Genomic DNA, 103930 nt, shown 5'->3' on the forward strand with positions numbered 1-103930 from the left:
TGTTATCAAACCATAATGAAAATGGGATTAAACTGACAAAATCTGCTTTTATTGCAGGAGGTGCTGCCAGTATATAACCAGTGCTTGTGCTCTCTGGAAGTGCTTGTGAATCCTCATGAGCCAAGTGATGCTCATTCTTCCTGGTGGAAAACAACAGAAATAGTAGTTATGGTAGCTGTCTTTCTGTACCACCACCGAGCATGCAGCTGTAAAGAAAATTACTGTATTATATTTCAGCTCTGTGGTAGGAGGGCTTGAGTGGATAGCTAGCTCCAAGAGAACAGTAAGGGAAAAATAGCCCTGAGATCCTTATTCGCAAAGTGAATCCAAAATCACAGAAGCCCAATCTTTTAGAGGGATATTCTTACTAAATTATCAGAAAGCCATAATCAAAGATGAATCGAGGAAAGTATATGCTCTCTAAAATCTGTTTTAAAGCAGAGGGACTGCAGTTAATCTTAGCATGTTGGAGGAGAATTCAAAGTTTTGAAGTGGAAGAAGGCCATGTTGCAACTGGAGCTGCAGATTTTTCCTTTTCTGTAGAAGTAGCAGGCCGAAGTAGATTGCTTTTCATTCCTTTACATAATCAGATTTCAGCTACAAGGCTAAATTATCCGGTAGCCCCACTTTTATTCTGTTTTTTCTGCCCAGTCAGTACCAAGCACACTGAAGAGTAGGTGTGTGTGTGATTGTCTGTCAAAGCTGGTAGTAAAACGTCACGAAGTCATTTCCTTCCCACTGTCACTGGGGGGAGACTCTCACAAGAGCCAGAGACCTTTAAATGAGGTGTTAGTCTTGCTACACCTCCCATCCCCTTTCTTGTATTTCCTTGCTTTCAACCTAGTTGCACTAAATTAGTGAAAAAGACGACCTTGTTAATCTTCCATTGGTGGTGGCCTGGGGTGGGGGGAAATATTACTGTTAAGCTTTTGGGCAGAAACTTGCACCAAAGGGACCAGAAAGTGCAATTTTTTTTTTTGTTTTGTTTTAAAGAAAACCCCAAAGATACATATCTAATTTGATGGAAGGGGGTGGGGGGAAGCATTTCATAAAGCTGATTGGGAAGGTTTGCTGTTTGGGGAAACCTTGGTGAAGGAATATAGTACCAAACCTCCTCTGTGGTAGAATACCACTAAGCCAGTCTGAAGTTTTACTTTTTTCTGAGTTGAAAACAAGTTTGTTTTCAGCTTGGAGGGGAATCCCCATGTTAATTTTAAACCTTTCGAGTTCTAACTAAGAAGTTCATTCTGTAGTAGTGCTGCTAGAGCAATGTAAACAAACACAAGGGGCGAAAGCAAGTCACGTGATGAACACTATGCTAACGTGATGCTACCAACCACAGAGAATCAACCCCCTTTGCCAAATTAAGGTGTTAAATCAGTGAAGATACAAGCTGCAAATAGTTATATGAAAATAAGTCTAAAACCGAAGTTTAAATGTTCTAGGTAACTTGCAACTGAGGGGAATGTCCTTTTCCAAGCTAGCAGGTGCTTGCAAGAAAGTAGTTAAAATGAGGTGTGTTCGTCTTTGTTTCAAAGCACTTAAACGCTTTCCCCTTTTTACTTTGAGTAATTTTAACAGGTGTAATAAAAGTTTATGGATCAGAGATGGATGTTTCTATTTGATCAGCAGTCTTCCCATTTCCTATTCCTCCAGGCTGAAACTGTCTCCTTTGCTCCTCTGCTGTTTCAACCGGGCAGTTGGTCTCCGATTCCTTTTTCCATAGCAGAAAGAAGAAAGAAAGGGCGTAGGTGGCATTGCCCTAATCACGAGGACAGGTTGGTAGCTCGTGAAGGGTGGTGAGACAGCCTAGACACGGTAAAGACAAGACCCTTCTTCCACACAGAAAAATAGGTTAAAGAGGAGAAGGGTTTCCAGAGCTGGAAGCAGTTGTTTTGCCTCCTTCCAATCCAAGCCATGCAGCCTCTATCTTAAGAAGCAGAGAAGGTTGAGGGATGAGTACAGTAAAAGGGTCTGCAAGTCAGGAGCTGTTTGCTATGTTGGACCCTAAGGATATTATCTGAGTATCTCATCCAGCTGCCTTTCCTGATGAGCACAATTAAGCCCCGTGAAATAAACCATAATTGCAGGTTGAGCCTGCTGTAAGTGTTTTACAGTAGCGTTCTCTGCTCTGCCAGCACTTGTAGCCAAAAAAGATCCACTCCACACCTGTAGCACTTGCAACACCAGCAGGATGAAAAGCAATCTCCCATTTCAGGAATGCACTGGGAGGAAGTTTGTTCAGGTTAACCTGCCACCGTTCTGGCTAAAAATGTGGAAAATATGCATCCAGGTTTCATGGGTGCTACTTTTCCCTACACTTTTACATGCAGAAAACTGGTTTTTAAAGCATTGTGTATGACAGACGCTAGCTCCTGCCTGGAGAGCGATGTTGGGCAACACATTGAGAAAACAGATGGACAGTCTTAGCAATAAATGGTGTCGTGCAGTTGATAGCAGAAAATTACATGCACACATGCAAGTCTCTAGAAGAATGTTGTTTCCAAGGCATTTCATGCAGCTTGGCAGAGATACTGTAGGTCCCTGGGTATCGTGGTCTCACGGACAGAAACCAACACGAAAGATTATGTGCTTGGTGGTTGGTTTTAGTCAGGGCACGTTAGGAAGCTCTTGCAGGCACAAAGGCATGCAGAGCATGCTGCCGTGGAAAGGAGAAGCACTGAATGCCTTGACCAGAGGGAAGCACAGCCGTGGGTGGCACACAAATGCCTCGCTGGACATAGCACCAACCAGCACTTACAGTGCCATTGGCATTTACAGAGCTACTGGCTGTATGAGGAGCAGCCTGCTAATTTGCATATGTTCAAATTCCCCACCCATGGGCCCAATCTTAGTGGACTTTTTCAATAAAACCAGTATTTAAGCTGTGCTAGAACACTGTAAGGCAAAGGACCTCTTTAGTTGTCATAATTGTATTTCCCTATACCACTCTAAATACTGCTTTTGGGGTTTTTGCTTAGGGGGTGGGGGTTTTTTGTTTGTTTGTTTGTTTTGATTTGTTCTAGAATAACAAATCTCTGCAGATTTTCAGCGTCCTTGCTCGCTTTGAGTGCTGTCACACGGTGCAAACGTACACCCCGCTTGCTTCCCGCCTGCTCAGGCAGGGCTTTAAACAATCGTTTCCTTCTCTCCAAGTTGCCTGCTCGGGAGCCAAGGAAATAAAAGGGTGGGCAGGTCACCAGGAACCAGGGTTGTTGTTGAAAGCTTGTTGATGTTAATACAAAGGTACAGGGAAAAGGTGTCTACTTTCAGGTTGTCAGGAAGTTCAGTGTTGCCAGGCATTACAAACTTCTCTGAATCGTTTGTTAATAATGCATCTACTGTACATTGGGCATCTGGGAAGCTACCGAAGGAACAGCAGGCTGTGCCGGGGCCTGCCTGTTTGGTCAGTTCCCCAAGCATGGGTAAGAAAGCCATCTCAAGAAAATAATCTGTCCTTTACACTGACAGACCTGACTGATGCCCGTCGTCAGTGCTCCTGCCTCTCTCTCTTTGTCAAGGGACCTTTTTTCACCTGAGCTTCCATTTGTATTCCTAATTGAGTTGCAATTCTTTATACAGCTAACTCTTCTTATTATTGTGTTTAACTTTGGTGGGCCAGCTCACATAAAGGTAAAAATACATGTGCGGAAGGATTTGCAGGATCCAATCTTGAGCAGTCAGCATGTTATTCTGCTACCTAAAAGCACCATCATTTCTTAGCTGACTTTATGCACTCATTCCATGTTTCTTGGTAAATCCTGAGCCCCTCTTGCTGGTTTCTTCTATCTGCCCCCAAAACGATATTGCCCTTATTTTGAATGTCTTTTAAACTGTTGCTTTATCCTGCTGAGCTCAAACAAACAAGCAAGGTAAAAAGCACTGCTGTGATGCAAACTTATGACGCTTCAGTAGATGCTCATCACCCACTCAGGTAGCATATAATTGGTTTTAAGATGCCACTCCCTTCAATTACAACCATAAATGCAGGTCAGATCCAATGCATTTGACACATTAAGTTAAGAACAAGAAAGGCTGTTTAAATGCCCATAATTTTGTTTTGCTTTTTTACAGAGTTCCAATTTGTCATTCTTCAAGGCACAATTTTTGTTTCCCGTGACTCATCCGTAATACCCTTGCTTAAAGCAAACAGTTCCTAGGCTTTTCCCTTGTGTTTTTCATTTTTTTTTTGGTACAGTCTCAGCTGCGCTTGGTGTTAGCAAGCTTTCTTGCGAACCATGACCACTATTTTCCTATTAAACTTTTAAAAAGGCTGGCATCTATCATTCTTATAGCAAAGTGCTGAATGTGGAGCTGGTGGGGAAAAAGGATCATTACTAAATCCATTCCAAACAGAGTGTCTCATAAAGTTTTGATGCATCCGTTTCTATCAGAAATCAGTTATGAATTCTGAAACTATTCCATTTTACTGATTATTTGCCCTCAGTACACTTTGTTCATTTAGTTGGTCTTACTTCCACTTCTGTGTACAAAGTACGTTTAGATGCCCTAAGAAAATTCAGTGATATTTTCAACTACTTCTTACAAGAGCCCATTGACTTGATATGCGTCTTTGTTTTCTGCATCAGTCCCACACTGATTTATCCTCTGGGTTTTAGAACCGATCCTGCTCTGACGTTGTTGTGCCACTTACCCAGACAGTTCTTCTGTGTTACTAAACATCTGTGTCTGATGTATTTTCAGTTGTGGGACCAACTACATTAGATTCAGCCACTAGCACAGTGGCTGAATCAGCAGCCCGGTTGGTTATGGCTGTTCTGATTTTCTGTATCACTTGTTCCATTTAAACCATAGCATGTTACATGGAAACGTGAGGTTACTATCTGTATTCAGAGGAGACCCTTCTCCTTCTTCTTTGGTGCAGGAATATAAAAGCAGTGATTTTACTTGATCGACAGGTCCCTCGCCTGCATTTCTGGCATCAGAAGCAATCCCCCGGCTCATCGCAGACGCCTTGCTCTCTGAAGTCTTTCACGCAGACACCGCTGCAGCGTGGCCGTGCTCCAGCACTTAACCACGACGTGAGTTACACGCGTGGAGCCCCCCGGGAACACAACCGGCCCCCTTATAAGCATCGGCCGGCGGCTGCCGGTGCGATCCGGGGAGCGGGGGGGGGGGGGGGGGGGGGGGGGGATCCCCCTTGCTCCCCCGTGAGCCCCTCGCTCCCGCCAGCCTGCCGGGCCGCGGCTGGGGGGTCCCGGCTGGGGCTGGGGGTCCCGGCGGCCGCGGCCGAGGCGAGCGGCGACCGCTGGGGGGCAACAGCCGCCCGCCGGGGAACGAGCGGCACCGCCGGGCCCCGCTCCGCGCCCCTCCGCGCCCCTCCGCGCCCCTCCGCGCCGCCCGGCGGGGGCATCGCTCCCCGTCGTGCGCGGCACCCCGAGGGGGAGAGCAGAGCTGGCGGGGAGGTGGGGGGGATGCTGGCACTGGGCGTGGTGCCGAGCGCCTTCCCGTGCCACCACCACCCCCACCCCCGAAATAAGAGACTCCAGAATTTAACCGCCCCTTCAGGTACCTGGAGAGGTGCTGGTTTGTACCCGTCAGAGGCAAATCCCTCCGTGCGGCCTCGAAACAAATCCCCGCATCAGCCCGTGCACCGGCGGGCGCGGGGAATCCTTCCCGTTTGGATGCCAGGGCCTCCCCCCCTTCCTCTGGATGGAGCAAAAAGCTCATCACCCTCCCCACGCCCTTGCCTTTTCCTCAAGCAGGGGAGCTGCCAGCCCGTGACCCACGCGTGACGAGTCAGCGCGTGAGGGTTGAAACGTGGCCCTGAAAATGGAGACTTGGAGGGCAGCGCGCACTCGTTCCCCACGTCCCCTGTCAAAACAAACTCACGTTCACAGCTTCACTTACACATTTTATTCCTTTTGGGCTCAGGGTAGTTCAGGCATGGGATTACCCTCCCTCTCACCCTCGCATCGACGAGAATCGGCCGAAGTTACCAAACGCCCCTTTCCCCCCCTCACACTGAGCAGAGAAAGGCGCCGGGGAGCTCCCGCTCCCGCGGGCGGGCCGCGGGCAGGCTCCGCGCCGCACCCGGGGCTGCCCCAGCATCGCCCCCCCCCCCCCGGTGTGGGCTGTCGTGGGGGGCAGCGGGGCTCAGCCCTCGCGAGTTCCCAGCGCTGCGGGTTTAACCTCCCCCGACGGTTAACTCCGCTTCTTCGGTCAAGCTCCAGCCCGATCTCCGAGCAGTCCGGCTCCCCCCTCCCTCTGCAAGCTGGGCGCGGAGGCAAACCCGGGTCCCCTTCCTGCAAAATACCTAAAACGCAACTCCCCGCCTGTCCCACGGACCGGCCGGCGTGCGTGGATCAAGCGTGCGGGACCCGATCCCGCCGAGATTGCGGCCGGGGTTGGGGGGGGGGGGGTGTGTGTGCACCCGCAGAGGCGGACCCACAGGGCCCGGCCTGTGCCCGGCTCCGCACGGGCTCCGCGGCCGCGCAGGGGCGGCTGCCAGGGCAGAGCGCACCGAACCATCCCGCCTGGAGGCCCTGCCCGCCGACGTGGGGCCACTTTTCTTTTTAAAAAGGGTGATTTAGGCTTTTTGTTGTCCTTTCAAACATCTCCCCCCTCCCCTTTTTTTTTTTTTTTTTTTTTTTTAAATAAATCCGCTTAGCTGCGGCAGTCTCCCCCCTCCCGCGCGGAGGCGCGGAGCGGGCCGCCCCCCCCCCGCGGCGGCCCGCAGCCACCCTCCGCGCTGTCCCCACCGCCCGCTTCCTCCGCGCAGGCGGAGGAGGGCGGAGGGCGGAGGCGGAGGCGGGCGGCGCAGGCCGCCAGCACCACCCGCGGCCCCAGCACCGCCCCTCCGCGCCGCTCCGCGCCGCCCCGCCGCCGGCCCCAGGCCCGCGCCGCGATGGAGGGCGGGCCCGGGCTGCGCGGGGCTGCTCGCCTCCCCCCCCCCCCCCCCCCCCCCCCGCCGCCTTTTTGCTGTGTGGGGGCCTTTTTTTGTTGTTGTTTGTGGGTTTCTTTTTGTTGGTTTTTTTTATTTTTTTTTTTTTTTTTAGCGCACACACCCCCTCCCTACCCCCACCCCCTCCCCTCCTTCCCCTCTTTCCCCCCTTTTCTTGAATGAAGCGTGAGGCGGAGCTCTAGGAAACCACCGCGCCCGGCTGCGCTGCGCGGGGCCGGAGCCGGAGCCTCCCCCTCGGGCTGCGCTCCTCCCCGCCCCTCCCCGCCCCCGCCGCTCCGCTCCCCCCCCCCGCCGCCGCCGCCGCCGCCGCCGCTCGGAGCCGCCGCCCGGAGCCGCCCGGAGCCGCCGCCGCCGCCGCCGCCGGCAGCAGCAGCAGCAGCAGCGCCCGGAGGAGCCGCCCGGAGCCGGCGGGGGGTGCGCGGGGCTGCGCGGGGCTGCGCGGGCGGGCGGGCGGGCGGGCGGGCAGCGGCGCCGCGGCCGCGGTCCCCGGCGGCACCAGTCACCCCGCACACGCGCCCCGTCCGCGCCCCTCCGCGGCAGCGCCGGCGGCTCTGCCTCCTCCCATACAAAGCTGCTCGGGAAATGGCATTTCTCCCCGGAGCCACAGTCAAAAGCAAAGCTCCTTCTTTATTTTCATTTTTTGTTCTTTTTTTTGACGCTCTTCCTTGTGAAAAAGAATTAATTTCCTAAATACATATCTATTTTTTTTATTATTATTAATTATTATTATTATTTTTTCTTTTTTTTCTTTTTTTTTTTTTTTTTTTGGGGGTGTGTGCGTGCGTGTGTGTGGAAGCACCGGGCTCTTGTGATCGGTGTCTGAATGAAACTACGTAAATGCATATGTCTGTACGTTGCACTGGAGGGAAAAACGGAGCACTTCTGCGAGAGCTTGGATTCAAATGTGGTTCATCTGGTCTCCAGGATTTTCCGTCTCTTTGGGGTTGTTCGCCTTCCCGGGCTGCGAGGCGGGATTTTCTGAGCTTTGACACATCTTTGGAGATGTCTGTTAAACAGAAGTCTGGGAAAAAACATTTGAAATCGTAGAGATATTTTTTTTTTGTCCCTTTCCCATCCCCTTGGTGACTTGAAGCATCAAAGCGGCCAGAACTTAACGTTTCTGAAGACTTGTGATGTTTGGGTTTTGTTGTTGCTATTTTTTTTTTTAGAGGAAACTTGACAGAGGAACATATTTATAGTCCAAGTAAGTACTTTACAGAGGAAATTTAGTTTGTGTAGCTTAAAAAAAAAAAAAAAAAAAAAAAAAAAAAAAAGCCAGTGTTGAGGTTTCTAGCTTAAAGTGCATTGGATTAACGTTCATCCAAGGCTGTTTAGCAAATCATATCGAATTGCAGTTTTTACGGTGTGCATTCGTCCGCTCCTTCGTGTCCGTGGTAGTTCAGCACCTAGGGGAAAATGCACCTGATTTTGAATTGGTATAATATTTTTTAAGATGTATTTCAACACCGAGGAGGAAATGGTCCTAAAGTAAATTTATAATAAGTAATAAGTGTGCACCTGGAAGTAAAGTATTTACAGCATTCTAATCCCTATTTATACCGTGCATCTCAAACCAAGGAGGAAACACTGAGAAGACAAAAGTACCTCCGAGACCCTGAGAACTCCCCCACACCACCATGAATGAAACCGTGCCCGATACAGTAACTGGATTATAATTTTTGGTGTTATTAATTTTATTATTATTGGCTGCTTTACTTTTTTGGGTTCATCCTGCTCCTCTTCTTCCTCTCTCCCTTCCTCTTGCTGCTTCCTCTTGGGAATTATGGCTCATCCGGGGAGAAGAGGCTACGATAACCGGGAGATAGTGCTGAAGTACATCCACTATAAACTCTCGCAGAGGGGATACGACTGGGCTGCCGGCGAGGGCAGGGCCCCCCTGCCTCCAGGTCTCTCTCCTCCTGCTGCTGCTGCTGCTGCGGTCGCTGCTGCTGGGACTTCCTCTGATCACACTGGGCTGGTGTCTCCGCACCCCGAGCCCCCCGGCTCGGCTGCTGCTAGCCACGCGCCCCCGGCCGAGGGGCTGCGCCCCGCGCCCCAGGTCGTCCACCTCGCCCTGCGCCAGGCGGGGGACGAGTTCTCCCGCCGCTACCAGAGGGACTTTGCCCAAATGTCCGGCCAGCTGCACCTGACGCCCTTCACGGCCAGGGGCCGCTTTGTGGCGGTGGTGGAGGAGCTCTTCCGAGACGGGGTTAACTGGGGCAGGATCGTGGCCTTCTTCGAGTTCGGCGGCGTGATGTGCGTGGAGAGCGTCAACCGGGAGATGTCTCCCCTCGTAGACAGCATCGCCGCCTGGATGACCGAGTACCTGAACCGGCACCTGCACAACTGGATCCAGGACAACGGAGGCTGGGTACGTCCCCTGATCGCTCGTTCCCTCTCCCGGCTCTGGCCCGTGGCTGCTCTGGGGTGGGCAGTGCCCGGTGGGCTGCGCTCGCGCTGGGGGGTGAAGAAGGATTTGCCCTGGGGGGGGGGGGGGGGGGTATCCGCACCGGCATGTGCTGAAGCAGCGTAGGCCTTTTGCCAGCTGCCGAGTTTCGCCTCGTAGCGGGGTGACGCTGGAGCGGTTTGGGATAGTGGGGAGAGCAGCTACCGCTCGGGAGCGAAAAGGATGAGCGAGGCACCCTCTTCGTCAGCGGTCCCCCCCTCCCCGCCCTCGCCCGCTGGCAGCACCAGCCCTGGCCGAGGCAGGGACCCGCAGCGGGGTGGGAAGGGGCGGCAGGTCCCAGTCGTGGGGACAGCGGGGACCCCGCGTGCGCGTGCCGGCACCCCTGATCAGTCGGGGTGACGCGCCGGGCAGGCGCGCGGCGGACACGGCGTCCCGGTGCTACGGGCGGGCGGGTGCGGCGGCAACCGGGCTGTGGGGGTTTTAGGGTAGATAGGGTATGTCCAGCGTGAAAAACCTGTCTTTGTCTTGGGATGAAACAAAGGTTCTGGGAGCCGCGTTCGTGGGATTGTTCTGGAAAATGAGTATTTGTTGTGACCTGATGGGTGACTGTGTTTCTGGGGTAGAGATCACCCCTGGCCAGGGCTGGCTTCAGCATCGTCCAGAAAGGGAAGATTTCCACTTGTGGAAAATGGACAGCTTTTACACTGGTAGTTAGTGAAAAGCCTTTCCTTTTTTTCTCTCTCTCTTTCCAAAATAAATAACCACATTTAAATTGGAAGGGTATTTCTTTCCTTTTTTCCTGTATTAATTGATATACTGTAACAAAATGTGGTCCCAGCCGCTCTCCCGCAAACCAAACCCATTGTATGTGTAAAGCTTATTATATTAATGCATTGGAGAAAGAAATGGCAGAAGTTATGCTGAAGAAGAAACTTTACATACGGGCTGAGAGCTGGTGTAAGTCACCTGGAAATGGAGGTCAGCTGGGTAGGACGCCGGCAATTTCAGGGCCAGTCCCCTGTGAAATGGAGAGCTGACTCAATTACACAGCACACCTTTAAGAGAAGAGTGTAAAGGAATGTAAAGTACAGTACGTGTTTCCCAGTTAACATGTTTTGCAAGCCTGGTGTTTGTGAAGCATTACCACATTAAATTTTTAGCACCGGGTCTCTTGCTAGGTCACTGTTAGGCTGAGTAACGTGCCACCCGCAATGACCATCTCTGTTAAAAAATGAAGATGCTGCCTTCCCACTGCTGAGCCTGCCTGACTATAAAGGTGTTCGTGTCCGAGGACACCTACGTGCTGCGGTACGGCGGGGTGTAAGGCTTTGGGGCCCTTTGCTCAGCGGGAGCGCGCAGCGCGCACCTCCCGGAGGAGTGCTGCGGGTCCCTGGCTACAGCGCGCCGTGCAGGCAGGATCGTTCTCCCGCTCACCCCTGCTTCCACCAAGGAGAAAAAAAATTCAAGATTCGTGGGGCCAGAACAGGGAGCAAAAAATGTGCGTGCGTGCGTGTGCGTCTGTGTGTTTATATACATATATACATATGTATATGCAAATATGTATACACACACAGACACACGCATATGTATATGCATACACACACATAAAATGACTCCGGCACTTAGTGGTTGGGACCACATTTGGGAGAGTGAGACCTGTCCCCTGATCCCCTGTTTCACAGGTCACTACAGAGGGCCTGTCAGCGTGTTGCGGGGTTTTTTTCATGAAAGAGATAGCTGGGGAAAAAAAAAAAAAAAATCTGCAAGCAGTTCAGGCTTGTGGAGATCTTGACTGGTTAAAGGATGAGCAGCTAAAGGGTTAGGGATTTTGCGACTGCACTTCTGGGCCGGGATGCCTAACTTGTGTGTAAGTCCCTCCTCAGGCTGGAAGCCCGTTCGCGGAGCTGGGGCCCTCAGTTTGCTCCAGAGCCAGTGAAGTCATTCTGTTGACTCCAGTGAGCTTTGGATCAAATCCGTAAGCATGCTGGAGATGTATTGTCCTGCGGGTGTATTGTGTAAAGAGAAATATAAATAATGAATAAAACGGAGAATGTGAAAAGACAGGTGTTACCAGGCGTGATTAGCCAGATGAGGCGAGTGCTGGAGCTGTTTCTCGACAGTTAGAAATACAAGAAACTGGGACTATAAACACTGACTGCCTTGAAAAGGAAAAGATGCTTCTTATCGATAGCCATTTAGTTGCTTATTGAGGTTTCCTATAAACAAAGGCTCCAAGAGTTTGGATGCATGTGATGCCATTTACTGCCACGTGTTATTTGTAATATACACATGGAAGATGATGTGCAAAACATTACGCCAAGGTGGCTTTTGCCTGTCTGTCTGGTAAGCGACTGGTACCTTTGAGCCATGGATTATTAAACACAGGCAAAACCTTCTAGCTGGTTCCAAGGAGCAAAAGACTAATACGAAGTTGTAAACACAGCTTTTAGGATCCTCTATTCAGACAGAAGAAATCAAGGATGGCATGGGGCAGTGGGTTTTTCTTTTTTTCTTTTGCTAGCTTTCAGGATCTGTCAGTAGAAAAGGATGCTTTCATATAAGCACTCAGTCTTCAGCTTGGCACTTGCACCATGCCCCATGTACGAATCTTTTTAAAGTGTCGTAAGTGTCTCTTTCAAAGTAACTGGCCTCCTTGTAGGTGGTGACGCTTTGTAGGACCTCAGCCTGCAAGATCTCCCTGTCTTGCAGGTTCCTGCAACAAGTGGGGGAGCACTGGCTGTTGTAGCATTTTCCTCCTTTATGTTGTGCTCCCTGGTATGTCGTGGAGTGACAAGTTTATTAGAGGCTGTGCAGTAGTAGAGAAGAGGGCATTGGAGTTAGTCACAAGTGTATGTTACACAGCGAGTAAGTTAGACAGTGAGTGAGTGCTTTGAGTCTGTTGTAGGGGCCTATGTCTTTACACTCAAGTCTGAAGTTTGCTTACCATGTCTGTGTTGGTTATCTGTTTGGTTCTACATCTTATTTGATCTGTTTGGTTCTGCAAGTTGGCAATGTATTTCCAGGATGTGAATTCTTTATATTGCAAGGAAAACAAAGAAGGAAAGAAGCATACTGAAGGGCGGGTTGGAAGGGGTATAGCTGTTGAAGTATAAATTTTAGGCACTAGACATCACTGTTAATAGTGTCTGGGGATTGTTAATACCCTTACAATACACAGTGTCGTGGGTTTGTTCAAAACTTAGAAAAAGCAACAGATGGGGACTGCCTGCACGGAGGCTGTATTATTAGCTTGTGGTTCTGGTGGCAAATAAATGCAGCTTTCAAAGATTTTCACGTAGGCCAGGATACCGCAATATTGTACTTTGGCCTGATAACATCTTAATTGTGTTACAAAAGAAATAAGAGGAGAACCAGCTCATCTCTGCAATTTCGTGGTACTTGGTATAATGTATGCTTTCTGATTGACAACTTAATAGCTTCATTTCATTTTTTAGAGCCTGGTGTTTGAGCTGCAGAAGGACCGGCTTGGCAGTGGGCTGTCGCACTTGGCGACTTCTGACTCTGACGTAGGGAACATTGAAGCGATGCAGATGGTGCGGGGGAAATAACTGCTTGTCTTGCAGTGGTGGGTTCCCTCTTTGGGCACACAACCTAATGTTCTTGGGAGCTGTGCTCAGCTCTGGGCAATTCTAGTCCAACATACAGCTTCCTCCCTGAGCTGTTGAAGAAAAAGCAAGAGCATGAGAGCTAATGAAAGAGACACAAGCACCGTCATATATGTGTAGACAAGTACATTTTTGATGTAAAGAGTGTAAAGAAGCCCAGGTGAGAGAAGCAGCATGGTGTTGAAAATTCTGCCAAGAAAGCATCATTTTAAATGGCAGTATTTACATTTGAACGAGGAATGTGACGGTCGTGTGTTTTCATCCAATTCTGTTCTTTTATTGCGGTTCTTATTCTGTTCAAGAGTTAAGGCCAGTTGTGGGGAAGGATTTAGATGTTTGAAGCAGACCTTAGGTGGAACATAAGGGCTTGCATCCTCTGACTGCCTGCGTAGCCAGAACAGTGGCAGAAGTCCCTGGCTTCTCCCTGTTCCTTGCCCAAGCCAGCCGGGAGCTGTTCCTGCCTTGAGAGAGGGGAACGGCTCAGCACGCTGTGCAGGACACCGTTCCCGAGAACCTCCGTGTCCCAGAGCCAGCAAGCATCCTCTGGCCTGGCCGCTGTCATTCACGTGCCATCCTCACCCACAAATGCAGCTGGGGAGAAGCCCCCACTTTTCCTGGTGGCTCCTTGGTTAAGGCCTCTCCAGAGGTAACGGGAGGTTTGCCTACAAGACCCTCTCCAGCCTGGCAGGGGAGTAGGCACCCATACCTCCAGCATCTCAGGAGGCTTTGCCCGCCAGATGACTGCTGGTTTTGCTGGAGTGTCCTTCCCATTGGCAGCAGAGCTCCTCTTTCTGCAGGGCTGAGATTTTGTTTGGTGGAGGAGGAAGAACCAAGGTGTCTAATTCCCACTGCCTGATGTGTTTTCTCAGGTGTCTGTCTCCAGCCAAATGAATAAACAATTCTTGGACCAGCAACTAGACCTCAGGTTTCCCTTCTCCTGGGTTGACTGCCCTAATCACTGAGCTTCCTCTTTTTTTTTTTTTTTTTTTTTTGGCCTAGTAAATCATTAATTTTCTTTGCTCAGTGGCATGCCTTGGAAAGGAAGTGTGGAGAGCTGCCGTGCCCCGCAACGGTCCGTAGCACCCTCATGAAGGTACGGGATGGCAGATGTGTGTGCCTCCGGGTCAGTGCTAGAGAGAGACCGTGGGTATCAGCGGGACACGGGGGGCTTCCCGTGCTCGTGCGTGGGGTCCCGCCCGAGATCTCATCCCTGTCGGGCTCCGGAGCTGCTCTCCCAGCAGCTTGGCCAGGGACCTGCCTGCACAGCACGTTGCTTCTCTTGCAAGTCCTGAGCAAAAGTGTCTCGCTCGTCTGGTGCGGGACGGTGCCTGGCTCGGAGCCGGATGCCCCACGCCGGAGCAGAGGCACTTTGAGTTTTTTTACCAACGACATGAGGCCTTGTAACGACTCAATCCCCAGCGGGGCTAACCCCAAGTCACTGTTTGACTGGTAAAAGGAAACTATCTGAAATCCACTCAGTTAAATAAATGAATTGGCAGTTTCAAGTGTTACACCTTGTAGGTCCTTTGCCAGTTTTTGTGGCTTTGTGGGTTTATAATCGAATTCTCAAAATATTATAAAAATATTTTTCTTCTTGCTGTTGCTGAAGAGCAAGAAATTAATTCTGTGGAGGATCTGTGCTGAAGCAAGGAGGAGAAGAGCTAGGGCAGAAAGAGAAAATGATTGTGGTTCTCTAGTCCTTTTTATTTATAATAGCTTTCTCCGTAACTTGCAACGAGAGGTTGCGTATTTTCTCAGAAGTCTTGTCTTCTTTTTCTTTTCTTTTCTTTTCTTTTTTTTTTTTTTTTTTTTTTTAAATATATGTATTGACCATGACCTTTAAAATTTCAGAACTAGGGGTCTCAGTTATGGAGATGATGTCATTTGCCTTGATCTTGCAAAGAACTGTAAAGTTCAAACAGCAATCCTATTAAAAAGTTTTACTTGACTTTCAATATTGAAAAAGAAGTTAGTTCTGTGCCTGCATTAACACAGGCCTCTCTCGAGCTGCTGCGTTAGCTCTGCTGGGCAGTAAGTAGCTTAGTTTTTTGAGTATGTAGCTTGAAATTCGGAGTCAGTAATCCATGAAGAAAATCCAGTTGAATTTTTCAGCCGAGGCACGAGTGTTTCTCTGACGGCAAAGCACGGCTCTGGTGGGAGAATCACAAGACCTATGCAACGATGTGTGAAATGGCATGTGGAGCAGAAGCATTTTCTTAGCAGCCGGATAGCAGGGCCTGGGCTTCCTTTGGGAACTTCGTGCCGCGTCGCCAGCAAACATTACGCCCTTGTGCCCCATCCAGGTGTCCTCGATGAGAGGGTCGTCTTTCAGCGGGTTGGACCTGGCATGGTGGAGGGAGGTGGACGTTAGAAGCAGGAGCGGCGCTCGGGTGTCGCTCCCAAAACCTCTGCTGTGGTCGGGTGATGGTTGGTGCCCGGCGCACCGGCGAGCCAGCCCCGTGCTCCGCCGTCGCCCCCGAGGGATGCCAGGCTCGGGGCAGGGCTGGTGGAAGTGGCGGCTCTCTGCTCGCTGCCGCGAGCTGCCAGCAGTCTCGCTGCGTCCTTGTCTCCCCCTCTTCTGTGGCAAAGTGAATTTTTATTTTCTGGCTGATGCATTTCCATCCCTTTCCCTGATGGGGGGGTTACGGGGAGGGGCACGGCCGTGTGCCCTGGGGCGCTCCAGCCAGGCACACTCCCTGCTCCCATCGCGCCCACGCTTGTATTTGGCGGGTGTCTGGTTCTTTGCCCGTTTTTGTCTTTCTGCCTCATGAAGGGCTGGCGGTCCCTGCCTCTCTGACCATCCCTCTCCATCACCGCGGCTGCCGCCGGGCACTGGGCGCCGCACACGGTCCCGGGTGCGACCGTCAGCCCCGGTGGGTGCCAGGTCCGGCCCTTCCCACCTCCCTCCCGGGCCTGTTTTATTTTCCTCCGTGCCTTTGGGAGGGTGGAGCCCAGCCCTGTTTGGTTTGTTGTTTTTTTCAAATAATTTATTTATGAGGACCTCGTCGCTGCTCTCCTGCTAATTTAGTAATAATAATAACACTTGTTACTCGGTGGCAGAAAAATACTGATTATTTCTGAGGGCAGTACCGGCCTGTTTTATTTTCCATTTCATATATAATAATAGGATGGATGAAGGTGTGTGGTGCCATAAATCATCTCTTCCCCAGCAGGATAACATCCAGGCCTTCTTGGCAAACATGAACACCGATGACAGATTTGAGGGATTTTTATTTTACTCTGGCTTTCAGTCTCATTAACAATCTGATGGCTTTTCTTTTTTTTCCTTTTTTTTTTTTTTTTTTTTTGGCTCCTGAAAGACTATGAAACCGGATAACTTTTCCAAGTGCATCTAAAAGTCTGGAATTTATTTTCTGTTGTTTTATCCTAATGTTAGTTTGCTGTTATAATTATTGTATATTGATAGATTTCGCTAAATCCCCCTCGCTGGAAAGTTCCTTGTGGGTTTCTGGATTTTACAGTTAATAAGTAAGAAAACAAATCTGATTTTAGAAAGTGTTGCCATTGACTTCAATAGGAACAGGAAGAGGCACTTAACTGGACAATTGTAGTTATGTTTACTTTGTATATGCGGCAAGAAGAATAAGATCAAATGAAAAAGCCACAGGTTTTCAACGAATAGAGAAAAACAGCCTTTTCTGCAATGCATGATTAACCTTTGGGACATGTTTTCATGGGAGAGCTGTGAGTGGAAGTACTAGGTTACGTTCATGAAATGTTTCGGTATTTATAAATAAGGGTAAGGAAAACATCTATATTTATGTTTGAATAAAATTGCTGGAAAGGGCAGTCATACACCTTGGGGTAAATTTAACATCAGCTGCTGAAATGAGATCACCAGGTGCTGAGGGTAGACCTGTCTCTGGGGAATGCTATTTTAAAATTATCTGCTACATTGCTTCTCCCCCAGAGCACCTGGTGCTGGTCAGTGACTGGGGATACTGGGATGGATGGACTGCCTGCCTCATCCATCCGGGGAAAACTCCTTACTTCTGCATGTGTTTTGTAAAGGTAATTGTAAACACGCTTGTGGTATTGCTAAGAGCACCCATATCATAAATTTACTCCTGTGCTGATTGAAGATCTGGTACGAATTGCTACATTTAGAGTTAGTTACAAGAAATAGTCGACATCCTTCAGTGCGTACATCATTTTATTGCTATTTTATTTTATTAAAGCGTGAAAAGGATGATTCCATTTTGTTGGTTGAAAAGGCAACTCAGTGGGTTTCAGGGTACTTCAGTGAGTAATTTATGTACATGTGCCAGGTACAATCAAAAAGAAAAGGCCCCATTTTTCCCACATAGTGATTGAAAGAGGCTGTCATACCGTTGTTCGAGAAAGCAACTGAGAGTCAAAACTTAACTTCCTCTTCTTGGCTCTAGTACTGAGTACATGGTAGGATATGGGGCAAAGCATTAATATCTTTCTTTTTCAGTTAACCCAGCTATGAAGTCAGTATTCTTGCTAGCTATACAGCACATCAGGTCTGGGAAATGAATTGTTGCCCACCATGCTATCATGAGTTGGGCTGATGTTTTTTAATTAAAAAAAAGAAGACATACAAGGTACAATATTGAAAAAAATGTCTGCAGTGGTAATTTGGGTTGTAGAATAAAATTAAAATCTATAGGATTACATTTTGTCATTGCTGGAGCTCGCTAGCCTGGGAAAGAGCAAAGTGAGTCAGATTGTGAAACTACCTGGAGGTGAGATTTGAGTGGAGAGAGGAGGTAGAAGAAAGAAAGAAAAAGTTAAATGGAAATTAGGCTTAAACTTTTTCAGCTCTACTGTTTGGATGTGTTTAGCAACACTTGTGATGGAAACAGATTAAACAGATCAGTTTCAGGTGTTGATTTCTAGTTTTTATTTAGGAAAAGAGTGAGCAGTGTGAGAAATGGCAACTGACAGTGTTAGTGTTTTCCTTTATGTATCAGCACAGTTCATGGGTGTTTCAAGAAGGAAATTGTCCTGCCTTGTCCATTCCCACCATATACAGTAAAAGCTGCCTGTGGCAATTAAGGGGAAGGAGCAATAAGCTGTGTTACCTGCACCTGTAAAAGTATCTTCATGCACACACATTCTTTTGCTTCCACTCACAAGCTTCATTAAGTGTTCAGATACAGACAGGAAAAGCAATTTTAAAACATTAAAAAAAAAATAAAATAAAGTGAGTGTTAATCAAGCCTTTGGTCTTGACCATGAGGTTGATGTTAGTTTTAACTATCCTGGTGAACTGAGGCTTAGACAAAATTCCTGTTGCGTGCTCTGGAGAGACTTGCATGAGTGACTGGAAAGTCAGGATAGGACCTCGGAAGGAAAACCAGTGAAATGTCTCTTTCTGTGGTACAGGACAGTCCTGTAGCGTGTCCTTGTGATGGAATAACTATTGCCAGCTTTGCTTCTGAAGGAAAGAACTCCTTCCTTAAGAATATTCATCACATGTTCAGACCGTGTGTTACAAAATGTAGTAGAGGACCCTATTTTTTTGTAGAAAAAGAAGAATTAAAAACAATTCAAATAAATGAGCTGGCATTTCCATTAGCAGAGTAAGATGGCCAGTGTTGTAGAGTATTTAAATCTCTTGAATTTCCCAAGAATGTACACACAGCTCAAGTAAAAAAATGATATTAAAAAAAATGAAAACTCCCTTGTTCCTAACAGAAGCAAATCCTACATTGTGCTTCAAGTGTCTGCAAATATTAGTTCAAGTTAGACATATGCAAAGCCCCTCTCCTGAAGTCATCTGACAATTCACAGTAAATCACGCTGTCTAAATACCTAATCCCCAGTCGGCTGCTGGATGCGAAAGGTCCTGAATATAACCGAGATGGAGGCCGAATGCCCGTGGTATTTTCAGGTTCCAGCTTGGCCTGTTCCTTTCTCCATTGCCCGGATCTGCAATAAATGGCAGCGCTGCTGTGCAGCCCGGGCGAGGGAAAGGCTTTCCTCCTGGCGGGGCTGGAGCGTGGCAGTGGGGCGCACCGGCGAGGGAGGAGATAAAAACGGTTGCTTGAAATGTCAGGTGGCAATCAAGGCTGAGACTAAATGAGCCAGCCTGGAGTCAGTTCAGGCTTCTGCAGTAGCTCACAACTGTCTGCAAAAAAATCCTGCAGTAGAAAATTCGCGTATTTGGCTCTGGACTGAACGTGTGAAATCCTTGCCCGGTTGGAGTCAATAGCTATTTTTTTTCCAGTACAGACGCTAAAACCGGCAGTATCCAGCCTCATACAGCAGTGAGCATGTGGGCAGACCCAAAAGGGGATCTGTAGAGTGTTGTACAAAGCCTTGGTTGTAGCAGATGGTTGGGCAGGTCTGTGCAGTGGTGGAAAATGAGTGAGGCTGCCTGGGGTTTCACCTGGAGAGTGCTCCTCAGCTTCCCTAGGCGCCCTGGCTGTAAGGGGAACCCAGCCAGCACCCTGGTCTGGGTTCAGCTTATAGCCAGGACACTGCAAACCTCCCTCTGACAGTGCCCGTGTGGGCCAGGGGCGGTAGTGTCCCACCACGACCACAGTGGCTTTCTAGAAATTGGTCCCATTCAGCTTTGGCCCAGTGAAGCTGTTCCTCAGCCCCAGGGGCGAGCTGAGGAGCCTCCGTGGTGCTTCAGGATCACGAGGTGGGGAGCTCCCCACTCTGCTCTCCAGCCGGGGTGGCACAAGTGATGGGGAAACCTGTCAAGGCATCTCTTCATACCTTTTTTCCTATCTGTTGAAGCTGATTGTTTCACAAGGGAATAGTGTATTTATTTCACAAGCAATTGAAATTTTTTGCCTTTTTAAAAAAATCGTTATATTTGATTTCCCCCAACCTAGCAAGAAGGATGCTTGGGGCATGGTGGTACATCCAGCAGGCTGGGGCTTCTGTGGCAGTTTAATGGGCTGAAGGAAGAAGCAGCACTAGCATGCTGTTAGACTGTGTAAATGGGCTTGGGGTTTGTTTTAGAAAATTTGCTCTTTCTTTTTCCCTTCTCTGCTCCCTTCTCTTCCCCCCCTGCAGAAACAAATATATCACAAACTAAACTGTTTAATTTTAATAACTGGCCTAGAGCTAAAACTGACAGTGAGAGAGGAGCTGTTTGGTTTACAGTCACTGACAGCTGGAATAAACTACCTGTTCTTTTGGAAGGGATGGACAGCCAGCTTGTTTGGTTTTGAGGACACTGATCCCTAAAGAAACTTCTCTCAACAACAGAAAAACCCATAGACTGGAACTGAACTCTGTGTGCAGACGTCCCTTGTCTCTGTGGTTCAGACCTTTCTGTTGAGAGGAACTCCTCATCATGAAAGGTCATTGTCACCAGCACCTTGGGAGAGACTCGGGGTCCTGTGAAAATAAGTTTCCTGTGATAAAGGTCCGTACCCAGTTGGTCTGACAAGAGCTCTTCAGTATAGATAAATGGCCCAGGTTCTCAAAACCCTGCCTTGAAGTGATGAAGGCTGGAAGATTAAGTTAGGTATGAAATAATTTTGCAATGACTAGTTTTACCTCTGGCTCTGCAAGAAAGTCAGCCTTCTTATTTTGCCAGTTTTCAGAAAAAAAAATGGCAGCACTCCCATTTCCTCTTCTCCTCCCTCAGGGCCTGCCACCCTTTTTATTTTTATTTTTTTTCCTCCCAGGGCCATTAGACAACATGCAAATTATTGTTAATAGGGCCAGAACAATCCTCTGTTCCCAGTGGGATCGTTAGGGTCGAAGCCATCGTGTGCCAGCCCTCAGTGTGATACTAATTTTGGCCGTGTCTGCCCCAGGGTTTGGAGGTCAGGCGGAAGGGCGCCGTGAAGCAGGGGCCCCGGGCAGGACCAGTCCCTGCAGCCGGGGGCTCTGCTGGCCGCCCCCCAGCAAGGCGCTGCGAGGCACCAGCTCCTTGCTCTACCTCTCCTGCAGCCCCATCAGAAGTCCCTTGGAGGAGGCAAGTGTTCCCCGGCACCTTGCCGACCACTTTCCTCACTCCCTTCCCCTGTTGCTCCAGAGAGGCATCTGTGCGCTTGAGAAATAGGAAAGCACCACACGGCTCGTTTTGACGTGAGCTCCCACTGGAAATGTGGGGATGCCCGGTAGAAAAAGGGTGGCCATGGGGCTGGGCTTGCCAAAGGGCAGCTGGCAGCCCCATCCGCCCTGAGCTTTGGTGTGGAGTCTCCAGAGGACAGGGACAGGTTGGGGGAGCTGTGGAGAGGGTGCTGTACCCCCGCACCTCCCTCCTCTGCCCCAGACCCTTTCTCCTGGAAGCCCTGAGAGTTCTCCCGTGGAGTGACATGCTGGCAATGAATGTTTTAACATTAGCTCTAGAAACTACGTGGACTGTCTGCCACAGCGCAGGGGGAAAGGTGGGGCAGCTGCCTTCAGACCTTGGCCTTGGGCTAGTTTCTGTCTTTGCTTTAAAGTCATGGGATTTTGTCAGTGGCACTGTTGGAGGAGGAGATTAGGGGATTTGCAAAGCTCCTTTTGTAACATCTTTTTACAGGGAGGTGGCTGTAACTATATTTAAAAGTGAATATAGGGCAGGAAAGAGAAATGTACCTCTGGCATCACTGACTGAAGTAAAAGTGAAGTACATTGGATATCTCTGTCAGGACTGGGGCTACAAGTTCCCTGTTTCTCAGACAAGACTTGCTGAAGGGCCGTTATCTCTGCCACAGGGCAGGGGCTGAAATCCCTGCCTTGGTTGCGCTTTTGGGAATGGCAAGTCCCTGATGTCATATCTTCACCCTAGGTTTTGGTGGATGAACAAAATTATAAAGGAATTTGGATTTTATACAGTACTTCAAGTAGTGCTTTGGGTATTTTTTTTTTTTTTTTTTTTTTTCCTCTTTTTGACCTTGCCAGGAATTCTGCTAGCTCCCCAATGCTGCGAACCCAGATGTGCTTACCTTTAGGAGGTAGCAGTAGCCTCGCTGACGTCTCTGGCTTCCAGGGAAGCAGGATGAGAGGGCTGAAGCAGAAAGTGAAACTCTCTAAAAGCAAAAATGCAACAAAGCAGCCTTCTTTCATTTTCCCAACTGAGCATAATGCAAAAAGTAAACAGTTGGCACAAATGACTAATGCAGGTTTGCCAGGGGGTTGATCAAAAACATACCGAATTCAGCAGTATGTTTTGCACGAAGTTCAATGGGGTTTTGCATCAGACCCGTTGCAAGGTAGGCAAGAATATTTTTTAAAAGAAAAATGTCATTTAAAAAAATGTGGAAAATTCTCCTGTTCTACCTCCTACATGTTTCTATTGTCAAACAGTCACTGATCTTATTTTAGACTTGACCTTCATGTTCTTTCCACAGCACGCAGGCTGAATGACATGTTATTCAAGTTCTCAGACAATATTATGATATATCTGCTTTTATATTTAGCTGTAACTTTTATTCTCCTTATAAACAAACCCACCTAATGCAACCACCACCTATCCAGGGAAAGTATTTCCATTCCCCTTGGTTTAATTTGGACAAATTTGGCATGAAAACATTCAATAGTTCCATAATAACCTTTGCAACAGGATGCCTGCTGTGCTGACATGCAGGTCTAGAGCAACTTGTACCATGTGCCAGGAAATTGCATTCTTAAGAAAAATCTGAACATAAATTCTGAACAATCAACACTTAAATTTTGAAAAGTCTGGCAGCAAGCTGTTATCTGCCTCATGGGTTTTCACTTTAATAGCTTTTTACTTTCTGAGCTCTACCTCTCTGTCCTTCGTGCAGGCTGTACGCCTCTGGCCCAAGAAAGCTGAGCTCTGTAAAATGGAGAGGGGGGGCAATAAGTTGCTTTTCTCTTTTTGTTCTTGCGTGCCTGTGTGCTCCAGCACTGCACCTTGACGCGGCGGGGAGAGTGATTTCTTATCAGAGGAAAGCAGAGCTTGGCTGGAAGGTACACAAATGGGCATTTAGCTCTCAGTGGGCATTCAAGCAACAGGAGCCACCACGCAGGTCTGCCTTGCCTCCCAGTCTGGAGAGCTGGAAAAGGGATGTGAAGAGATGAAGTACCACCAGACCTAACTGTTCTAGATCAGCTGGGGGTGTCCTTCACCCTGGGACAATCCAGTTTGCTGAAATATGAAGGGCCCAAAGAGCAGACTGACTCCAGGGTGAGAAAAAGTTTTCATCGCCTTGAGGTCTCTGAGCACTTTGGTCTAGTTGCTCGTCTCACTGGAAGTGGAACAACCAAGCAGCACTGTGTGGATGCCCATCTTCCAGAACTGCTGCCGGCTTGGCTGGAAGGCTTCATGACTCTCAAATGTTCCTAAAACTGCATTGCTCCTACTTAAGGGAGCAACAGCATGGCTGGAAGACCTTTATGCAACTCTCTGCCAAGACACTCTAGATGTGCGTCAAATGTTACATCAGCAAAAAAAGGGTGGTTGTAGATGGGCACGCAACTGCATCCATGAGCTCTGCTGCTAGGAGATTGCAAGAAAAACTGACAAAACACACACGGCTACTTGGGAAAGAAAAAAACCCACCGGCTTTTGTGATGAATTCAGTAAAGTAACCGGCCAGTTTAGTCGGCAAAACATTAAATAGGATCCTAGGAGGAGGCGGGGATGAGGAGGGGATGTTCCATGGATATGAACTCAGAGCAAAATGAAGGGCTGCAAAACCGTGTGAACTGAACCCCATCAGGAAAGGCTTACTAAAACTCGAGCCAGGAAAAATTATAGAGCTCTATAAATAGCTAAATTGAAAATTGAATGCATTTGTGTGTGTGTGTGTGTGTATGCACACATCTATCTATGAGGTCATGTGTGTAAAAGAAATACAGTAGTACTTCATGTGTTGGGCTTTTTTTAAGTAGTGGAAAATGTTTTAATGATTTTTTTTTTTTTCTTATTTTTTCCTAGAGACAGTACATTATGTTCTGTCCTTAGGGCCAAAAACACAAAGTGCCTATTTTCATGAGGAATCCTACACAAGGAGGAAGGGAAAGTATTATGCAGTGTAGCAAGGGTATAGTAGCCATTCCACAGTGATTACACATCCAAGCAAAGCCTACACTAGAAAACTCAAAAATATATTAGAAGCGGAAAACAAGATGTGTGAAGTGTTTCCTATTCCCTCCCCACACTTAATGACAGCTCAGCAAGCAGGGAGGCGGTCATGGAGTTTAAATTTAACCCCTTGTATTTGATAATAATACTGTATTTCAGTGTCAGGCAGCAAACATATTATGTACACACTAGATTGAGGACTTGCCCTGTTTATTAATTTTACTCCTTCAAAGCTTTCAGTTATTTTGAGTAAGTTAAAATAGTCCAGACACAAACCTGAAGTGACTGGAAGCACTAAATAATGCAGTAGACATTCAGGAATTAAGGTAGCTGAAATTAATCCCAGGCAGAATGGCTTCTTAATTAATGTATGAAACTGGTTTTAGTTTTATACCAATAATTTGTAATTCAAAGTCTGACCCCCCCGTTACCTTTTAACACCTTTCATTCATCCTGCAATGGTCAAATGATGAATGAAATCAGTCTTCTGGAGAAAAAAAAAAAAAGGGGGGGGGGGGGGGAGAGGGGCTCTTTTTCATCGGGAATGCAAATGAAATAAAGAATCTGTACAGATGTTCAATTTGATTCAAGAGCAAGAAGCAGTCTGGAGTGTAATGCCCTCATACAACGAGGGAATCAAATTTGTATTCGAGGCTCCTTTGCCGGCTTGTTTAATCGTTTATGATAACATCAGTAGCTTGGTAAATGATGTAATGGGAGTTAAATCAGGATGACCAACATAAACATCTGTCAGTTCATGTGAACATTTGATGTATGACCCCAGGGCCCCGTGCAGCAGTCAGTATCTTGGCAAACAGTCCTTGGACGTCAGCGTCACCCGAGGCTGCAGGATGGCGTGCTGGGGAGGATACATGCCGTCTGCTCCGTGCCGTTAGCCGGTGGTCGGGTACGTGGTCTGGCTGGTTGGTACCGATGGGGTGCATCACTGGGCAGCACGTCCCCTCCGGTTACTCACTGTGGGCAGAGCTCATGCCAGCGCTGAGGGGCAGGGCAGGGCATCGGCATCGCGGTGCTTCTCCCAGTGAGCCTCCGCGGGCCTTAGGTGCTGAGTAGGCTTGCGCCGCAGGAGAGTTTCAGAGAGAGGACTGATACCGTTCCAGGTAGCCACGTGGGCTGAGATTCACAGTCCAATTTATAGCCCAAAAATCAGCCGAAGTGTTTTGTGACCGTACTATCAGAGGAGTCGTTTCCTAGGCTTGGATTGTACTGGTGTTATTTTCATTCAAAATCATCTTGTCATCATGTTCTTGCATGGATTTGTAATTTTCTGAAAGCAAGCTGGCTGGTATGTTCATGTTCCCCATTAATCTTTTTTTTTTTTTTTTTTAATGAGATTCATATGGGAAGCTAATAGTATCTAATACGGACAAACGTGTAAGTTATTGAGCAAGTATGCCCTCCACAGAAGTGGACGGAAAGGATCTGAAAAAAATGTGTTGCAGAGGAAGCACAGAGCTAAGGGACTCTGCCTGGTACATTTTGGATCAAATTGTTTTCTGAAGGCAAAGTCTTTGGTGCAAAGGTAACACAGGTGAAAAACGCCCCAATGAGGGGTACGGGGGGTTGGATGGCTCTTGCTCCCCTGTGGTCAGCGGGAGGCTCAGCGTATGCAGCGGCTGGACACAAAACCCCTGGTTGGTCCCGTGTGCCCACCCACCCCGAGAGCAGCTTCCCTTTAATGCGTGGAGTTATGGGAAAGCTGTTCCCATTCACGCTACGTCCTTGCTGTTAAAAACGTCGTTGCTTTCACACACAAAAAAACAGCATATTTAGCTATTTTACTCCTTTTTAACCACTTCAAGGTACTGCACATTTCTAATTTACTTCAAAAGCCATTTTTTATCGGTCTTGAATACATGAAGTTGCAAAACATATGACATCTTTTTGCCATGACTTTTCAAAAGAGAGCTGGCAGCATCCCTCAGTTTTTATTATGAATATAATCCAGAGTCTGTTTGCAACAAGAATGAATAAGTTATATATTCCAGAGTTACTAGGATTTTTTGGAGATGAAATGCAAGCCATTCAAGAATGCAACTTAAGCTCCATTACTTCAAAATAAGCTTATAGAAATAAATATAAATGCAAGTTAAAATATTTTGTCTCTTTAAAGAGGCGCTATCAACTTCTTAAAAATTGGAATTAGCTGGATACGTTAAAATTAAAAGTGCCAGAACAGCACACAGTTATTCTAAATGAGGAGGAAGACTGGAGAAAGAAACCACCCCTCTTCACCCGCAGATGTGTACACGTGCACCACACATGCCCAATTTGTTTTTTACAAAGTATGCTGTCAAGCAGATACTGTCATGTTCCCTGTTTAATCAGTTTCCTCTTTTATTTGTGTGCTGTTGTATATAAAAGGAAATCTGCTTGTAAAGTCAGGCTTTTTAATAATTCATTCAAAAATGATTAGAGTTCAAGGGGAAAGTTGTTGCTTTAAATGACTAAGCCAAACAGGAAAAAACCACGGGTATCAGAGGATGAAATTCACTTCTGCCTACATTATGTATTGTATATTTAAATTCCACGTTCAGACCTAAAAATTAGGCTTAAAGGGGAAAGGTGACATTTTTCCCTATCTTTACATATTCTGTATCTTCCCCAAACTGGCTGAAAAATCCCAGTTGGAGTTTTTTTTTTTTGTTTGTTTGTTTTTTTTTTTTTTTTTTTTGCCAGCAGTAATTTTCATATTCTCTTCAGGCTATGCTCCACTAAGTAGCCCAGCAGCATCTTTGAGAAATGGTCCCTATTTCCAGCTGGGTGCTGGGCTGGCAGGGGAGGACCGGGTGCGGCAGGGCGTTTGCTGCAGGAGAGCGGAGATGCCGACCCGCACCCGCGCAGTCGCCGTTTAAACCGATGAAACGGTGCTGCCCGAGGGACGGGGCAGGCGAGTCGGTGGGTGGGCAGGGTGCGGGACCCGCGGGGCTTCAGCCCTTTGGGTGATGGTGCCTGTGCCCTGGGAAAGTGCTTGCAGTGGGTTTTTTCATTTCATGTTTTCCCTCCTTTCTCTTGTGCAACAGAATAACTACCCGGGGCCTGGATTCAACAATGTGTTTAGACTCGAAACCTCCCTTTGAAATTCCTGTCAACACTTTCCCAACATTCAGCTAAAGCAGTGAAACAACAGGGCATGAGGACACTGAAACAGAGAGCTCGTGCATTGTACTGACTCCGGTCTTCAGGACTGTCCACGTGGCCCCAGAAAGCCTCCTTTTATTAATGCAAACATTCCCTTAAACTGCTTTGCTTTCCAGGAGCAGCCTAACCAGCTGCAACCTGCGTTTCCAGTATTTGCCAGGGGCTGGTTTTGCGAGTGCTGCTCAGAGCTTGCGTGGTGAGACAGAGACACCTTTCCATTTTGGGGAGGCTCGGCTGGGGTGGTCTGCCCTTCCCTCATGCAAAGCTAGTACGTTTGCGTGTGCTTAGTGTGCATGCCATCCTTGGGGGTGCTGCCCTGCCTGGCACTTTGTCTCTTGTTCTCCTGAAGCCACTCCTGAATGAGCGGAGCATCACCATCCAAGTCACTCGAGTGTGGTGATGCCACGTAGATGCAACTGAAGCCCAGAAGGTGATAGAGGCTTGAAGAGGAAGAAAGATAGCACTTGTCAGATACCGCTCTCTGGTCAGCAGATCCAAGGATATTTATAGGTCAATATTGCACGTATGGTCAGGAATGCCTTGATTGTGGGCATACATCATCTCATTTCTTGAGCTGGAACAGCCTTTATCCAGGCCCCTGGTATCATACGAGCTGGTTCAAGTCTAAGATCTAGGCATCTCAGCATGGGAGGGAGTTTGGTAAGTCCCAGAAGTGTCGTAGGGATGTATCCACCATGTGGGAAAGGCTGTTGTTAGTGACAGAGGGACCCTGGACCTGGTGGGTTCTATGGTTTTCTTGGAAGAATGGGCAAGTGACAGCTGGCCATGGCCTACAGGCAAATAAATAGTCTGATGCTAGGTACGGTACCAGTAGATGGTGCTGAAGAATGGATAGCACAGTTCACGGATTTGTGAGGACCTGTTAAGACTTCTCGTTTGGGGAATTTTACTAGCTCCTTGCATGCTGGTCTTTGTGTGGAGGTTGTATCATCAGCTGGGTACAGCCTGGGCCCTGAGGTCTGAACCAAACAGGTTATTGAGTATAACTTCAGTTTCTTCTGCTAAATTGACGATGGCTTGTGTTTCAAAGTTGTGCACGTTGCTAGTATAACATTCCTTCTACTAAGCATGCTTTGATACTGCTTACTCACTGGCAGTAAACAGCATTATTTTAGCAGCTTATCATAACACCCAACAGCTGCTCATTTCCAGTGAAAGGCCAATGTTTATTGGCCTCCTGCTCTTGCCTCTGTACTCTTCTGTCATGTACTTGCTTTTGTCTCAGAAGATCTGCAGTCCTTGCGGATGTGATCCTGGTTCCAGCAGACTCTCACTTGACCTTGGTACACTTTGAGTCAGCTCCAAAGCCGTCCTTTTTCACCTCAGTTTGTGTCCTACTTGCTACAGGTCAAAAGTGCTGGAGTTCATAACTGAGTAGGTCATTACTACAGTGTTTTCCATTTGAGGTGGGAAACCATCTGTATGAGGAAAAAAAAAAATAATTTGAGATTGTTTTATGAAAAATAGATTCTATATTTTACAAGTTCAATTCTGAGTGATTTTCCATTTTTAGCTTTATATGCTTTTAATGTTGAGTCTAAATTAGGCCACAGGAAAAGGATGGTCTATCTTCAAAGAAACAATTAGGCTGATTGCGCTCTTCAGATTCGTGGAAAACAGCTGTGGGTGTAGCGGTAGCTCTCAAGCTTTCTTCCATGCTAGTGTACAAGATGCGGGTGTAAGTTGGATACTTCTGCTGTGTGGGAGATTGAAGGAGAGAATTGGTAAAACCAGTTGGTGAAATTACCAACAGCGCTCTAGAGCTGTGTTGGTAGTTTCAGAGGTGCAGAAGCCAGGGAAGCAGACAGGAGAAAAGGCATCCCACATCCTTCTCATGCGACTGTTGAGCCTCGCTGTATCTTCATGGACAGAGACCAGATTGTACAGATGCATGAAGATGTTCTTTTTCACTGCTGCATGCCCATTAAGGAAGGTTTCTTTAAGTACATAGTTACTGTTCCTTTGATTGAAATGCAGCCCTACCCTTATTAGTGCAACTTACAGGAGGCATGTCTTGTGCATTTATTACACCTTCACACACCGTTGTGGGATGTTTTGAAGACAAGTGGGTAGCTGGCCAACTCTGCTGAATTAAGAAGGATCTTCGGAGAGGCAAGAGTAGGCAAAGAAAGTATTATCTTAAAATGTATGAATTATACTTAGCTGTTCAGTATGTCTTCCTGTTATTCCTTGTGCAGTGTACATTTAGAATTAAATTTAGAAAACACGACACTAATTTTCACCTACTTGTTTTCATATTAACTTTCTTACACAAAGACTGAATTTATATGCAAAATAAATTGCTCATTTTCCATATGAGAATATAATTTTGTATGTGAAAAGGCATGTTCATGATGGATCATGTGTATGCAGAGAGGCCATGAAAATTGCCAATGATTTGGTTGTATCCAAGCTGGAAGGCGTTACCACAGGGAGAGCTCCACAGAAGCCCTTTGGGAAACCCACGATGGCTCTGCCAGCAGAGGCTCCACTCTTTGATCTTTAAGGTTTTGTAGTGACCATTCTGATTTCCTAACAGCTTTTCATACAGCTCATCCAGGACAGTTAACCTCCACTGTTCATATTTGGTACCCAACAAACTGCATGTAGGTGGCTAACATGTCTTACTAGTCCAAAGCTTGACATTGTTTTGTGACACAGTTTTCCCATCATTTCTCTGCTCAGGTGCTATTCATAAACAGGTATGGAGGAGCATCTGTTCCTGAATGAGTCCATGAACCAGTAGCCTTTTTTTTTGGAAAGAGGCCATGTTGCTCCTGAGCAGTCTTTAGTGTATTGCAGCGTTGGTTTTGGCTGAAGAGGAAAAAAGCAGTCATTGCAGAGCAAGAGTGGCAACTCATGGAGGAATTCAGAAATAGCTGCTCTTCAGTAATCCCACATAAAGCCACGCTCTATTCTTTGAGTGGACTCTGTGGATGTGCTGCAGGGCTTGGTTTGGGGCTTCTGAAGACATGTCTTCAGTTTATGTTACTCAGTGGTTGTCTGAATGGCGACTTCAGAAACATTTAGCTTGGCAAGCAAACTGAACAAGCTTTGTTTAAATAACCAAACAGGTACAGGAGGCTATTTGATGTTTGGAATTGTCAACAAATGATGCTGAATATCTATTTTCAGCAAAATCTCTGTAAGTTTCCTACTGCTTCAAAGTACAAATTCAGACATCAGTGTTGGTTAGAGAATATTAAATGTACAGGGGTACGAGTTCTAGTGTTTGAGGTGCTGCAGTTTGGTTTGGGCAGGCAGCTATTCGCTGGCTTGCCAATGGTAACAGAAGCAATAGCTGGGCCTTGCAAAAACATGTGTTTCTCTTCTGAGTGACTGATAGCTCCAGCCCTTTCAGTGAATAAAAAAAAAAATTAGCAAAGATCTTGTTTTGGTGTTACAGATTTCATCAGCACCTGGAAGAGGAAAGCAGTTAATAATTTAAAACCTTTCCAGTCTCCCTTCCAGCACAGGCCAGCTGGTGTTTCTGAAAGAGACTCTGCATGTTTGTGTCTGGACAGGTCCTGTAGCCCATCTTCTCTTTTAAAGCTGAAAAATACGAGAAGTCATTTTGAGTGGTATTCATTCTACCTAATTTTAATTATGCCTTCCTTCTGACCAGGCTGTGATGCTTTTGCAGATGCGGAGGGCTGATGGGGCAATCAGAGAGCAGCTCCTGAGCCTCCCCAAAGCTGCTCGCTCTGACCCCGGTGCCGCAGCAACGGTCAGGCAATGCAGGTTGCATTTGTGCCTGAAAAGCCAAGAGTATTTATGTGACTTTTTTTTTTTTTTTTTTCAGCAAATGCTAATATTTCAATACAGTACGTAGCATTGCTCTTTGTCTCTTTGGGTTCACAAGTTACTAAGACTTAGGAAGGCTTCTTGTTTATTATTCCCTCTCTCACTTTCACATGACTTTTTATTGAAGGCTTGAGCACTTCTTAGGCAGAGTGTTAGATTCAACATTCTTTTTAAATTAAATGTACTGGGGTGACCTAATCAGATGCTATCTGGTTGACCACAGGAATGGGAACCACGATACTCTGTATTCTAGTTTAATGTTAATTCACTCTTTGACCTTAGGCAAACAGCTTAGTTGCTGCAAAATGGGAAAGATAATTCCTTTGAAATATTGACAGAAAATTGAAAAATAAGCAAGTTTTACTCTCTGTGGGTCCGGCAGTCTTATTTTCAAAGGGACTTCAGAGCTTCCATTCTTTCAAATGACTCTGGAGTCAAGGGATGTAACACAGGCTTCTGGATCACCAAGGACTTACTGTGTTTTCCAATACTCACTTCCTCACTTCCATACCTTAGCCTTCTGTTTTATGTGGGGTTTTGGTTTTGGTTTTTTTTTTTTTTTTTCAGGATAGAGTGAGGGATTCATGCCTTGCATCCAGTGGCCATGCCATCTTACACTTTGTGGCATGTGGACACAGGCTAGATGGACATGTTAGTTCCCCTTCAGACAGGAATGTGACACTCAGTTCCATGATGTTTTTAGTTTTGAAATAGTGTGCCTTTATACTAAATAATTACATTAATGAACTCATCTCTGTAGGGTTAAGTGCAGCAGTGGCTTCATTTGATGCCAGTGAGTTGGCCTCTCTGGCTTCTCCTGAAATTTCCCGTGAAGCCCAAAGTGGTCCACTTGCTGTTTAACGTCCCAGTGACAAAGCACCTCATGACAGCAGAACAACCTTTCCAGTTTTTCATTTCTCAATTGTGTTTTCTAAACTTTGAAGTGCCATTTATTTTGTCACCTGGTATTTTTCAGGCCATGCTTTTATTTGATGGGAATAGCATTAACGTGTATTAAAGGCAGAAAAGCCTGAGGAAATGGTTATAAGTTATTCCCAGAATGTAAATAGTTTCCTAAATTTTGAGCCCTATAAGTCTGATGTGTTTTAAATGGCCTTCCAGAGTGCAAAATGAAACTCAGCGTGGCATTTAACCAACAGTTTACAGAGGTGCTAGTTATTCCACTTGGCTATATTTAGGAGTCCAGGAAACAACAATGACAAAAAAAATAGTGAAACATTCTTGCAAAAAAAAATTAAAGGAACAGTTTCAGCTATAAAACTGATGTCTACAGCAAAAAAACACAGCTGCTAAATGTTACCAAATCATAATAATTGTGACAGAGTTACATCCCGATCTTTACTTAAGACATCTTCACCCATGTGAAGGCCTCTTGATTTAAACAGGGCTCTGCAGCAGGAGGGGGGTTTATGTTAGAGGATCTTGGTAAAACTAGACTGCTCATGTAAATCAAGGCTTATTTTTGCATTCCAAAGGGTGAAAAAGTCATATGAGGGGAGTGAGACTCAAGACGTGTGAAGAAATCTTTATACAGAGACTCTGCGCTGGGGAAGTCTCAGCTGGATGCTGTGCCCCGCTTTGAACAAAAAAGCAGTTGACCAGTCTGAGAGGGAGTCCAGAGGACTCCCCTGTGGCCTGGGGAGCATTGCCCACAAAGAAAATCAGAGCAAATGTTGCTTGTTTGGTCTGTGAAAAAGCGCAGAAGGGTGAGGGATGGCAGGATAAGTCTTCAAATGAGCGAGAGGCAGCCGCAGAGCCTGAAGGGGGTAGGACGAGCAGAAGTGTCAAAAATTACATAGTCATAGTTGAGGGACCACCTCTAGCTTAATGAAACCTTACTTAGTAGAGACAAGAAAGTACGATTGATGTAGGTAAGTGGACATAATTTGTCCCTCTCCAGCTTATTTGCTTTACTTTATTTAGTAGGTAAAGTAACTTAAGCTGATATTTTGCACTCTGCCTTATGAAGTGATGTAACTTTTACCAACCTTTAAAATACTGATCCTGAATGAGTCAGTGTTTCTCAAGGGCTTCGGTCAGCTGTTCCCGTTTACTGGTCTGGAATCTCACTTTTATCATCCAGTCTCCCTGAGCTTCCCCTCATGTGTTTAAAACCAAAGTTATTGTCATTATACCGAGATGCTATCATAGTATTGAGGTCGGAAATTCACTGTGATAGATGCTACTTAAATATACGGGGAGGCAGAGTCACCTGCTTTTGCAGGTCTGGTTGAATCGTTTTCCTGATACAGTGTAGTTCATTAGGGCTGCGATTTCCCACCACGGCACTTTTCTAACCCTAGCATAAATGCAGTTTTATCACCAAAAGGGTGTTTTTTGCTGCAAGAAAGTGCTAGAGAGTGTACTGGTGCAAACTTCCTTCCTTAATCCCCACCCTCCCCCAGGATAAACGGTGTTTGCACCGCCTGAGCTCGCCCATGCGGTCAAGCTGCCGCAGTTCCACCGGTCAGCTCTTCCCAGTGCCGACCTGGCCCCTGCCCGGGCTGCTGTAAACACAAGATGTGTTGCAGATTAGAAGGCACCCGCTTGAATAGGAGCATCAGCGGGCCTGGGCCGGGCACAGACGCCGTATTGTTAGGAAGGGGAGGGAGTTCGTCTCGCAGGGCTAGTCTCAACATCCTCCGGCCGTGCCAAAGGGAGAGCCTGGGAATGACTGTGTTAGAGGGTGGGTTGACATTTAGCTCTCGTGTTTCACCTCTGAGAGTTTTGTTGCTATCCAACAGTGATTACTCGACGGGCAAAGCACCCCCTTTGCCCTCCCCTCAGGCAGGTAGAAAGTCATTTTATAACCAGGCACCCCTCTTTTGCCCGTCTTCCCTCCCGCCCCGCCCCAGCCCCTTGTCGTGAGCAGGTCGACAGCAGTGGTCAGAGGCATCCCTAATGAGGTCCCTAGCTGCTCGCTGGGCTGATTTGGTCGTAGTTTTTAATAATGCGAGGTTATTTTGTTAGCGGCTTTACTTTCCAAGTCTTTTCCCCCTTCCAGCACCCCTAGGTACAGCTCTACTGGATCAGTTACCATCTGCTCCAGTGTTTGCATTTAGCCTGCAGGGCCTGTGATCTCAGAAATATTTCCTGTAAATGGGATCTCTCATGCCAGGCCTGTCACACAATAGATATATAATTGGATAAAACCTAAACTGAAAACAACAAACAAAAAGAAGAAAGCTACATGTTGTGCCATACACAGCGCGTGAGGCTGTCGAAAATGGGATACGCTCCTTGTTTATGTCTGAAGCTCCTCTCATATACCTTTTTTATTTCCCTTTGCTGTTTAGCAAAATCAAATTAATGTAATAATTAAACTCCACAGTGCATTTTTTCCTCAATATCCGACTCGATCAGCTTGTGGTGCACAAGCAGAACAGTGTTAGCACCGCAATAAATGCATTTTCTGTCTTTTAAGTCTTGATCCTGGTCTTGGATACCAGGTGGAGCCCGCGTGTAGGTCCCAAATCTTCCCCCTTCTCCGTGGGTTGGCCGCAGGCGTTGCTTGTTCAACAGCAGGCAGGACGATGCACAGCCCAGGGGCAAGGCTGGGTCCTGGGGGAAACAGCAGGCAAATCACAGGCAGACAAACCCCTGGTCAACAGGAGCAAGGGTGAACATGTCAAATGGTGCATCACTGATCCCTGCAAAGGAAAAAAGAAATGCAAGATGTCTTTAAATCCTTTAAAACCAGTTTGAAGGCCTCCTGAGCAGGAATACGGGTTTGTTTAAGATGCACACTGCTCTCTGGGACAGCTGGCCTTTGGGACCTGCCAGCCTTTCTGCAAGAAGGTGGAGGTGATGAAAAACATCTCATGTGATGAATCCACACCTAAATGTAAAAAAACCCAAAAACCAATTAAATAAATCAGAAATTGATAGGTGTGATTTTCCCCTTGCTCATACTGTGAATTTTTTTCATCATTGCTGCAAGAGCAAACTGCGTGAGTGGGGTCTGTGCCATTATTCTAGTAGTAATGACCTTACAAATACATTTTCTGTTCTGTTGGAGGGACTGCAAATGATGTACAGTAGTCATAGCTTGCAAAAGCTGCTCAGAAGTGCACTGCAGAACATCAAAAAAGGAATTGAATTCTGCTTCAGTCAAGACCAGTAATTGGTTTTTATACTTAAAAAAAAAAAAAAATCCCCAACCTGAAGCTGTTCATCTGTCTCTGGAAGATAAAAAAAAGCCCAGAGTTTGGATTTGATTGCTCTCCCTTAAAGTAATAACAGTAATCCTAATAAAGGGGCTAATTTGTAATTTTTTCCCAACAGACAGTGCCACAACATTATACTAACTTTGGTTTATTTATGATAAATGTAGTCTAAAGCACCAGAAATATAAACCTGGAATCCTTTTTAATTCCAACATAAAAGGATTACATTTTATCAATATAGCTTATCTACTAGTACTCTGCCTTTTTTCTTGCATCCTTTTTTACGAACCTGTAAACAAAACGTGCTTTTTGTCTTTTTTTTTTTTTTTTTTTTTGACTATAACCAGCAATTTCTAAATCAAGAATAAAATCCTAGAGCCACTTTTGGCAATGAGCTATTTTATTGATTTCCACAATGACAGCATTTCATCAATAACTGTTAACTACAGGCCCATAAATTCACCCTTCCTAAAAGAAAGTGGCCTGATCTTTCATAGCAGCTTCCATTTGCCTTTGACTTGAACTGTAGGTTTAGTGGTTCAGAAAGAAAACGAGTTTGATGAGCCTTAAAGAAACAAATAAACCAAGCCAGAAGCAATCAAAAATACATGCGAGTTCATAAAAAGTGAGCCTTGGTTTCTTTGTCTAGAAGATTAACACTTCCTCAGGAGGGCTGTAATAGGATTGAGCCTTCCCCGTGGTACTTCAAAGACATATGCTCCTGAAGACTTTTACTGAGTAACTTAGAGTATCATTGGAAGCTTTGCCTTTGCTTTCCTTCCTGGTTTATTTCAAAACTTCGGGGAAGATCTGAACTGAGGATCGTGTTGCTCCTCCTCCTTATTTTTATCCCCCAAACATTTTCTCTCTTTTGTATGCAAATTTTTATCCTTTAAAAAAATAATAATCTAAGTTGCATAACAGTTGGGAGATTTTTAAACATAAATATCCGTCTCTTTGACGTTACTACCTCAGTGCTTTCACATGCTGTATTCTTGCATTTAATGCTGTGTAGTAAAATACATATTTTTTTTTTTTAATTCAAAGAGACCCACAACATGTATTTTTGTTACATCTGCAGTGTTGTCATTCTTTCTCCAGGGGAACACACTGTAAGCTTTGATTTTCCAGGCACTTCATATGGGGTAATGAATTTAGTTCTTGGTGTTCACATATGGTTGTAGAGTGCCATCTCCTTTTTTCCATACTTGGGCTCCTTTCCTGACCCCCATTCAGATGTTTGGGCTGCTTTCCTTGGTTGTGGAAACCTTAAAAGCCTTCAGACTGAAGGTGGAGAAAGCCACTCCCTAGGTAAGTGTTAACTGCTGGTCTGGAGAGAGCCACTGCTGTGCTTTTAGAGGAAAGAAAGCGGCTGTCTTATGTGGGAGAAGCTGGTCCTCTGCATGGGTTAGGCAAGCTCTGCTGGTTTGGCTTCGTAGGTAATAGGTCCTACCTGCTCGGGTTAGGCAGCTTCCAAAAGTCAAGTTGTGGTGACCCAGCAAGTTCCCCTGGCTCCAGGGCTACATGGTGCTGAGCTGGTCTCTCTGGTTCTCACCGTGGGTCTTACAGAGACCTGTGGAGCTTGTGTCCTGCTTAAACACCTGCAATGGCTATTTCTGGATGAGTTGACATGCCTGGAGTCAGGCAGGGAGCAGAGAATAACACCCAGATCCGTGCAATCTTTGGCCAGTTATCTGAATCACAGGATGAAACTCCCTCTGTATGCTCCTGGGAGACATCACGGAAAGAACCAGAAAGTCCCCAAGCATCTTGTTCATTTAGTTCTTGTTCTTTCTATGACAAGTTTTGCTCTTGTACTGATTGAAATGAATGGGATTAGACAGGGCACACCAGCTACAATTTAATTTTTCAGTTCGAATGTGCTGTCAACCTCTAATTCTATTGCCAGGATTTCTCACAAAGCAACTTGGTATGTTAGTTAATACATTTAAATCTACTTAAAAAGCCTCTCTCTCAACAGCAAATGGAACCCTGCTTAACATTCCTTATTAGCTTGCTTAGGGGGAAAAAAAAACGGTTGTCCTTGCCATATTGGCTGACAAAGGGAGTTGCATTCTTACTCCATGTACTTTACTAATTTGTAATCTTTCGCTCTAACTAGCTTGTTTCCATCTTCTAGCGATTTGGTCATTTTAGTATCTGCCTTGACTAATAGTGCGGTGTAGCAGTGCAATTTCAATGACCACAAATAAGCAAGCAAAAGTTGCAGACTAATTCTGGTAGTCGGACGTACCCAAACAGAAAATTCCCTCCTGCCACACGACGTGCACCTAAGCCCTAGCGAAGCCCAGCCTCTGGGCCAGCGTGTCACCTAAGTGATTACCAGGAAATTAAACAAGCTATGGAAAGTACCCTTCGCTTGCACTTCTCACATTACTAAGTGGCACGCAAGGGCTCCAGCTGTGGAGTGAATAATCCCAGTGTTGCCCAGCACGGCTGCAGGGTGGTGGGACTTGGCACTGGGAGGGCGTTGAGGGCTTTTTGGAGCAGCTGGGTGCGATGGGACCCTCTTCTGGTCCTCAGCCGAGGGGAAGGGGGTGGCGGGTGCCTGGGGTGGCCCTGCTCCAGGCGGTACCCAGGGTGTGACAGTGGCTGGTGACATTGTCCAGGTGTGACCCGCCATGCAGCTGCGGCCCATGTGGTGGAGGGGGAACGGGTGGTGTGTCATTGACTTCTCTCGTATCCGGATTGGGCTCCTGGCTTGTTGCAATCCTGTAAATTATGCCTTTGCTTGCTATAAATTAACCACCGTATTAAGTGCAAAGTCCAGAAATGAAAGGACATAAATAGTTGCATTTGAAAGCTGTATCATCGTCTGTAGAAGTTTAAGTGGGGATTTTATCCTTTAGATTAGAAATACCACTTATCTCATCCTTCTGGTTATTTTCACTACCCTTCTAACTTGGAGATAAATATCCTTTAATGGTTTTTTTATGTGTTTTATTTCTTTTTCCATGATGATCAGATCAGTTCTAACTGAAAATGAAGCCAATTATCAAGAACAATAAATAAAAAAGAAGTGCGCGTTGCTCCTTCTGCACTGGAAGAAAGAACAGTAAGTTGAGACAAAACAATTTTGGTTGCCAAGTCCAAGTACCAAAGGCAGCAAGGAGAACTCGGGCCCCATCCTAATTAAAGAGATCTAAACACAATGAAAACATATTGTACTGATGTCATATGTTAAAATATTTATAATTGCACAAAAAGGAATTGCAGCCTATTGAAAACATTTACAGAGCTCGCCATTTCTGCGAGCTAAAGAGAAGCGTGACTAAAAAGAACTGGTTTTGCTCAACTGTGAAAGTTTTGCTCTTCAGGTTTCTCCTGTGAGGTCCAACATTACCTTGCCACTTAGTTTTACCACTCACTGAGATAAACGAAGAGCACTGCAGATGTTGTATCTGAAGACAGGAGATGGTATCTGTCAGGGATTGCTGTTTCCCCTGGGCATTGTGTTGAGGCTTATCTGGAATAATTTCAGCTATGGGAAGCCGTTTGCAACACGAGGGCCCTTTGTACCGATCCGGTGTGCCAGGTCACCTGTGTGAGGGCACCTGAAAGGAGAGGGGCTGGCGAAACAGAGCAAGGCAGGCACTTTCCTCAGATCCGTTTGCCAGGCTCGAGATTTGGTTTGGCAAAAAGAAATACTTTTGCCTGCGTGCTGCGGGGAAATAGTGGGGGGAAACCGACGTGCTGGAAATCACGGTCCCTTTCAGCAAAACCAGAAAGGCAATAGGAAGATTCTCAGCTGTATGTACAGAGATCTTGAAAATGCTGGAAAGTCATGCTGAGCCGGTTTTCCATAGCTGTGCGTAGGGGATGGTGGGCAGGAGGCGTGGGTGGCTCGCGATGCTCTGGAGTCCACTGGCTGAACGTGAGCCTACCTGCGTGCGTTGTGTGAGTGGGATCCCCGGTGTATGTCCCCGCAGAAGCTTGTGGCAGATGTGCTCACTTAAATACTGTCTGTAGTATAAAAATAGGTTTTTGGCTGCACATCATGTACTCATTGGAGTAGGAACTTTTCAAATGTGGCTTAATTTAATATCTTCCTTGTTTGTGTTTATGTTTCTTGGTATTGATTTTCATGTTTTTCTTCCTCAGATGCTGGTGAGATCCTTTTGTAAGTGAGTAAAACTAATACAAGCACCCTTCTAAGTTCCTCTAATATTAAAGAGCTCTGTGTCAATGTGAGGGTATACTGAGGTTTCTTATTAACATATTGAGGAAAGGCATTTATTAGTTACTTTTTTTAATTAGGAATTTATGTGACACCAGAAAGGTGATTGGAACTTGAAATATCTGAAGCATTGTTTTAGGAAAAGAAGAGTATCTCTGTTTAGCTAGTTAATGTCTACCTATGATATTTAATACAAGATGACAAACCAAATCGTAAATCATACAACAGAGGAAAAATGGGGTTACCTCTCTGAAATTATTAATGAGCCAAGAAATGCTATTGCATTTCTGTACGGCTTTGCTATAATTGGAAAAATTGACACTTCTTGTCAGAAAGAGATTGATAGTTCTGCAAGGGTTCAGAAAAGAACAAAAGCAGGTTAGTGGGGGAGTGCTAAAAAGACACGTATGAAGAAAGACGCCTGTGATTTTTCTAAGTGGCTGTGGGTCACAGTGGGGTGATGCAGACAGTCTGGCGCTTACCCCACTTACCTACCAAGGGCAGCTTGAAGGTTAAGCCAGTTACAGTCCAAACTCTGTATATGTGGGTGGGCATGAGGCTGTCCCCAGGGTAATGCCATGGAGTAAGGTGCCATGCTAACGTGGCTGCCTGGCTTTCCAGCAGCACAGAGGCAGTTCAGCTCATGGGCGGCCGGAGGAACTGACTTTTGGTAAGCAGGACTGGTGTAATGAGGACTGGTGGCAAAGAGCTCGGCAGGGGCAGAATGCCACTGAAAAAGCAAAAATTTGTCTTAAGTGCCAAGGAACTCTTTCTCCCGTAGTTTAAGAGCTTTCAGGGTTTGCAGTTGTCTCCTGAGGGAAGCGAAAGGTGGCAAACTGTTTGCAGAACATGAGCTGGGGGTAGCTCTCCTAAAGCCAGACAAAAGTGATTCCCAGGAGAAAAACCTTCAGGGGGAGGGGAGGGTTAGATGACTGCTTTAGCCTCCAAAAGCGAACCCTTTCCACCCCTCAGGTCAGTGGTTCCCTGCCTGTGGCACGGACACGGCAATGTTACCGCAGTCTGCGCCGAGTAGAATATGACCCTCTCATGGCCAGAAGCAGCCACCAGATTTGGGGATGCTTGATGGCTTTTGTCTTTTTCTCTTGATACCGCTAGCAGCAGCGGTGCACGGCCAGAGCCCTGCAGTGGCTTGTTTCTCAGTGCTTCCCGACCCGAGGTTTCTAGCCGTGCTCCCGACAGGATGGTGCTGGTGTTTGCTCCCCACGAGGCCAGCCCACCGCCCCTGCCCACTCTTCGCTAGAGCGGTGCGGCCGCTCACCTCTGCCCACTGAGGCAGACGTTAGCTTGTCCTTCTGCCGCAGAAGTCCTCTGGCTCTGTTCTCTATTTATTCCTACAACAACTCAATTAGTCTGATGGAAATGAGATGTCAAAACGCCCCAGGCTTCAGTGGCTTACCCAATGTCACTCAGAAAGCTTTGGCAGAGCACTGCCTCCTGGAATCTGGATACCCTCTAGCAATGGGCTATTTCTTCTCCTTACCTTCAGAGACAGCTGGGGCAAGTGAAAGCCTGAGGCGTTCAAAGAACAGTTAAAATAATTTGCTTGTTTATTTAACTTTCTTAACAATTTAATCAACATCCTATTATTCTTAGGAAGTTTAGATATGGCTCTGCGTTTTGTTTTGGTTTTTTTTTTTTTTGCTTTTCCGTAATTCAGCTTGACATATGCACTCCTGGGGTCAGTCCTTTTACGCAAAACTTCAGCCTTGGCAAGATAAATCTAGACTAACAGAGATGAAACATATTTATATGATTTGTTTAATAGAGTATGGACGTATTCCTGCAATTCAGTGTTTAGGAATTGAAGCTTACTATGAACATAATTTGACTATGGGGAAAAAAACCCCTCACTTATCTTCAAATACTGCATATGAGACCTGCCTAGCTGACAGATTACAGAGCAGGTTTTAAAGTGGACATGAAAAGAATGCCAAATTCAGCTTTCCTGGCAATAATTGCTGTAGAAAGAAGCTGGATTAGAGCAGCTGGAATAAAAAGTCAAGCACTAAAAGAAAAATGCTAATTACTGGTTTCTCTAATCATGCAAAATGAATGTTTTATGACATTTTAATATGATGCTTTTAGCCTTTCCCACTTTGTCAGTGCCAGCATCCTCTGAGCAGCTCAGGGATGCTATAATTATGTGCTCTAAGCGATCAGCTGCATTGTGCCTTACCTGACTGATTCAAGCTGAGCTGGAGACATGATTCAGTGCTGTGCAAACCACTGCTCATTGGGAGGCAGAAATGAGGATGCCAAAACAGAAAACCCTAGCACTTACTGTAAGCTTTTGGAAGGTGATTTCTTATGGAAACTGAGGCTTGGGATCTGGAGAAGAACTTTACATCTGAGGTGATAAGGTATCTGAATGCAGGCTCTTGATATAGCTTATTAAAAATATAAGGGCTAGTCAAAATATCTGAATATAAATTTAGACCTCCACAAAGTTTAGGAGCATTTGGATCTCAACTTTGGGGCCAGCCTGGCCCCTTCAGTGAGATGAAAACCCTTTATGTATTTATTAAATTAAATTTGCCTGCCATCAGTCCCTAACTGTCTTCATTTTTGAGAGTGTTGATGATAGATTCATATTTGAAAGGGGAACACTCCTCTACCCTTTCCTTTTCTTAAGGCTTAAAATTTTCCTAAGGTTGACATTAACTCTCTGTTGATGCTTAATTTAGATGGTGAGATTGGCTTATTTACGGGCTGTCTTGGATGTGCTACTATTGAAATTAAATCTGCAGTTTAATTTCCCTTTTAATCTGTTTCTTCATTAGAGAGAATCTATTTCTTGGTAATACTCTGTAGGAGCAGAAGGCTCCTGTTTCTATTTCAGCATTGTACCTCAGAGATGTAGCGCAGGTCTTGCACTCAGTGCATCTTTGTGAAGTTGCTGATTTCCTATATTTATTCAGGTATATGATTTTTAAATAGTATAGAAAAGTAAGGGTAAAATATTCTAATTTCAAGTGGATAGTGCAGACTGTATACAACTGTTTTCCACCCTACCCCCATCAGGACGTGAAACAGCTGGTATGTCTCCCTAGAGACTAATGTGCCGTCTCTAGCTCCATTTTGCCTTCGTAAGCCTCAGGCATTACTCTGTAAGTGCAGTCCAGGAATTAAATTAATTTACAAGCTGAGGAATACACTGTTTCTCCTCACTTACAGGTCTTGGATAGGACTGCTACTGTATGGTTGGGGGGATAACGCGCACGTTGCTGTCGAGACTAACTAGCATCTTCCCAGGGCAGTCAGTACGTTGGCCAGACCAAGGGCAGCCTTGCAGCCTGCCTTCCTGTCTGCCCACGTCATTTCAGGTCCCAGTAGTGTTAGCCCACAAGTGAGGTTCTTAGGAAATAGTTCAGATAAGCTATGCCTCCCCTTGTCTTAACCTTTATCCCTGCCATGCACATGGTTTTTGATGTGCTGGTTTGGTTTGTCTAAATCATGTCCATCCATACTAAAAACCAAATAATTTTAAACCGTCTTCCTGGAAGATGACAGCTTCTGGGACCTAGCTTGTGTTTTCCTGCATAGAGGATGCAGCCGGTGTCTGTGTTCGAATCAGCTCAGGCTCCAACCCCAAGTACACGTTAGCTGGCCTTAACCAGCTAATGAGAGCAATCCAAAGTGGACCATGTTTTTCGTTCATGTCGGTAATAGCCATGTCGGTTGTAGTCACTGCAGGAGCTCAGTGCTTCCTCCTTTCTCCCCACTTTGCCCACGTTCCCCCCCCGCCCCCGTCCTCCCCTCCAGGGTGTATGTTTAGGTGTGCTGCTGCAGTGCTTCATCCCTGATGGCCCTGGCATCCTCGTCTGCCTTCCCACATTGAGGTTCATCAACAGACACTTAGTGCCCATCCTTGTTAGCACTGAAATAAACCAGAGCTTCGCTCCTGCCAGCAGCCGGAGCGGGATTTGTCTTTGCAGTGAGAGCATGATAAGATCTGGTCTTGAAAGCCCTATGGACAGTCTGCACATAGGAGTAATTGGGAAATAGGGAAGTATTTCACCTCATACTGTATTATTCTATTAAAATAAGATTTTTGACACAACTGGGACCGTGTGTTTCTATGTGCTGAGCACCTTTAATCTGCTGGCAGACTCAGCCCTGTTTGGGTCTGTCCTCCTACTGCTTTCCATCACACAGCCAGCCCAGCAGCTTGTGTAATCAATTGAACCTGGCGCATCCAAAGTTTATTTTTCTGTTTCTAAGTTTGTTGCTAGGGAGTTCCACTCTACCTTGCCTTACATCCCTTCCAATGAAATGCCAATCATAGATGGGTTGCGCATTATAAACAGAAGATGTACACCTACATGGAGAGGAAATGCTCCAGCCCTGCTGCACACCGGTGTTAGAAACCCAGCGGTCAAATGACAGCATTTGAATTAGAAAAGCAATTTTTAAACAGCCTCAAAGCATAATTCATATCATGGTGCAGGAATGCTGAAGGCTTTTTGATCTTTGTCATCACGGACCTAAAGGTGAAGGGCTTTATTTTTTGGGGGGGAGGGGAGTAGTTTCTTAAATCCCCTAGGAAAAGGTAACTATAACAATAAGGGAGCAGATGTGTGGGAGTAAGTGCAGCTGTAACTGATTCCAGACGCTCTTCTGTATGTAGGGACATGAAGGGAATGTTCCAATAAAATTCACATAATAAAAATCTGAGCCCCTTTTTTTTTTTCTTGCTTAAACTTGGATTCACATGTATAGAATTCCTGTGGACTTTGATGTGGATTGACATTAACACCATACAAAACCAGGCTGGGAGAAAGATTTTTAACAGGCGTGGGGTACTGGAAGGTAAATGATCTACGGAGACCTGCAAATTTCAATAGAAAAACACTAGCCCAATTAAAGAGTTTAGCAAACCAGATATTTAAGTGATGCAATCACCCTAGTGGGATGAACTAGCTGGTCTAGTAAAGAGTTTCTCAAACTTTCTGAAAGTGGGGCTCCCTTTTGCCTCACCTGTTTCTGTGCCACCCTGAAAGCCGTGCAGAAGCAGCTCGGCTCCTGGGGAGAGGAGAGGAGAGGAGAGTTGAGCAGAGGGAGGGTGCGCTGCCGCCGCTGCCCGGAGGTGCCCACGCGCTGCCCCCAGCCCGGAGAACGGAGCTGCTGCTGGCGGCTAAGGGAGGTGAGCGGTGCCCTGCCAAAAGTAACGGCTCCCCGTTTGTAGCTGCTCCCTCTTGACTCTCCTCTGCTCTGAAAAAAAAGTTTCTTGTGGTTGTCGCTGCTCTCTGACACTTGCTGTCCCCTCACCTTCCTGTGAGCTGCCTGGCTTCATGACCAGCAGTGTGAGCAGCTCTCTTTCTTCTAGGAGAAAGGAAAGAGCAGGGCAGCAGGGTAAGCTATCCACTCCTCCTTGTTTTTCTGTAGTTCGGATAGCTCTGTGCTGAATTAATTTTTTACCAGACAACTTACATTGCACAGTAGTGTATTTTGTTCTTGCCCCATGCACGCTTCCGAACGCAGGCAGTACCAGACATTTCAGCGCGGCCAAAAGCGCCTTCCATCTGCCTCACAGCAGCTGAAATCCTCTTTGTGTACAAAAACAATTTCATTGAATGCACACAAACCCCGTTTGCGCTCGCGCTTGTGTTCCTCTTTGCCGGGACGTAGCGGGAACACAGCAGCGTTGTCCCGGCGGGACATCTGTAGGGCTTCGCTCCTTCCTTCACGCGGTGGCCTTCCCCACGCCCCCCCGCAGCCGTCTCCCTCCCTCCCCGGGGAGGACAGCAGCCTTTCGCCACGAAACACCACTGTCTGTTTCTCAGCAGCCCGGTGGGTCGTTGCTCACGAAGCGCGGGCTCGTTAAGGCGCCGGTGATCACCAATTGTCTGCAGGGTGCAGCGTCAGTTGAGCAGGCAGAACTGGGTGCGTTCGTTGAGATGCTGGGTACCCATATAAGGCTCGTCTAGGAGTCTGTCTCTGACATAAGACTATTTCATTAGTCCAGACTCCGTCAAGCATCAGTTTGCATAACGGTTTATCGGAGAAGTGTTTGGCGATTGGTACATGAAAAAATGGTGAGCTCTCTGAAGCGCTGGCCTTGTCTTTTTGTAGATTTTCTGAGGGAGATATACATATTTCCACTTCATATAGCTGTTTATTAATTATTCTTGATACGTTCAGTTTTAAGGAATAATTTGGGGCTTACTCAGGCCCTGTTTTACAGCTGTCCTTAGTGGGCAATACCAGGAACTGGGAGAAATATGGTTGTTACTGGCTTGTTTGCAATTGTTTGGCCTTGTAACCATTTAAATATTTAGTTGTTATGCTACTTGCAGAGGAAAATTCCAGTTCTTGTCCAAACGTACTTTGGAAGTATATATGCATAGATTATCTCCCTGGTGTCTTAGCTGTAAATATGTAGCTATATGTATCTCACTGTAGCTGGAAAAACTTTGCTGAAAGATCTTTTCACATAACAGACTGCAAGTTATTTTCTTCCTTTATTTGGAAGATGTATACTGGAATTACTGCTGCATCGTAAGGCTTCTTCACTTTTATTTTGCCACGTCGTGTACACTCGGTGCTGCTCACTACTCTGTGAAAAGGAGATAAGTATGCCCGGAGGAAACAAGACACAGCAGAGAATATTTTGCATAGAGCTGCTAACTTTAAAACCGTCCGCCTGCCCGGCACGCCCCCCTCGACCACCTCTGGGTGATGTCCTGCAGCGTTGGGCATCCTTGGCACCCACTGTGGTGCCTTTCCTTAGGCACTGGGTGCTGCAGCTGAGGATGCTCTAAAACTCAGCATTCGAGGGTGCTGTGAAAGTTTTGCCCTCTCTGCTCTTTCCCCACGCTAGGAAATCCAGGTCTTTCTGTTGTGTGTTTTGATGGTAGACTTTCCTGCTTTTAGGAAAATTGGACTCGTTTATTTTACTACGTAAAGCCCGGCTATGCCATTGAAGATTTACTCAGTGTGCTTGGTAGAAATGTCGACGCTTTGTTAGGCAGACAATGCCAGCTCTTACCCGGCGGGGGCTGGCACATGCCCCCAGCCGGGCTCCGTTTCCCCTGTGCCCAGCACACAAAGGCCGCGATTCAGCCGCCTCCTGAAGCGCGGACGCGGCTTTTATGTACCAAAGGAGGCCCAGGAGCTGAGAACGATTCAAATCCCGCGGTTCAGGGTCTGGCTGGCAAGGGGTTAAGTTGTTTTACATGCACTTTGCACAGATGGAAATGAGTATGGACGCGGCAGGAGAATGCCAAGGGGGAAGCAGTAGACCCAGTATGTACGTTTCTTCTTTTATCTCGTCGCCCTTAGTGTGGCTACAGCTCTATGCAGGGGGCAAATGGAGAGGAAATGTTAGGACCTGCTGTTTCAAGCCTCGGACTGAATTTCAAAATCCTCTCCATCCACAGCTCCCCCTAAAGTCTGGGTTATTTAGGTCTGGGTTATTTAGGTCTGGTTTATTGTTTGCCAAATGCCTCAAGGAAACGTGGTAACGCCATCTCTGCATCCTGGGGTGGGGACATCACTGCCCTCCTGTCGAGTGCAGCAGCACATTCCTGGCAGCAAAGCTGTGGTTCCCACTCCCCCCCGTAGGCACAGGGAGGCAGAGGGATGCAGCCTGTCATCTCAAGGACCTTTGGGAAGTAGCCACCCGCCTCAATAACCAGTGTCCCACCAGAGGGGACAGTGCCGATGGGGCACAGGAGGGTGGGCTGCCCCACTGGTGTATCCCACGAGCACACTACACCGCCAATGTGGCCTCAATGGGGTCCCACCACCACAGCCTGAGCGGTGGAAAAAAAACCAAAAGAGGATGCCCAGAGACCAGCTGTGGATGTTCTTGTGCCCTCCATGTGCTCTACCAAAAAAAGGAAGTGTTTTTTTAAAAATGAAACAACAGGGGAAGATTAGGCTATTGAAATCTAATCAGTGCAGAAATTATTTAGTAATAATGATATCATTTATTAGGTTTTTATAGCCTTAGTGAGTAATGAAGGGTGACAGGAAAGCATCATGATTGCATCAGGATTTCCTTGCTATCTGACCTTTCTCTACCTGAGACAGAAAGAAACTGAACACTGAGGGGGAGAGGAGGGGCTGAAAAGGAAAAAGGGGAAAAAGTAAAAAGTAAAGGGAAGCTAAAGAAACTGAGAAAGAGACAAGATTAGTACCATGGACTATACCGACAAAACTTTAGCAGTGTTTCCACAACTCTGTGTTTTAGCAATATAAAGCCAGACAGTTTAGTTTTTTGGTTTAGTGTTTGTAGCCACAAAAATGTGTATCATTTCCTTCTTACCCACAGTGTACTCAGAGTCATCCATCCAATACAGAAGTTAATCCCAAATAATCTTGTCACCCAGAGCAGGGACAGTGCCTTCAGTTTTACCACCCTTTATTCACTTTTTACTTCCATGCATATTTTAGTAGAGCTTGCATTACAATATTTTGGAGTTTATAAACCTCTCCTTGATGTTTTTTTAAATAAATAACTTATCTCACAGTAAGTTTTCCTTACTGCTGTTTTTTTGAACTGTCATGGCATAGTTCACAAACCTGGCGTTGGAATGGACATGATGAGAAAGAATTAGTTCATTGTAAGGTAGTATGTAATATAATCTCTTTCCTAGATTTCAGTGCTTAAGTAGAGGAAGATTCAAGAGCCTCTGTATTTTTGTCAGCTATTTATATAGAGAAGATATTGTAAGGTTAGAGGTTGGTGGAAAGGAGTACAGCTATATTCAGTTTGACCCATAACCACTGCCTCTGCCCTTACATCTGGGGAGGGAGCCGTTCCATTAATATCAGCAATGCAATAATTTGATGTTGTTATCATTTAAGTTGTCCATGTAGCTCAATGGGAGCAGTTCCCAGAGCTTTGATCTTTTTCTGCTACTATGCTGGTAGGCTCGAGAATATTAGCCTCATATCAGGTCACATCCAGAAGTTTTGCTGTGCAACTGAACAACGTAAGACCTGACTGCTTAAAGCAGGGAAGCTGCACTTTGGGAATAGGGGAGAAGTCCTTCTGTGAGCTCTGCGCCATCCACTAAGTCCACTTCTGCTGAGAGGTTTTAAAAGATGTTTTTTAGAGAAACAGATTTAAGGAAAAAAAAACCCGCTTCTGTTCCTTATGCCTACAGAATCAAAGAACTAATGGTGCGGTAGTGGGAGTATGCTAAATACCTGCAACTTCATGGGCAGGAGATCATTTCCCAGTCACTAAGCCTAAAACTGTGAAGTTTTCTATGGCAAAGCAGTAACATATGGTGCAGAATGGCCAGGCTTTCATTTTTAGTCACTGTGTTTTACATCATGTGGGCTTTAAAACACTTGAAGAAAAATCCCCAAGCTACGCAGAACCTCCCTAAAACCTGTTGGTAGCAGTTTGGCATGAAACAGGGAGAAATTTTTACTCTGGGGATTACCCATGCGAGTGAAATCAGTCATGAAATAGGCACTCATCAGTTTGAGTCTGAGGCAGTCGATCTGTTGACTTGCTGTTGTGCCTTTTGGTATCTGTAAGGCATTTGTCACTGTGGGAGCGGAGATGCTTTTTGTCTGTCTGTAGTTATGCTCAGATGGGCCTCTTGGGTTTCAGAGGCCATTCGGGCTGCCATGTACACTGGCAGCATTGTTAAGTCTTGCGGGGCTGAGCCTCACCCCGACGGATGTTCTTAAGGCCTCCACTTCTGGAGCTGGTGGCACAGAAGTTTCTCGGTTGCAGAGAAGTCCCCTGAAAACTCCACACCAGTGCAACCTTAAAGGGTCAAAACCAGAGGCTACACAAACCCCCCAGAATTACATTTTTTCCGAAACCCAACATGTTATTTTTAAGCTGGTGACTTGGAAGGGGTTTGGCTCTCACATGGGAATTCACTGGGGAGTCTTCCCAAGCGGGGAAACTTTGTCATCTCTGTCATCCTAAAGCAAGCGATCTCTACAGCTAGATCTGTACTGAACTCCGCTATCTTCTTTGGGACTGGACACCAAAAGCAAAGTGAGCAACAGGCACAGGTTTATGTGGGCAGTAGAGGTTTGTGTCCAGCTGTAGCATCAAAGTGGGGTTGACCCAGGAGCTCTCTGTTGTTTCAGGCAAATTTGGGTCTCACGACAGCACATGTTCAAGAAGGAACCCATTTAGCAGATGACTGGAGAGAAAACACATACGTAAATTCAGCCCCTCCTAAAACATATGTAAAAAACTAGAACTACAAAAAGAGACAGGTCTGCTGCAAAGTTTGATTATGTGTTTGTATTTTCTTCCTCACCATCTAGACTGAGAGACTTTATTTCAATTGCGTAGTGTGCCTGACGAAGTAATAGTTTCTTCAAGCAATTTCTGTTGAAAAGCAGTGGCTTTTTTGTTTGTTTTCTGCCAGGAGAAATTGTTGAGATTATGAAAATTAAGAATTTGTTATTTTTGTAATTACCATCGAAGAATACTAGATAAAATAGGTTACTAGCCTCATATAGATTCCGTATAGAGTTTCTTAACTATTTAATAGTTACAGATGATTGTGCTTTTCTACATAGGATGGATTTGAGATATCTAAAAATTAGGCATCCAGCAGACAGACGCTTTCAGAAGGTGATTCATCTTGTCCTAAAATAGGTAGGGCGAAGCGAGATGATTCATCCAGGGAAAAAATCTACATGATTAGGTTTGTCTAGACTTGCAGTTTTAAGACAACTCAAGCTAGGTAAAATGCATCCCACTCTACATTTCTTGACTTCTCTGAGTGGCCTGATAGTCCGAGCAGGGAACTGACAGCGAGGGCTCAGCCAGCAGTCGTGCTTTGTCACCGATGCAGCAGTGTTTATCCCCGCCTGCAAAATGGGCCCAACGCTATTTCTGTACCCAGCAGATGACGGATGAGCGACAGAATTCACAAGCACTTAAAAAAAGATCTTTAGATCCTCGGGCTAAATAGATGATATAAAAAAACGAGAAGGATTACTGTGACCCGGAAGACTACCCATCTATCTGAAGGCAATAAAAATTATAATGATGGCATTTTTCATCTCTTTCTCCATTGTGGGAGAAAAGGGCTGTAAGATTTTCCTATTTCTCATTCCACTGCTATATTTAAGAATAATTAAAGCCATTCCGGCTAAGGGTGATATAATGCATATATTCAGAATCAGGCTTTCAGTTTAATTTTTCCAGCTGGTGGGCCTGTTAGCCCCTTTATTTGACTAATCTTCACACGTTGACTGAAATAGGTAATTGCTCTGTTCCCCCTGAGATTTCGCTTCCATTTTTTTTTCAGGCATGAAAGATATTGGGCTGTGTATATTTTAAATTCAAATGCACTGTAGAATAGATTTATGTCCTTAAACGCTATGCAGATCTAGCTATAATTCATTTCATATAGAGCTGGAAAATGGATTAAAACAAGAGTGCTAGACAAGAAAATCCGGAGTCTTATCTGACGGGGCTGGAGTCCTTTAATCCTCACTCCTTGAAGTGACAGTAGTATCTCCCTTCGTTACACGTTCATTTCGCACTCTTATCTTAATGGGAACGTGGGGTCCATTTGTTTGTTTGCTCTTAAATTTTTTGGTGTTTCTTTAGTGTATTGATGTGGGATCGTGGGTAAGATACCGAAGGGGCGTGAGTGAGGCCAGCGCTGCTGGACGCGGCGGGGTTGCGTCAGGCCTCGCGAGCCCAGCCGCTGGCCCGGCCGGGGGCGCCCGGCGGACCCTCGCCTCCAAACGATCGGGGGCACCGAGGGTTTTGAATAGTCGAAGGCCGCGGACTGGCTGCATTCAGAGCTGGACCTGTGCCAGCAAAACGTTGCTAGAGGAAAGGAGCAGCAAGAGTCTTAAGGTCCAATAGCTCATAAATCACCAGGGATAGGAACGCATGCCGTATCCCACGGGAACGCTCGGATTATAGCGTTGCAACAGTATCCAAACAATGTTCTAGCTCTATAGTATCTGGGGGTACTAACCTTATATAAATAAAAGTCTTTATTCGTGTATATATAGATAATACTTGTCATCTTAATTCAAATTTCAGCATGCTTTTGCTGTCCATTGTGTCAGGAACTATTAGACATAACAACCCCCTTCTTCTTACAGTCCAGAAATGCAGCATTCAGATGGTACAAAGCAGGGGTTGCTAATCTGGGGAAATTTTAGCTAGTGGGCTGCTAAAATAATTTTGGATTTAAACAGCAGGCAGGAGGTGGGAGGATAGGATCCAAGGTGCCATTTAGTAACAAACGTGGCTGAAGTACTAGATTTTTTCAGATAAAACTCCTGCTTCCAGGATGTGTTAGGTTTCCTGAAATAAAATTGAAGAAAATGAGTGATGCGGCAAGAATTTCTGAACTGATATGCATATGGTTTCCTAGGTTTATTTGTTTTTCACCAGCTGTTCTTGGATTACTAGTGTTGTATTTTTCAAGTCCTAACAAAAGAGAATGGCGTTTTCAGGTAAGAGGAAATCTTAATGCCCAGGTATTGCATAGTATAAAAAATATATATGTGTATTTTCCCTAAGGCAAGTTTAATGTCTTCTCCATTTTTGACAAGCTGCAAACCCCATGAATTCTCTCTCAGTTTACTCTGGTGGAGCGTAGTTTTCTGGGTAATAAAATAGGGTTGTACTTACATTAAGTCCTTTGTTACAGATTATTTATCTTGAACTTTGGAAATGATTGAACTAAACCCAAGTCTTCGTGGTACCTTTAAATGTGTGGGTGTTGCTCAGAAACCTATTTCTTATTATTACTGCTTAGGTATTTTGCTGTATTATTAGCAAAAATACAATCCAGAAGGATGGTATGTCATTGTGTATCACTGTTTTCTTTCAAAAGTACCTTAGAATTGCTTGATACTTTGTAGATTTTGAGGAACTGGGTTAGAGTTTTCTTACCTATTTGCAGCTGCAGAAACACCATTTTGCCTTCTTGCTGTTTGGGAAAACATTCCAATATGTCACCGTCTGTGAAAAGCATGAAATGCTGGCTGAGGCCTGGAACCCATTGATTTCATAGATATCTTGTCCTCCAAATATTTTTCCCATAAACATGAAATTGCATCACACTTTATGTTTTTTAGTCCTCCTCCATCCCCTTCCCTTCCCACCCAAACACTTGCAAGAGGGCAAAGGAAAGCAAAAATTAATTAAATCCCCTTCTCCTGCATGCATTTTGTTTTGGTCACAGAGTTTGATTGGAGTGTTTTCTTAAAAGATTAAGGCCACTATTATCGTTGATAATGAGTAGATAAAATAGATATGAGAAATTATGAACTACATCTTTTCCAGTCCACTCAATAGTATAGGTTGTCTTAATCTCATACCCTTCTGGGCTAAGACTTTAGAACTTAATACCAAGAGAAATCATAATCCACAATTTAATATGGCTATTATCTGGTTTTATCTGTCTGTGAAGAAGATTAAATTCCAGATGGTAGAAGTTATAATCCAAGCCTGTTATGATCACCAAAATGAACCAAATAACCAGATGAAAAATGGTCTCACCAGAATTATTTGTTCAGGAGCTTATCTGCCATAGCCACCATAAGAAATGCAAAATATCAGAAGTATATTGGGAAGGATTTGGACAACAGTGCCCTCCAGCAAACTGAGAGCTGCTGTCAGGCAGCATACTCGATGTGATGAAAGCCCACAGGTTATCACTTCAGACCAGCTTTCCAATCACCTTGTTACTGTCTGCGAGCCGTATGGTCCGTCCTTGTGTACATCATACAGCCTTTGGAGAGGAGGAGGGTAGGAGCAGTGAGAGCACTGCAGGAGAGGATGGGAAATAAATGCCTGTGAAGAAGTGCCCTGTGGTGATGCTTGGCTTGTCTCACACTTCATGGACATGGTCAGGCTCTGCTGAAGACACCCACGAAGACACCAGAAGCAGGGTGAGCTCTACAGCAGTGCTTCCAGCCCTGGTGAGGTACGGGGCTCATCTGCCTGCATCGCCCTGAGGCCAGAACAGGGATGGTCAAAATTCCATCCATGCCCATAGGCAGTCTTGGTCTTTGTCCCAGAGGCCTCGCAGTCTGACAGAGATTTGGCAGGTATGCTTTCACCTTGCTCTAAGATTGAAGGCTTAATGAAACCTTCCATCTAATCAGTGGTTTGTGCGCTGCTTCCCTATAAAATTGGGTAGTGACATCCCTCTGAAGTTGCATAGGTCAGTTGTGAAGAGTATGTAAGAGGAGCAGTTTATGTTTTAATGGGCGCTACTGTCAGAATTAGGTGTATGAAATGGGCAGCACGACACACTTCTTCAGAGTCATTCAGGGAAAGATTTCCTGTAACACAGCTCCGAAGCTGCATTTCAGAGAGATGTTAAAAACAATGCAGCACAAGTACTCATGTGTGTGTCGAATATGTAAGAATTCCTCCCGTTAACAGTGGCTTCCCTGCCTGGAAGAAAGCATCGCGTGTCTGCATGTAGATAAGCAGTCCTATTTCCATTTTTATTGAGGAAGAAATTGAGTTGCGCCGTGGCAAAGCGACTTATCTATGATCGCCCTTAGTGGGAACTGGACAGGGCACAAAAACAGGTTCCCCTCTTCCCAGCTTATCTCTTATGTGTCCCAGTTTCTCCAGTCATTCCAAAACATTGACTCCCAGTCAGCTGCAGAGATTTCCCAGTAAACAAAGTTACTTCATGTAGTCACATGCAGGATCCCTGAAGGATTTATTGTTTTAAAGGCTATGATTTATAATAGACCCTTTTCAGGGACTAGCCGTGCTTAGGTGAGGTTAAACCAGCGATTATTCTGAAGTCCTGTTTTCAGTGCAGGCTCTCCGGATGGTTGCTGATTTTGTTCCATTTAAAGCATTTTGTGGCATGAACTCACTTTGTTTCTGCCCACATCACTGCATTCCTGGGATGTTTTTCACAGGCCTTAGCAAGATCATCTGACAGCAACTAGTGAGGTCAATGAACTTTATACACAATTAAACACTTGAAGCTGGGAGAATTAATTGTTATTTTTTTCCCCTGCAAAGTTAGGGAAGGATACATGGTACGTTATAGTCTGTAACAGAGTCAATGTTATGTGTGGTAATCAAGCTAGTTTCACATGATTTAATGCTGAACAGAGTCAGAAAATGATTGCATCCTTTACATGGGCCTCACAGAGCAGTCACCACCCACACTGTTTATTCAGACTCGGAGCTCTGCCATTCACTCTTTAAGCCAGAGGAGGAAAAAAAATCCCTTCATGAATGCTCTTGAAGCCATGTATTCTCAGTGCAAAGTGGAGCTGGGGGGAGGAATCCAAATAAGGTCCTTTCGATTGCAGCAGTTGCAAGAAGGTGCGATTTTCTTCGAACCTCCAGCAGCATAGTAAAGGAAGGATTATTTGGAGACAGGGATCTTGGGGGGAATCAAACCAAACATTTGTTGATGCCACTAAAATTTCCAGAGACAGCTGGGTAGCTTTTCTCCTTCCAGCCTTCCCATCTGTTAGTACCTGAACAAAGAGGTAAAATTACCTCCTCTGCTCTGTGCAAAACTGGTACAGTTTGCTGAAAACACATGTGGTGGTGTGGATTTTATTCAACTCACCTCTTTAGAGAGTGAAAAGCTTTTCTGCTGTTTTATGCCTTAACTTCTTTGGTAATAGAAGTGTTTGGAAAACAGTTCTTTGCTCCCTCGTGCCTACCCATCTGTTACAAAGGAAGCTTTAACCAGAAACGGTTGCAAGCAAGGATGCAAGACATCTATGACAGCCTAGTAAAATTTTATATGCATCCAATGATAGTGTTTTTACTCCTTCTGTACATAAACTGATCTCATCAGGAAGGCTTTCACTGCACTTCCATTGATATTTTCCCTTTTACAGTTCTTCACGTTTCTTTCACCTAATCCCTTTCATTTTAAAAAGGGATTCCTCACTTCCCCAGGCACTTACATTTTAAAATTTCTGCAGATCTAAGCCACTCTATTAAATTTATATCTGCAACTTTCTGAGGTTATAGAAATGCCAAGAGTATATCATCATCTAGTCTAGAGACGTAAACTAGAAAAAAACCCTTAATTTTATGCAGAAATTAAACTTTTCATTTTAGGTGCTGGATAATCCAAGTGGCAAGCATGACCTGGTGGTCCTTCATCTGAGACTGCTCCAATGCCATGCTCTGTCTAACACACAATTTTGGATCCATGAGTGGGAGATTCTGTTCATCCTCTCCCCACCTCTTGATTGATGGTCTGTCTGGTCGCTTTTTTCCCTTCTAATTTTTTATGAATAAATGAAACAAGGATTCCTTTGCTCGGTAAACTCACCAAAAAAAAAAAAAAAAGGAGTGTTTACCTTCTTTCAATAATTGTGTAATATATAGTGATGTAATGTTAGAGTGGTACCTTCGTGTTATCTTATTGCCTTGAAACATTCCAAGACCCACTCAGTTTGTGTATTCCCTTGACCAGAACAGTTTTATTCTGAGCTCAGGTATCACATCCATTTTTCCATTTAAGAACTGATCATGAGATGTGCAATAACTGTGTTCACATGCTTTTGTTCTTCTCGCCAGACTCTTGCTTCATAAATTAGAGCTGAGCCACAGTAAGCTCAGGGATCTGAAGTGTCCTCCAGGATGCCATCTAAAAATACTTAAGGCATTTTTCCAGTCACCCAGTAGCTAATAAGACAGATTTGTTTCATGCTCATTGTAGTTAAACATTATAGGTGAAATTCTTCTTGGAGAAGCATAAATGAGGCTCTCACTGACTTCAGTGGGAGCTGCATGTGTGCATCAGGGAATAAAACTTGTCCGGAGTGCCTGCCGTTAGGAGGTTATGGGGCACATGAGCTCATAGAACACAATGACTATTTCAGTCATTGTTTTCCTTGTTATTCAAAGCACTTATATAAGGCAGTGCCTGGAGGGAAAGAAAGTTAATTATCCCCAAACAGAAACCCCTTTAGATATAGTAAGAGTTATTGAAGCAGTATTTGTATTTCCAGCATCATGCTGCTTTCCCAGTTGCCTTTGAGATGTGACAGAAATGTTCCTCTCCTCCCACCAGTGAATACATCGTTAATACGGAATTCATTGGTACCAGAATTACATTTATATTTCCACACTGGGTCCTTTGAGTACTTTTAACCCATGTTTGCCTCTTTCCTCAACAGCCTGGAAATTGCAGCACGTAGTATTTTGTCTTGGTCAACCTTGATCAACCAACCAATTGTACCTTCAGCCCAGCCCCACGTGTTTTGACTCTCCTTGATAACAGGTGCCCCACCAAATCAGCTGCCTTAAGAGGAAGAAAATTATTATTTGCTTTGTGAAGTGAGTGAACTTGATGTAGCAGTCTCTGTGAGATTAAATATATTTACAGATACAAAATAATCATATTTGATATGGTAAAGTGAGTCACACAGTGGTTTTGGTTTTTCCTAGGCATCGCTGGACTCTTTTCACTTTCCTCCCGAGCTGTCAGCCTTACAGGATCAGAGGGGGGTGTGTGAAATCTTTGCCCAACTCAAGTCAATAAGGGTAGTAATTAGTAACTACTCAGTTCAGTGGTGCCCAGGGCCTATTTAGATTATGGCACAAATTACTGCAGAGCTCCTCAGGGCTGTGCCTTGAGCCAATTCTGCCCATGGGCTATGGGCAAGTGCTGCCAGGCTGAGCTGGCACATCCCACTTTTACATGGCCCCTGTCCTGCTTATAACGGCATTTCAATTTCTGTCCTCTGTGATCATGGCTCTGTTAGCTGTCTCGAGGGCTCGGGGAGTTGAGAAACTGATTATTCTATTACTTACTGCTTTTCATAGGCCCTGCTCCACTGATATTTGGATGTCCTGCATTACTGTGTACCAACGTGATGCAGGCGGTTTTCATTTGACAGCAAATACTGCCCAAAACTTCAAATACATTCAGGAAAAATGTCGACAATTGCTTTGAGGCTTTTCTACAACCTGTGGCCACTTTAGCCTGTGAAGAGCATCTTGGTTTTTACTGTTGAAGTACTGAGACAGCTTTCAATTCTGCTGGATTTATTGCTTAATCCTGACACTGACCTAACAGTGAAGGCCAGAAACCTTCTGACTGTGGTCACCTGGAGCCTGTTCTGCCAGATAGGGCTTGTTAGACTTCCCTTTGTCAGCTGGAGAACAAAGTCCTTGCAAGCTTGGATTGAGAGTGGAGCTTGTTCATGGTAACATGCAGCTCCTTGACTCCTGAGAAGCCCTACCAATAAATACTTCATTGAAAGGTGCTCTTGCCCTTCAGCTACCTTTCCTACATGACAGCAGGATTAAATCTAGACTAAACAGAAGGCTTTCAAGTCACCTAGAAAGCTCTGCATCACTCTTGAAATGCTATAATATGCTAACAGAGCCTCAGGTGAGTCTCTCTACCTTATGACTCCCACCTTCAAGCAGATGCTTCAGTGATGGCTGAAGGCTGTGCTGGGACAAGACCAATGTGCCTTATTCTCCTCTCCCTGGTTTCCTTTGAAAGGGGTCAGATATGTGTGAGCCTGGAGGAGTGCAGGATGTGCCCCACAAGTCTCTCTGTCCTGAGGTTGGTCTGTGTCTCTAGAGCTCAGATTTGGGTTGCACTGTGCAGGTGCAGCACTATTAATTCCTATTTCTTCTTGCCTATCTGAAATAGTGAAAAAAAAAAAAAAAAGCCCACAAAAGTAACGGCAATTTGTCACATTAGGCATAGGAAAACGTCTCCATGAATTGTTCTGCTGTCCCATTTCACGAGCCTTGCTGTCCTCTCCTCCCAGGACAGAAGCTGCTTTGCCAAATACTTTTTGTAACCGCGTAGCTCACGTGGACCCAACTTTGGATGCCAGCACTCTGTAAAGGCTGTTCATGCTTCTCTGCTGGAAAAATCAAGTGAGTCTGGGGTGACCCTGCCAACCCAGCAGCACCGGTGGCAGCACCAGCGGAGGCTGGGCCATAGCACGTAGCCCAGGTGAGCAGGAGCTTGTGAAGTTCACTGTTCCCACACGTCTCTGCAAAGGGTTAAGCGTGGGCATTTTTAAAGTGTATTTCTGAATTGGGTTGCTTGCTTGTTTTGGAGACTGATTTATTTCCTCCTGTACGTGTTTGGGATCAGAGCACTTGCTTCCTCTGACTCCTGGTGCCTCTGTGGTCTTTTTGGACTGCAGCTCTGTGAAGGAGGGACTCTTACTTTGCTATGAAGCTGGCACGGTAGGGCCTCTTGGCACCACTGTAACCCAGAAGATCAGTAATAATAAGTGGTGGAGACGTTTCAGATGCCAAAAATTAAACAATCATATGGAAAAAGAGTTTGTATTCCCCATGGCTGTAACGTGGATGCCTAATAGGATGGGTCAGGGGGTTGTGCTGGGAGTCAAAATGCTAGATGTGCATCTGAAAATCCTTGCTTTTGGATGGCAGAAGCTGGAGGGTGGGGGTGGAGGTGGGATTTAAGACCCTTAATTCTATATAAATATAGCTTTGTGGTTTAATGTGCACAGCAGTAGCTCTGTGGTTTATCATTTACTGAGAACTATGCTTTTCTAAGAAAATGCTCTCTTCCTGGTGCATATCATCTAAGCCAAGGCCTCTGCTGTCATTTCGTTAACCGTAAGGATTGCTCTTTAAAATAACTGTGTGGTAGTAATAAGGCCAAACAATTGCCCGATTCACGCTGCAGGTGAGTTTAACAGAAATTGTATTGACTAAAGCTACCCTGAGCAAGACATCAATGTTGCATTTGAGTATTTGCCAAGAAAAACCTGAAAGTTCCTAAAACTGACTACAAGGACAAGGGATTAGCCTGTCCTTCCAAGTCTGTAAATAAGGTCCTCAGACACTTTTTCCAGTTGGGAACACAAATACTGACTGTTTATGTTTTTTAAAGAAAAATTTTAAAGTCCTGTGATTTTGTAAATTGCAAAGAGTCAGCTTTGCAGTTGCTCAGCTACCAGCATGTGGGTCAGTTGATGTTCTTTTCTAATCAGGAATGCATTGTGAAACTGCTGTTCCTTGCAGTGAAAGGTCACTGGATTTTTAATTTCTCTTCGCTGTTTGTATTTTTCTAATAAATCACACCCTCTGATAAACTGAATGACTGAAACCACGGAACGAATGAAACTTTGAAACAAAACCTTTCCTCTGGCACACGTGTGGATCCTAGAGTTTGCCTGAGTTTCCAAACAAGGTGCCTTTTTGATGAAGTAGTCAGTTATTGGGAGGCAGGCTAGATTAAGAAAATAAAGAGTGTGCACTCTGTATAGCTGTTTGGGTTTGGACTGCTAGAATATTTTGGTTTGTTTGTAAGCACGGATATTTAGTTTCAGAATTAGTATAGGGGCCGAGTAGTTGACAACCCAAGCTGTTATGACTGCATTCACAATGCAGAAATATATCTGAGTGCAAGTTTCAAAAAAAATAGCTTGATATTTGTGATGCTGAAAAAAAGCATCTTCTGCTGTATCTGTTCAGGAAAGATCAAAACCATTGCTTTGTTGCTGGGTTTTATGCAATGCGACTCCCGTGAAATGCCTCCATATAATGCATTATTGGTAGAGTCCTTTATTCTCTTCTCTTTCCTCTTTCCCTTCCTTAAAAAGAAAAAAAAAATCTAACTTCTATAGCTAAGGGCTTGCTTGTTTTCAAATAATGGGAGTTGAACTGGTGTAAAACTGGAACAGGGCAAAAATGAATCAGACTCAGAGCTTAGTTTTTTCTCCACTGGGACCCATGCTGGGACAGAGCTTGGGTGCGGGAGGGACTGCGGCCAGGCTAGAGCTCCCTGGCTCCGAGCTGCTTGGCTTCACCTCTCCCTGTCACTCCCCTGCTGCTGAAGAAAATATTTCCATTTGTTCTCTCCAGGTACTTTATGGCAGTGCGACGTGGCCAGAGAATGCAGTCCTCCCTCTGCGAGAGGGGCAGGACATACGTCCTTTATTTCAGTCGCCCTCTGCTTCTGGTGTTGAGCAGGCAGTCTCTGTTCTGGCATCTCCAACCTTTTGAGTACTTGCCTTTGCAAATTTAGGGTTCTTTTGATTGGAGAGGGTTTTTTACATGCCCTGTCACTATAACTTATGGATATTTCTTTTCCCTTAAAGAAGAGCAAAAGAGAAGACATACGCTTTGTTTTGCAGATTCAACTGAGACACAAAAGGTGTGTTGTTCTGGCCCTCCCAGCACGCCGGTAATTATTTTATGCTGGCAAAAAGGATCTGGACCTCAGAAGTCCTGAGCGCTTCTGGTTCCCCATGCAAGAGCTGGGGCCTGCAGCGTGAGCCAGCACGAAGTCTGGGAGTTACGCGTCCGGCAGAGCGAGTGGGAGCCGGCAGCCTGCGGGACAGAGCATTGCCCGGGGCGGCAGAGGAGCTTCCCAGCATCGCTTCCCTGCTCGGCCGAACACTGCTGCCTGTTAGGCGTTGGATAGAGCTCTATAGGAAATATTTGAGGCTCTGCAAGTGTCATTTGCAGGCATCTGACTTTCCCCGCAGTGCCCTGTGTACCCACAGCAAGCCATCCGATTCACCTCGCGTGCCGCAGTTAGGCATGGTGCTACCGAGGTCTGGCCCGAAAGCTGCCGGGAAGATGCCCAGCCCTGATTTAGTGTCCCAGTCCCCATGCACATTTCACAAGTGAGTTTGGTGTAGCAGGGAGCCATCTCTGTGAGCTAGTGGGAAACTACCTCGGAGTCAGGAATCCTGGCAGGTCTGAGGGGTCCCGGCAGCTCGGGGGGGTCCCAGCAGCTGAACGCAGCTGTGCTCAGGATGGTGGGGGTTGAGCTCCTTCACAGCACCAACCCTCAGCTAATAAGACCTCAGACAGGAGGGTCGAACAAAGGTGGCCCAAATACCGTGTTTGTTTTCTCCTTGCAGTTGTTTTCTGGCAGCCAAAATGATTCCCTGAAGCAGGAGTTGTCCTTTAAAGCAGGGCAGTGGTGAGCGCACAGATGCATCGCTTGGGTTCAGAGTCAGCCTCCTACTTCTGATGGTCAGAAGAGATTGTAACTCCAGTTCACTCACACAAAGGAAGCACCCCATCCTCTCAGGGAGGGTTTGCTTCCTGCTGGGGAAGCATCAGTTTAAGCTGCTGCCTTGTTCTTCTCCTATTCTTCAAGGTTTCGGAGGGAAGAAAACCTTTCCGCAGAAGGCGCGCAGCAGAGCTCAGTAGTATCTGAGCCTGTGTGTCAGCCAGGTATTGCAAGAGAATAGCAAAGGATATACTTCCTCTGGTGGGGTGTTTTCATATGCTGCGTGCTCATTCAGAGGAACAACTTGCTTTTTAGTTTTCTGTGGAACTGGCCCTCTTATCATGAAGCACTCTGCCTGCATCCTCCCCCCCTCCATCCCTTCCTCCCTCCCTCTCTCCCTCCCTCCTTCCTTCTGGTGTACACCCCTGCATGCCCGCGATCAGGGCTTTCACTGCAGCGGCTGGGGTGCCGTGGGCTTGCCCAGGTACCTGACCTCTCTGCTTTCTTCAGATGCCTCCACGAGGACAGCACAGCTTTTGCCTCCCGTGGGAAACGCTAACGGGGGCATTGGCAGCTAGCAAGGCTGGGGGACCCAAGGTGGTCCCTGTCCCCCGGGGCAACCAGTATTCCTGGTCCAGGAGGGCTGGAGTAGGCTGGGGTGCTTCTGGTCCCTGTCCCAGTGGCGGGCAGAGAATGAGCCCAACCGTAGTTATCTCCATCAGGGCGCGGGGTGCTGCTGGGAGCCTGGTAAGGGCCAGGGTAGAGGTAACCGTAGATGGCTCTGATTCATTCGGCTTCCTGTCTCTCTCTAAGAAAAGGATGTAAATAGCCAAAAGCTGGGGATTCCAGTGAAAAGAGCAGGCGGGTGCTGTGCCGTGCCGTGCCGTGCCGGCTGTGGCTCCCGGCCTCGTGGAAGGCCGGTAGTGGTGAGAGCCGTGTTTCTCAGAAGCGGGGGAGGCGCGGGCTGGCACCGCGCCGCATCGCCCCGTCACATCGGAGAGGCTTCCTGTGGACGGAGGAGAGCGTGGAAGGAAAAACCTCTGCAGCGACGGTGACCTCTCCCCTGAGGGCAGCAGGGGTGCGCCCTCGCCCCCGCACCCCCAGCGGCACTGCCGGTGCCCTCGGAGCCAGAGGGGCACCCCAGTGCCGTGGCCAGCCCCCACGGCGGGGAAGGTCCCAATGAGCTGACAGCTGGAGCTGTGGTGATGTTTGTTCATGGGCGCTTCGTGGCTTGAGGCCACCGGCTGGGTAACGTGGGGCAGGCTTTGTGTCCATACTGGATGTTCATACTCACGCCTGTGGGTGTTGAACAACTCTCTCCTTACAGAAATATAGCCTCTCATCGCCAGTGTTTTCCATGTTCCCAACACAATAGCAAATTACAATAATCATAGAGAGGCTCAGACACCAGTGTTCCGCTACCACAAGAAGGCTGATGTCGCTCTGGCCTCCCCCTCTCTTGACAGCATTGGCTGGGTGGTGTCCTGAAACCAGCTGTGCTCGAGACACTTGGCAGCGAGGTGGTGAACGCCGTCCCCCCAGCTCATCTCACACCTTGCCTCCACAGTCATCAGATGGCCAAAGACATGCCACCAGCAGCGCCTTCGCCTAACTGGCTCCAAGGCCCTTCTGCCTTTTGCTGTTTCCTTACACTCTAAAGGAGAGTGCTGAAGAGGCAAACCAAGGAAAGATGGCGCAAAGGGGTTTCAGTTTTGTAGCACAGGCAAGTGTGTGCCTGTAATTGGGATAACGTTGTCAAGGGACTTGAGGGGTGTTAGGCACCCACTGACAGCCAACAGACATGGACGTTCACCTGCCCTGCTTACCTGTGACAGTAATCCCTGTATAAATCCAAAACCCTGGAACTTTTTTGATGAGGAAGCAGGGAGGATGGCTCACAATGTGGTGCTGGAATCACCCGTTTGGTGTCCAGCTTCACACTCCGGTGGCAGGAAAGCATCATGTCTTTAATCAGTCATCTTTAAGGCTGTTACATACCTAAATACTGCAAGAGCTGGGGGCAGAACTAAAGCCTGAGATATTAATCTGGAGCAGAGTTTGAATCCTTTTTCAGAGTGCAGCTTTCTGAGAGAAGGTCACAGATGGAGTTTATGGCACATCTGGAACCAGAGTATGAAACTATTAATTTGGGACAGACTTGTTAAGACAGCTCCGCTAATTTAGAAATAGCTGTGTATTTAAGCAGAACTCAACGATCTCGTTGCTTTTGTGTTTTCTATCCTATAAACCTAAGCATTTACTTTGTTAATGGCGAAGTTGCAGGTAAGGGAAGGTGGGAAATATAACGCTTTTTACAGGCAGCAGTAACCTAATAAAAATACATACAAAGTTCAGAAAAAAACAGGTGCAGGTAAGGATTATCTAGCTGTATTTTCTAAGTGAGGGCTGTAGGGATGCTTCCAGGTTACAGATAAAGCTGTTCACCCATAAAGAAATTATCAATGCAACAGATACTAGCAAAAACCCCACAAAATTTCACATACAGATTGGTTTAATATTTAGGAATATATTTGCTAGTAGAAGGCAAAGTTAATCTACCAGATATCATTCTGGAAGAGGCTAAAATAGCTGTTACTGACTTTAATGGAAAGGCAATCTGCCTTGCCCACCATCTTCACTCCCCTGTCAATGCACTCTTTTGCCTTTCAGCCTGCTCAAAATGGTTTCTGCTGTCTTCCTGTAAGAAATTCAAGCTCCACCTGTGTTTAATTAGATATTGGATAACCTGGGTTGTTGTATCACGAACATCTAGGGCAAGAGTCTAGAAAAACTAGTAAGTCCTAGGTCAAAGAGCAATAGTTCCAATTTTAAGCCAAGTGAAATGATAGGAGGTGTAGAGCACATGACCTAACAAATCCAGAACAATTGTTAAAAAAAGTAGAAACAAACACATAAAATGAACTTTGTTAAGGACACATGAAAATTAATTTCTACAAGAGGTTTTCATATTATTTAGTTTCTTTATATTCTCTTGCTTCACAGCTTTAGGAATTGGGACTTATATTTGTTCTACAGGAAGTTTTAGATACACAAGATAAATCCTACTTGCAAAAGGAAAGGATAAAGAAATTATTTTCCTTTAAGCGCTTCTGCTGGCTTTTGAAAAAAGGAAGGAAAGCACAGTGTGCATGCCTCTAAAGGAACTGCTCCAGTAATAATACGGCATTTTTATGGCCTAAGGTACCATGCAGGGAGTGTGGGGTTCTGCAGTTTGCTGCCTGCCCCAGTGAACGCTAATGCTAGACAGAGGCAGTGTTTGTAAGCAGAGGTGGTATCTTTATAACATTTCTGCTGTAGCGGGTGGTGGTGTGTAACAGATGCACTGTTGGGCACGCAGCCTTTCTTTCGTGCCATACATGCAGGATCTCACGGTTGTTCCTGGGTGGGGGCATCTGCTCTTCTATCACAGGGCTGATTTCTCCCGCTGTCTCAGTAAATTAGCTGTGAGCTGTGGAAACCCTGCAGCAGGAGGGGCTTGCTGCATTTCCACCTCAGGATAACCCACAATGTTGGGTTTGGAATGAAGTGAAATAGTAGGCTACTATCCCTTTGGGCTGGGAGAGGAATTATCCCAGGTCTTCCCATATCCCTGCAGAGTGGGGTGAGCCCAGACCCCCTGGGTTAGATCAGAGAAGTAATTTTGGAAGGAAGAAGAATATACAGGCCTCTGGGTTATTTTTTTCTTTGAAGGAAAGTAAGTGCTTCCAAATGTAAGCGTCCGAACTCCCCAAGGACAGAGGCACTGCTCTGCAATCCTGAGTTAACCCCACACTTTGGCCTTGGGGTGAGGGCATGGTTTGTCTCCCACATTTTGTCTGGGTTAGCTCTTTGCTCAGCCAGCTGATTTCCACTGAGTCCTTTCTTAAATGTTTAAAACTGCCCCTGCCCCGAGCAGGGAAGCCCTGGCACCACACGTGGGGTAGGGCAGACTCAACCCTAATGGCGGGGTGCTTGCAAGGCTTGGGGCTGTCATGGGTAAGCCTCTCCCAGGGCAAGGTGGTTAGGCACGTGTAGTACCAGGGGCTGATTAGAAAGCCTGTGGCTTTGGCACGCTCTGCTTGGATATGTGAAGATGTCCTTAGTTATAAGAAATCTTTCTCAAGATCTTCATGCCACAGGATTTCTGTTTTCTAGCTGCAGGCCCAGTGCAACCCGTGCCATGTCTACAGCTGCTGAACATTCAAGTTCATTGCAAATCCTTTCGGGCTTCAGATGCTAAAATATATGACTCTTTCCCCATCCCCACCCCAAAATTTCAGCAGCCCAGCAGCGGTACCAGGCTCTCCCTCCTCACAGAAATGTCACTCTTGTCGGTCACTGACTGAACTCTCTTGCCCTTGACTTTTTTCCCTGTGGGTGAAAAGGGGCTCAGCTCTAATGACAGAAGCTCTGATGGTTATAAACATCCTCATCTACTCTCCCAAGAGCTCTCTTGCCACACATGTGCTTCTCCTTAAGAGCTTGTGGTCTCCTTTCACTGCAAAGGCTCTGTGAGTCAGCAAAGCTCCTTGGAGTGCTCATGTACCTTCATAAAGAAATTTGTAAATACTGGACTTTGTTTTTGCAAAACAGCCAAGTAAAAGTTATCTGTTTATGATATGATACCTGCAGATGTATCTAAATGCCTTCCAGCTTGCGTTCGTTAGGGTTTATGCAGTTCCTCTGCCACCAGACCAACCCCGGTGTCGCTTTGCATGCCTTCTGCCTTGAAATGAACAGCAGGTCTTGCATTGCCACCTGCAAACTTGCTGGGAGAGAGCTTGCTGGAGAGTAGTTAAATATGTTTCTGAGCTGTGGGGAAGAGTAAGATTATCCTTTGGTTTGTAGAGGTTAGGGGCACCGTGGCTATTGTCTCGTCTAGCCTGCTTGTCCATGTGTCTGTCATGCATAAGTTTCACCCACATGTTAATTTGCTAAGCCTGAAAGATTTTATATTGCAGTGTTTTGGGCCACAAAGAGAAGGGAAAATCAAGTGTCACCAGAAATACAGGCCAGATGATCACAGCAGGTAGATGGATCACAGTGGTAGGCTTGTCTCCCAGCCCCAGATAATTTTTGTAATTCTCTCTTGAGTTTTTCCATGTGTCTCCAAGCTGTGGGACCTTTCCAAACCATGCTGTGCCACTACTGTGTGGGACAGAAATGTGCAGGCTCCAAGCTAGCTATGGGTCCAGAAACACAAGAGCAAATCAGGACAGAGACAAACGTGACACTGCACCATGTCGTGTTACCCTCAACAATCTCGTGTGTGGCTCCCAAATTTGGTGCTTCCCCCTGGATAATCCTCATATTCCTTTCACTCGGTTGGGACCATGGAAACAGGCATTAGGCTTTTCACACCAGGCTGCTATACTTATTTCTAAACGCTTTACTACCTGAATTTATGTCCTTTTGGTTTGCCCCCATCTTTTATACTTGTATGTTTTATCACTGCTCCTGTATCTTCTTCTTTAGTAGAAATGTCATTCTACCTAGACTAATAGTTTTAGGCTTTTTTTGTTTGTTTTGAACTTGCCTGTGGAACTGTGGATATCTTCTTATAAAACCGTGGTTTTGTCAATTCTTTCTATTGCTAATTTTTGTTGCCAGTCAGTTATGCTAACACATCAAGTTCGGGGATACTGACGCATTTAAATTTCTGTCATACATTTCCTTGGTCTATGCTTTATTCCTCTTGATCCTAATATGGTCATCGTTACGCACAGCCACCTGCTTATCCTTAAATCCGTAAACTCTTTTACTTCTTTTTTTTTTTTTTTTTTTTTTTTTTTTTTTTTTTTCCTATCTGAATGAGGTCAGTACTCATCTCAAGTATTCTGGGTGCATGACCGTCTAAGGTATTTTTTGAATGACCACATGAGATCTCCAGCAAATATCTCTGAGGCTGAAGTCACCAGCGATGGTAATTCCTCTTTCTACACATTACAAACAGATGGTTGAGGAGATGTTCCATTCACTGGTAAAATTTGTTCTGTAACAGATGCCTGCCAGCTGCCATTCCCTGCACTGCTGCGTGATTTTATAGAGCTAACAAGATTAAGAAACTGTTGAAATTGATTTTTGCTTCTAAATACAGCAGATCTTATTCTGAAAATGCAGGGAGGGCTCTGTCTCAGGTGGTGCAAGCTGGCACAACTCCAGTGAAAAGTCAGCAAAGCTGAACCATTTCGTATCAGCCACGGCGCTGCCTTGAAGAGCAGCCCTCTTAAATGAAAGTGTCGGCATTAAGAAATTAACAACAAAAAGTTTCCAGAGTAGAATAGCAGCACAAAAGTGGGAAGAAGGGAGAGTTTGGCACAATTTAAACAATTACCCTTCACTCATAGCAGCAGTTCAAAAATGCTGATACTTTTTGAAAAACGCCTTTCATTGGAAACTCCAGTACAACAGACAGCTTATTGCTCAGCCTTGGTGCCATGGCAGAAGGTTGTTTTTCATCCTTCGGACTTGCTCACTAATGAGTTAATACTAATGAATCAGTACTTCCCACCTGTAGCCACTGAGGCTGAAGCCATGAAACCTCCCAGGCTGAAATCCTTCTGCTGATAAAAATCTAGAATGAACTCAGCATGAAGCTGTGGAAAAATGCAGATGTATATTTTGAGAATCCATGGTTGGGCTTTGAACAATCAGATGAGTATTAAGAGAAAAAAAATGCGGTAGTTTAAAAATAACATATCTACTTCATGGCAGCCATAAAAGGAGATTTTAAGGAAAGGAACCGAAAATCATGCCAGATGAACGCATTAGGAACAGCAGTTGATACAGCATGTGCAAATGACAACATGTATGTCCCCTTTCTCTCCAAAATACATGTGAGAACCTTACAGGAGCAGCCAGGGCACACTGTTGAAACTATCAGTGCAATGTTCAACCACTTCTTATCACTGTAGGATTTTGCTGAATGCTACTGCTGTTGCTTATGCCTCCAGCCAAAATTTAAACTCACATCAAAGCTTTAGCAGTGCTTAATTGAACAAATCGACTTAAAGCACTATGGGCTGTTTGAAAGCATCTGTGACCCAACAGATTTGAATAGTGAAAAACATGACATTCAGCATGACCTTTCCTTCCCCACTGCTCTCACAGGTCCTTTCTTCTCAGCAGATGTTTGAATCTCTACCATCTTCCTAGACTTAGTGCCTGCTTTGCTTAGTTCACTGCTTCCATCCCACCAGGGCCACTATTTGCAGGGTCATTTATTCCCTCTCCTCTGTTTTGTAAAGGGATGAGAAGGCAGCCCCGGGTCTCAGCAGCATCCCCCTGCTAGCCAGACACTGTCATGGGCTTCCTGAACACCCTTGTCCCCAGAGAGCAGGACTCCGAGGTCTGTCATGGTTTGAGCTAATCGGCAAAAGAGTGCAGGCCTGCCACAAATGTCCCCCACCATCACCACCCCGCAGGCCCAGCCCGTCTTAAATCACTGTTTGCCTGCTGCCTACATCAAAAGTCCTTTGTGAGGAGCACAGTTGCTCCTCTGTAACTGATCTGCATGGAGCAGGTCATCAGCTGCTTATGAACTTTCCTTTTTTTGTTTTTTAATTTTTTTTCTTTAATAAAAATGCAGGATGAAGTCATGTTAGAAATAAATAGTCGCTCATACTTCTCCCAGAATTACAGAAAGAGGAGTCTCTTCAGGCCACATGTGATTTTCAGTGTCAGTTCCTCACCTGGGAGGATGAGTGGGTTTCCGTACTGCAGAATAGGTCTCTCTACAAGTTACAGAAATTTTATTTGGCAAAACCTGAAAGAAAATGCTTTATTTTCTGCAAGTCCAGAGGATGATCTTTGAATTACCAAGCCTTTCCTCGAGGTGACTTTGAAAGCCCTCTCCCTCACCCCAGCAATGAGATGTCTGTGACGGTCCCTGGGGAGTTTTGTCCAGTCCAAGCAATGAAGAGCCCCATCTAATGGGATCACTGGCTGCTAATGAAGTTGCACGTTCTTCAGCTACAGCTCTCAAGGGAAACTCCCCATCATCCCTGCTTTGGGCAACTCAGTTTGTCTGTGTCACAGGAGCTTATAGGACCTATGAGAGCTGCTGGAGGCAATCTGCTGTGTGGGCTTTATTTTTTACCACACCCCCCCCCCAGGTTCTTCTTTCATTCCCAAATTGAATTTAGCAGAGTTTTAATTTCGGTGCCTAAGTCAATTTGTTGGCAGTAACCAAACGAGACAGGAGTTATTCAGCTTTTTCTTCCTGTGGATGATCAAACATCAAATCTGTGTAAGGAATTCCTGATGGAGAAGCCTATAAGAAAGATTATGAATTTTCAAAGCCATGGCCTTGTAAACTAAACATCTCTGCAGACACCATGGAACGAGAGCTCATTACGAATAATCATCTAAAACCTGACTGAAATCTCTGTAGCTTTTCTGACTTACACCAGATGAAGATCTGACCCATTCACCTAGTTTTAAGTCCAGACACACGCTCTTGCGGTGTAGACATAATTTCCTCTGCATGCTGTAACCATTGCTTTGCACTATGACAAGCAAATGTTTATTGGGCTTTGTAAGGCTCAGCATGAGCTTATGACACATTTTTTTATGGCATTTGTTTTGCTCTACATGATGTATATTTTGGTGGTTTTGCCAGTACTTTATTTGATGCTTGAGATCAGTAATTTCTGAAGCACGTGTGACATCTTGGGAAAAATAACTTCCACTCACTCAGTACTAATCTATCATGTTGACTTTATTTCCGTCGCAGCATACTGAGAGCAAACAATTTCCTACTACTCCGTGCTTTTCAGCTAAATGCCTTTTTCAAAAGGCTAGGGAAATGCTTGTGTCATGGAAAAAACAGAATCCAGCTACGCAGAAAATAAAGAAACAAGCATAGTGGATCAGGCCTAATTGAGCACTTAACAGGTTCAGGCTAGCCTGAGCTTACGTTAACTGAACCACTGAACCCATCCAAGATGAACAGATGTAGAGCATTTTGGATATGCAGTTAAAATACTCTTTAGCGTGGTGCTCTTTATCTGCAAGCAGTAACACATAACCACCTGGGCAGCCTCACTGAAAATTACTGCTCAGCGTAGGCAAAAGAGAGGGTCATTTTGCATCTGCACGAGGCAAGTTGCTCTTGGGATCTCTGAGTAGGGTATGCCCCTCTGCTTCTGAAGATGCAGCTAAAGATGCTCCAAGGCTCTTGTTCTTTTTTATTTTTTTTTTCCCTCAAGTGTTTGTCCTGAGAAACAGGTGTTGTGGGATATTCTCGGGATTTCAGGTGGCTCGGAGGCAGAGGGGCTAGATGACTTTGTCCTCTCTGAAAGATCTGCCCTCTTGCATGCCTCTGACATCTCGCTAGTGTGATGCTACTTTTTCCTTTCTAAGGAGACAGTATCTCAAAGTCGGTGTGGGGATTGCCCCAGAAATCTCCACCTCACTGGAAATAGTGCCTCTAAAGCTGAGGATTAGTCTTTGCTAACTAGACAATGTTGCTACCACCCCTGTCACACCTGTTGGTCGTTCTACAATACTTTCTGCTAGAAAATGTTTTCTCTTTTTGATCTTGGAAAAAACCCGTGTGCACAATGTTACGCTTGGACAGGTGATGATGTGCCTGTCCTAGGTCATCACAAGACAGTGTGTATCATTATTATTTCTGCGGTTAATTTAGGATTCTTTAAAGCAAATGTTCAGAGGGAAAAAGTGTGTGATTGCAGTTTAAGGTCATGGGTATTACAGCATCCCTGGCTCTAGAAAGCAAATCAGGAACATTGTAGCTCAGCATTTTCTGGATTGTAGGGATCTATCTGTTGGATTAGGCTTTACTAAAATGTAAGTGGTATTTATAACTGCACTTGGCCATGAGCTGCTTCTTTTTGATACGAGTCCAAATACTAGGGTTATAATTACTGTGAATATTGCATCCTGCAATCTGGAAGCATAAGCTCAACATGCACTGGGTTGGTCTTCATAAAGAACTTGCTGAGGGCTGCAGTGGTTATCCCTGAGGAATCTTCCATGGCCCTGAGTTATGTAGCAAGCCCTCATCTATGTTATCTCTTGATGCTGTTTCACTTTGCCTGCAATAATTGTGTTATACACCATTGCAGACTGATTCTGCAGCCTGGTGCTGGCCCGGGCATAAGATGCGGGATTCATCCTCTTCTAGTGACGAATTTTAAATACTTAAAACAAAATGGAAAAGCTTCAATAGGGGACGCACACGCTTAAAAAGGGATACTCTCTTATAGAGTGGTCTTGTAGGTCATCTTGTAGTCCTTGTAGTGAACAAGGGAGCGAACAAATCTTGATTCTCCCAGAAAGGGGAGTAGTAGCACGAGGGTAATAGAAGTCCTCTTTTTGTAAGGCCTGATCCTGACAGTGATCTGTATAGCTGCATACCAGATCAAGCCGGAGAAAAGCCAGATAGGCAGCCAACATCTAGAGACCTAGGAAGACATTACTGGTGCCAAATTAGGGTATCAATACTTGCAGTGACTGAGAGGGGTTGCCTAAATTTGGGCCTGGCATGCCAAAAATGACAGCTAAAGGTATGACTCACTTTGTGGGCCTGCCTGTGTGCTGTTGGTGTTGAAGGGTTCGGCGTTGCCAGCTGCCAAGTGGTAAGCCTTCCTAAGGGATGGACATCAGCACCTCTCAGGCCAAAACAACACCTGAAATCTACCGGACTCAGTGGGTGAAAATTGAAGCTAAAACCACAGCTGAAAGTTTGGGCCAGGCTATTAATAAAGTACCTAAGTAAACTGAGGAGAAATTGTTTTTAAAGGAACCAAGTAGAGGGAGGCACCTGTCCACATGCCTTGCACTTCAGTGTTGGGACGCAGCTTGGTTGAGGTTTTTTTTTCTGGTGGGTAATACAGTGTGTGCTTACAACAAACACATTTGGGCAAACACAGATGCTAGGTGATGTTAATGGGTTTTGGTTTTATCCCCATAAGCCATTTGATGATTTTTTCTGTAAAACTTTATTAGCAACAGCCTTTTTTATAGTGTATAATTGGTGACTTTCCTATGCTAAACACTTCGCCTTACAAATGTATAGTCAAAGAAGGGTAAGAGATTCCTACACAAGGCACAGGTAAGCTCATAGTCTTAATTTTATCTATAAGGAAAAAATCCCCTGAAAACTAAACAGGTCTCAAAATACTCTAGATTTTGGTTTTGTACTGTATTCTTAATTTGACACAGCAGAAACATTTTCAGCTAAAGATAGGAGATTTTTATATAGACATACTTACTCTTTCTGTCCTGCGTATATCTATGTGTATATATATATATATTTTAGGGAAGAAAAATATTAAATATGCCTTCTTTAGCTTCGTAATAAACTAAAACTTAAGTGAAGCCAGAGGAAGACTTGGTCCGTGTACTCAGCCTCTGCAGGTAGAGTCTCATTTCCAGTTTGTTCTATAAACAGACTCTTTTCTTCCATTATTTAAAACTGCTCAGCTGCTTCTCTGCAAGAAAACAGCAAAGGCAATTGAATACAGCCTTGCTCACGTAAGTGGTTCTTGTCTCAAAAGCTAATTCGTATTTGATTCTGTCCTAATTTTAGTTTTCTCAATTCCATAAAGGTCCTTTTCAGAGTTGAAGACATTCCAATTAGTGAGCACTGGAATCAGTGTGTGAGCAAAAAAAGTACAGTATATAGCATACTGCTATAAAATTACATATAAATATTTACATACCCTCTAATGTCACCTCATGTTCAGTTAAGCTGTTGGGGTTTTTTTTGCAGCTTTTCTCTAATCTTCATTTGGCCATTTCAAGCATGACTAACATTTTGAATTATTTTTAAACTTCCAACATCTTCTCTGTAAAAATAGTGTACATGAAGGTGCAGGTGGCTGAGCTGAGTTCAAAGGATTAATTTGCCGAGGAGACCTAGGACTTTCCGACTGTATTTCTGTGCTTGAGTTTCTTAATAAAGCCACCGCGTTATCCTGAACTCCATGGTTACAGTGGTGTCGATTAACCATAGTGTCAAAGAGAAGAATTCAGCCTGAAGCAGCCAATACAGGGATTTTTATTTTCTTCTCCTCTTTACCAAGCACGGACAAAGAGCCAGGTTGCTACGTATTCTTGTTACACCTTATCTAAATATATTGATCAGTTCCTCCAGACTCTTATCTGTTTGCTCGGCAGTGGCTCTGGCTCATTCACACTGGGATTGCAGGGGAGCTGAATGGATACGGCCACGTGAAAGGTACTGGTGGGCTGATTCAAGCTGGGTGACACCGTGCCTGGCTTCTCTTTTGTTTCTCCTGGCTGGTTGTTTGACATCCACCAGCCCCTCTGTTCATTACGTCGGCGTGATGAATAGAAGGCAGCGAGTGTAATTCGGGCAGTTAGGGCCACCTGGTCGATAAATATAATAAACATCCACTAGTGCATCTCTTTCAGCACTGCATGCGTCAGTAAAGTGCAAACTGGAAAATGTATGATAGTGAATGGAAATCTTAAATCGATGTGAAGATACTAGCAGTTTCCAGAGTCACACTGGCTTCTCTTGCCCCAGCCTTTTTAGGACAAATAAAAGAACATTTTCAAAGGTGAGGTTTCCCCAGTAACAGAGAGATTACATTCATGTTGTATTATTTTTTGTGCAGAAGACATCTGGTTCTGCTAGTTTTTACGCTGGGATAGCTTTATTGGAGTGGATCCTGAACTGCCCCACGAGTAGGTGTACTCAGCCACGTGGGATCAGGCTGGTGCATGCAGTCGGCACAGTGGTTTCTGTGCCATCCGTGCACTGTGTGAGGCACAGGCGACGCGCTGGGGGAGGCAGGAGAAGGGGTCTCTCGCACCACCAGTAGTCTTTATGCAGAAGGGGGAGGAAGCTCAGCCTACAAGAGCCCCAACACCAGCTGATTTTAAACACCAACTTTGCACTTAACACTCCCAGCCTGTGCCTGTGCCTTCGCCTGGGCTGAGCTCTGCCAGTCCCAACTTTAGCAGCGTTATGGTGGGCAGGGATGTGGTGTGGGCTGGAGTCAGAACCAGGGATGCACCATTTGTGCTCATGACTTGATAATACTGACTCGTAGATGCAACCTTGGATTCAATGCTGATCAGCGAAGGCAACACTTACGGTGTATGGGAACAGCCTCGTGCTGGCCAGTGAGCGTAATGTCTTTACCAGACTTTACATCATGAAGCAGTTAACAAATTCTTTTGTACTGAAGGGCTGGATTCAATAAAAAGTTTCTGGGGCAAGTTACCATAGCCTGCCATACTGCAGTGTGTCAGGCAGACCCTTTTTTTTTTTTTTTTCATTTTTTCATTTATTTTTTCTTCCCCTTTTAATTTTAAATTGAGTGCAGCTGAGTGCCTCCAACGCTGTTAACAATGGCACTTCTTTCCCTGGGACAATGTAACTTTTAAAACAGATAAAAAGCCCATGTGGGGCTAATAAAGGTTTGTCCCCATCATCATCCCTGTAGGGCAAGTTTCCCCATTGTTAACATTTTAAGTAGCAGGCCACTATGAATATGAATGTAATTGACTTTTACACACTATTACTCATCAGCGGGTAACTCTGAACAGGCGTTGCTGGAGGGATGTGCTGAATCTCAAAGAAACTTTGCGTGGCCCAGCAGTGGGGGAGCAATGCAGAGCTGCGGCCTCAGAGGGGACTGGGGAGTCAATGAGGAAACAGCTGTGGGGATCAGAGAGATGTGCATGGCAGCCCAGCTGCCCCAGTCCAACAAGAGCAGGAAAACTGGAAGGATCCACAGACGACACTCAGTGTTTTGCCCCAGTAGTACTCCCATGAACTCCTTATTGTGGCTAATGGAGGGAGGGAGCAAGTCAGCAGGTGCCCATCCCAATTTTTTCATCTGAATTGCTTATGCAGCCTGGGTTAGGGGTCTAAATTAAATCCTCTGAGCACTGGTCTTTCTGTCCATATCAGGGAGGAGGCATATGACTTGCCTACCTTCTTGGATGGACAGTACTCGTTGAATCCTTACAAACAACATTATGATTTCCAGGGCACTATAAAAGCATTAGGTTTTATAAATGCACTTTGAGGTGACTCCTCCTGAGCAGTTTCTGCATGGTATATATGTGCTTTTACATGATTTAGTCTAAATTCTCCTTCAGTCAGCAAACCGACCAGTTTTAAAATAGCATGTGTGTGGCAGGTACGTGTGTTTTGACTATCCTCTGTGCAGAGCTCAAGCCAGAATGTCCATGACTGGAGTCTTCATTTGCCTTCAGTAGTCTTTGGATTAGACTCCATGTTGCTTTTCATATCCATACATCTCTGTGAGGTGGGGGTTTTTTTGTTTGTTTTTGTTTTGTTTTGTTTTGTTTTTGTTTGTTTTGTTTTTTGTTTTTGTTTTTTTTTTTCTTTTCAAAAGTGGTTTGAAAGCCTCTATCAATGCTATGATGGGAAAGGGGTGTCTGTTCCTTTCCTTCATCTCCTCCCAGTCTCCCTGTTGCTGGATAGCTCTTGGTTCCCCCACCAGCCGCTGGTGGCTGTAGCTGCCAGACCTGCCTGGCTGCGTGGGCTGAGCCCCTTCCCATCAAAAACTCACATCAGTAACAGGACCGAAGAGCCGGCACAGTACGGACTGTTTTTATTTACAAGTCTAGAAATACAATTGCTCCCTGCTGGTGTTTACCAACTATACATTCCAAAGCACAAATGAGTCATTTTTACATTGCTCATAGAAAATAAAAAAAGGCTTAAACACCCACAAAATTTGCTTACTCTTCAGGTGTAGCCCCCGGAAGGGTGAGGACAGCTTCCGCCATATTCTGGTTGGAAATATCACTCACATGACTATTGGAAAGTCAAACAGTTCCTACCGTGGATAGGTAGGAAATGGCCATGAGGTCAAATCCTGAGGAGAGTTTTAAAAAAAGGCTGGAATTCAGAAAGTGTACTTGACTTCAGTAAGGCCTTTTCATAGCACGTTGTCAAATGATGCTACACGTTGTTCGCAGAATTGAGCCAGTCTTTATCCACACAAATATGAAGTTAGATTTTGTGATGCACTCGTGGCTGTCTGCAAACTGATACAGATGGTCATTTTGTTCAGAACAACATGGACAAAAGTATCCCAGAAGTGAAGCTCAAAATACCCGCATTGCTCTAGTGTGCCCCTCCTTCTCTTTCCATCAATGCAAAACTACTCACAGGCTTGAAAAGATAAACAGTGATCAAAAGACCGAAGTGTGATTTACTGGTGCAAGATGTTGTTTTAGCCCAACAAACAGTAGCTGTGTTTAGAGGTGAGTATTGCCAAGGGAGCCCGAGGCGGTGCTTGCTTACTAAATTGGGTAAAATGCAGGGATTTCACCAAATGCAAATGACAATGAACAATATGTATGACTCAATATATCCGCTATGCTTTCAATGTGCAGTCAGAGGGTGGTATAGCTGACCTTTTAAAGTGATGCTTTTCAAACCACATTGTTATGATTATCAAAGTGTTCATTTTAGAATACAATATTTGGACCCACTCCCGTTAATATTCTCATGTATCGTTTGAAGGCTGTTTTCCCAGCTGTTTATAAGAAAGTACTTCCAGGCAGCCCCTAGATTGTCATACTTTTATTTCTGTGTCTAACCAGGGAACAAAATTTGCCGTCAGTTCTCTGAGGCTTAACACACACCTCTGGAATACTTCAAGTCATCTATGGAATTAGCTAAAATAAGTTTGATGGTGATTTTGCGAGTCCTTCCTGTGTGCCAGAAATAGTCTCTGAGAACAATGTGGGGCAAAAAATATTCTCTGCTCTTTAGCCTCAGCTTCCTTCTATCTAAAAGCCGTCAGTGGCATCACAGGCGGTGCAGAGCAGATCCCAGCACAGCTGTGGGGTGACTCCAGTTTTGCAGTACTGCAAGAGAAAGAAAAAAAATTCTGGCATCAAATTTGTAAGCTTAAGTGTAGAAAAGGAAAAAAAAAAAAAAACAATAATGACAGCACATCTCTTAACGTGGTCAGCCCAAGGCCAGCAAACAGACTGGAACAAGGCCCCCCACAAGTCCGAAGAGAGGCAATTTTGCTGGGATGCATTTCCTCCCTGTCCTCCATCAGCCAAGCCAAAAACTTAACAGGAAAAAAAAAATAAAAAGGAAGCCGTACAGAGCCATTTGGCTGCGCAACGGTTCTCATTACAAATAAATAGGCTGGGCCCAGCTCCTCCGTGGTGCGGGGACTCAGCGCGGTTCTCGGGGGCCAGGCGAGAGGCTGGGCTGGGGCCAGTGGTGGCCACCGTCCTGGTGCCCGCAGCGCTGCTCGCCCCCAGCAGCCACCCCTCTGGCCCGAGAGGGGTCTGGCACAGGCTGGGCCGGCCGCAGTTAAAAGCTCAGCTTTCCTGAAGCATGGGCCGTGACGGTCAGACACCCGATCGGGTGAAGAGTTAAGTACTAAAAAAAAATAGCAGAATCTTTGATCGGGTTGAGAATGCCTTATTTTGATCATGGAGGTCAGACACAGACATGGGAATTCCCCCAAGTTGGTTTATTTGCAGATTTGTTCAGACAGTTTCTTTTTTTTTTTTTTTTTTTTTGACAAATCAGCCTTTTTTTATAATAATCTCATCTTGAAACTTGAGAGGAAGGGAATGTATGGGTGAGCAGCTAATATCAGTGAGTTCTGGAAACTCCCTTATTATGGTCTCTCTCATTTAGCAGCTGTACTGTTTTGATGCTTTCATTACATTAAAAAGTTATTTGAAAATACTGCCAATAAAGTAACTTCATCTGTTCCAGTAAAATTAGCTTCAGCTCACCGTAAATTTCAGAAAAGCACTACTAAATAATATTAATATACAGGCAGCAGGGCTTTGATGTAGTCTAACATAAGGAAGAAAAACCTCAGAGGTGTTAGGATCAGAGAAGGCAAAGCTATTTTCCTTTTTCTTTACTGATTATTCTCCTGGTTCAAATAGAGTGTGTATGTAGATGTAAACATTGGTTTAAAATTAATTTTAAAATATCTCTTTATACAAAGCTATATATTTACTGATTTAAATCATACCCATCTGGACATGTTTATCAAAATCAATCCTTGTCTACTATAAGCCATTTGCTGCCATTGCCACCCACTGGCCAGGGACAAATAACCATCCTGTTACTGACCCAGATCAACAAATATCCTGATTAAACAGACATATCTTGCTACACATCCAATTGCTTCCTATACAGCATCTTGCCTTTAATACAAAATCTGGCCAGCTTTGTACAAATTTTATTTACTGATTTTATCTTCAAAACAAAAGTCGTCGTCTGGGAGAGGGGCAAGGGGGAGGGAGTATGTTTTGCAGACCGCTAACTCTGATCTGGTAGTTTCATCCCTCTCTTGTCTCTTTAAATGTACTATTTAAAAAAACAAAGGATCTTCTCCTTTTATGTTTCTGTAATACAAGACACAGGTTTGCAATATATAGTAAAATAATAAAACTACAGGCTGTAGGGAGCCATTTTTCTCACACAGAGGTCAGCATACACGGTAATACTTTGGATTAAGGATTAAATTACTAGAGGACTGTAATAACTAACCTTATTTATCTCTTCTCATTTTCTTAAGAGTATCACAAAAAGAAATATAGCAATCACAGCTTAACACTGGAATCCTTCTCTACTTTAATCACAGTCCTCTATGTACTGTGATTTGGTGTGCTATTTTGTACTAATCATACTAACAATTTTACTAATCATATCTGTTGTTGTTGCTGGTTTACCACTTTCCATCACAATTGATTTTAGGGCCCAATATCTGGGCCTTTGAAACAAATTTGAAAAACTGATATAACCATGATTCTTCCTAGGGGAGCTGCTCTTCACTCACATTCCTCTTTTCAGTGCTTTTCAGTACCATACAAGGTACATACCACAAATGCTGAGATAGTCTTCTCTACAAATGGTTAATCAGAGGCAAAGAAAGGCAATAATGTTTTGTTGTCTGCATCATTAGTAAGGGGGAAGGAGGTGAAGGACTTAGCAGAACAACTGCATCTTTTGTTTTTAAGTTCTTTGGAACAATTCTGCCAGGCAGCGTGTTTTCCCTCTGTTTCATTTGTCTTTGTTATTTTCCTATCTAATTAAAATTCTGCAATGCTGTCAGGAAATTGTTGTCCGTTTAAGGTCACAAACAGCTTCTGTCCTAATGAAATATGAATTGCATTAGTTAATTGAATTGTGCACTTATTGTGTTTTGTGAATGGACTGAGCTCACTTATATTCTTAATATATACAGAGCATTTTATCAGTCTAGGGAACATGTGGACATAGAACATGCTGCTATCATTCTTTGCTTCACAATAGGGATATTTAATTGGCAACAGACAGGGCTAAGAAGTATTTGTGAAGGACAAGAACTGCAAGATCTCACACAGGCATCTGCTAGCTCAGATGAGATCGGCTCCTCAGTGGTCGGGGGTCAGGTCACAGTCTCGAGCAGAAAGCTCAAATAAACCCATATTATGCACAGTGTCTCTGTGATGTCTATAAAGATAGGAAGACCCAAGGAAGAGTAATGAAATATCTGTGGCCTTCTGCAGAAGCAGGCTTTTTGGGTTAAGTGAACCTCGTAATTGAAACCCTCAGCACACAGTCTAGACCGTTCTTCTCTTCCAGGATCTGCCTGGTCTCTGTGCAGATGCTACCCTCATACCCCTGGTAACACCAGGAGCTTAGCTCCAGGGTGCTTTTCACAGATGGGGGGCTCTTCTTTGAACGGTGGGAAAGTTCAGTTCAGCACATTGAGGACCTGCCCGAAGTCAAATGAAAACAGGGGAACTCTGTGCTGACCTCAAGGCTGTGGCTGGAACAGGTGCTTAAGGGACGTGCAGGCTCTAGCACTCAGCCTTTACAATGCCTAAGATGAATATATTGCATCTGCAACCACTCAATGGTGGATTCCACTAATGAACCAGACTATTTCAGAGGACAGTCATTAGTTGGGAAAACAGTAATGGAATAGTAGATTTAGTTTCTTTACATGGGTCTTGATTTATCACTTAGTTGTTCAAACCATTCAGAATTACAGATACATACACATGTATTGATGTATATAAAAATATATATAAAATATACATATGTGCAAGATACAGATACGCCTATAGGTATATCTCAAATGTTTAGCCTTACATAGATTTATTTACAGAGAAAAGTATGTTTGGACTCTGCATAACTTATGTAAGATAATCGATCTGAATATGGTACCTTCCAGTTACTCTTTAACTTGGCAGGTGTGGAGAGATATCTATTGTTCTGTCAGATAGTGCCTCCCTTAGCTTGAAATGGTATTTCATTCAACAGTAAGCTGAAAGAACAGATAAGCAATGGTCAGGCTGAGGAGCCGTTGAGAAATTTCTTCTTGTTATCATTTTCCACTTAAAGACTGAGGAGATATGCAAATGCCAGTGGCAGCCTTTCTTCTGCTACAGCAAACTAATGCAGGAATATAAAACCACTGAAGATAAACACAGCTAAAGTTGACTTGCCATGATACACAGTTCCCAAAGGGAAATACCACGACGTTTTCTACAAGAGTTAACAGAGGAAGGAGTATCTATCCTTGATGTGATCGGGCATGGACAACCCCTTTGTGGGGGACTTCCCAGCTCTGTGCACATGCAGAACCACCCGTAATTTCCCGCTGCGGGCGATCCTCCACAGCTGCTGTAGCGCTCACCTTCCAGGAACACTCCTCCACATGGCCCAGTCAAGCACTTCATTACCACCATCCACAGATGATGCACTTAGATACCGAGATTAAACGAGGCATTCTCACTGGGGTCTGTAGGCAAGAGGCAAGGACTTTCCGTATACACTCAACAGAGGGAGGTTTCTCCAGAGGGCAGCTCGGGGTTAGCCACATGAAGCGGCTTCTTCTCTGAATCACCTCCTGCAAGAGTTTTTCTCTCTCTCTCTCGATCGTTGTATTTGCTGAACCTAAGGGGACCCGCCTCTGGGTGTAGTTGTTGCATTGCAGAAGTGCTTCAAGCAGATGAGTTTTCCTGCACTCCTCGATCCCTCCAAGACAGTCACACCTGCTAAAGCTTCTGACTAAGGAATTTCCCTCCTAGTGCCCGTATCACTCAGTTATCTCCTCTCTCTCTCGCTTTGAATTTTCTGCATTTACCACAGTACCGACAGCTCTAGCTGAGTTACTGTTGAATATCCCTGCCCACACGAAAGGGCTCGGGAGGTGAGTAAGAAGGGGTGGGTGTCTGCAAAGGTTTGGTGAGGTGCATCCTGACAGAGTCACGGCAGTGGGCAAATGACTGAGAGCGAAAGTGGTGGGATGGGGCGTGAAGGGTGATTGACAGTGGTTGCTTAGTGGTCTGAAAAGAGGTGAGTGAAAGTACTTGGGTGGGGGGAAGGGGAGTTTGGGAAGCACGGCTGACCGTGAGAAAGACAGCACCGTGTTACCAGTGGCACAGTATGGGTGTATGGGCTGTATTCTCTTCCGTGAATGCAATTTTAAAAGACTTGATGTCATTAAAAATATCCACGTACTTCTACCTAAAAACGTGTAACACAGTGATGTATAATTAAGGGGGAAGGAAATGAAAGAGATTCAAGGAAGGTTGAGAAATATAAATAAACTGAGAAGTGCTCTAGGGAGAGTAGAGAAGAAGCAAAGACCTACACAGCCTTGCAGACTTCAACACGGCTTTGTTGCCTTCTGCAGCACCATCACGTGCAGGGAGGCAGCCTGGGGCCCTGCTCCTGTGGTGGCCCTCCACAAGAACACCCGCGCTCAGGCTGCCCTTCTGCCCCTGGGTCCGGCCACAGGATCCAGTCGCCCATCTGAGGCTTGGTGGAGCCTTACCCGCCCCAGCACCATCAGCCGTGGCTCTGTGGCCTCCTCCAGCATCCTCCCCAGCCCCGTGCGGTGCAGGGATGCCTCTCTGGGTCACAAGGGATGGTCCCCAGAGCAGCCTGGGACAGCCCACTCCCCTGCTGGAATTAATTCAATTAGAAAACACAACTAACTATCACAGTCATCTGTAGCTGGACAAAGGAGTGAAGGCAGCCATACATGAACAGTAGCATTTTATACCCTGGCACAGGTTTATATTCGGCATCATTAGCCGGTTGTTTAGCTTTATTTTCTGTTAAATAAGGAACACAGCTACCTTTTTTTTTTTTTTTTTTTTTTTAATACAGCCTCTCAAGTACTATTCCTTCTATCTCAATGAAGCACATGGATAAACCAAATTTTTATTCTGTTTACTTTTTAGTTTCCATTATATATTTTATGAAAATGTTCTTTTCAATATTAAAGAACTTGCCCGTTTTAAAAAAATCTGTCTTGAACTTCTTTTCTTAACCTTTTATTATGACTAGCATTTAACTTCCAGCAACTTCTTTTTAATACTAAATAGTCACATTAGTTTTCCAGATAAAAAGTCATGTTATACTTTTTTCTTAAGTTAAAGGTGCTATGTTGCTAATTTTTAAAAATTTCTATACAAATCTTGTTTTAGGAATCTATGGGTATTGTCTCAATCAAAGTCTTTTTTAGTTAGATGAACAGTAAGAAATTTAGAAAAAATCTTTGTAAAACACTGAAGGACACAAAACTCCCCTGCTCAGCTAATACACAAGTATTAGAAATTGCCCTTCACCAAAATCATGATCAATCCAGCACAGACTGTGCCTGTGCTCAGCACCACATGCTTTAGATGAAGGCAAAGAAATGCCACAAGAGGCAGATTTAGGATAATCTCTTCTCTCTCCCCTTGTCCTACATAGTCCCCTTGAAGACCTCACAATAACTGATTTAATCCTTAAAGCATAAGGCTTCCAATATTATTATTATTATCATCATTATTGTTGTTGTTGTTACCACCGTTATTACTACTACTACTACTACTACTACTACTACTACTACTATTTTGGAATAACTGTTAGCAACTTTTGTTTACTAAAGAAATATTTAATTATTCTTTGAAGCCTGCTAAACTTGCTTCTCAACATCCTGTAGCAATCATCTAATTTAAATACTTTATGTAATAAAATGGTCTAATTGTGGATCCCATGCAAAAGTACATCCTCTCACTAGCTTTGAATTTCCTGTCTTTCCTTATGTAATTGAAATCCCTCTACTCCTTGCATAATGAGGACCAGGAGTGCTGAATCTCTATGCCTAAATTCTCTTTCCCTGTCACTCATTCACTCCTTGTTCAGTTAGCTGGTTACTTACAGTATGGTTAGTTCCAGTGCCCTCCCTATTGAAAAGGTTTTTCTATGTTTATAGTCTGATTGCTCTACTCTGACTGATCAAATAAATAGTGCAGAAAATTCAAACAGAGGTTTCAGAAACTATTTTTTAAATCGCAACAATTTTAGTTATATTATTAGAAATTCAATTATTATGAATGCATAATAACAATATTTTAGCAATGGGATGAGGAATTTAACTTCCTCTGTCCCCATTCAAATTGTAGGTTTGCAATGTATTACTTGGCCCAAGACTTTCAACTTCCAATGCTTGGCACCTACCTAACTTCAGACAACCAAGGCAGGAGGTCCCTTCTGTGAAACTCAGTCTGTTCATTTGGGTGTCTACTCATGGGTTTAGGAATCTAACTTGAAAGCATATTTTTGGAAGATTTAAGGAAATGGGATACATTACAGTAAGCATGAAAAAGAACTATCTCGGGCAATACAGCACTGACAGCTATTTGCCCAACCCAAAGCCCACCACTTTATGAAAACTTAAGCAAGTAAGTAAAAAGATAGTAACTCATATTTTGACTAGGGAACTGGTTAAAGTATCTTACCTTCTGCTAAGGACCCTTGATCTTGTAAGAAGCTTCTGCTTCTTTACTTTCAAATATTCTGAAATCCCACAGATGTCAGTGAGAAATTGAGGAAGCTCAGAAGCTGAAAGGTCATTTGGGAGGGGAAGAGTGGCGCTCAGGCACAAGCTGGCCAATGCTTTGTTTTAAGAAGCCAGCCTCCTGATGGAAGAGAAGCTCAGCTACAGAGCGGAGGGTGGGATCATCTCTCTCTGGCAGGAAATGTGATTCTTTCCCACTGAAGATGGCTTTTGCCACTGGTTAGAATGAGACTGGCGAGACAAACGCCCCCAGTTGTCCCCAGGAATGCAGTCGTGAGGAACATGAACTCAGCAAGCTGCTTAATTTCAGCCAAAACAATGGACAGCATGAGACACTGGATGAGCTTTTCTTACCAGTAAGAGAGACTGTCTGGGAACTAACACCATTTGGCCAGATAGAAAACTCTGGGTCTGAGACAAAGCTAACGGCTTTGACGCAGTTGTTCCCAGTTCCATGTGCACGCCTGATGAGGCAGTGAGATCTATGCCAGTTCTGAGTGTGGCCAGAAAAGACTGTGCAAGAAGGCGTTTTAGTTTGTTAGATAGTGAGGAAACCTCCCGGGGAAAGGAGAGCCTAGAAAATAGAGAGGACCAGAACAGAAGTAGATCCTGCAAATAAGCCAGAAGTTATGAGGATCTGGGGAACATATTAGTCAGATATGTCTATTAAAGACATCTGTATATATGGCAGCATCTTGCAAATTCAGAGAACACGATGCCAATTACGACCATTGGAGAGTCGTAATTTTGGTAAATGCATAAAAGGGAATTCAGTAAAACTGGGAAGGTATCAGAAAAAGGAGTTGAATAAGTGTAAGTATTTAGACAAATATAACAAGCTTAAAAGCAAAAGAACAATCAGAATATTTTGCTGTGGAGGATGATTTCAGTAATAATAGGCAGTAGGGAAATGTAGTGGAACAACACCATTATCTACCTACAAACTGTTCAGGAAAGAAAGACTGGGCCACAGAGGCAGAGGAGATGCCGATGTATAGAAGGATAACATGAACGTTATTTAACCGAACTTTAAGTGGGAAGGACTATGCAACTGAATCTCTGAAGAGAAATAAATAAATGCTAAACTAGACATTCCAAAGCATTTTAACAACTTTTGGAAAGTAAAGACATTAGCAGGTCTTTGTTGCTAATATCCAGCTTATGAAAAGGAAACAGAGTGAGCATGTTGAACTCAAAAGAACTGTTAACAAAATTGTGGTAATAGGGACTTTGGCTACTCCGCTGTGCTCGGCCAAATAGATCAGGAGACACACAGATTAGAAGAGAGATTTCTTGATGTGACAGCATCTTGGAAAAGTGACACACAAAAGGAAGAAACTAATCTTAACTCGAGTATTAATCACAAACTGATTGCATCTGACTCTCCAAGTCTTAACAACTAAGTGGACCATAAGGCTAATTCAGTATAGCAGCTCCTATGTTCATGGTTCATACCTTTTGTCTCTTCCAGGTGATGCTATTTCATTTTCTTTCAAAACCGTGACATAAGTATGTATTTTAGTATCAAAGAAATTCAACAAAGAGCAACTTCATCATTCTTCTCCTAAACCTACCCTTAAAAATTGGCCAGAGGTGCAGTAGTAAACACAGCTTTATGAGCTGTTCCTCCTCACGGGAGTGTGAAAGCCTTCAGAGAGGTTCTCATATGGCTCAGCAGCTACCAGCTTCTTGATAAAAGCCATAGACACACTGCACATATTAGGATTCACTGAGCAGGGCTGAACTACAGCTGTGCAGTGCCCAGGTATCCCTGCTTTCCGAGCACAGTTTTGTGTTGGCTTCAGAGCAAACCAGACACAACTGGTGTTTGTACTAAGCCTTGTTTCAAACACTCCTACCCAACCCTGATTGTTCCTAGAGGAACACCACCCCATCTTAGGTCTATTCAAGACACAAACTGGGTACTGGAGTCTCACCAAGTACTAGGCAGGGCTGGTCTTCACTGCAAGCTACCACTGTGTCACAACACAACCTTTAAGAGTCCCCTTGGCACAACGCCCACGGTGACTTGGCAATTACATCCACCTAGGCTACATTCAGCATTGTGGCAGCCAGCTGCAGTTAAAACCTGCTGGGACCACAGCTCAAGCACGATTAGCTGGCACGGTGACAATCATGCATTTGTCTCCGCTACCTTCAACCCTGTGGACAGCAATAAGCAATATACTGGCAAGAAAAGGCATAACTTGTGTATGCACAAATGCTTTGCGGAAACTGTGCAAGGAAGTACTGGATGCATGAAAATGAATAGTGAAAACAGAGGTAATGAAGGAAGGAAGGTTACAGTACCATAGGAAGAAGGAATCGCACAAGGAATAGCTGAAGAAACACGCATGAGAAGGAAAGCAAGTACATGAACAAAGCATGGGAAAAAAACCCAGTGAATGAAAGGGGTGCAAGTTAAGAGGTACAATTTGGGAGTGGACAAAGATAACAGACTAAAACCAATGTATAGGGTCAGGCAGGCATAGCCTCTCTAACCCTTCCGTGGTTGTTACATACGTGGGAAGGCCATTTGGATAGGACAGAAAATATTAAGCAAAAAGGATGAAAAGGAGCAGTGTATTTTTTTCCAATAAAAAGCTGTCTGTAACCTATGCTGAAAATGTCTTTTTTCTTCACCTCAAGCATATTAACAGTTTGCTGTATATGGTAGTATCACCGGTGACACTAAGAACACTGGGCTTTAATGAATCAATAGATTTGTTTCATCTTTAACTAATTTGAACCTTTAATCCTCTTGCTTGTGCAAACTCTTCTTCCTTCAGGTCAAAGTATTAAATAGGCTCAAGAAGTAAATAAGGAAATAAATACCAGAAACCCCGTGGGGAAGATTTAAATTAAAGTTTTCTAATAGTCAAATCAACTTAATTCCATGATAACAGGCTCAGTTCAGCTTTTCCCCCCCGCCATCCCGCCAACTCTATGACTAAAGCTGTGGGAATAAATAACCAAAAAAAGGAAGGGGTTTTGGTTTTCCTTTAGTTTCTTGATGCTTGTGTTGCTCTAGATTTTTTTTTTTTTCCCTACTTTAACTGCTGTCATGGTAGACATACAGGAACTTTTAAAACACAAATTTTTGAAAATCAAACACATAGCCCAAAACATCGGCCTGCAAATTTTCCCCCATGTTTCATGCCTGCTTTGCACTCTACTGTACGCCCATGTTGGTTATGCATCTGACTTTTTTTATGGATATAAATTATACTGGTGCGAACGCTTATGTAGACAAAATCTTGCTGATATAACTGTCTTCCACCAACACAACATATTTCAGTTAATGAGTCAGAATACACTTTGATATCAGTATAAATGGTTCCTCCTGGGGGGAGGATTGCTTCTTTACTGTTAAAGTGTAGATAAGTTCTGAACTTCTCTCTTCCCTTACTTGGGCTTAAATCAATCAAACCCATATCTAGTATTTCTTATCCAGAAATAATACAGGTTTTTTTCATCACTTTTTTGACTGCTGGTCCCTGTCTGTGTTCTTGCTTCAATTGTGCAGTCATCAGAAAAGGGTATATCTAAAATCTGCTTAAAAGCAGAAGTTCTGCTTCAAGCGACATCAGCTGCAGAATCAAATGCCTCCAATCTTAAAAGAGAAAGAAAGAAAACTGACTCGAAAGTTTGAAGCTAACAATGGTTTGTAGTTGACCGAGACACTTGTATATAATATTGAGGAAGCAATGACTTTCTGGCCTCCAGTGGAGCATCTCCTAGACAGACAGACAGGCACACAACAAAATGAAGTTTTAATGCCATGAGCTTCTTGAGAATGCTACAATAACATTCTGGCAGACTGGGCTCCCTTGGCTCCTGTGCTTGCTGCAATGTGAACGTCTCTTTCGGTTTAGCGTGATGCTTGGCAAGTTTCCCAACCTTACATTATCTGGGAAAGACAAGAGAAGCTGGTACGTTCAGGGAGCCTTTGAAGAAGCTGCTTCTCAGTTTGCTCAGAGCAAAACAGTTGGCTGCATGTAGGAGAAGTGTTAGGACTGCAGCTTAGACTGCTAGCTTGAAAAGGGTTTAACTGAATTGCATCCAGGCACCGAGATGCTTAGATACTACAGCAATGTGTGTGGTATAAGAACCTAGATAGGAGAAGATTAGATAGCAAATCAAACAGAATTTTGCATGTGATTTCCTGGGTTTGTCTAAACTTATAGCAGCAACAGTTAATTATAGGAGGTTCTGAAGGCAGCTCCTGGGTGGGTTATGTTACTTATACATTAGATTCCAGACATAAATTGCCAGCTGAGAGTGGCAGGGAGCCCCTACTGATGCAAAGCTGATGGAAACCATCCTTGTGCCTTCCCATTCAGGGGCAGAAGCAGCAGATATCAGTGATGGAAGATCTGGGGGAGAAGCAGCACATTGAGAGCAATGGCAGAACTCCAGTGAAAAGAGCATCAAGATGGGCACAGGTCATCTGAAGAGAGAGAGATGCAAGAGGTGGTTGCGTACAGGAGTTATTTGTGGTCATTCTCTAGACGATTGCTGTACCTGCTTCCAGATCTAGTCCCTCTCCTTCTACCACACATGAATCCCTCAGCTCTTGTAATCACTTCCTCCGGCTCTTAAGCAAGGGTAGCTCTTTAATCGCAGATTAATGCTTTAATGAAATTCTTGAGGCTACTTTGAAGTAACTAGGCAAGAGAGACTGGCCTTTCAGCAGCAGCTGCTGGTGCAAGAGTCACAGTGCACGTTGCTGTACGGGGAAGGCGGTGCCACAAAACTGTTCACAGCAGGATCCATCATTTTTTCTCCGGTAGTGCCTCAGGGCACATCTACACAGCACAGCACGGTGCTGCACAGGAGTACTTGAGCTGCCTCTAAACAGTGGTTGCATTAGTTTCACCGCAGGAATAGTTAGCCCAGCTGGAGTATGAGTCTAATATACCTACAGCGCTTGCACCCCTATACCTGCCCCTGAGTGGGCTTGTTCAGTGCAAGGTCAGCTCTCTCTTCCTCTCCACGGAACTGTGCTCTGCTGCATGGACCCACCTGCACTTAGAAGTATTAAAAAAAATAAGTTATAAAGTTTAGGACCTTGTATCAGTTTTGATCTGCCGTTTCCAGTCTGCGGGATCTTATTTATTTTACAAAGTGGGAAAGCTTTCAAGATTGATTTCATAGGTAATGCTGATATCCCTGATTTTGTTTTTTATTCTTTTGAGTATCTGAAATTTTGCATTAAATATCTACTCACTTGGAAACACCAACACATGAAGTAATTACCGATCTTTCCTGCCTAAGTTAACGGCCTTCTCCTTCCTTGTGCTGTTAGTTCAAGGTCACAATGATAGATTTAAATCCTTCATGAATTTTCATCTGACTTGCTGTCCACAGAAATTGTTCATTAAAAGATCCAATTTCCATTGGCATTCTCCCTTTCAAAGGATGTCAACAGGAAATATAAATGCTCAGCCCTTTGTGAATGATCTGCAAGGACATGCAGGCTTATTAAAAAAAAAAAAAGCAGCAGTTAACCAAATCCTTTAGTTTCTGTTTTGAATGACTGGCCATAGGAATGCAGGCTAAGCTGTATTTCAGCTGTTCCCAAGGATGTGTATGTTAACTTGTTGATAGTGGTAGGTACTTCAGGCTCCAGTGACAGCTATGTGACCACTGTGATGATCATTGTCCTGTAGCAGAACCAGCCCCTGCCTCCTCTCAGGAACAGCAGGCACGAAAGAAAACAAAGAGGGGTTTGTTGTTTCAAAGGAGTGGCACCCATACCTCCTGCTTTTTACTGAAAAATAGAGATCCCTATCCTCCCAGCAACCATTAGGTTGTAAGGCATTGCATGACTTGCTCCAGCAATTGATGGGCATGACTGATACTTGGGAGAGCTGAGCCTTCTGCCTTACAGGACCTGTAGAGGATCTGATGGATAGAAGCAAAACTCAATACCCAGATCCCCAGCTTACTTCATTGGGAACTACACATCACCACCAAAAGGAAAGATAAGCCCACCACAGTCTTAAAGTTTCGGCGTTACATTTTTAAAATCCTACCGGTGTCCAAGGTATATGTGTTTCACAGTAAAAATTACTTGGAGTGCACTGTGAATGCACAGACAGATAGCAGTGCGGAACATCTGGTAAAAATAAATTACAGTCTTATTTTGCAAATAAAAGTTCCTAGGGTCTACATGACAAAATCTGGCCAGCATAACTATCTCATGGGGAAAAAATCACATCCCTAGACTACAAAGATAACTATTTTGGCATCATTCCCTTCCCCACTATGTAGACCTACGCAGACTTACACCAAATAGATGAGTCCTTTTGCCAATATAACTAATGTTCTTTGGGAGGTACTTCAACCATGCTGGCAGACTCCTTCAACTGGTATAAGCCATGTCTCCACTGAGGGATTTGGCCAGAACAGTAACACCAGCAAAGCCCCTGAAGTACAGAATAACCCTTTTGCTCCTGCTACTAGTTTCTAACATTTTTTCAGTTTTAAAGCTTCCTGCTAAAAGGAAGCATGCAGAATTTGTATCAGCAAGACATTATTACATTTTACAGAGGAATTAAAGTGTACATATGGGTAGGATGTGTGTCACTTTCAAACATCCCAGTGGTATTTGCTTTTGGAGGGGAGGAGGATTCTACTTCTGCTGCAGGATGGCTGTTGTTTGTTTTGGTGTTGGTTTTGGATGTTGCAGGGGCAGATGTGGTTTGCATTTTATTAATTCTCCATATTTTGGTTTTGCGTGGTGGCATTTGAATAAATCTAATGGTCATAGTTAATGGATTACAACTGTGTATGCAAATGAATTTAAAAGCTGTTTTGAATAACAAAACAAAAACCCCAAAATTCAAGGTTTACCAGCCAACCCTAACCTGTGAGTCCCAACAGGGCAAGGCAACTCAGAAAGCTATCTTGGCTTAAAAGTGGGATCCAGCTCATTGTGGCCACAGGCAGTTTTCACCTGTCCTATTTAGACAGTTCATTTTGTCTAAATTCCCACTTGCCTCAGCCTCTGCAGACTCTCCTCACTCCTTTCCCTTCTCCTTCATCCTTCATTTGTCTCCCAGGTCATGTGCTTTTGCGCACGTGGTGAACAGGACAGAAAGGACGAGAAGGAAGAGGAGTGGAGGGGAGGCGCCCAGACCAAAACCAATCCCTTTCGCGCAGTTGCAGACCAGAAACTTTCCTGTATTTTAATTTCCCGTTACCACTTAGCTGTGAAATGACGAAAACAGGGAGCAAGCCACAAAGAGGCCTCCACTCTTGCGTGCACTGTGTTGGAAGGGGTGCACTTGCAGTTTGCTCCATCAGACTGCCTGACAGCTGGGACATGTCTGCCTCCCCTACAGCTAACGCTGACACACAGTACCCGCTGGAGTACAGCACCCAAGGGCTGACTTAGGAAATGGCGAGGGAAAGCAATGACCAAAAAATGCTGCCTCTTCGCTGCCTCAAATAAGGCTTTTACAGGTGAGCAGAAATGGTTTGGGCTGCTAATGAGGCGTCAGCTGCCAAAGAAAACACATGCGCAAATTCATATTTTCCAGGTGGCTGCTGGTAGAAGTGTAACTGTCCATTGAAGTCTACAGCATGAGCTTTTTTGGCACTTATTCATTAAATTGCAGATTTATCTTGAGGTTACTTTATCATAAGCTTAGCTGTGTTGTCTCATTCCCCCTGTAAATCGGTTGATTGTCACAAGATTTAGAAAAACTGAGAGCCTGCTTCAGGTCACGTGAGGAACGGGTGGCACTTCTGCAGAAGGTGCTGGTGGCTCTGCATGACCTGTTGCTGCTGGAGCACCAAGGAGCACCAGGGCCACCGCTCCACCTCTGCCTCACTCTTGCTCAATGCCGAGTGTGAGTTAGTCAAGCCAGAGGGATTTGGATCAGAACTGTGTTGAGACAACAAACACGGGACGGACTGGTTCCCTGAGGGATGTTAGAACAAGAAGAAGAAAAAAGTATGAGTGGTCCCTCACGGTTCAGCTGATGGGACAACCTGCTCAGACTGGTTCAATTTCACCCTTCTTGTTCACACGCACTCTCTGCCTGTTCTGACCGAGGCTGCCCCGAGCCAGCCCCTCCTCACCAGACCGACAGCCTCGCTGTCTTGCTTTCCTCTCTCTCCCTCCGCTAATACCTGTGCCTCGAGCCAGGCACAGCCGGACACGCTTGCTAAATAAAACCCTCCATGGCCTTGACGACAAACGCTGTGCCACAGCACGCTGAACATCTCTACAAGGAGCTACTTTCGGTTCCCATTTCTCAGGCAGTTATGTGATTTAACTCTTTTGGGGCAGCCCGAGAGCGGCATGGGCAGCTGGAGCAGGCAGGGAACAGAACAGGGGATGTGTTCACATTTCCCTTTACTACCAATGTAACTGCTGCAGCTAAATCTTCAGATTTAGGCTTTTAAATTAGGTAGGCTACTTCCAGCGTAAGAGCGCTCATACTGAAAGTAAGTTATGAGCAAGACGGAGAATTTAGACAAGATTTTGAGAGAAACAGGTCTGCACTGTCATTCAGACCAGTTTTGTCATTATTTTAATTTTAAAGTAATTCTGAAGATTTGACACGGGTCCTAATCCATCTGGCTTCTTTTCAGAAGATGCAGGTGTAAGAGCAGTATTATGGGATGAGTCCCCCCAGTGACTCTGTGACACTTGTTCCCTCCTCCAAAGTGATCCACAAATCCATAAATGGTTGTTTGCTAAGTTTACTGTTGCAGGTGACTGTAAACTCTTTAGAACAGGTGTGATAAGTTTGAGTAGATGAAGAAGAAGGTGGACTACAACTGAGCAGTTCTCAGTGCAACCGAGATTAATGAATATACATGTAGGGATACAGTGGCTTTCTAGTGAGAAGTTACACAGAGCTTTTAGCATTCTACCTAAGTAGGGTACCTTCAGAAAATAAAACCAAGAATGCTGAAGATGCAAACAAACAGCAAATTAGTTGAATAGGATTATCAACCCACAAAAGATCTGAAAAGAAAATTGTGAAGGATCAAGTAGAGCAGCTTCGACCATGTTGTTTGAACATTAAGGATTTTTCCCAGAAGGCCTTCGTACTTTCTTTCTCTCATTAATGCTAATACTGCCCCTTCAGAAGTGGCACCCATTAAATACCACCAGCTAACTGCTGTAGCGACATTACAGCTGTTATGCTGATGCCAGAAATACCTCATTTTAGTGTGGGCCTTTCCAGGAATAAGAAAACAAGGCAGCCTCCACTACGTCTGGGCTTTTGCATATTGCTGAGCCACATCTAACTGAATTAAGTAGAGACGCCAAGACTAAATTACTGAAACATTTCACATGCTGACTCGGTTTAACAAGAATGCAGCCTAGTCTGAACATGGCATGGGTTTCCATGCAAACTGAATGATCAACACCTTACAAATCCTGTGTTTAAAGAGATGGCTTGACCGTTCCCCAAAGCCTGGATTTGCCCTTCATCTTGCAGAGGTCCGGAGGAAATCTGCCTGCCAGCAGGGTCGCTCTCTGGGAGTGTGGAGAGGAGGAACAGTCATCACTGTTACTATAACCACTCACATTTATATATTTCTAAGCATATGCATCAGTTTTCCTGAACAAATCTAACAACGATTAGTCCTTGCTCCTTAGATGTCTCCATCTGAGTGCCATATTTAGTCAGCCTTATGCAAATGGTATTTCCACTGATTTCAATGCACACAGACTTCAGTGAGATCCTGGCAAGACTAGGACCTGCCAGATATACCCTCAAGATCACAGGCTCACCGATGCAAGAATTTATGCAAATAGATAGCAAGGACAAGGAACAAAGAAGTTAGGCAAGACCACTGTGACGAGAACCAGTTTTGTCCAAAGTCAGAAACCTCAGATATCACTGGAGAAACAAAAGGGTATACACCTACCAACTAACACATCAGCTGCAGACCTAGGATTTTATCGGACATTGTGGACAGAGAATTCAACAGAGACCCATTTCTAACACAGGCAAAAGTGAGGGGAGAAAAGAAAAATCTTGATAGTAATTTGATCAGGCGTGTACATGCTGAAGCCACTCCCCAAGCAGGTTCTCTGCCCATGGTCAGCAGGGCTTGTGTGGTGACACCTTCTTTTCCTTCCCATTATAATTCGATAACATGCACCTGGCTGAACTGCCAGCATGTTGGCACTCCCAGGCATAAAAAGATACCAGCCTCTCTAAAGATACCGACCCTGTGAAACACCACACCTCGGCACAACACAGTTAAGGTCTGAGCTGTCCTTATTTGCATGTACTCACAACTTAGGCTTGCATAAAAGACTCATAAACTGTTTGGGAAAAGAACAGCTACAGATTTGTCTATTTTTTGTGTTCCAAGAACTTTTCTCGTTAGCTTCAAGATGACATTTTAATGAGGTTTCACTGCGTAGAAAACATGGGACGATTTAACCACCTCTGTCTGCTCCCTCCCTTCCTCCCTCCCTCTCCAAACTCTTTCTGAAATGAATTACCACTAGGGAATAAAGGCTTTTATGAGAATTTATGTCATTCGTATGGATGCAGGGGTGAGGGAAACGTCATTCAGCTGCTAAACCTTGGCATTAGAGCTTATGCCATTCCGTCTGTACCGTGTGGCAAAACTGCCTTGTTCAGACCAGTGCAAGTTTCTTCAAAAGCCGGGAGCCTGCTGTGTGTTTGTTTGTTTGTTTTGGAGTCACAGAGAGGGCAGCATAAAATAGCAGCAAGGCAATTCCCGTTCGGTAAAATGGAAGTCTTGCTGGCTCTTCATTCAATACAATGTGGCTCAAGAGGATATCCTGCCAACCCAATGATAACGAGGGAAATAAAGTCACTTCCTTACCAGCTGTTTGATTCAGGTAGAAAAAGGAAGCCTTTACTTCCTTGTGTTTGCTCTCCCCACCGCCCCCTCGGTCAGAAATGCCAGGCTGAAACTGCCTTCTCCCTCCGCAAGGAGCGATCAGATCCTGTGGCAAGTACGTACCTCTCTGCGGCCGAGAAGCTATGCCTTGCCTCTCAAGCAGGGGTGAAGGCTGCGTTGCAAAAGGACCGAGACTGAACAAACTCGGCTCAATGTACAAGCAAAGAATGCCAGTGTAATTAAAGATGACATTTGTTTCTTGGATCAGAGCTGCCGAATTTTGGCCAGCAGAAGAGCGGGGCAGAGTGATGCTTTGTTTTGAGACTGCCCTGACTCAGTGCACTATTACGCCTCCTAATCCTCTGAGGGTGACAAACTGCACTTTTGCCCCGGGCTCCCTGAAAATCCCAGGAACTCCAGCCAGGAATACGCTATGTCCTCCATGCATATAGTTGAACAGGCAAGAGGGCAGCCAGGGGTGCCCCCAGGGCAATATTCCTGAGCTGCCAGTCAAGCCCAGGTAGGTGAGGCAGGCATCTCAGGTGCTTTGGTGCCAGGAGGAGCTTAGGCAGAGCATCTTTCCCTTCCCCACTGCCACCCTTCTTGCTTCACAGAAACAGCCGAGATAAAGTTGCTAAGTAAACCAGCAATGGACTGATTTGACTTAATAAAAGCTTCTTAAGAAACTACTTTTTAAAACCTTACTGAGCTGAACGAAGAGTTCTTTTCCAGATAATTTTTAACTGCCCTGAAATAATTTTACATCCAGGATATAACTTTCCATTAACTTTTGAATAGGTAGGTCATAAAAGCAAGGCCTGCAACCATTTTCTTTCCAATTGTGCAAGACTTCAGAAAGGCTGACCAAGCCAGAACTTGCCTCAGTCTATTTGCCAAGGGGACCCTTGCTTTCATTATAAAGAGTGCTTTTCAGAGGACATCAAGTGTTTCAAGCAATTTTCCTAATCTTATTTGTTTTAGCAGAGATTCTCTTATTTTAAACAGACCGGTTTAGGCGACAAAAATCCAGTGACAAATACATGGGTTTATAGGAGGAGGCAAAACTTATGAAACAGTTGAGATTCTCTTTAGCGTTCTCTTTGTGCTAAAATAGCTTTCAGCAACGGGTCATACTTCCCCCCCCCCCCCCCTTCTTGTTTTAGTACATAAAATGGACATGTGTTTATTTAAAACAGGTTTGAAACTTAAACAAATAGTGACAGGCTGTTCAAACAAGCTTCGGAAATAGGCCTAATCAGGATGTTTGAGAAGGGGAGGGGGAATGATCATAAAGAGCTACTTGTAATATATAGTGCAGACACCATTAGGTTGGGTTCATGTTATTGTTGTAGTAATCTCAGATGAAAAAGTACTGCATGCTGCACATTTTTTGTTAACATTCCTCTTTTGAGCCATAGGTTATGCCATGCTTTTGCCTTGTCTTCAACTTTTACTGTAAGCCTCCGTCCATCATCATACCCAATGCCAGGAGCTCTAGCGAATCATTAGAAATGGTCTCCCAGACAAACTGGGAGGAATGTTCCTAAACTGGGACAGAAGGGAGGCACAAAATAAGATCATTTAGATATTGATACTGTGTATGCGTCGGCTGCCATGAATATACAGAAGTGAGACCTTCCCCACAGAAAGAAACCCTGAAAATCTTAACATTAAAATGTTTTCACATGACTTGCATTTCCATGTTGGTTTGTTGGGTTTTGGTTGGTTTGTTTTTTTTTTTTTTTTTCATTTCCTCTCTTTTCCACTCATAATAATATCATCAAGTGTTGAACTTTACCCCGTTGTATTTTTATAAGGCCTGATCTTGAACTCCCTGTACAGACAAAGCTCCCATGGAAGTCAGTGAGTCTGCACTGGCGACAACAGGATTTAGCCCAGTCTGTAACATTTTAAGATATTGTGTTACTTCATAGCCTTAAGGAGAAATAAAAGCAGCTTTCCAAAGAGCTGCACAGAAAACTGAGTGTGCTTTTTCAGCTCTGCAATAGCATAGCAGAATATTAAGGCCAGAGTTTGCAAATGTCCCAGGCAGCTAAGCAAAAGTTGCCAAATTTTCTACGGAATGAAGAGTTTGCATTAAAACATTTCCCCCAAAGGTTAAGCTGCTTTCACTTAAGAATATACCTTTGGAAACCCAAGTTTGAAAATGACTGCCAGGAGGAACAAGCATTGAGAAATAGCAAGAGGCAGACGTATTTTCAGGTCAATCTGTTGGCCAAAGCCTATTGCTATTCCGTTACTGACTCTTACCTACTGATACCCACTCTTACCTACAGCATGCACCAATATTACTTAAAGTAATAACATATTGTGGAAGTAAATACTTATTATTTATTTGAATCTTATTCAGTGTCTAGTGAACAGGAGTCAAAATGGCAAGATATTAAAAAACCTTACACGCCCTCTCGTGGTAAAACCACAAATGCTCTTCTTCTGACAATAACCAGAGATGGCTAATGATGGAGGCTAATTTAACTACATAATTTACAGAAAACTAACTTGGCTGGAAGGTTTATATTAATAATGGGGACCTTCCTGTCCTTAATTGCTGCTGTAAAGCATAACATAGATGCAGTTCTAGAAGGCAGGTTACCTCCTAGCACAGTAACATTACAAAACAGCTCAAGGCACTATAACATAAATAATGTTAACTTCTACCAAAAATGGGAAGTCTAGAGTAATAAAGGTAGAGATGGAACCCTCCACATTAGATAGCTATTTCACGGGTTTATCTCAGTAGTCTGGGAGCAGACCTCAATTGGCTGCACAATAAAAGGGTTGCCCTAAATGATGCTATCTGTTTTGTCACATTTTTAAAGTCATTCAGCTTTGCTATTTACTGCTTTCATGCCATACAGTGTGATTTATCTGTCTCTCAGGAATGCTCTGAAGCTTCATGTTTGTTAGGAATTGCAGCCTGAAAGGAAGGCGTTACGTGCAGAGTGTCACCAATCCGATCACTAACCCAGTCAAACCCCATTGTATTTAGGAGTCACAAACACTTTATCTTTGCTACTTAAACAGCCTTTCCTCTCAGTGCCTGCACGCACCTCCAGCCTCCCCCAGAGCAGCTTTACAGAACAGCTCTCCACACATGAAGGACTGCAGCTTGAGGGAGAAACCCAAGGTGGTTTGGGCTGGGCTGAGGGGGAGGACTCCCCTTACACCTCATGCCAGGTGACTTGTGGGCAGCCATGAGAAGTGGCATCACTGTGTGCCTCTCCACCTCTTTCTCTAGATGAACGTCTTGGCTGTAGGCTGGAGGGCCAGTCAGATTGACAAAACAATCCCATGGCTAGATGGCTCTTTTTGGGCAGGGCTGTCAGACCAGCGGGTTGGTCCAAGAGACCCTACAGCCAGACCACTGCCACATCCGAGGCGTGATTAGCTGGAGCACAGGACCAAGGTGTCACCTGTTTTGGTGACAGTTGTGGAAGACTGCCAAAGGTGTAACACAACCCTAACAGCTTTAGGTTGTATGGAAGAAACATCTGTGGCTACTACACATAGTCTTCTGAATCCATCTCAAGGGAACCAAATAAATACTGCCTTATTTTCAGTGAAGCCGACCAGCAATATAGATGCCCCATGTCCAGTGGAAATGAAAGGTTTGGAGAACGAAGGTCCGTTTACCTCCTTTGTGTATATTTGTATATACAGCATTCAGGAACCAAAATGCTGGTACTTGTATTTAAAAAGGCTCCTGCTGTATTTTCTGGGCATGCCTAAAGCAGAAGTCACAAGTGCAAGTAATTACAGCAATATTTGTAAAGAAATAGGCAGGAGAACTTTGTGCTAAGCACTGCACAAAAACATAGCTCCCAATCACTATTTTAATAGGTTCGTGGGGGGGTTTTTTGTGTCAGCATGATTGCTGGACAACCACTGAGTGTGAAGAAGGCACTCTCCCTCTTTGAAAAAGTTACTGCAATTCTGATATTCCATTATTTCCCTTCCTAGGATGCCTTCGTGGAGTTGTACGGCAACAGTATGAGGCCTTTCTTTGATTTCTCCTGGATCTCTCTGAAGACTATCCTGAGTCTGGTTCTGGTGGGAGCTTGCATCACTCTTGGCGCTTATCTTGGACATAAGTAGAGTCACCCAGTTTATCGTGGATTACAAAAGTCTTTCAAAGCAACAAAATAATATTTTTTTTTTCTGTAGCACAATGATATTTTATGAGCAAAACAAATTCCCAGCTAAAGATTAAATCAGCTATTACTGCCAAAGGAAATATCATTTATTTTTACATTGCAGGAAAATTATTTATTAAAAGATATTTACATTTTAACCTGCTATTTTCAGAAACTCTGCAAGTTGTATCTGTCATCACATCATGTTGTTATTCTTAACCTTAATAAGCCCCAAAGCTTTTTAGGTTCTTTTTTTTTTTTAATTAATGCAACTGGCTGGATTATTTTATCTCTGAAAAGCAAATATACTGACAAAGACCTACCTGCTTTCACTTCCAAGGGCAGTTACTTGAGCTGCTAAATGCTGCGTAATTGTGTTGATTTTCTTTACATTTTCTGGATGGCTGGGGATGATCTGAAAGACAAGGTCAGCATGAACAAAGTTGTCACCCTGTCCTGCTGGCAAGAACTGATGGGAGTAAAAGATTCAACATGGTACATATGCAGAGTCAAGATGGCAACTTCTCGAAGGACACCTGGCTATCCCTACAGGAGAACAGTTGGAAATATGATTGCCTATGCCTTGTAAACATGCATTTTCAAGTTACCAGTTGTGCCATCACATCATAATCACAATACCCTGATACATGTCTACTCAAATACTTTTTTTTTTTTTTAATGGAAGTGTGAAGTTAAATATTTGGGGCTTGAAGGAAATTGTTGTTCCAATGAATTTCTCAGCAGTAAAACGTTTTTTTTGCGGCTACTGACACAGAAACATCAGGAGACCTTAAGTGCCTGCTTCGACAGAGCAGAGCTGGAGTCTGAAGACCTGACCTGTGTCCCACTTTAGTGGGCTCATATCTGCAACTAATCCTGTTTACTTACTGAGTTCCTCCAGGGGTCTGAAACCAATTAGATGCGGTCTCTAAATCCCTGAAAGTTGAAAAAGATCTTAATTTTATTTGGCAAGAAGCAGACCTCAGCTGAGTTACAGATTAGCTCTGACTATCCTTGTTTATCAAACTGGACACCAAAATCAAGTTCATTTTCATAACAGGAAAAGAAAGTGAGCTTTATCCTCCTGCCCCTCGCCCTCAAAATTATTTCATGCTAATAATTTCCTAAGACTGTCTACAGAAGAAAAGATGATGAAGAAACTCCAAATCCTTTCTCTGGACAGAGACTCTTTGACACCTCGATCGCGCAGGTGCCTACTGTCGCTTCAAGCGAAAATAGGGTGGAGGAAAAGGGGGAAGGGGTTGAAGTCGTCTGCTCATATTACAAAATGCAACTCAAGTAAAATTAATGCAGAGTACTCAGTATACAGTTTTATAAACAGACCTGTGTCCTGAAACCAGATGTGTCAATGCATTTTAAAGCAGGGCTTTCTGTGCGCTCGGAGGGGGCCAGGAGTCCTGACGAAGCCGAAGAGTCTGAAGTGTGTCCCACGGGCTGCTCCAAGGCATGGAAATGTTCAGTTTCAAATGTTTAAACCAAGCGTCCCTATTTTTTCTATGAAACTTTTGAAATCTGGGATTTGTGGGTAAATGGACATCCAGACATAAAAAGAAAAGCTTGCAAAACTCTGGATAAAATGTACCTTACAATACATAAGTGCTCTAAGGGTGAAAAAAAATACAGTGAATAAACTGTAGATTCAACCTCAAGATTTCAGACGAATAACTTTGTGGCATTATATGCAAAATATCTCCATTAACTTGGGAATGTAATATGTTCAATGTTAAGGCTGTAGTTGATGTTGTGTCTTCAAAGCTGCTTTTTTGTTTGTTTGTTTGTTTTAAGAGGTGTACATCTCAGCATTTTTACTGCTATTTAGTCGTGGCACCTACACTTTGTATGAGCAAAGATGGAGCAAGCTTACATTTCAAATCTGAAATTACTTTTAATTTTATAGAAAAATAGAAAGTAAATATTTCTAAGAACACAAAAATGTGAAATATGCTTGATTAAAGAAACATGAAAAATCCTACCATCAAACAAAAAGCACCTGCCAGAGTTTTCAGAGTGCTTCTGTCAAAAGTGGGCATGCTCCCGTAGGGTTTGTATGAAAAATATTTTAAATGGGAGCAACCGAATATTGTGGATTAAGTGTGGGCTTTGTTTTTTTTCAGCTTCCAAGCCGAATTTGTCTGCAGCCAATTTCACAACTGGAATTGGCTGGTATCAAGCTGATGTTTCATTTCACAATCTAGTCTTCGTTTCAATTTGTGCCCATATGCCCATTAAAGTTCATGAACTATTAGACCTCAAATTGTTTCAATATTGTTTATTTTATTAAAGGTTTACATTTTCAAAAGTAGTAAAAGAGTAACTATCAATTCCAGTGCTGCTATACTACCAGGATAATTTGAATGGGTTTTATTTTTTAATACCTTCCAATGGCAAAAGTTTTTTAAAGCTGCTTTAGAAATAATATGAAGAAGACACATGATACACATTTAAATAAATACTGAGGATTTTGTGTTCTGTTGTGTCTATTCACTGGACTTCCCAGTGTACTAGTTAATACCAGACAAAAAGTCATGATGACTGTTAATGATTTTATTTTATTAAAGAGCTAATGGAGTTTTCCCATCCTGACTGCAGAATAGTACAGTATTGTGGCTGCATTAGGTATAATGATAGTTGATAATACATTTATTAAGAAACATATTAGAAACATTGAATGTATATAAAAGCTTGAACTTCTTTAATAAAATCCTCTCCTCTCACTCTTGCATTTCTTTTGCAATAATTCCTGTCTATTCTTCATTACACTTTCACATAAGATTCTTTTTTTCCACACAAAATACCTGATAGACTTCATGCTCCAAGACTATGCTTCAGTGAAAATCCATCCTCTGTCACTATGTATGCACACACACAGAGGTGACTGCTCCCAGTATATCCAAGTTGTAAAACCAAAAAAAATAAAAAAAAAGAGGGACACTTCTGAAGTTGTTTAGGTGTGGAAGATCGGAGGACAACAAAGGAAAAAGTCAAGAAGTAGAGGGAAACAAAGAGATCACTGAAATATCCCCTTGGTTAATGATGACTGTTACCTGGAATTTATTCATCTCTCATCCTTTCCATTGAAAAAGGATGATATAAGGGCAGAGTAAAAGATTACAGACACCCCACAATGGCTCTTCTCTATAAAACTTTGTTAATTCTGAAGGCAGTCTCTTGCCAAACAGGAAATCCATAGGAATTTAACAGAAATAGTTGATTTTGCTGTATTCAATTTATTTGTTGTTATTCTTTTTCACTCCATTTATTAAGAAAATAATGAAGGAAGATGTTTTGCTTATGAAAAATAATCTGTAAGATCACCTAAGATCTGGTATAGATCAGTACCTTAGGAACAGATGGAAAAACAAGAAAAAAATTCTGCAAGTTAAGTATTCTGAAATCAGAGCTGACACAGAGGACATTTCTTAATAGAACAAGCACTGGATCCACCAAAGGAGTAAAGGGGCTGTCAAGGTAACAGAGAATATACAGATAAGGAAGGGGGCTGGAAGATATAGAGAATGACATTGGTATGTAAGGAAATCTCGAGTTTCATGTGATGCAGGAGTTCACCCAAGATGGTCTGATAATAAATTTTAACTAAAACCAGTTACAAATGTGTGCACTACATGACTACAATTACTAAAAATTTTCAATCACAAAATTACTTGTAAATTGTTGCAAAATTATCCAATCACTATAAAAGTTCATTGATTTGCTGTTGTGATTGGGGATTACACAGCCTGAGTAGGGTGGCACTAATAAGGAACAATTATGAAAAAGCAACTTTTCTCTGAAACCAGATGTGTGAAGGAACCATGAAGGTGATGCAGTTTGAAGAACACAGACCCAGTACCCCCAATCCTTGCATGCACACAGTCTCCCCAGCTGAGGCAGTGGGAGTCAGCTAGATGTAAGGACTGCATGCTTTGACCCCGAAGCACGACACTGTGCTTAGCTGTGCACCTGCACTCCACAAACCTAGAAGTCTTACTGATTAAAAGTATAGTGAAGTAGAATGTTTAAAGCCTAACTTTTTTTTTTTTTTCCCCTCTCTCTCTTTAAACAAGTTAGCAAAATGACTCATTTGTATTAGGAGTTTATGGCTCAGTACTATATGAAAAATTAAACATCTTTTGACTTATGAGTATAAAAAAATTCTTTCTCATTGCAGAAGCCTAGCTTTGTTTTTCGTTCATATCTCTTTCAAACAAGGCTAAATACGAGGAAGACAAAAGAGCTAATTTAATCTGTATTTGGTTTAAATCACACTCCTATACTAAGTTAATGCAGCTTCATCACATAATGAAATATTTTTCAGTTATACAGCATTAAGAATTCCACACAAAACCTGTATATTTTTATAATTTAAATAGCCTATTTTTTTTTTCTTTTTCTTCTGAATATTTGAATTTTAATTATCACCAGCATAGATGTACATAAGCAGATATCGTTTATCCAGTACCTTTGGATGATGTATGTATGGTAATGTAGTTTGTCAGTTTATCATCATTTAATATGATTATGTTGTTCTTTGTCTTTAAAATGTTATAAGAACATGCTGCCATTAAACTTTCCATGTCTGTCTAGTTAATATTGTGAAAAAATAATAAAGCACACTGTGAGTTGTTTTGCATTTGCATTGTTAAGGATTTGTTGATAAAAAACTACTCAAACATTTTGAGTGTAATCCCATAAATGAAACATGTTTCCTTCCTGATAGTCCTGTTGACATGTTCTGCTCAATATTGGCCAGTATTCGCCACCCTTCCTCCAAGGCCTCTGTGCACTGAGATGCAATAACCCAGGTGTGATAAGCTGCTGCTCCGTGAAATACAGCCCACAGGTGTACCACACGCTTTGGGACC

General features: G+C 44.4%; 1 protein-coding gene and 1 long non-coding RNA gene across 3 annotated transcripts; one reads left to right on the top strand and one right to left on the bottom strand.

Moving 5' to 3' along the window:
- Positions 1-7288: 7288 nt before the first annotated feature.
- Positions 7289-103690, top strand: BCL2 (BCL2 apoptosis regulator). 2 transcript variants are annotated; one of them, XM_042806899.1, is made up of 3 exons: positions 7289-7339; positions 7850-9296; positions 98875-103690. In XM_042806899.1, the coding sequence occupies exons 2-3, from the start codon at positions 8709-8711 to the stop codon at positions 99007-99009; spliced, it is 723 nt and encodes a 240-aa protein (XP_042662833.1). In that variant the 5' UTR covers positions 7289-7339; positions 7850-8708; the 3' UTR covers positions 99010-103690. The 2 variants fall into 2 exon arrangements, with proteins under 2 accessions (XP_042662833.1, XP_032847859.2); XM_032991968.2 differs by lacking the exon at positions 7289-7339 and having other exon boundaries at positions 7662-9296.
- On the bottom strand, positions 75795-99454 carry LOC116961325. The gene is made up of 2 exons (XR_004406952.2): positions 99371-99454; positions 75795-77077 (listed from the first exon to the last, which is right to left on the bottom strand). It is a non-coding gene; the product is annotated as an uncharacterized LOC116961325 (long non-coding RNA).
- Positions 103691-103930: the final 240 nt, after the last annotated feature.

The sequence above is a fragment of the Tyto alba genome, unplaced genomic scaffold (assembly GCF_018691265.1).
Source record: "Tyto alba isolate M040663 unplaced genomic scaffold, T.alba_DEE_v4.0 Super-Scaffold_48, whole genome shotgun sequence".
Lineage (NCBI taxonomy): Eukaryota > Metazoa > Chordata > Aves > Strigiformes > Tytonidae > Tyto > Tyto alba.

Coding starts and splice junctions, on each gene's coding strand:
- BCL2 (XM_042806899.1), top strand. CDS start 8,709: ATGGCTCATCCGGGGAGAAGAGGCTACGATAACCGGGAGATAGTGCTG. Junction 9,297..98,874: donor TCCAGGACAACGGAGGCTGG/GTACGTCCCCTG, acceptor TTCCCTTCCTAG/GATGCCTTCGTGGAGTTGTA.